The following is a 144,179-nucleotide window of genomic DNA, read 5'->3' as shown; positions in this document are numbered from 1 at the left end:
TCGATATTTTCTAATTATCTTGAGATTCCCTGCATGAAAAATCGATTTGTTTGATTCTATGGAAAGCTAGAACCTAGATCTAAAACTTTTGTCTTCAAAGTCCTAGCTGAATATTTGTTTAGTTGTCTCAACAATATCAATCTTTTTATTGTTGTCGAATAGATGAAAATTTAAGTCATTTGATAATATCTCATACAATTTCCAGAATTCAAAAATTCATAGAGCCTCATAGAAAACTCAGAAAAATCCAAATCTTAGTTTGTCTGGATCTGACCTGTGTTTTCTCAGTTGGTGAGTTTCGCAAACTCCATTGTCTGACAGGTCAAAAACCCCTTTGAACAGACTGTCCGTGGAGTTCGAAAGTATGTCATAGACATGTTTGTCCGTCCCAATCCTGAGCCTTTGAAACAGACACCTCTGATCCGAATCTAGTGATTTTGGATTCGTTGGAAAGGTATGTGAATCATGCACAACTTTCCTTTGGACAACCTCTGTCGAAACAGAGTGCACGGGTCCCGAAAACCCTATTTTCCTGAGTCCTGTTCAGACTCATCTTCGTGAAAGCTTCTGCGTGTGTTAAGATCCGTTTGGATCTTGGATCGTGGATTAGTGTTCACCGAGTCCACATCAATAACCCTCAATTACCTTTACTTCCTGAGGGGGTCCACATTAACCTCATCCCCTTGGTTAGATACTTCATCTGCCCTCACACCACTGCCACTTCAGGTTGTCGCATCTCCAGTTTCATTGTTCCAAGCATTGAGGTTAGCAACAACCTCATAACTAGTTAATGGGTCACCCTCTCCTTTCTTAGATGCTTCAGGGATGGGAGACAAAATTGTGCCTACAAACTAAACTTGTTTTTGCACATTCTGCCTTAGATGCGAGCCACTTTGGAATTTGTAGTTGTTCATTGTACGACAATTTAGGTTTTTTTTAGCTCATCGTTTGAACGCAACTGTATGTGATTATCGATTGTGCATTTTTTGTGGAAAACGCCGGTCACTCATATTTTTGGCAGTAGATGTAGCTCCATCTTTGCTCACTTTTGTACACTAAGTCGTGCTTCCAAATTATCAGAATGACCCAGTTCATAGTTCTTCATTGACTTTTATTGTTGTGCTTAAGAAATTTTAGATGATGTAGGTGTGGTCCCCTTCAACACAGTCTTCTTCTTATTGGTCATATTGTATTAATAAACATATTCAATTTTTTGTATAATAACAATACATGGAATATTGAACAAGCATTATAAAAAGATAAACAACATATTTGTGTTTCAAAAAATATTTTAGAAAAAACAAAAATGAACATTGTTTTATTTGGCCGTTAAACAAGATGGAACAATGTTTGATTCATTCGTTAAACAAAATGAAACAATATTTGATTTAGGCCTTAAACAAAAGGGCACACTGTGCTTACCGAAAAAATATGTCGTCGATGGTTTAGCGATGAAATGACTTCAATGAATAGCTGACAAAAATAGTTGCCGGAAGGAAAGTAAGTTGGAGACCACTGTTTGGGGACAAAATAGAAAAAAAAAAACTAGATTATGTGAAAATAATTAGGTTGAGGACCACAATGGGTTTATATATGATTCGAGAAAATATTTTTCATTAAATAAGCAATATCACATATATATATCACGGTTTCGCAAATAGTTATGTAAGATATTTGCGATATAAGGTAATTCATAAATTACGTTATGCGAGAACGTGTAGTATATGCGAATAAGATATTTGTGAATTTAGTGGGTTTCGTAAAACATGAAAATAGTTATAAATTTATGTGATATCATATCGTATATGCGAATAAGTAATATATTTGCAAATTTAGCGGTAAGTGCAATTTTGCACACAAATTTATGTGATTTTGAGAATTATATGCAAAAAGTAAGTTATTTGCAAAATTAGTGGTAAGTGGAGTTTCGCAAATATATTTTTGCAAAATATTAACATATATGCAAAATAATATAATATTTGCAATTTTTGTGATTTCGGTTTCATCGAGATTTTGCAAATAAATTTATGCAAGATTTTAAGGTTTAAATTCACATAAAAAACCTACAATTCTTAATTTAAGTGAGTGTTAGACATATTCGATGGGGTGATACAATTTTATCACAAAAATGCTTAAATTTGCAATTATGAAGGATAAATGTGTTCTAACGATGTCAAATATTTATGATTTTAGACATCGAGAGAATATCAAAAAAAGCATTTACATGTATTCAGACTCATTTGAATGTAATAATCTACAAAGAATCTGGATCCAATTGATTGGGTACACCACTTCCGATTAAATGGATTCAAATTTCGATGGACATCCAACCTGAATCAGAACCATTTACATCTCTCTCTCTCTCTCTTCTCTCATAAACCCCTATGCCAAAATGGTAGTCAACTAACCAATAATTAACTATTACTAAGGCAAACAGCTCGAAACTTCACAAGAACAAGAGCCATGAAACATGGGCGTCCCACCACGTTAATGCTCAAAAAACATATTTTAACCAAACATGTTTCACCCTGCCACACACAAGGCACGTGGCCCTTTGAACGTGCTAACTTCGACAATTATTTTGATCGATAATTATTGCTTCAGTCACCCAAAAAACCACAAAAACACCTATGGAATCGAGCAGCACCCACAACAACCACACTTTTGTTCAACAACTTTTGAGAGCACGAGGGTCAGAGATTTTATAGGTCAGATGGTCTTCCCAGAATAGTCACAGATATCGCTGGGATTTTCCAAAACAAAAACATTTTGTCACCTGCGTCACAAAAGACAAGAGCAAAACCTGGCACATGACAGAAGTCCTCAAAAGTTTTTGAAAAATAGAAGGGCACAGATTTTGTAACTGACACAAAAAAAAATGATGTTTTTAATATAGAGATATAATTTGTCAAATATGATTAAAACTTATTTAAAACTGCTTCTTTTGTTATAAAGAGGAATCCTCGCTGAGAACCGAATCACTTAAACTTTGGCCTTGTGGGAAGGGACACCCCCATGGGTTTCAAACAGCGGTGGTCCCGTGGACATTGACTGCTAGCCAGGAAGGCAGAGTCATTGTGGGGCTATGGCCCAGATTACAGGACTGGCTCGGAAACCTAAGAATGAAAGCCGGGAAAGTAAACATGGACTGATAATGAGCACAGCCATGCAGCGACAAGCAAGAGGGACCTCCATGTTTCTGGCATCAGGACGCTCCACCATGTAAGCCTAGACAAATGCATGAAAACTGGGAAAAGAAACCCACCAACACAAAAGCAGAACTACTCTCAGCCCATATGTTTTGTTAGCTAGCAGAAAAAAATTGACTGAATGTAAACACAGTCGAATCTGACAATTTTTAGGTTAGGGTTAACAATGAGCTCTTTTTCCTGGTGACTGATTTGAAATGTATAATTTTTATGATGTAGGGGTGGACCCATGTGCTGGTTTCACTGTCTTGGTAGTATTTTGCAAAGTTGGGGGAAGGAACCATTTGTGCATGGGTATAAAAAGGTGGGGAGGGCTACAAATCTCAGTACACTGAGGGGGTTGTGAACATGGGTTGGAACAGAGGCATGGCTTTTCATGTCGTGGCCCTAGGCATGGTGCTGCTGGCTGAGCTGCCATTTGAGAGCAATGCAAGTGCTTCTTCTCAATATGCATTACCTCCTCTCCACCACCATCACTCCCTACCACCGTCACCACTACCATCATTGCCACCCAAGCATTTACCTCACCAACACCATAATCATAAACCACCACCAACACTACCACCCAAGCATTCACCTCCATACCACCATCAAGAGCACTTCTCACAGCCTCCTCTCCACTACCGCTTTCTACCACCGTCACCAGCACCAACATTGCCACCTAAGCATTTACCTCATCATTACCATCATAAATCACCACCACCAACACTACTACCCAAACTGTCACCAACATACCACCGCCAATTTCCATCACCATCACCAGTGGAGCACTTCCCACAGCCACCATATCACCACCAACCCCCACCACCACCACCAAAGCATTCCCTGCCTCCTCCATCTCCATACCACCACCAATCCCCACCACCAAAACACTTCCCACCACATTCATACCACTACAAATCACCGCCACCATCAAAGCACTCCTTGCCTCCATATCACTATACATCACCTCCACCACCACTGAAGCACTTGCCACCATCTCACTACCACAACCATTCCTCACCACCTAAGCATTCACCTCCTCCTACTCTTCCTCCTCGCCATAGCCAATCTCCGCCATCACCACCACCACCACCTTATAAAAAGTCACCTCCTCTATATTACTACCATTCCCCACCGCCTTCACCTAAACAATCGCATATTCCTACCCCATACCACTATCCGTCTCCATCACCACCACCACCCCCTTATAAAAAATCACCTCCTCTATACTACTACCACTCCCCACCACCACCACCACCACCACACCATTACTATTCCCCACCACCAAAGTCTGCTCCACATCCATACTTGCACCAAACGCCACCACAACACCCATCCCCACATTTCCACCACTCTCCACCACCTACATACAATCACCACTCTCCACCACCAACACATTCAGTGCGATCCTACCATCACTCCCCACCTCCTAAGCAATCACATCCTTATTTCCACCACGCACCACATCATAAACAACCAACTCCACCCCAACCAAAGAGCCACTCTCCACCATCCCCACAGCATTCTCCTGCTCCTTCCCAGTATACCTCACCATCACCATCACCACCACCACCACATTTCTGAACGCCAGAGGTATAACATCATATTGTTTGACTTTCATTGGAATAAGCTACATATTGGCAATTTTATGACTACATCCATATAATTGTGAATCAGAATGACTCAAGGATGGGTTAGATTAACTACTGATCTCACAGGTAACTGACCATTACTTGTTTGTTAATGCAGGAATTTCAAAGAACGAATCATATGATCCATGGAGTTTAATAGCACTGAAGTTGCAGAAGTATTTCCAAAGATGCTGACTGAGAAATGTGAACCGCCAACATAGAGTGCACAAGTCTAGGTAGAATAAAAAATATTTTCTGTACTTGTGAAGCCTGAATCGCTTTAATGAAAATCATGGCAAAATTGGCATGGATCTCAATACTTGGTGATTGCTTAAGACAAATTTAAAAGCTTTGTGGACAACATTTTTCACGACATGAGAAACATGCACTAGAAGACAAATGGGCAGTTCTGAAAGGCTAAAAACATTCATATACATAAATATGTCAAAGATATCCGTGGTGAAATGCCTCTGAAAAATAGTATTCAGATGTGTTTCACAAATTTCACAAATTCTACCATGCAGCATCCAAAAAAATGGCGGATTAAATCATGAAAGTGAAAAATAGTCCAAGGCAAGAAGAGAAATGAGGCATTATTTATGCTTTATGTTTATCAGGAATACACACTCTGCATCTGCAATTAGTACATTATATCCAGCTATGGTTTCAAGCAAAAGTTTCCCCAGACTTCACAATCTATATTGTGTTAACAAGCATTTGACTAAATACTGCATGATTCACAAGGTACATCGACTTGGTTTTGAGACATAAGGGGTAGAACATGCTTTGCAATTACAAATTTTCAGGATGAGTTTCCTCTTTTTATTCTTTTTTCCAATATCAGATGGAACTCTTCCTGCTCATGTACCTTTAAGTAATGCTAATGATGTTGATGCTTCTGTTGCTTAGTTTGATAGCATTGCCTATTTTGCAATTAGTGCTATTATGGCAATCTTGCCACTACCCCAACAAATCGAGGCACCCAAATGACAAGAACAAAATGATTACTTATGCAGAAAAGGGTTCACCTACTGGATAAATCTCACTTACATTGTTACGCCCTTAGTCAGCTGGTTAAGGGGCCTGTCCAAAAAAGTTGAACAAAGTTGGGTTTCAGCAAACATCAATGATAAAGTGATGTCTCACAGTACAATAACATAAAAGAAGATCAATTTTATACTACGGATTCCTATCAAAAGGTCCAACAAAATGAGAACATATACAAATCACTCTCAATGGAAAGTCTCAACAACAAAAGATACTAGTGGAGTTAATAAGTCATGTGAAAAAAGGGACAGGACAATATTTCCCCAGAACCAGTCCCTTTATTGGATGGCCATTGGAAGTTTTCCAAAGTCTGAAGTAGGGATGCACAACGAGCCGAGCTAGTTCGGGCTCGATTTGTTTAAGCTTGGCTCGAACTCTTTCAAAAAAATAAATGAGCTGAGCTTGAACATGGGTTCAGGCTTGGTACACGTAAACCATCCGAGCTTGAACAGGCAGTCTAGCTCGAATAAGCTTGGTTCACATAGTTATAAAAAAAATTAGATTTACATATGTATGTATTTTGTTTATAATGCTAACACAAAGAAGGGTCTTACCCTAATGGATAAGTCATTGGTCATCTTTAGAAGTGGCCTGGGTTCAAATCCCACCATTTTCCTCTCTTTGAAAAAAGCATTTTACACAATTTTCAAAAAGTTTACAATTTTTTTTAAACAAAGGTTTTCAGCTTGAGCGAGTCGCGCCGTGCTTGAGAAAGAAGTTTTCCTGGTCTGAAGACCTACGGCTTGACGACAACCAGACACCTAAATGAATCAATCCTACTTGGGCATAGGCATTCAAATATACACAATGATAGAATGATTATAAGCTAAATCATCAATAACCAAATGGTGAAAACATTGAGCCAGTACACAATCATAAAGATACATGGAACAAAGTACATGGATTCGAGGTCAAGACCACCAAGGTATTTGTGATGTTACCTGTACATATTTCAAGATTGGCAACCAGATGGACCACTAGCACATGCAGAAGCTTGCTGTGGCACTGAAGGAGATTGGCAAGAAACATTAGAAAAAGCCCCCGAATTCTTACAATGGCTCGGCTTCCAGATCCACCCTGCATCAGCTGAAGCCTGGCTTTCAATTGTGAAATCCTCTGAGAGAGGCATTGTTTTCCCATCTGAAACTCCTTTAACACCCATGCATCTCCTGCTGTACTTTCTGAGGCACTTATCAGATGAATATGCCCTTCTCTTCTGTGCTTGTGATGAACGGGGTTCATCTGCGTTCCTGCATAGCGTGTTGCAGTATTTGAAAGATTTACCTTGGCAATGAGTGGATTCGCCATCACCCATGGACAAAGCAACGTGTTGATTTTGACAACTTTCAAATTCTGTGTCCAAACTATTATCATCTCCACTAGAATTAGCCGGTTTATTGGAACAGCTAGCTTGCTCCTCTTTGACTTGCACATCGAATTTAGTATCTCTGCAGCTTAAGCGGTCGCCTTCAATACCATCAACACCATCCTCCATTAGCCTCTCCAAAACTGGCTGAGCACTTGCATCGCACTCACCACCAATTCTCCATCTTCCTATTTCGCAACCACCAACATGCTCATGATTAGTGTTTGTATGTGTTAGTGCTACATCAGCAGAAGGGTCCAGACCAACCGAAGGTTCGGTGTCTGGCCGATCTGGGTTTTCGAAAAGCTTATCTTCAGTGCAAGCTTTGAACCTCCCACATACACTATGACTCCCAGATTCCGACTTTGAAGCATCCCCTGAATCATTGCCTGGCCCAATAATCCACTCGTCTAGAACCCCATCAAGGCTTCTCTTCTCTGAATTAGGCAGGTAATTCAAACCACGTCTACGGTATATATAAACCCCATCTTCCTTCGAGGATGATCGTTCTCGATTGGCATAGTTGTTCTTCCATATTCTTGGTGAGCTATTCATTGCCCGGTGCAACCGGAGTGCCAATTCCTCGTCACCAATCTCATTGCCCGCCTCCTTCTTCGCGTCAACCTTCCTACTACAATTCCCCGCCACCGGAGAACCACCCCTGCCCGGGGAATTCCCCTCCAGAGAAGCGATGGCTGCTAGACTCACGGCGCTCTTCGCCAGGGCAGCGGCCTTTCTAGCGTTCGCAGCCATCATCAAGGCCTTCTCCTTGGCAAGGGCAGCGGTTGTCGCTGCCTTCTTCGCTTCCAAATTCGCCTCCCTCACAATCTCCTCCAGAGGACAAGAGGAGTCCCGGAACAGAGATCCCTTCGATTCCTTCACCGAGCATGAATCTGACAGAGCTCTCCCCCCACTCCACCTCCGATCGTCACGCTCGATCGAGGCCCTATCCTTCAACCCATCGGCGTGCCCTAATTCCGGCCGGCAATTCCTCAACCCACTGGAACCAACCCTAACCCTAGAATTGGGCACCCAGCAATCCACGCACACGAACGATTGCTGATCCAAATGGGAGGCGGAATTCCGCTGCCGGAACCCGCAGCCTCGGTGGACGAGGCGGCCGCACTCGACGCAAGAGAAGGCAGTAAAGGGATCGGAGAGCTTCAGGAAGCAGTAGGAGCATACCTCCCTCGAGTCGACGAGGTCGATGCAGGGGCGGCAGAGGAGCACGACGCGCCACCTGCTCTTGATCCTCTGGAGCTTCCGGTCGCCGCCTCCGGCGCCTCCGCGGATGGTGCCGCTCGCACCGCAGGCGTGGCAGTCGGAGAGGTTGGGGAAGGGGCGAGGGTTGGGATTGGGGTCGCCCGAGAGGGGTTCCAGCTGGACGGAGGAGGCGGAGTCCGGCGGTGAGGAAGGAGCGCCGCACCTTAACCCGGCGAGGAGGCGCTTCCGGGGAGGGAGGGAGGAGTTGGTGGTGGCGGTGGTGGTGGGGTTGTTCTCCTCCGCATTCTGGCCGGCATGCACCATTAAGAGGGAGGAGGGTCGCCGGAAAGAAGAAGGGAAGAATTTATAGTGAGCTCATGCAGTCCTAGGGTTTCTGTTCATGGCGTGAGAGAGAGAGAGAGAGAGAGCAATCATTCATTCATTGCCAAGTTTATTGGGGGGGTTTGTTTTCTCAGGGATAAGACAGGGGGGGGGGGGGTCAAATTGTCCACTTTTGTAGGTCTATTTATTTCCCAAGATCTGATTATTTTAGGGCGTTTGGGGTTATGAGATGACTTATTATGAGATGCACAGTGTGGGGGAGGGGAATATGTTTCTGAATATGAGTCCAATTTCTGCCAACCAACTCACCAACAAAATGAGAGATCTTGCAATAAAAATTTATACTTTTTTGGGGGGGTCAAATTGTCCACTTTTGTAGGTCTATTTATTTCCCAAGATCTGATTATTTTAGGGCGTTTGGGGTTATGAGATGACTTATTATGAGATGTACAGTGTGGGGGAGGGGAATATGTTTCTGAATGTGAGTCCAATTTCTGCCAACCAACTCACCAACAAAATGAGAGATCTTGCAATAAAAATTTATACTTTTTGTCGAAAACCAAAATCTTTTGAATGTTATAATTTTTACATACGTCCAAAACTTTTGTATTCCATTTGTGAAAAGATAGAGGTTTTTTTGTGTGTGTGTGTGTGTGTGTGTGTGTGGTGCGCTAAAAGTTGAAACTTGGCAAAAGCAACACTGAATTGTAGACTTCACTTTTGAAAATTTGTCATGTGAAGTCCACTCATGAGGGAAGATCAGGTGCAGGGTGATTGCACGCATTTGGTGTGCTGCTGCACCTGATCTCTCTCCATCTGGATCTGGTGTTGAGCCTTACAGTTGACGATAAGAGAATTTGTTGCAATGTGACTGCACACTTTAAGTGTGCTGCTGTACCTGATCACCTTTTATGTATTCTAAATATAAAATGTGTCAGGTGTAGCAGCATACTAAAGTGTGTAATCACATTGCACCTGATCCTCTCTCTCCACTCACCAAGTTGTTATGGTATTTTTTGAGAAAAAAAATCATTTACAGGTTAGCCTCATATTTTTTATTTTTTTTATATAGTAGTGTTAGCTTTCTGTTTTTTGAAAACTGCCAAACAAAGGCCATGAAAACGGATCAGGTCAAGGGCACCCCTGATGATAAACCGTCAAGGGTTCTTTTTGATGTGGTTCATCCATGGAGATGAAGGGCATCAAAGATGATCGTTTTTGCTTTTGTCTCAATAATCCACTCTTTGGACGTTAGGTGCCATTCATTGAAGCATTAATGGTGCTGAAATTTTTTTGTGAGGTCCACCTGAAACATAAGCTATTCATTCATGGTCATTTGGTGTCATATTCATGACCATGGATGAAGACCCCAATGGCTTATCATCAAGGGTACCCTAACTTGATATGCACTTTACTTTTATTATTATCTATTAATTCAAGTTAAGTCATAAGTCAAATTACAATATAACTATCATAATCAAATGTTCTGCTTGGCTTGGCTTACATAAATATAATGTATAGTCCTACAAGGTTTATGTCAGGGGAGGAGCAGCATATGGGCTAGAGTGCGCAAGTGTTCACCCTGACTTGGAAATCTCCAATAAAGGGGTTTGGGACAGCAGTGCCCACCCTATTCCAAATGTAGCGCCCCCCTTAAACCTCTCTCTCTCTCTCTCTCTCTCTCTATATATATATATATATATATATATATATATGTGTGTGTGTGTGTGTGTGCGTGCGTGCGCACGCGCCAGCCAGTCCATTGCCACACATACACACGAATGTAGCCACCCTAATTTGGATTTCTAGCTTCGCCACTGGTTTATGTGTAACATATGTTAGAGAAAACACTTTCAAGGCAAATGGCAAACAAAAGAAAGATAAGTATTCAAATGCCCTTGTTTTCTATATTACAGAACAATGTAAATCCTATTTAGGCTCACTCTGTTTAGCCTCATCATGAGCTTGATCTCAATTTTGTTTGCCACAAGCCCCAAGCCTAGGCCGAGCTGGCTACAACCAATTGAGCCAAACTGAGCACTTTTCGTTTGGTTCATTCTACTAGTCCAGAGTTTATGGATTTGGAATGCTGCTGTAAATACACGAGGCATACTTTTCTAAATTAAAAAAATATATAATTTTTACCCTAAACCTACTGAGCTAGTCAAGAAAGATCAAAATCTCCAAAATGTTATATTTGACTAGTGTATTTTTTTAATGATATGTGCAGCAATCTTGTTTTACAGGACAACAATAATATTAAAGTATATCAGCCCTGGTTGAATGATGGTTTATTCTCAACAATGAATAATGGAATGCAGCTGCCCAATTATAATTCTGACCAAGTTCATGATAATGGATTAGAGAATGATGCCTTGAAGTCAGCGTAGAAGCTGATTCTGACAATGTAGAGATAAACTCAAGAAAAATTAAAGAAGAAAGCATTAAAACAAGAAGCAACAAAGGTCAACAACAGTCAGCATCGAGTGATCAAGCCAGTCAACTCAAGCGAGTGAGAAGGTCAAACAAGGTATGACATCTGATTGAAAGATAGGTAAGCTATAAAAATTTCAACATGGATTTTCAATGTTTTCTTACACAAATTGAAAGGTGGCAGAAACCCAAAACGTTTCAGCGTGCTGTGTAGTTTAATAAGTGGATAGAGGTCATGAATGAAGAAATAAAAGTTTTACATGAATGTCAGACTTGAGAGATAGTGAAAAGACCACCTGATAAAAATGAAGTAGGTGTATAAAATAAAATACAACCTAATGGTACCATTGAGAGATACAAAGTTAGGCTAGTAGCAAAAAGATTTACACAAGAGTATGGATATGATTACGACGAAACCTTTAGTATTGTTGTTAAAATAGGTATCATTCAAATTATTTTGTCTTTAGCGGTTGATCATGGAAGAAAATTAAATAAATTGGATGTGAAGAATGCATTTTTGCATGAGCATCTTAAGAAAGAAGTTTATATGTAGCAGGCACTAGGATATAGTGAGGATGATCCAAAGGCTTATGTTTGCAGGTTAAAGAGAGTCATTTATGGGTTGAAACAAGCTTCGAGATCTTGGTTTGAAAGCTTTTCTCTTGCTATCTAAGGTTATGGTTTTCATCATTCTTCACTAAATCATTCACTCTTTATTTACAAAGGTAACAATTTTAATATTCTACTCCTTATCTATATTGACATAAGGTTATGGTAAACATATTGAGGAGGTGAAAGTTTTCTTAAATAAATGGTTTAAGATGAAAGATCTTGGACTGTTGAGATGTGGATCGAAATGATAATTTTTCTCATCTTTAATGACGAACCTTGGACTTTAAGATGTAGATTGAAAGGATGATTTCCTCATCCTTACACAGCATAAATACACAATGGATCTCCTTAATAAGATAAGATCGGCTGCAACACCTATACCTATTCACCAAAATTGAGTGTCAGTGAAGGAAAATAGTACTGCGATCCGACCAAGTTCAAAAGTGGTTAGTATGTTGCAATATCTCATATTTACTTGTTCGGACATTGTGTTTGTTGTCAGGTGTTTCAATTCATGCACCAGTCTAGTTTAGGCTGCCACACAAGGAGGTTGTGAAAAGAATCCTGAGATATTTAAAGGAGACTGAAGGAGATGGTTTGTTTTACAGAAAAAGGGCAGCAAATGAAGGTTACGATGAAGGTTATGGCATATTCAGATATTGAATGGGTTGGTAATCCTAATGAAAGAAGTTGTGTCTAGGTTCTGGGTTTTTTATTGGGAGGAATCGTGTCTCATGAAGTAATAGGAAGCAGAAGGTTGTAGCAAGGTTCAATACGCAAAGCAGAATATTGTTTCATGGCTGTTGTTACTGCTGAACTGACTTGGATTAGACGCCTGTTATATGATTTGGTAGAAATTGTAGCCAAATCCCTATACATTTTGGTAAATCCTATTTAGCATAGAAAGGCGAAATATATTGAAATTGATCAATATTTCATTTGTCAGAGAGTTGAAGATCAAGAGATAAAGACAATATATGTACAGACTGAAGAACAAGTAGCTGATTTATTTATCAAAGGCCTCAAGAACAGATTTTGGTATTTGAGAGGCAAGTTGTTCATGGTTGATAACCCGATGAAGGCTATTATGATGATGATGATACCATGCATCAGCACTGTGCCATTCTGTCCTCTTTTTATGCATCATGGTGCCTACTCATAATTAAATTGTAGATGTGCTTTCTGTAACAACCATCTTGACCGGCCATTAAAGTCAGTCGACATTATAATGAATGCCAATTTACCCTTGCTTAATCTTAAAAATAGAGAGTAGTTGCAATATAGTTTAGTTTTTAAATAGTTTTTTTTTTTAATTTCAAAGGGATATGGCCTAGTGGGATGGGGCCTAGGCTGCTAAGCATGCAGGCCGTCTAGGTTCAAATCCCATGGGCTTCACCCCTTGTGCAAGTTGAAGTGTGGAGAGTCTCTGATCCTGGGGATGTCAGAGGATTTATGTTGATCCTAACCAGCCAACTTATACATCAGGACGTCTAGGATTAGTTCACATCCTCCACCTGAGAACTTAGATTAATCCTAACCGTTGGTTGGAAGGCTGAGATTGAATGTAAGATGAATCCCATCATATGATGGGATCCACCCAAACACACGAATAAGGGTGTCTGCATAATGCTGAGCTGAATGTTTTTTTGGAAAATGCCAGCCGGACCAACTGGAGTTGTCAACCAGACTGGGCCTGACCTGATGGAACCTTTACCTGGACCTCCAAGTGGGCCCACATCGATTGTTTTATTTGGTTGGACCAGTATGGTTTTCCATGCTAGTGAGCAGTGACACAAGGGATTTAACTGGTGGGTTCAGGTAAGGTTCGGGTCAGGTTTTGTTGGACTCATTTTTGAAACAAGCCTAAAAATTAAAAACCACGCCTGACTGTATTTGATTCAAGTTAGAATTTGGGTCTGGGCATGACTCAATCTATATAGGCCCATAGAGCTTCATGGGTCCAGGTATAAATCAGGTCAGTTTTTCAAATCTACTTGTTCTCTAATTGGGTCTAACAGTTAGACCTAGACCCAAATCAATATAAAATGCATTGGTATTTGGTTTTCATATGAATTAGATCAGGACTTTAGGGATTTGGGTTTCGTTGATGGTCTTTATAGTTTCGGGTATTAAAAGAACCCAATATGAAATGGCTCAGGTCCAAAATGGTTGGGTATAATTTGTTAGTAAAATAGAAAGAGAGGAAAACTCTTATAAGAAAAGAAAGTTTTTCCTATGAGAGTTTTTTTATCAGAGAAGTTCTCCAAAAAACAAGGTTTCTGCTTGTTTGTGTAGCATGAGAAAAACAGAGTGGAAAAATGTAAAAAAATGATAAAGAGGAAGAGGGTGGTGGTGATGGTGGTGGGTGGTGGTGAGATGGGTGGTGAGAGTGTAAAAATAAATTTTTTCTTGGTATGAAACGTTCCTCCGCCACCTTGTATGGAGGAATGTTTTCTATCAAAAGTGTACTTTTTAGAAAAAAGCAAAAAGTCTCCCTCTTAAAAGGGTCAGTAGGGATTTTTCATTTTGCATCACTTTTTTTACATCTTTCTCTCTTCCAAACATGCACTCACAGTGAAAGAAAACATTATTTAGAAAAGAAAGAATCTAATTTTACCTTAGAGATATGATGAGATGTGACAGAAATTAGCAGATATGTGAGGATAAATAGGGACGTAGGTGCTCAATCCCCATCCAAGAGAAATCTGAATGTGGCCATATCAAACAAGCAGAGAGAAAAATGTCTCTTTAAATACCAAGACGAATGTGTAGAAGCGTGGCAGCCTTATCACTAAAGAGGCGGTTATTACATTCCTCTCCCAGATTCTCCACCAAGTAGAAAATAGCCATCACTTCCACACCCTCCTCCATCGTTTGGATACTCTAGTAAATGGAGGACCAAGCACAAGATCATGAAAACAGGAACAGAGATAAACATCAATACAAACATCTGGACAAGTCTGCTTGAAAAAATTCTGAAACACCAAACAACTCCAAAGAAAGTGGAGCGGTTTCCATATATAGTTCACACATCAAGCATCTATTTGCAAGCTGCCAACCCATTTTTTGCAAACGGTCCAATGTGTTAACCCTTCCGGGGATCTAAGTCCAAGCGAAAAAAGTGGCTCGAGAGGACGGTCCTGGGGTCCAGAGACAGTGTTTAGGAAGCCATTGATCCCCATCCTCGAGCAAAGACCGATAACATGAGAATGGAGAAGCACCCATCTTTAGAAGGAGACCACTTCATGTGACCTTGAGGACCCGACTCTGAAATGAATTGCTTAACATGGTCTAAGCTTTTCACAAAACCTTTCCAGATTGGAGAGCCATTTGGCTAAGAATTATTAGAACGCCCATTAAAGATCTTCCATGTAATTTGTATTTAGATTTTAGAAAAGAAGTTGAAGGAGAAGATTCCACTGCCAAACGCCACCACCATTGGCCAAGGAAATCGGTATTGAGTGCAGAGAGACGTCTAATCCAAGGTTGCCAAAGCGAGAAATGATATGTGAAGCGGAAGCGAGAAGTGGGGCATTTTAAAATTTATACGAAGCGGGAAGCGAAGTTTTAATTTAAAAGCGAAATATGAATAAAAAAATGAAACAATATGAAATCAAACAAAAAAAAATAAAAACTAAAATAAAATTGATTATTCTTATATTTCATGATTTTTCTGTAATAGAGTTTATTTTTTGTTAAAATATAACTATGATGGTTACCAATTTAAAAAAAAATACATGAAAAGTGAGCGAAAGCGCAAGAGAAAATACATGAAAAAATAAAAAGAAAGGTGAGAAAAGTATATAGTATGCGTAGACCATGTGTATGAAAAGCATAGAAGAAGGGTGGGAGAATCGAGTTTGCCATAAAGTTTCAAAAGCGAGGAGTATCGCACTTCCGAAGCGAGTTTCCAGGAAGCGAGCTTCCCACCTACCTACGAAGCTTTTGGTAACTCTGGTCTAATCCCAAGGCTCACAGGGTAAATAGGGGCTCATATGGTATTCCAAGCCACAAGGAATTTTGAGGAGCCTCATCCATTCAAGAGAAAAGAGCTAAAAACTTTGTTCAAACGCTTCTCTACATGTTTTGGCATGCAAAATAAAGAGATGAGGTGGTGCATGAGGTAGTTCAGAACATGCTGAACTAAAATAGTTCTGGCCGGTTTAGAGAGGTAACCCGCCTGTCATGAGTTAACATTTCCTTCGAGATCAGACCATAATGGAGCGAGATTGCATCCCTTGAGAACTTTAAAGCCAAGATAATCAAAGGGAGTGGCGACGAATGGCTACCAAATAGTTCAGCAAAAGATACAGTTTGTGGTGAACTTAAAACTGCGATACGACATTTATACACTAACCTGCAGGCCCAAAAGACACAAAAGTTTTTATGAGCAACCAAACTCTAGGCATTTGCGAGAAGGTGGCTGAACTGAAAATCAGTATGTCATTAGCAGCATAGAAAAATCATCAAGGCCCGAAACTTGTAGGTCATCAATAAAATGAGACTGAATAGGGTGATGAGGATCTCCCTCACAATGTTAAAAAGAAAAAGGAGATAAGGGACAACCTTACCTAACACCTCATGCCAAGCTTAAGTACTCGCCTATTTTACCATTGATCGAGAGGGCAGTTTGTGCCGTTGAAACTAAACTCATGATCCAGTGAACAAATTTGGACCCAAAGTTCAAATTTAGAAGGCATTGCTTTAAGAAAGTCCAACTAACTGAATCAAAGGCCTTGTAAATATCAAGTTTTTAGGATAAAGAATGGGCTGCCTCGAGAGGATAAGGCGTGAACAATCTCATTTGCCAACAAACCACAATCTTGAATGTATTTTTTTGGAAGAAAAGCATACTGAAAAGGGGAGATGATGGAGGATATTACCAGTTTCATGCGATTGGACAGCAATTTAGCCAATAATTTGTACGGGCTCCCCAAAAGTGAGATTTGTTGTTCTTTTGAGATAAGAATGAATTGACGCACTTTTCTGTGGTGCGCAATATACATTAGCATTTCGCTAAAACCAGTTAAATACATGAGTTTATATACATGGTAAAACGGTAACTATACAAATGAAAATGTTAACTAACAGAACATGCTTTATTGTGTGTTGATCCTTCTTCCTGATTTGTAGGATGTGAACTCAAGCTTGAATTTGAATTCGATTTATCTTCCTGATTTGTAGGCTGACTCGATTTGTCTTCCTGATTTGTAGGCTGAACTTGTGAACCAATATTTGAATTTGAATACTCCCCCTCAAGTTGGGCATGTGGGTCAAACACACCCAACTTGGTCTTAAGTGCAGAGAACGCTGGTTGGTTCAGTGCCTTGGTGAATATATCAGCTAGCTGGGATGAAGTAGGGACGTAATATGTCTGAATCGAGCCAGTTTGAATCTTGTCATGAATGAGGTGACAATTAAGCTCGATGTGTTTTGTTTATTCATGAAAAACGTGATTTGCAGCGATGTGGAGAGCCGCTTGATTGTCATAATATAACTGCATTGGTTGAGTATGATTGACATCTAGATCTGAGAGGAGATATTTCAGCCAAGTAAGCTCGCAACTGGTTGTAGCCATGGACCGATATTCAGCTTCAACTGAAGATCGTGAAACTGTGGTTTGTTTCTTGGTGCACCAAGACAAGAGGCTTGTGCCGAGCATCGTGCAAAATCCAGTTGTGGACCGTCAGGTTATTGTGCATGTGGCCCAATCAGAGTCACAATAACCAATAAGTTGTAAAGAACTTGTGCTAGATAGAAGAATTCCTTGTCCCAGAGTGTTCTTGAGATATCTAACGAGACGAAGAGTTGCATCCATGTGTGGTTGTCATGGTGTGCCCATAAATTGGCTGAGAGTATGTACCACATACATTATATTGGATCTGGTTATTGTGAGGTAGATAAGCTTTTCAACGAGTCTTCTATAAGCACTTTCGTCTTGAAGTTGATTCCCAACATCATTAGTGAGTTTGTGGAGAGATTCCATGGGAACAGAAGATGGTCGAGCACCCAGATATCCAACTTGGTCAATGATGTCGAGGGTATATTTGCATTGAGATAAAAATATCCCTTTTTGCGACCGTGCCACTTCAATGCCAAGAAAGTATTTCAGCACTCCAAGATCTTTGAGTTGAAAATGGCGATTGATATTGGCCTTGAGAAGCTGGATGTAATTGTGATCATTGCCAGCTAAGATAATGTCGTCGACATATATTAAGACCAAGGTAAGTAAAGCACCTCTTTTGCGTGAGAATAGTGAATAATCAACTTTGGATTGAGCAAATCCTAATTTAATCAAATAACATGATAACTTTGAAAACCAGTTGCAGGATGACTGTTTGAGGCCATATATAGACTTGTGTAGTCTATAAACAAGATTCTCCCCCTTTCATGAAAAACCTGGCAGTACTTGCATATAGACTTCTTCATGTAAGTCTCCATGTAAAAATGTGTTATTCACATCGATTTGATAGTGGTGCCACTTTTGAACAGCTGCGACGGCAAGTAGACACCTAACAGTGGTAATTTTGGCAATTGGTGTGTATGTGTCTTGCTACTAGTCGAGCCTTGTGACGCTCAATGGACCCGTCAGATTTATATTTCGTTTTATAGACCCATTTGCAACTGATGGCTTGTTTGTCTGGAGGCAATGTGACCAACAACCAAGTGTGATTGTCTTCCAGAGCACGAATTTTCTTTGCCATTGCGTCTTGCCAATGTTGATGTTTCATGGCTTGGGTGAAACTCTTTGGATCTGAAGTTCGAGTGATGGCTGCAATGAACACTTGATGGGATGGTGAGAATTGATTGTATCCAAGATATTTGGAAATGGGATAGCGAGTACCTTTTGGAGTCCCACTTGAATTTGTTGATTGTGAGTGGGTAGTGGCATAACTGCATATATAATCAGAGAGATATGATGGAGGGTTGCGATGACGTGAAGATTGGCGAGATTGATTGGTTGGTGAGTCATGTTGAGGAATGTGGTTGGTGTGATCAGGAGGGTAGTCGAAACTGGGTGAAGTGGGTATGGTGATTGGATCAGGTCCCATTTCAATCGATTCTAGTGATGGTTTGGGGGTGAAATACCTATCATCATTGGAATCACAATTATTTTGAAAAGAAAAGTTATTTTCATAAAATTTTACATAACGGCTTATAAAAATATTTTGGTTATCGAGATCATATAATTTATAACCCTTTTGACCTTAAGGAGATCCAATAAATATACATTTATGGGCAGGAACATCAAATTTGTGAGAAGCGTGTATATTATGCGCATAACATAGACATCCAAAAATTCTGAGGTGATGATAATTGGGCATTTTCTTGTATAAAATCTCATATGGTGATTTTCCATTGAGCGGTTGAGATGGAAGACGATTTATAAGGTAGGTTGCGGTCAATATACATTCTCTCCAAAATTTGATGGGTAAATTTCCTTGAAATCTTAATGCACGGGCAATGTTGAACAAATCTCTATGTTTTCGTTCAACGACTTCATCTTGTTGAGGCGTTGCAACGCAACTGTGCTGGTGATTGATTCCCTTTTTGGCCAAAAACAGGATCATTTCATTTAAAAAAAATTGCCATTGTTGAATCGAATACTTAAAACTGGAGTTTAAAATTGCATTAAAATAAGAGAAAGGAAATGTTGAATGAAACCAAGCATTTCAGATTTGTAGCGCATCAAATAAATCCAAGTGCTCCAACTAAAATCATTGACAATGGTGAGAAAATATCGTGCTCCATCTGTGGATGATGTATGATATGGTCTCCAAACATCACAATGAATCAATTGAAAGGGATTGTGGGTGGATATTGAACTTTGAGGGAAGGGCAATCTGGATTACTTAGCCTTGTGACAAATAGAGCAAGGATTATGAATGAAACTAGCTGGAATTTTATTTGAATTAATCAAAGGGCTAAATCTAGAGTTTGACAAGTGTCCAAGTCTAAAATGCCAAAGAGAAGGTGAATTAACATTCAAAGCAATGTTACTATCCATCTCGAAAATATATAGTCCATTATGCATCCTACCCGCTCCAATCTTCGTCTTCAAGTGAGGGTCCTGCAAAATACAGTGATCTTTCTTGAATATGATTTCACAATTGTTATCTCGAATAAGTTTGCTAACATATATTAGATTGAACTGAAAAATTGGAATGCATAGAACATTGGACAAGGTGATATTGGGTGATAGCTCAACATTGCCAAAATATGAAACTTGACTGGTTGTTTCATTAGGCATCCCTATAGGTGGACATCTAGATGGTACAGGAGAAATTAAGTTGTGAATGTTGTTGGTCATATGATCGGTTGCACCTGTATCTATGACCCACATTTGATTTGTGGACAGAAACACATACTTGGGTTGAGAGGAGAGTATACATGCAACATTATCTACGGGGTTTAGATTACCTTGGCTTATGAGAGCCATGATTTTCTCATACTGGTCTGGAGTAAACTGCAATTGGGGGTTTATATTTGCAACATTGGCATTGACGGCATTGGCATTGGTCTATGTCGAAGAAGATTCTCCTTGACGTGGTCCGAAGCCATGAATATAAAAGCATTTAGCTTTAATATGACCGAGTTTTTCACAATGCTCGCACTTCGACCTAGGATGATTTGGTCGCCCTTTATTGTTAATTTTTCGGCTGAGAAATGTTTTAACGGCAGTTGCAATTTCAGTCGGTGAACCAACTGACTCGAACATTGATATGCTTCTTACGTCACGTTGTCATTCTTCTTGAATGACTAGTGAATACGTCTTGGCGACGGAAGGCATGGGCTCCATGAGAAGAAGTTGGCTGCAAATAGCGTCGAAGCTATCATTGAGTCCCATAAGGAACAGAATAAGACCTCCTTGTTGTTGCACGTCGTTTAAGCATTTCATGGCTCCACACGAACATGTGGGGATCAGAATGTATGTGGATAACTCGTCCCACATTCCTTTGAGTTTTTGAAAAATGTGGATACGGAACCTTGCATTTGCTTATGGTTGATGATCTCGTGTTGAATTTGATATATTCGGGAGCCGTTGGACTGTGAGAACTGGTCTTCGAGTTTATTCCAGACTTTCATTGCAGTTTCGACATATATCACGCTTGATGCAAGATCCTTGTGAATGGCATTAAGGATCCATGATAGTACTATATCGTTGCACCTTTTCCAAGCAGCTATATCAGGCGAGGATGATTCAGGCTTTGGAATTGATCCATCAACAAAGTCGAGTTTGTTTTTCGCGCTAAGCGCCATACACATGGCGCAATGCCATATAGAATGGTTGTCTCCAACTAATGGTTGTGAAACCAGACTGGTTCTAGAGTTGTCAGAAAGATGAAGATAAAACGACAAATCTACACTCGGCGAGGATGTGGTCGAAGTTGAATTGATGTGGGGAAAGGTTGAACTTGATGCCATCGATAATGCTCAAATTGTTGGTATGCTCTGATACCATGAAAAGAATGAATTGATGCACTTTTCTGTGGTGCAGAATATACATTAGTGTTTCGCTAAAACCAGTTAAATATATGAGTTTGTATACATGGTAAAATGGTAACTATATAAGTGAAAATGTTAACTAACAGAACATGCTTTATTATGTGTTGATCCTTCTTCCTGGTTTGTAGGTTGTGAACTCAAGCTTGGATTTGAATTCGATTTGTCTTCCTGATTTGTAGGCTGGCTTGATTTGTCTTTTTGATTTGTAGGCTGGACTTGTGAACCGATATTTCAATTTGAATAAAGAATTATGATAGATTTGTTTAACACCTTCAATAATGAGCAAGTGAGTGGAACTAGGGAACAAAGCTACATAAATCATCTTTGCAAACGTCTTAAAAATTTTAAAGAAATGGGTGGGGATGTCATCGAGCCTGGGGGCCTTACCAGATGGGAGAGAAATAAAAAAGGGGCCTTAATCTCATCCAGCGAGAAAGCAGATTCCAACAAAGTAATGAAAGGGTCAAACTTCTAAAGGGGAAGGTGGTCGATTGAATCAAAAAGAGCGATTGAGGAATTTATTTACGGCCTTCTCCAAGAGGAGTTTGCTCTCACACGAGATGTGTATATACAGTGGGTAAGCCTTCTCTCTTATAAATAAGAGAGTAAAGTAGCTGGGAGTTTTCTCTCTCCTGGGTAGTTGATAACCCAACTGAAAATGTGCTTAACCATTTCACGTTAGAGAGAGTGGGCCCACCTCTCTTTTCAACAGGTGAGACTCTTCGTGAAACATGGCAACGAAGATCATGTGTGATCAACATCTCCCACTTGGCCATATGAAACTAATCATGATGCAGGATTTAGCCTCCCACTGTTGAAGTATTTCCCTTGCATCAACATTACTAGAATGAGTTATATTCTTTAGTTTCTCATTCAGACATGTATCTTTGTTAGACATATCTTAATCCCATACAGGATACATGTTTCGAGAATATTTTGTTTACATGGTCAATGACATTATCATTTTCTTGCATACGACATGAATTATATTGTTCTAATAGTAATTGTATATATGTTTCAGAAGTAGTATCATATTTCTTAAAAATTGCTTCAAACATGAACTTAGCTTAAGAGTAATCTTCAACTACCCTAATAAGGTCATTGTTCATATATGTCAGCATGATGGTTCTAGCCAACATGTTGTCCCTTTTATATTTTATGTAAGTAGCTTTGACCTTGTTGGTAGCTGCAGTACCATGGTCTTTTATTTCACTAGTGAGGGCATTCTCAAAGCCCTCTAAAGTTAGAATAAGAGGGATCCTCTTCTTCCAAATATGAAAAATGGTGCCATTAAGTTTGTCAATTTTGGTTAGTTTAGTGGCACAAACCCTACTTGTCGTTTTTCTATGTTTGGTTATTTTAAGATGGCAAAGTATGATAAGAATAAATTCAACATTCAACAAGTAGATAAATTAAAGAACATTAACCATAAGCTCATGAAACATAACTTTCATAATTTGAAATTTGATGAAAACTATCAAAGTAAGTGACAAAGAAACAAAAGTATATGTCAATCAATTGCTTGATTTTCTGAGATAATGAACTAATTTGTACTTTCTAAACCCTTTTTTGTAATTTCAAAAAAGTTTAGAAAAGAGAACTGCAAAAAATATTATCCGTAGGTAAACAGGAGTTTCAAAAGAAAATAGGAGGTTTTCTACAAAAAATAAAAAAAATTGACCTTGCTTCAAAAAATATTTTTTGGGTGCAGGTCCCTTTCTGAAATTACCAGAAAACCAAGAACATCTACTGTAATTTAGGGATACAAATGTCAAATACAACAAAGATTAATGATAGTGCAGTAATTTTATAATTAAGGGATATAATAGATAATTAAATTAAAAGCAGGAGAAAACGAGTAATTCAACCGAGTGGGACTTGACCAAAAATACTTAAAAAGACCAGAGGTAACAGGTAATTTTGCCTGGTAGTGATATGACAGATATTTTCAGAAAAGACCAGGGGTAAAAATATACCTTTACCTGTAAATGTGTATAAAAGCCTACGATTCTCGAAGCTTCTGTTTGTTCTTCTATTTTTTTTTTTCAGTCGACAAAAATGATGATCTTTGTCGGTCGGTCGCCAAAAAAAAAAGAAGCAAAGCCGAATATACAATCAGAAGCTTCTGTCTGTTCTTTGCCTTTTTTTCAGTAAGTGAAAACATCGATCGTTCACTGAAAAAAAAAGGAAGCAATCGAAAGATTAGAAGCTTCTGTCCATTTTTTGTTTATTTTCAAACAATGAAAAAACATCGATCTATGTCGGTCTTTCACTGGAAAAGGAAGCAGTATGCGCTGGATCCGGTTTGGTTGCCGAAAGAAGAAAAAAAGACTCAAAAGAAAGAACAAAATTGGTAATCAACCCCTTTTTTATTTTCTTTGTTTTGTTTGTTTTATGCCAGCAATCTTCTCCTTTTTGTGTTTTTTTTTATTTCTTAGTCGGTGAGAGAAGAATCCAGGGTTTGATCGCCTTGGTGAGGTTGTTGCTAAAAAAAAAATCTTCAAATTTTGAGTTCAACGACTGAAGAAGAAAGAAAGGAACAGAGACCGATTAGACAATCGATCTATCGGTTTTTGACGAAAAAAAAATGAAAGAGAGACAAAAAACATGCAATCCTCTCCTTTTTTTATTTTTTTTATTTTGTGTTTGATTGATCTTGTCGATGAATCAATCTTGTTCTCTTTTTTATTTTTCGAGGTCACCCAATGTCGATGACCGCTTCTGTGTTCTCTATAACAAAACCCGAATAGAAAGGGATTGTCGGTTACTGGCGATCCTCTATAAAAAAAAGATTGTGCTCCTCCCCTTTGTTGAGGTTGTCTGCAACAAGTGGCCTTCCAGATAGTAAAAAAAATGGAAAACCCCTTTTAATTTTTTTTTACTATCAACTGCAGACCCGAGACGTGGTCTGTTTCGCTTGTTACTTCCAAACAGAAGTAGGGGTCTCCAAAATCCAATGACCTTTTCTGATGAGTCTTATATAAAAAAAATGACTAACCTTTGTTGATTTCTTATGTTTGCCTAAACTGAGAATGAGAGTCGATGGCCCCGAGCGGTTACAGACGATGGAGTTACGATAGGAGACCTGTGGATGAGTCTCTACATGCAGTAACAACTTGGCTCTGATACCACTGATGGATCGAATCAAATTGAGGGATTGAGGAAGTTATTTACGGCTTTCTTCAGGAGGGGTTTTCTCTCACACGATATGTGTATATATGGTGACTAAGCCCTCTCTCATATAAATAAGAGAGTAAAGTAGTTGGGCAGTTTTCTACCTCTTGGGTAACCGATAACTCAGCTGAAAATATGCTTAACCATTTCGTGATTGAGCTTATCAGAAATGAAGCTTTATTTTGGATAAGGCCCTCATTTGGGTGGTTTCACCTGTTAGAGTGAGCCCACCTCTCTCTTCAATGAGTGAGACTCTCCGTGAAACATGGCCATGAGATCATGTGTGATCAACAAAAGGTTTAGAATTTGACCTTGTGTCATCTTTGCATCAGAAAATAAAGACTTGAAGTGAACAGTAGCAACATGAATGAGGCCATTGCCAGGAACTAGCTGATCGCCAATTTTCAAGTACAGAATATGGTTAGTTCTTCTGCAATGAGAGGCTTGTAAATGAAAAAATTTAGTGTTATGTAATATCATGTGTTTTTTCATGATTTATAATTTTAAAAATAATAAAATTTTACTAAGTATTTAATGAAAATAATAAAAATCATGAAAAATATCCTAAAATATAGGTGATGTCAGCTGGGTATGGGTGTGGCCCATATTCCACTGACAAAACTTAACTGAGATGATTAATATTTGTGAGGCTCAAATTCCACTGACAAAACTTAAATTGGATGATTAATATTTGTGAATTTGTTTTTGACCTTTAAATTAGAGCGAAAGCTAAAGCAAAAATCACGTTAAATTCAAGCAAAATTTGGAGGCAAAAATCAAGTAAGTATATTGTTAGATGTGTCCCGTAATTTTGAGAATGTTGGTACCTTGTTTTTCTAAAATCGTGTTACGGTTGACCCAAAAATCATGTTTTTCAAAAATGACCCGCATTTATTTTTATTTTTTCTGGATTGGATGGAATTGGATCCGCTTTGTTTGATCTAAGTTAATATGGATCTAGACCTAGTGCAGGATTCATATTAAGTAAGATCTGGTCTAGGTTGGATCTATATGGATTTTAGATATGGATCATGGATTTGGATTTGTATCTAAAATATAAATATGACCAATTTAAAACTTTAAAATTAAATTCAAAAGTTAAATTGAGTAGAACTCTACTATGAGAGGACTTTCAGAGGGGGTGACACCCTCTAGAATAATTTAAAATAAATTTGTTAATAATTAATAAAATAAAATAATTAAATAAATTCTGAATTTATTTAATAGATAAGGTAGAGTTCTATATGAAGTAAAACTCAACCTAAATGGGTTCTCTAGAGGGGACGTCACCCTTTAGATAAACCTTTAATATAAATAAATAACTAAATAAAATATAAAACAATCAGATAATAAGGGAGAGTGTTTAGAGAAGAAGGTAGAACTCTACTCTCTATGAAAGATAGCTATCTAGAGGAGACTTCACCCTCTAGATAAGAAGATATTTAAAAAAAATATTATAAAATTAGCAATAATATAGTATAAAAGGGGTTGGATTCCCCTCTCTCTAGAATCATGATTCTAGAGAGAGAGGGAGCCCAACTCTTGGAAGAGAGAGAGAAAAAAGAAAGAAAGAAGGAAGAAGAAGAATAAGAGGAAATCCATCTCTCTTGCCGATCATCCGACGATTTTTTATCTTTTTCCACATCCAATCTAAGGTACGGGTTTTTCTCTAGATTCATACGAGAAGAAAGCGTTTTAAACCAAGTTCATGAAGAAGGAAAATCTGACTTAAAAGATTATATATATACTTATATAAAGTAGCGAATATATATATATATATATATATATATATATATATATATATATATTCATGCATATTTTTAATTCTTGAGATTTGTTGATTTTCTTATAATATCAAATTCTAAAAATATGTATTATTTCAATTTCATAGATGTTGATTTTTCTTGATTTGAAAATTGAACATGCATGTTAATGATTGTTTTTCTTGCATATGCTTACCGAGTATATATATATATATATATATATATATATATATATATATATATATATATATATATATATATATATATATATATATATATATATATATATATATATATATATATATATATATATATTCAGGCTTGTGGAGCTTTCTTGCTCACGCAAGCTGAATATATATACATATATGTATATATATAACTAAATTTTGGGATGGTTGATTTCTATAAAGTTAGACGTATATGTGTGTACTAGTTTTAATGAGTTGTGTGTTCATATTCAGTTTGTGTTATATCTTATGTTCATGTAATAGAATATGCCTATTTCAAACCCGATTTGTCGAGTTATATATGTATTAAAAAATCTGATTATATTTAATGGATTTAGGTTGTCGAGTGCACATGTATACAACTGATCATGTTTTGCTATCTTTGATTGTTTGCTTTATATTATATACATCTAAAAAATATTTTCTGATTTCAGATTTGTTGAATTTTATTTTTGTGTACCTGAATATCTTGATTTTAGATTTGTCGGCATGTTGTTTTAGATCAGATTTGCTGAACAACATGCATATGTTGCTCCAGATCAGACCTGCGGAACAACATGCATATGTTGTTTCAAACCAGATCTACCGAACAACATGCATATTTGTTTCAGATCAGATTTGTTGTACATGTAGACATGTTGTTCTGGATTAGATTTTGCTGAACAGTATGAACATGTGTTGTTCTGTACTGATCTATCATTTTTTTTTCACATGTGGACAAATCCGAACAGATCTCTCGAATGCACATGTCGACAATTCTGTCCAGATCTGCCAAGTACATATTCTTTCAACTTTTGATTCAAACTTGTCTTGTTACGTGCATATGTAGCTAAATATTTTTATCTTGATTCAGACTTGGTTGATTATGTTCATGCATCGAAATACTATCGTTTGAATTACTTGTTCATGCATCTGCATATTATCATTGGTTAAGTTTTATTGATGTATATATGCAGCCAGCATGATACGCATGCTAATATATACATAGTTTATGGTCTAACTGACCCAAGCGCATGCTCTTGATCATGTACATGGATCAGCTAGCACCTGGTATAGATTGTTATAAGCATAATTTGGGGATTGTCTGACCCATGTACATGAATTGCATGAATTTGATTATATAGATGGATCAACCCTATTTGTTGGCTCAATGAGAAATTTCTGCATAATTGATTTAGTACATGAATTGATGTATGCATTCTTTTTTAAATGGTACAGAAACATGATTTAGTCTTGATCAACTTGCAATTGTGCATATCATACGCATAAAATCTAAAATTTATTTGATGTTCACATAAAGGTGATCATATGCGTGTTTGGTTATTTATACATGGAATTGATCATGATATATGTTTTGCAAGCATCTATTGCATGTGTATGCGTTTGGTCTGATGTGCATTTATTTGTGTGTTTGAATGTGCACTGTGAACATGGCTGAAAATAATGTGTGTGTTGTATGCTTACTAAAATTTTGCATAAGATGCATAAATCACTTTGAGATGCTTCTGTGGTTAGATGTGAACCAGTGCAGGTCGTGTGGGCTAGAAGCAGGTATTGCTCCAATGTTGTTGATTTTATTTATGCATTACAAAATTTATTTCTCAAAATTATTGTTTTTTTTTAATTAATTGCACTATTAAAATATGACAGGTCAAGGCCCGAAATTTGATTTTGCATGTGGATTTGCAAAATAGTTTTTGTGTAAAGAACTTGAAATTTGTTTAAAAATGGTAAAAGAGACAAAAAATTATGATTGATTTCTTCCTTGATGTCCCTTTCACAGTGTGAGAATCTTGAATAGCGGTCATAGAAGACCGTGAGGATACTAAAACTTCATATGTAATTGTGCCTCTGAACCCAATATAGTGGTTCACCTCGTGGCCACAATTTTAAGAAGATTCAGTTACTTTGCTTGGGATGGTGTTATTGATTCAACTGTAGTTATTGGTATACCAAGAAAGTGGCGTCAGTAGATGCTGATTTTCCTGATGACTTGGCATTAGACGTTGATTTCTAATATTTTGATGAATGGTATTGATTCTTGATGTCGGTCGGTGAATAAATGTAAAACCTAATAATAAAATGCAATTTGTTTGTTAAGCCCATTGGGAACCTAACTTCAATATTGGGAATTGTTGTGCCCGTTTTGAGTATCTAAGCGTTTAAAAAAATGAAAACTAAAATTATATCATTTAATAGGGACATGCATGCAAAGGAAACTCTGATAAATAACTTAATAAGCTATTCATGCATGCACATTGAATCATGTATTTTTACTATTCTGCATTAGTTCATGCATCCATTCTTATTTTATCTCGCATGATATTTATTATTGTACAATACAACAACAACAACAACTACGCCTTCATCCCAAAACAATTGGGGTCGGCGATATGAACCAACAAAGAAAATCATTCTGGGTCTTCCACATGAATCCTTCTCCTCCATTCATTTCTTATTGCGCAATACTTGTTTAAATTCTTGAATGAGAAGTTGACTATAGAAATTATTGTTATTATATTTCTCTGAAATTATGCATGAATTTGGTTTATGTTATTTTTTTTTTGTTTGAATTTTTAGAGGAATTCATACAAAGGACTTTGGTTCTTACCCGTCTTTCAAAAATGATTTTCAGGACCTGATACATAGTGATGAGATGACTTGCTATATGAAGATTGTGAGCCTTACATGACATGTTTTGGGTTCTTGACAGAGTGCCTCCTTATGACAGACTATTTAATTATTTCAACTTATATGACATTTATTCTATTGATTAATATAGTTGATTATTTCTTTGTTGATTCAATGCATTATCTCTTGTAGTTTGGTTTATAATAAATCTGAGACTCTAGATCCTTGGGTTTTGTTTTTGTAATTATTTAAAAAAAAATCTACTTTTTACGAGGATAAGTTGGGGTCGTTATAGAGTTGAAATCAAAGCCAGAATGCAAAACTATGCATTGAATTATTTTTAGGATACCAATTTGTCTTTATATAAGACAAAGTTAGTATTTAAACCTACTTAGATCTGTATAAATCATTATAAAAAAATCACAACTCGTACTCTAGAAGCAGTTTACATCACTGGTAAGAGCTATTTTTTATATTTTTCCTTATTGTTTTGAAATTATTGATTTTTTATGTTGTTGACTATAGGGATAATTTTATGTGTAAATTAAAATTTGTTGTATTTATATAAATGTGTTTGTTGTTGTGGATCAATCCTAAGTGTGCATGTTTGATCAAGGTACAAACATCATAATAAATTTTGCTTATGTTATATTCGATTAGGGTGCTACCCATTCATTTATTTTGTCTTCTTTTGCGGTTTTGCTTAACCTTGTTCTGTCTAGCCTAGCAAAGACTCTCGATGATATTTATTATGAGCATGTCTACTCATTGTGGAAAGTACCTTCTTGCAGTTCGAGTAGTCATAGAAGAGCATAAATTGTCTGCTGACCTGATCATACTGGACATGATTTTCTATGATGTCATTTTGGGTATGGACTGGTTGTTCAGATATAATGCCACCCTTCAATGTCAGAAAAAGAAGGTTTTGTTAGAGTGCCCCGACTTATCTGCGTTGGTGTTTCAAGCGACTAGGCATGTGAGTGAGGTGAAGATCGTCTCGATCATGAAGAACTCCAAGTACTACAAGCAGGATTGTATGGTGTCAGTGGCCAGTGTATCCGCTACAGATTGTCAGGCGACATATTTGGAGCAGTTGGATGTGGTTCTTGTGTTTCTGGATGTCTTCACCGAGGAATTATTGAGCTTGTTGCCTCACAGGGAGATCGAGTTTACGATCAAGCTAATGCTTGGCATGACACCGGTATCGCGTGCATCATATCGCATGGCACCTATAAAGTTGATTAAGTTGAAGATGAAGCTGCAAAAACTCTTTGACAAGGGTTTTATCTGGTCGAGTGTGTCACCTTAGGGTGCACCAGTTCTTTTAGTCAAGAAGGATGGGTCTATGTGACTCTACATAGACTACCACATGCTAAATCAAGTAACCATGAAGAACAAGTACCTTTTGCCTAGGATTGATGACTTGTTCGACTAGTTTCACATGGCAAAGGTGTTCTCCAAGATTGATCTTCGTTCTAAGTACCATCAGTTGTAGATCATGGCAGAGGATCATCACCTATCAATGGAGTCAAGCTAGTGTTAACTCTATGTCTTTTAAAGGCAACAAGTCTTGTCCCGTTCAAACCACCCAATGACTTACCCAAGAACAACTTGATCAAATAGTTGTTGCGATAAATCTAGGTAATTTTAAACCAGCACCTACGGTTAATCTAAAAGGTAATTTTTATACTTCTTTTGTTGGTTCTATATTGTTCAAAAATTAGATCATAGACACAGGTGCGACAGAGCACATTATAAATTATTTGTCAAACTTGATACTTCCAATTCCTACCGTCTTTCCTCCTATTGGATTACCAAATGGATCATCTACACATGGGTAAATTAATTTTCCTTTCGAATATTCTTTTTGTTTTAAAATTTAGACTTAATCTCATTTTTGTGAGTAAATTAATTCAAGATTTAAAATATGATGTTTTCTTTTATGATGATCATTGTGTTTTTCAAGACCATCTCTCAAAGAAGAAGATTAGGGAGGGTAAGCGGCATGGTGGACTCTATTTTTTTGAGATCGATAATAACCTTTCTTTAAGTAGTTCATCTTTTGATTCTAATAACTGGCACTTTGAGACTTGAACATCTTTCAAATTCTAAATTATAAACTCTCATAATTTATAATAAATTATGTGGTCGTGTTCCTTACAATCATTGTGATATTTGTCATATGGCCAAGCAAACTCGTCTTTCATTTATAAGTGGGTCGATCTCTTCATCAAAACCTTTTCAATTAATTCACCGTGATATATGGGGCGGATATCAAACCACTTCGTTATCCGGAGCATAATACTTCTTGACCATAGTGGACGACTACTTTAGAACTACATAAGTTCATCTCATGCAGCATAAATCAGAAACCATAGTTCAGATCAAAAAAATTTCTTGCTAGTTGAAAATTAATTTAATAGCAAAATTCTAAGTCTTAGATCTGACAATAGTACTATATTGTTTTCAAATGATATGCAATTTTTTTTAAAAGAAAAAGGGGTTAAACACTAACATAGTTGCGTTGCGACCCCTCAACAAAACGGAGTGATTGAGCGCAAGCATAGATATTTACTTAATGTTTCGAGAGCCTTGAGATTTCAAGCCTCTTTACCCATTAGGTTTTGGGAAGAATGCGTTCTTACAGCTGCATATATCGTTAATCGCATTCCTTTCAAATCTTTAATGGGCAAGACGCCATATGAGTTACTTCATAGTAAGAACCCCGTTTATGACCGCTTTCGCATTTTTAGATGTTTGTGTTATGCTCACAACATTCATTATTCTCATAAATTTGATTTTCGAGCATGCAAAGGAGTTTTCATAGGGTACTCATATGGTCAAGTAGGTTATCGTGTGTATGATCTTGAAACAAAAAAAAAATCTTTGTTTGTTGGAATGTAAAGTTTTATGAAATTGTGTTTCCATTTCAAGATCATAACATTTCGGATAAAGTGAAAGGGAGAGTCCTACCCATATCCTTATTCGAGCCTTAATCTTATGAGATCCAAGAACCCATTGGTGTCTAAGAAAATGAGATCCATGATCCAAATCACCATGATCCAAATCCTGAACCTCTTAATTATAAAACCCTTGAACCCACTCAAGTCTATATCCGAAGATCCAAAAGAATCTGTCAACCACCACTGTATCTCAAAGACTATAGTTATTACACAGTTGCCCCCATACTACAATCAACTGACACGAGAGAAAAGGTTCGCTACACGGATCATGAGTTATCCCAAGTCATGTGTTATGATCATTTTTCAAAACAACATCATTTTTTTAAGTGTCATTTCTCAATACCCAAAACCCAAAACCCAAAACCTTTTCTCATGCCATAAAGTTTCAATGTTGGTGTGATGCTATGGCTTTAAAGATTAGGGCATTGGAAGTAAACCATACTTTATCAAGTATGAATCTACTTGTGGACAAACACCTTTTTGACTGCAAATGGGTGTACAAAATTAATCATCACTCTGATGGATCCATTGAGAGGTATAAAGCTTGCCTAGTGGCAAAGGGTTACACTTAGATTGAAGGCTTGGATTATAATTAGACATTTTTTTATGTTGCCAAGTTAGTAACCGTACAATATTTGATAGCTATCGCATCAATAAAGAATTGTTATTTATATCAAATAGATGTCAACAATGCCTTTCTTCACGAGGACCTTGATAAAGAGGTGTATATGGATTTACCAATAGGTTTTTCTGTTCAGAGGAAGTATAAAATTTGATGGACATACAAATCATTATACGGCTTAAAACAATCCTCTAGAAACTGATTTGCCAAGTTGTCAACTCATCTACTTCAAGAAGGATTCACACAATCTAAAGTTGACTATTCATTTTTTTCAAAGGCTACTAATGGGACACACATTTTGTTCTAGTTTACATAAATGATATTATCATTGTAGAAGATAATGTTGCATACATAGAGCAATTAAGTCCCACATCGGTCAGCAATTCTGATTGAATGACCTTGGATGACTCAAATATTTTCTCGAGATTAAAGTTGCAAGATTTAAAAGTAGAAATTTTTTATCCCAACGAAAATATGCTCTCAATATTTTACAGAATATGGGATATCTTGGGGTAAAATCAAGTCAAATTTCCATAGAACCACATATTGAACTCAATAATAAAGATAGCGATTTTTTGGAGGATCCTGGGTCGTATAGACGCCTAGTGGGTCAGCTGTTATACTTGACTATAACCCGACCTGATATTATATTCACAGTTAACATTTGAAGCATGTTTAGTAGCAAGCTGTGATAGCCTCATTTGGATGCTGCCATGAGGGTCCTTCGATATATCAAGAGTTCTCCAAGACAAGAGATTCTGATGTTATTCGCCAGTATAATTCAAGTCATTAATTACTGTGATTTGGATTGAGCATGTTGCCCAATAACCCATAGATCTACATTCAGTTATTGTGTCATGATCAGGGACGGTCTTGTTTCCTCAAAAACCAAAAAATAATCTACGGTGTCACGATCATCTGAAGCTGAATATCGCTACATGGCTCTAGCATGTTGGGAACATACATGGGTCAAATATCTATTGTTAAACTTTAGAATCGATCATTTCTAACCCATGACACTGTATTGTGACAACCAAGCAGCACTTCATATTGTTGTCAATCCAGTATATCATGAGCATACAAAACATATCGAGATTGATTGTTACTTCGTGTGAGAGAAGATTTAAAGTAAATTAATTCAAACACAATTTGTTCACTCATTCACAATATGCAAATCTTTTTACAAAGGTTTTTGGCACTGATCATTTCTCTCATCTCAAGACCAAGTTGGGTGTACTCAACTCTCATGCCCCAACTTGAAGGAGAGTAAAAGAAAGAAAATACAAAAAGAAATGTCAGATAATGTTATTTACCATGTATATCCTACCACTCTTGTTGTATTCGGTTATCTAAAATCGAGGATTAGCTTACTGATATCACACATTTACTAAAATCAAGGAAATGAGGATCCATTGATATCAATAAAAATGGGCTCATATAAGGAAAATGGTTTATCTCCAAGATAATATGTAACAGTATATATGTAACATTTTCTACTTTTTTTCCAAAAGTGAATAAAATATTCAATCTTTCATATTCTTGATACAACTTTTCACACAGATTCTATTGTTGGTGCTGATGATGATTTATTGAACAACAGATTCGAGGTTCTGCAGCAAATCATTAAGAAGTTTGGTCTCTGACAACAGAGATTCGTAAGCAATCTGTGTGGCGCCTAATAAAAGAAAGTGCCCTGTACATAACCACACGGTGAAAGCAATTCTGGTACTGTGAGAAAGTGCATGGGAGAAAAACTTGAGATTCAGAAAGCTGTGGGGGAGGAACCCACTTGGTGGGGATGACGCTGTAGGCTTCACGATAAGAGATTAATAGGTGGTCATTCTCTGAAAGACAGATCTTAAGGAAATTCTCCCAACACAACACGAAAACCAAACAGCATGGAGTTCGTTGTTCAGATTCAGCTACACACACCTTCATGAAGCAAGCGATTCTGAAGCTTCCATATGTACCAGAATACGATATGGAAGGTTTGCTGCCAGCATTTCTGAATCCATATCCTCATCCTAGATGGCGACGAAACCACCATTGAAGTTCTTGGGTCAGGGTATATTACAGCCGACGAGTCTATCTAAACTTACCCATAATATGCTTCTAAACATGTTGAGAGACAGGACAATCAATGAAGAGATGCTGGTGACTCTCAGTGGCATTACAATACCACACACACCGATTAACGATTCACAAGCCCCAAGCGCGGGAGCCGATCTTGGATTCAAAGTTTGCCTTCACAGGCTAAGAACAACGTCCAACATGCTTGAGAGAGGTGAGATTTGGTCCAGATGTGTTGTGGCCAATCCTCCTGATGATAGGAACAGCTAAGGAGGCATTGGTAAGTCTTTACTGCAAACTGTTTTTGTTATTATATATAGACGTGTTAAGGTCGGTTTTTAATTTGCTTGCTTTTCATGGCATTAAGAGTAGCGTACAGGAAAAGCACGTTTTTTTTTTTTTGAAAGGCAAGCTCGAGTTAGGCAGACCCCTACCAGATTCATTAAGATTCAAAAATGCTAATTACAATTCACTGTATCATCTCCCTTGAGCCAGTAATTTTGCCATGTGATTTGTGTTGTATTTTGACATCTGCAGTTACTAATTCATGATCTGACATGTTCAGAATGAAAACTTTATTCTCGATTCTAGAAAAATTTTACCTATCATAAGGGATTTGTCTTTTCTATGGATTCCTACAGGTTGGATAAAAAAAAATCATGATCCTGCTAGGGTGAGCTAACACCAAAAACCCGTCCTCAGTTCAGATTGCAGGCTGCAACTGGCATGCATACAAAGCGAGTCCCAACAGCATTGTTTGGGTGAAAAAGAAAGAGATGTGGGTGCAGTAGTTGGTCTTACAGACAGGGGCGTCCTACAGTAGGATAATGTATAGAGGGTGGTCGGGATAGCTGAGCTGGTAGAGCAGAGGACAGAAAATCCTTGTGTCACCATGAATTTTACACCAAACCCAGATTACCTGTGTAGGGATGATCTGTCTTGTAGATCTACCTTCCAAAAAAATTCTGGTTAAGGCCACATTGTCGACTCTAACCGATACCAGGATAACGTTGTTGCTCGAATCAAGCTTTTTCCTAAATCGGTGCCCAGCAGCACCATTCCTTAACTTTAGCATCCCTGTCAAGGGTGAAGCTTCCTGCAAATAAAAACTGCCCCCAGTGGTTCCTTGCTGTATACCCAAAATACCAGCCAGTTTGGAAATTTTGACCACATGTTAATATCCGTGTCCACGTCCGAGCGTGACTACTTGTGTCACTAAAAACACACAACCAAAATGACGTGTCCCTGTGAGGTAGATAAGCTTTTCACATGTATATTTCAATCCTGACAGGCAACACCAGCTTTTTTCAATAATTAACTTCAGTTTGCATCACTAGGTGAATTGTGGAATCCTACAATTCTCAGCCAGTTGCTACTGGGGGTGGCAAAACCTGACACGACCAGCCAACCCGCCTCTTAGGCGGGTTCGGGTTTGGCTTAAACTAACATGTTTAATAAACGGGTCGACCTGCCTAACCCGTATATTAAATGGGTCGGGTTCGTGTTAGGGGTATGCCAACCCACCAACCCGGCTGACCCGTTTAATAAATGGGTTAGGCAGACGGGTCAACCCGTTTACCCAAACCCAACCCACCAACCCGTTTACCCAAACCCAACCCACCAACCCGTTTACCCAACCCGTTTATTAAACGGGTTGGCGGGTCGTGTCGGGTTACCCGTTTAATAAACTGGTCGGGTTCGTGTTTGCCACAGCCGACCCGTTTAATAAACGAGTCGGGTTCGGGTTGAGGTATGCTGACCCGCCAACCCGACCCGATTGCCACCCTTAGTCGCCACCTGGTCCAAGTGATCTCTCAAGTCATTACCTTTGTGGTCACACAAAAAAAGACCATAATAAAATGTGGGCCCACTCAAAGTGCTGCATGGCTGACTGTGGAGAGATGAGTGAACAGCATGTAAGTAGGGATGGCAGTGATTACCACACATAATTAGATTTTTAAAAGAGTTCAAAAATCAATGACCCACAATGTGCTAAAATTTCATAACTCTAAAGATCATGTTTTTAAATCAGAAATGCAAGATTAAGACTTAATTCTTAACAAACAATCTATGATAAGCACATTTATGTGGTTAGATTGAGTTGATACAACTTTCTCATGTGATTTCTAAGTCATCAGTTCCTTCCATTAGTACAAAATATTTTCCTTATATGACTAGGAAATGAAAACTAATGAATTTGATTTTTTTTTTTAATTTAACCATAAGGATGTGTGATCTACATGCTTGTAGAGAGAGAGATTGAATCCGGTTGTAGGAAAACAAAACAGGCCAAACAAGCCTATGGTTTCTTATAGAATTCAAAAGCCCATCAAAACATTAAAATATAGCACATAGCTTGTTGCGTTTTAGTTTATGCATTGACCTTGTATGAGTGACAAAGCATCATCTCAGACAATGTCACCCTTGTTTCCATCCTCCATGTAATGTCCCACGTCAGCAAGCATGAGAACTTGCCGTGTTCTAATTAAAAAGACTCTTGATGACTTTAGGGATGTCAATGGGTCGGACCTTCTGGATTTTGAATCCAAATCTGGGGTGACCCAGTGCAAATATAGATAAAAGCCAGACCCACGATTATCAGAGACAGTCACTGGTTGAGAAGAAGGCAATGTAGCCTTTCGATCCCTGAGGTTTCAAGAAAGTTGGGGTGATAATTAGAGTTTCTAAAGACCCGAATCCATGAAATGTTAATTTTTATACTTCTGTCGAATTTCAGGGTGGACTTGGGTCTGGTAACTGGTGTAAAGTTCAATAAGCCATTCATAGATTCATATATTATTCTGACCCTGTGAATCCACCCCGAATATCTTATCGAACTAATTTCATTGTTACCAAATTCGGGTCCAAATCGGGCCAGAATCGGTTATGCCCAACCCGTTGACAGACCTAGCAATGAGCGTAACTTGTCCTCTACTGCTCTGTTTTGGGCAGGGGATAAGAACTTTGAGAGGAGGTGGGGCTTGGATATTAATTTTTTTTTTTTTTAAGAAAATAACTCTCAAGTCTACAAGGGTTTGTGGGTCCCATTTTTTCGCCAAAGCAACCAAAGCCCAGCACATGGCCCCCACATACGACCATATCTTTCTTAGGTACCCTTCCAATCTCCAAACAGGGGCACCTGATGGACTTTAACAATTGATAGCAAACGAATTATCAAGATTTTCTTGGAAAATCTTTGTTTTTTCACGAGAAAATCTAGAGAACATATTGGCATCTGTAATATTTTAAACACATAAAAACATACATAAATATGAAAATATAATAAATATAAAATTTAGAAAATTATTAATTTCACATTAATATAAGGCTAAAATCATGAAAATTTAATTATAGTGATAATTTTCAACATATTTACTGACCCCAAAGGGGCTTGGTGTAGTGAGATGAGGCCTAGGCCTATAGGCAGGCTGTCTAGGTTCAAATCCCATGGGTGTCATCCACTGTACAAGATGAAACCTGGTGACTATCTAGGGACAAGGAGTAAAGCCCACAGAGTTTTAAGTATGGCAGACAGAGCCAGCATATTTATGCCTGAAAGATAAACTATGGAAGCTATACATCTTCTTAGATAACTTATTGAGAGAAATAAAGAGAGGAACAAAGATTTGCATATGGTTTTTATTGATTTGGAGAAGGCATACGATAGAGTACCTAGGGATGTTCTCTGGTGGACAATGATGAAGAAAGGTGTTTCTCTCAAGTACATTAGCATAATTAAGGATATGTATGAAGGAGTAGTAACCAATGTCCGCACTTGTGGAGGGGTGACAACCAATTCTCCTATAACGGTTGGGTTACATCAAGGATCTGCTTTAAGCCCTTACCTATTTGCTATAGTGATGGATGAGCTTACGAGATCAATTCAAGAAAATGTGTCGTGGTGTATGTTGTTTGCTGATGATATTGTTTTGATTGATGAGTCTAGAGTTGGGGTTAATGCTAAGTTAGAATTATGAAGACAGACATTGGAAGCAAGAGGTTTTAAGTTGAGTAAGAGTAAGACAGAATACATGAAATGTTGGTTTAGTAAGCAACGAAGTAGTGATGGGAGTGTAGTGAAGCTTGGTGAGCAAGAAATACCGGTGGATGATTGTTTCAAATATTTGGGATCTATCATTCAAAAGTATGGAGAAATTGATGGAGATGTAAATCATAGGATAAAGGTTGGGTGGATGAAATGGAAAAGTGCAACTGGAGTATTGTGCGATCGTAAAATGCCATTGCGGTTGAAGGGAAAGTTTTATAGGATGACTATTAGACCCGCTTTATTATATGGTACAGAATGTTGGGCTGCCAAGAGACATCATATTCAAAAAATGAGTATAGTTGAGATGCATATGCTGAGATGGATGTGTGGAAATACAATAAAAGATAAGATTCGGAACGAGGAGATACGTAAGAAGGTAGGCGTTGCACCCATTGAAAATAAGATGAGAGAGAATCGTTTATGGTGGTTTGGACATATTCGGCGAAGGCCTAATGATGCTCCAGTTAGAAAGATGGAGAAATGGGAAAATATATTAGTTAAAAGAGGTCAGAATAGGCCTAGGAAGACATGGATGGAGGTGATAGGAAAGGATATGAATGCTTTGAACCTCACCGAGGACATGGCATTGGATAAAAATGATTGAAGGAGAAGGATTCATGTGGAAGACCCAGAATGATTTTCTTTTTTGGTTCATATCGCCGATGCCAATTGTTTTGGGATGAAGGCATAGTAGTTGTTGTTGTTGTTGTTGTAGACAGAGCCAGCATAGCTAGGTCTCTGATCCTGAGGATGATTTCTCCATATAAATATAAAAATAAAAAAAACATATTTACTGGCTCCTAAAAATACCACAATAAAATTATAGCAATTTTAAACTATCTTTTTTCTTATATAAATAAGTAGCAATTTTAAACTGCCAGCCATATTTGTCACTTTGATTTTCGTTCATAGACATCCCCATATATCCCCCCAAATGGTTTCCTTGGTGTTAGCTGATCTACCATAATCTGGTCCTTCTGAATTGCATGTGACTGGCATGATATGAGATCAACTTTTTCTTTTCTTTTTCCTTTGTTTTTAGGAAGACCAACCATACAAAATGATATCCATGATATAGAAAACTGTATCGCATTTATTAGCTATATGGGCAGATATATGTGTGGATCCGGTTCAACCCTGACCTGGCCATGACCCGACCATTGACAACCCTAACATGACAGCTACTGATACTGGACCCTTGAATCCTGCTTAAGTTCCAAACTTCCATGAACAGGTTCCGTGCTACTCGACCCAATCCACGATATCTTAGGTCCAAACTCTTGGTGGGTCCCATCCTCTTAAAAAAAGTTTTATTCTTTTCTTGCAAAATTTGAAAGCATCTTAACTGAAGTAGTTATCATCATCATCAAGAAGTGAAGGTCTTTTAAAGATACAAAGAACAGAAGAAATATCTTTCACAAAAAATTACTATTATTATTTTTTCAAGTTCTATTAATAGCACGCTCGATGAACCACGGATGTTAAGTAAAGAATCAATGGCAGGGAAAGAAGACAACCTGTTTGACCCCAAACTGGAGAAGCTCAATAAATAGGGAGGCCAATATACGAAAGTGTTTGATGAAATGTCTGACCGAGAAAACCCGCCTTCCTCAACGCCAACTGAACCGGCCGGAATCATTTCCCGCTGAAACTCATTCCGGGAGATTTCTGACCGCAGAATAACCATCAGAAGAGCGATTTTCGGCCATACGCCGATTGGCAGATTCCGAGCGATCCCACGGAGTCGGGTTTTTTGCGAATTTTCCGGCGTTCAATGGAGCCAACGAGCCGGACCACCATCCACCAATTGCCGATCGACCCACTTCAGCAGATCTTCTCGTACCTCTCCCTGCGGGAGATCTTTGCATGCCGCGCCGTGTGCAGGCTGTTCCGGGAGGCCCTCACGTGCTCCTTCTTCCTACGGCGGGTCGCCTTCCGGACCACCCTCAACTGGTTCGTCGTCCACCCCTCGCACTGCCGGAAGTCCCGGCGAGCCTCGCCGGACTCCCTCCTCCGCGTCTACGACGTCGACGCCGACCGCTGGCTGCGGTTCCCGCTCGACTTCCTCCCCTTTTCCTCCGCCATCCCCGTCGCAGCCTCTTCCGGCCTCATCTACCTGTGGTGCGAGTCGGATTCCGGCCGCTCGCTCGTCATCTGCAACCCCATCACGCGAAAGTTCAGGGTTTTGCCCCAATTGGGCTCGGCGTGGTTCCGCCACGGGACCGTCCTCTCGAGCGGGTCCCGAGTTCTGGTCCTGAACGAGCTCGCCGCACTCTACCTCGCAGACGGGGGACTCTGGTCGAACTTCTCCTCCGGGTTGTCGTCGAAGCCGCGGAGCCCCGTGCTCGTCGGATCGACCGTCTACGCCCTCTGCGATATCGGCTCCCCGTTTAGGTGTCAGTGGAAGCTCATCTTCTGCAAATTGGACGATTTGGAGCTCGGGCGCTCCTGGGACAGGCTCGAGCAGCACCAATGGGGGGAGATCTTTGACATCCTGCGCCGGCCCCGGCTGATCCAGGGGAAAGGGGAGAGCTTGTTGATGGTGGGGGGGCTCAAATCGTCGTTCACAATGAATTCGTCGTGCTCAACGATCATCATCCTCCGGCTCGACCTCGAGAGCCTCGAGTGGGACGAGGCGGGGAGGATGCCGGCCGACTTCTTAGAGTGCTTCCGGAGCTGGGGTAAATTCAAGGTGTTCGGGATGGCGGAGAGGGTATTCTTCTCAGGGAAGGGATCAGGGAAGTTGGCAATGTGGGATTATTCGGAAACTGGGAAGGGTGCGTGGAGATGGATTTCCAGCGTATCCGAGAGCAAGGATGGTCTTTGCCGGGGATTTGCGTTCGATGCCAGCATTGATGCAGAGCCATGAGAAGCACAGTGTATGCTTTTTTCTTCTTCCTCTGTTTGTTGATGCACACTCTTCTTGGGAAGGTTGTTGATGAATATATTGAAATTGAATTTTAAGGTTGTTGGTTATGGTTTCTACTCAAGTTAATAGAGCTTCATTAGCTCCTCCTGAATATTGGATGGTTGAGATTTTGGTTAGGTTGGTACCATTTTGGGTATGTTGTTGTGGTTTTTTCAACAGAGAAAGCTGGGGTTAGGCAGACCCCTACCAGTCATACAACCATACCATATACCATTGAGGTTCGAACTTGCAACTTCCCAAAACACAAATTGACGTGCACTAACTGCTCCTGCCAGACAAGAGGAGCCCCCATTGATGGTATGTTGTTGCGGTTGCATTACATGATCTTTTGTTTCTCTGTCTGTACCATATAATTGTCACTATAAATCAGAACCATGATTCCAACAGTAGTGATTAGTATCAACATGATGGAAGTGGATCAATCAAGTTGTCGAAGTCTAAGGAGAAACCAATATGTATCGAACCCTTGACCTAGTGGACTAAAACTTGACATTTCACTTATCAGGGTACTTTAGGAGGTCGGTGGAGTTCATGGTATTCTAGTTGAAAATATAAGCATGCATCCATTTCAGAGATGCTGCCTGTTAGTCTATTTTCTCATAGAACAGTTTTTTCAGATTTACGACACGTTCGGTAACGTCCTTTTGGAATCACTCTCACGGGCGTGAGAGAGTGATTCCAAAAGGAGCCTGAAATATCATGTTAACCGAACGTGAGATTTCAGGCTTGCTGTGATTTTGAATCATTCAGGTTTCGAAATCACAGCAACACGTGAGAATCACTCTCACGGGTTGCCCTGTGATTTTGAATCACCCGGGAAACACGGGTCTGCAACTGAGAGTCGTGTTTCACTGGTCTGCAACAGCTTTCAACAGGTCGGGTTTGACACGAGACCCGACCCGTACCAAACCCTATAGTGATAAATAAGATCTGATTAGAATCCGGGTATGGATTGTGAGATTTGATACTGTTAGAATTGTAAGATTGGAGTTTATACACGCACACTTTCTTTCAATTCTTTTAGTTGACAAAAAAGTGTGGTTCTCCATATCTTTGGATGGAAAACTATTTCTAGCTGTATATTGCAAAATCATTTAGTAATTATGGTCAGGGTTGACCAAGCAAGGAGATAAATCTGTCTATGATTATTATAAAAACTGAATAAACTGATCTATGTAAAGGCCATCTACATCCTACAAGAACGTTGATAACAATTTTTGCAGCTTTCAGCTCCTCATGTCATGCCTGATTAAGTTTGGGCTAATTTTGAATTATTAAGTGTCAATACTAATTAGTACTTACTTTCACCTTTTCATGATTTTACATGGCCTTTCTTATAGGGGAGTTGCACCTCAACAATTTTCTGTTGTACTAGTAGGGGTGTCAATGGGTCGGGTTTTACCCGGACTCAACCTGTACCAAACCCTATAGGGTCAGGGTCTGGTGATAAAAATGAGGTTAGATTAGAAACTGGGTCCGACCCAAAGGATACGATTAATATATGGAACGGGCTATTGTTTGTAAAAATTCATGCCAGACTCGGGCCTGACCCGAGTGATTTTTCAGTACAAAAATATAAAAAGTATTATTTTACCCAGTATGGACCGGGTGTATTACATGTAATCCTTACAGGGTCCAAGTACGGTTTTTCTTATAGCAGACCCGATAGGCTCCAGGTTCAGACTTGGTACCCACACCTCGAAATAGATCCGAATTCAGACTCACCTGGGTCTGAACCAGGTCCGACCCGTTGACACCCTTATGTACTAGCATTATAGAAGAGTCTAGGCATGTGAAATTGCAGAAGGGAAAGTTGCTGAGGTTGATAAGCCTTAAAGTTTTGTCCTTTCAGTTCCAACCCTACGAATAGTTCATGATAGTTACTCAGATCTATATGAAAAAAAATAGCAACTGAATAAGGATGTGTGGTTGTATGGGTTGAGTTGTGGCTTGATTTATAGTCCTTTTTAACTTTTTTAACCCACGTGAGGTGGGATTGTGAACCCAAAAGAAAACTTGAATTTTCTTAAGTTTTAAAAGAAAAACAAAATAGGTAAGAAAGTGTGCGCTCTCATTTGGAAAAAAAAAGGTGAGATATTTCTTGACTAATTAAAGGGATTGAAAAAAAAAAGGGTATCCCTCTTTTTTTTATGCTCTCATTAAAGATGTGCGTGAGAGTGGGTGCTCATCCTTGGTCTTTTGATGTTGAGAAGTAAAGAGAGAGCTTTGACTCTTTTTGGTAGTACCCCTAGGGTTTGGGCTTCTATTGGGTATTGAGAGAAGCGGTTGAATAAAAAGAAAATTGTGAATTTGCTTCTTCTTGGTGATGATGATGAAGGTTTTGGTTGCACGCATTTATTATTTTGGTGGGTTGTATGGTTGTTATCATTTTTAGTTTTATTTATTCTTTCTTGTACAGGTAATTGATTATATTAATAAAAGATTTCAGTTCTTTCACGGTAGATATAAGTGTTTTGCCAAATCATATAAAAAAAATTTGTCTTGAGGTTATTAGCTTATTTCTTAGTCGTGATTGTTTATATTCTCTAATCACATCAGTATCTAATCTGACCTAGTGTGATTTTGAGCACGGACTCCGAAATCACAAGTGATATTAAAGCTATTGATTGCAAGAAAAATCATATATGACTTCAAAGATAATGTGTAACATTATAAATTTTCATAGATTTCTCATAAATATAAATAAAATAATATTATATTTCATGTTCAATTATGGCTTGAATTTGGTCTCTGATTGATTTTGAATTGATCCAATATCCATGTTTAGTTTAAGGTATAAATTGAGGTTAAAATTTTATTCAAGTTGAATTTAAAGTTAAGGCGGAATTTGATTTTTATTCAATAGGTAAATGTAATAGAACTCCGCCTGTGTAGTTATACACTGCCGGTCCCAAGCCCGGATAAAGGAGGAGGGTTGCGGTAGGCCTGTGACAGCCAGCATAAAAACTTTGTCATATCCTATGAAAATGAACCAATATGAGAATTTCGTTGGGGCGTTCCCTACTGAGCGACGCGCTGTACTCTCTAGGCCCGGAGGCAGTGATAAATGTGCAAGGGTTGCTAGGTCGTCGCCCATAAGCGACGCGTCACACCGGCGCCCGGGTGTGGTGTCAAATAGGCAAGGGTTCCCTCGCTTTGTTGGACGGGTGGGGGTAAAGAAGTTAGTCCAAGACCATAAAATTAGGTTAGCCACTTGGAACATAGGGTCTTTAACTGGTAAGTTGGTAGAGTTAGTAGATGTTATGTGTAGGAGAAAGATTGATATTTTATGTCTTCAAGAGACCAAATGGGTAGGTGAGAAAGCTAAAGTGATAGAACCTTGGGGATATAAGATTTGGTATACAAGAATAAATAGGAATAGGAATGGAGTAGGGATTGTTATGAGTCGTCAGTTTATAGATAATGTAGTTGAGGTCCGTAGGAAGGGTGATAGAATTTTACTTATTAAATTAGTATTAAGTACAGATATTATTAATATTATTAGTGTTTATGCACCTCAAGTAGGTTTAAATGATTCCATTAAGCATCAATTTTGGGAAGATTTAGATGGAGTAGTACAAGAGACATCTTATGGAGAAAAGCTTTTCATCGGCGGTGACCTTAATGGACATGTAGGCATTAGTAGGGATGGATTTGAGAATATCCATGGAGGCTATGGTATAGGAGAAAGAAATGAAAGTGGAGAAAGGATTTTAGATTTTTGTTTGTCCTATGATATGATCTTAGCAAACACTTGGTTTAGGAAGAGGGAGTCTCACCTAGTAACATTTAAAAGTGGGGTTAATACGAGTCAGATAGATTTTTTCCTACTTAAAAAGAGAGATAGGGGTTGTTGCATCGATTGTAAGGTTATACCAGGAGAAAGTGTAGCTACACAACATAGAGTCTTAATTTTAGATCTTAGAATTAGACAATGCCGCAAAAGGGATAGACATAGGATAGATCCTAGAATTAAGTGGTGGGCACTGAAAGGAGCTAAACAAGGAATGTTTGTAGAGCAGGTAGTTAAGGAAGTTGATTGGTGTCTCGAGGAGGATTCAGAATCAATGTGGAATAAGATAGCGGGTGGTATGAGAAAAGTAGCTAAGGAGGTATTGGGTGAGTCTAAAGGCGGTGCACCACTAGGTAAGGATACATCATGGTGGAACGAGGATGTCAAATTAGCTATTAAGGTTAAAAGAGAGTGTTATAGAAATCTAAGTAAGAGTCGTGATAATGAGAATTTGGAGAAGTATATGATAGCAAAGAAGGAAGCTAAAAAAGTTGTTCGAAACGCGAGGGCTAAGGTATATAAGGAGGTTTATGACAAGTTAGATACCAAAGAAGGCGAGAAGGATATTTATAGGCTTGCAAAGATGAGAGATAGGAAATCGAAGGATTTGGGTATTGTTAGATGTATCAAAGATGAAACGCAAAGGGTTTTAGTCAAAGATGAGGAGATTAAGGAGGGATGGAAAGATTATTTTGATAAGCTATTTAATGATAGTCATGCTCAAGATCTTGGAGACTTCTCCATTCCTTTTCATGAGATAAATCGTGACTTCATTCGCAAGATTCAAAAGAAAGAAATTGCAGAGGCTTTGAAGAAAATGAAATCAAGAAGGGCAGTTGGCCCAGATGGTATACCTATCGAGGCTTGGAAATGCTTGGGAGAGAAAGGTTTAGAATGGTTGACAAATCTTTTTAACTTGATTTGGCGAACAAATAAGATGCCTAATGAGTGGAGGAAGAGTACTTTGGTGCCTTTATATAAGAATAAGGGTGATATACAAGATTGCACAAACTATCGTGGTATAAAACTCATGAGTCATACTATGAAACTTTGGGAGAGGGTGATTGAGTCTAGGTTGAGGAAGGTTGTCATGATATCGGAGAATCAATTTGGTTTTATGCCTGGAAGATCAACTATGGAAGCTATACATCTTCTTAGACAACTTATTGAAAGATATAGAGAGAGGAACAAAGATTTGCATATGGTTTTTATTGATTTAGAGAAGGCATACGATAGAGTACCTAGGGATGTTCTCTGGTAAACAATGATGAAGAAAGGTGTTTCTCTCAAGTACATTAGTATAATTAAAGATATGTATGAAGGAGTAGTAACCAATGTCCGCACTTGTGGAGGGGTGACAACCAATTTTCCGATAACGGTTGGGTTACATCAAGGATCTGCTTTAAGCCCTTTCCTATTTGCGATAGTGATGGATGAGCTTACGAGATCAATTCAAGAAAATGTACCGTGGTGTATGTTGTTTGCTGATGATATTGTTTTGATTGATGAGTCTAGAGCTGGGGTTAATGCTAAGTTAGAATTATGGAGACAGACATTGGAAGCTAGAGGTTTTAAGTTGAGTAAGAGTAAGACTGAATATATGGAATGTCGGTTTAGTAAGCAACGAAGTAGTGATGGGAGTGTAGTGAAGCTTGGTGAGCAAGATATACCGGTGAATGATTATTTCAAATATTTGGGATCCATCATTCAAAAGTATGGAGAAATTGATGGAGATGTAAATCATAGGATAAAGGTTGGGTGGATGAAATGGAAAAGTGCTACTGGAGTGCTGTGCAATCGTAGAATGCCATTGCGGTTGAAGGGAAAGTTTTATAGGACGACTATTAGACCCGCTTTACTTTATGGTACGGAATGTTGGGCTGCCAAGAGACATCATATTCAAAAAATGAGTGTTGCTGAGATGCGGATGCTTAGATGGATGTGTGGAAATACTATAAAAGATAAGATTCGGAACGAAGAGATACGTAAGAAGGTAGGTGTTGCACCCATTGAAAATAAGATGCGAGAGAATCGTTTACGGTGGTTTGGACATATTCGGCGAAGGCCTAATGATGCTCCAGTTAGAAGGTTGGAGAAATGGGAAAATATATTAGTTAAAAGAGGTCGGGGTAGGCCTAGGAAGACTTGGATGGAGATGATAGGAAAGGATATGAATGCTTTGAACCTCACCGAGGACATGGCGTTGGATAGAAATGATTGGAGGAAAAGGATTCATGTGGAAGACCCAAAATGAATTTCTTTTTTGGTTCATATCGCTGACCCCAATTGTTTTGGGATGAAGGCGTAGTTGTTGTTGTTGTTGTTGTTTAGGTAAATGTAATAGTAAATTGAATTTCAAGGTGCGTTAAATTGAGTTTAGTCAAAGGATTTGATTAAAAGTAAATTCAAGTAAAGGCAGATTTTATTTCGGGTAATTAAACAATGTATTATTAGAGTGTGGAGTCCATTGGGTGGGCGCCCCTACATGGGCTTCGCTTGTGGATCTCTAAACGAATTTGGATTCATTTTTAAAAACCAAGAAGAGGCTAAAGTATGATGAGTTGTTTCTACCTACTTGTCTTATCTCATCTAATACAAATTTTCATAATCATGTCTCTTGCATGGACATGCTTGTTTGTGACTAGGTCAACTATAGGTATAGATTTACTAAACAATGGCACAGTATAAGAAGTTTCAACATCCATTTTTTTTGAATGACCATTATGGGTTCTAATGGTGCGTATTAAGGTCCACTCCTTCAAGTCTATAAGAGGAAACAAACTTATGGTTAGTCATGGATCTACCAGTCCTTACACACATGGGCAGACTACAGTCATTCTCGAACCCAGACATCCATTTCAGTGATCACATTTGCTAACTCTCACTTGAGTTCATGTGAATACGCAGATCCGAGGCCATCCTTGGATCTACCTATCCTTGTCAGCCTGATCGTGACTTTATTCCCTGCCAACGTTTATGTTCGTCTATTTAATCCAGTGGATCAGACGTCACGATATATGCACATGGTAACCAAATATACAGGTTCACCACACGGTTGAACCTGTATACTTACATAGTCCTTAGGACCACAACGATCGCACTCGAAGAAGAGAGAAAAAAAAAGATTTTCTATAGGGAACTCACGTTAGCCATGGCTCAGACACATGGCTGAACGTACGCCTTATGCATGTGAACCGTATGGTTGCACAACCATACGTGCCCCGTGGCACTATGCTCACCATCACACCACCATGCCCAAAAAAGAAAACTAGCGGAAGGTGTTACACTATATTTGTGCAGCAGGTCACCGAACACAGGCTCATAGATAAGAATACCCTTACCATATTTGAAAGATCGAGTCTGTGAAGATAGCATTTCTTCTTCGCGGTTGGAGCTCCACGTAAGGCGAAGAGAGCTTTTTGCGTCCACAATGGTGGCTTAGAGAGAGAGAGAGTACGGTTTAGAAAATTGTGTTTCACGATTTCTAAATTTGCTTCTTATTTTGTTTCCACCCTCTTAGGTGGATTTTCAAATCTCAAACCCAAGTGCATTTCCCTCAATCCCATAATTTTTTGGGTGGAACCATCTCCTCTTCCAATAATGCCCCTTACTCCATGTATTAAATTTTCTAACTTTCACCATTTTTTTCTCTACTGTGGTACCCCTCATCCCATGATACATGGGATTCTCCTCTTTTTTTGGTAAAGTGAGAGGAGTAGAAACTCCTCTCACATTTTTGGTGGAGAGAGGCTAAAATGTAGGGTTTACTTGAAGCCACATTTTACCTTTTTCAACAAGGTAAAATTTGTAGGTAGTTTGTGCAAATAGGCCTTGTGCACAAGGGGTTCGAACAATGATCTACTCTCAAAGGAGCAACGAACCCTACAATTGTGTTATATTTAATTTCGTTGCAAATAAAGCAAAATTTATTATACTTAACCCTGTCTGGGCCTATTTTCGGTTTCTATGTAAAAAGGAAAAATGTTTTCCTCCATACCATCTATGTGCGCATGGTGGATTTTAAACTAGGGTTGTCTCACAACTAGGCAATACCCCTTGCCATAACACCACTTCACCTCTTGTTGCTTGTTTTAGCAGAATTAAATTATATAAGCTTACGCTTGATGTTTCACTATTCGGCGAATTTTTTCTCATTTTCACGTGGGCTTTCTCTATTCTTCTTGTCTTCGCATTAACTTCTATTTAATGTACTTCGGATCTCACACCAGAGTCTTGAAGTATTCAAGTTTCTTGAGATACCTTCGCAAATCAGGTCGAATCTTCGGATCTCCTTGGAGTTTGAATCCGAGTCCAAATCTGAGCTTTCTTTATTGGATTCGTGTGAACCAACCCGGATTCAGTGGAATTGCATTGGATTTGACAAAGTCATATTATCTCACAATATTTCACATTTTTATTTCACTGAAAATTCATTAAAAAATCTTGGGTTTGACAACATATCCCATATATCATGAATTCAGTCGTAATTCATACTTAAATATCATGGATAAAATAAAGCAATATAAAATGCATGAAATGGCATGTAAGAGACATGCATCCATAATAAAATTACAGATAAAAGCATAAGGAAAATAACAAAGGTATGCTATTAGAGGTAATGCTCGGGGTTCTAGTGTGGGAACCAATCATAAAATACCCTGAATCGGTTTAAAACAACCTTGAACCAATTAAGAAAGACTATGAATCGGTCTCAAAACTACCAAATTGATTTGAAACATCCACAAAAGACACTAAACTCCTAAAATTGAATGAGAAAACCCATGTTCTTTCTTAGATACAAGAAAATAAGGTCTCCTCTGGTAGTAACCAGTGAAAACCCTTTTGCAAACATTCATAAAAGGCTCTGAATAGGTTCCAAAATAAATCATATTGATCACTGAACTGGTTCTGATCCTTAAAAGGGTCAAACAGTGCATGAATCCTATGGATAAGATCTTGTTTTTTACTTGATCTAACCTAAAACAGTCTAGAAAATACTTGAACCTATCTCAAGATTCCCAGAATCAGTCCAGAACCAGTCTGAGGGGCCTCTGAACTGGTCTGAGAAGGATCGTATCGGTTCCTAGACCAGTTTTGTCCTTAATGTGTAAAAAGGTCTGCTTCTGGAGCTGATCTAAACCATGGTTACTGACTCGGTCCACCCTAAATAGTAATAGGCCTTAGACTGGGTCTCAATGGGTCGGGTTGAAAATCTGATTCACTCGGATCCCCCAATGGGTCTGAGTTTATGATCGAGTCTGACAGGGTCTAATGCAAACATGGTCCACCTACAACCCCCGAAGGGTTCGGATCCCATACCGAGGTGCTATCAGGTCGGACTCACACCCAATCCAATCGTAACCCCAACAAGCTCGGGTCCTAGACCAAGTTTGATTGGGTCAGACTTAGACCTAGTTCGCCTAGAACCCTTAATGGATCCGGGTCTTAGATCAGGTCTGACCGAGTCAGACTCAAACTTGATCCACCTATAACCCCAACAAAATCGGGTATGTTCGGGTCGAACTATGACCCAGTCCACCTAGAACCCCAAATGGGCCTAGGTCCTAGACCAGGTCAAACTCTTACCCAGTCCACCATCCCAAATCAGGTCTGATCGGATTGATCTTAGACCAGATCTACCCGGAACCCTCAACAGGTCTGGGTCTGACTGAGTTAAACTCAGATTCAGTGTACCTGGAACCCCTAATGAGTCGGGATCCTGGATCGGGTCTGATTGGATCAAACTCATACACTACAAGAAAAACTGTAATTAGCGACGAAAATTGCCGATGGATTTTTTTTGTCACCAATTTGCGATGGATTAGCTAGAGAAAACTATTTGTCGCTAACATTTGATTTATTTACGGTCTTAGCGACAGAAAAAATTCTGTCAGGAATCCATCGCTAATTAGCGACGGATTAGCGACGACAAATTCTGTCTCAAATTTTGTCGCAACCTCGCGATGGCTCAGCATCAGAATTTTTTTGTCGCTACTTCATCGCATATTTGCGACGGTGTTTGCGATGAAATTTTTTCGTCGCTAATCCATCACTAAATTTCTCGTAACTCCCTAATACAAGCCTCTTTTCCCTTTTTGTTTCGTCAATCGCCCGACCTCCATCCGTCTGCCTCTCGTCGTCCGTCATCCTGTCATCGCCCGCCCACCGCCAGACGACCTTTCATCGCCCGCCCGATCGATAGCTTCCCATCGCCCGCTCGACCGGCGCCCATTGACTTTCATTGGCCCGCTTGCCCGTCTGCCTCCCATCCCCCGCCCGTCGCCCGCCCGATCGTCGATCTCCTATCGCCCGCCCAACCGGCACCCGTCAACCTTCGTTTGCTCGCCCGCCCGTCCGGCACCCGACGACCTCTCTTGCCCCTTCCTGTTCTCCCTCTCGTTGCTCCCCCTCTAGATTTTTTGGCGAGCCCCGAACGCCGGTAAACATTCCCCTTTCCCCTATGGTGTAGTCGTTCCCTTCCCCCTACGGTTGCTGGAGGGCCAGTAGAGGCCTGACAGCCTCTGTCAAGCCCTCTCCACCTTTGTGTAGTTGGCGGGGGGTTGGCAGAGGCCCCGATCGCCTCTTTTTTTCTGGCATGACAGGGGGCTTCACCCCTATCCTTTTGAATGCTGATAGGTCCCCCCCCCCTGTCGTCTTGACTTTGCTGACAGAGGGCCCCCTATCCTCTTGACTTTGCCGACAGCCCCTCCCCCCCCCCCCTTTGTCCGCTGTCGGAGAATGATCGGCAAGGGGAGAAGCTCCCTGCCCTTTTGTTTTCCCCGGCAGAGGGTGGTTCACCCTCCTCTCTTCGATAATTTCGGCAGGAGGGCAAAGCCCCCTTGCCCCTTGTCTGTTTTGCCCGACAGAGGGCGAATCCTCCTGCCATTTTGCTCGGCAGGGGGTGGATCCCATTGCCGAGAAATTTAGCCTCTATAAGGGGCGAGACCTCCTACCTCATGATTGATACAGGAGGGGGCAAGACCTCCCTGCCTTGACCTTACTGCTGGTAGGGGCAGCGCCCCTGTTTGTCTCGCTTTCACCAGAGGGTTGTGTCTCCCTATTCGGGCTCGTTTCTGATAGGGGTCATCACCCTCCTTGTTATCGAGTAATAAACTTTATTTTAACACAGTGTCTCTTGCAGATTTCTCAACAGATCCCGCTTGTGCCCCGCTACCCGTGGTAAGTAAGTGACAAAAGCAATGCAAATCAGATAAATACTCGTGGTGAGTAAGTGATGCATGTGCATCAAAAGTTATCTAATTTCTTGGATGCAACACTTTTCTGTTCACACACTCACTTAGTTGTGGATATCTAGGACTGCTTTGATGGAGTTCGGAGATCATGCTGAGCATGATTTTAATGTATGAGAATAGAAGTATTCTTATTTTTGGAGTTCAGATTCCATGCTAGTGATGGTAGTAGTTAGCAGGATATTGAAGTGTGTTTGCTACAGGTACATGTTTGACATTGTTTTGATATGAATGATTTGAATGTATTGCAATATTTGATGTGATTGTATCCATGCTTGCATGATGTTACTTTCAATTTGATTATGACTTTCATGTGAAATTGTATCATGAAAACATACTTCAAATGAATGTATCGTGTTATGAATAGTTTGCACATGAAAATATTAAGTTATTAATGCATGCATCATAGTTTTTGTGATTATATATATATATATATATATATATATATATATGTGTGTGTGTGTGTGTGTGTGATATATATCAAATCATTACATCTACCATGAATGCATAATAAATTTGATATTTTCTTCATCATAGCATTCTGATGATTCTCTTTTAAATGGTTAGGATACTATTGGTAACATCATACGACAAAATGAGTGCAAACCTTAAATAGATGTACTGTATGATAGTTGACAATGAGGTATCACTTGAATATATAGATGGTGTTGAAAGTTTTATTGAATTTGCAATGACAAGTGTCAGTGCAGTAGATCCCACAGGTCGGATTAGGTGGCCCTACAAGATTTGTAAGAACAATCGATTTGTAGAACCTCATGGTGTTAGACATCACCTATACATGAAGGATTTTATGAGTGATTATCAGAATTGGATGTTTCATGGTGAAGAATTTAGGAACAATTTTGACGCACGGGTAGATGTGGTACACAATAATCCTTATATGGATTTGATATTTGATGTCGCAGGACCAGAACTGGGTTCTGCTATGGGTCCTAGTGATGTAACAACTAGGGTAGAGGAAGAAGCATCAAACGATATAGCTAGCAGATTTTATGATTTACTTAGAGATGCTAATGAGTCACTTTGGAATGGTTGCGAGAGTCACACTATCTTGTCTGCAGTTCTTCAACTACTGAATTTGAAGTCCGAGTTGAAGCTAGCAAAAAGGAGGAATTTGTGTCATACAAGGATGTGTGTCATACAAGGAGGCATTGTGTCATACAAGAATGTGTTTGTTGAAACACATAAACGTAAGACCACGAAAGAGTTCGTATCAGAGAAGGCGAGAACGACAACGGTATGTATTTATTGTATTAATAAACATTGTAATATACAAGTTATCATAAACACTGTAATTCTTAATTATTAATTCATACTGTAATCATTACTTTGTAGGAGTAATATGAGCAACAGATGGTAGAACGATATGGCGATGAGTCCACTCAGCATCCACCTTTTGATCCTGCAGCATGGGTGACTGCAACAGGTGAACCCAAAAAGGGTCGTATGTTCAGGTTTGAGAGTAATATGAACACCTCACCAGTCATTGCTTCCTCCAGTCACGGGTCACAGAGTTCTCCCATCAGCATCAGCTCCAAGCATCCGACTGACCCGCCTAATTCTTGGGATGGTGTACGCCAGCTCGTTAAGGACACAATGCATGACTATTTACATGACGCAATTTATGACATTGTCTGTAATGAGTTATGCAGTTTTTTTTTGGACAGGAGAACTTTGTTTGCAGATGTCTCTCAGGTATGAAAGTTTCATGTGATGTATTGCATGTCGTTAGATTTCATGTTACTTTGATTGCCTTAACTTAGGTGCATTACATATAATTTATTTCATTATATTTTGTTTATCAATACTAACCTTTCTTTTCTCTTGTAGGTTGCTGAAGATAATCAGTGTAGAGGAGCTGAAGGGGAAGATCGAGACAATGAAGAAGATGACGCACAGAATCTTGGCGAAGATTAAATTCATGTGTTGAATTTGTTGTACCTTCTTCTTGTTTCAAAAATGTAAATGTTCACTCGTAAATAATTAGAACTTGGCAAAAATTATAGTGGATCGATAAATTATTTTAGTTGCTTTTTATATGTATTTTTTATGTGTACTTTGTTTTTTATACACAGAAAATATAAATTGTACAAGAAATATAAATTGTATCACGAGATTTTTTTCTCGATATTTATGTTTTAAACAATTTTTTTAATTTTTTTTCTTGTTTGCGACGGATATTTTTTGTCGCTATTTACTACCGGCATCCAATTTAGCGACCACTATAAGAAAATAGGTGATTAGCGATGGAATTTAGCGACGAAATTATTCTATCGCTAGTTAGCGATGGATTAACGAGAGAAACACATATGTCGCTATAATCAATGAAATTTACGAAAATAGCAACAAAATATATTTTGTCCAAAATCCATCGATAATTAGCGACGAATTTTGCGAGGGAATATTTTGTCGTAATGGACGCACCATTTAGCGATGTCTTTTGTGACAGAAACTTTTCCGTCGCTATTTAGCGACGAAATTGGCGATGGAATATATTCCGTCGCTATGTTCGTAAATTTGATTTGCGACGGAATTAATCCGTCGCAAATTGTCGATAAACCTAATCCCAGACCTCTTTTCCTTTTCTTCTTTCGCTGCTTCTGCTCCCACCGTTCGTCCGCCCGCTCCCGCCGCTCTCGTCGTTCGCCATTCGCCCGCTCTCGCCGTTCGCCGGCCCCACCGTCCGCCGACCCCACCGTCCGCCGGCGCCGCCACCGTCCGCCGCCCGGAGATAGGTATTAAGGGGGTCGGGCCCCACGCGTTTTCCGGCAGGGGGTCGACCCCCTGCTTTTTCCGGCAGGGGTTCGACCCCCTGCCTTTCCGTTTTCCTTTGCTTCTATTTTTTTACTGTTTCTGTACTATTAAGCATATATTCAGAAGTTTTTCCCTCTTGTAGTTTGTTATATTTCTGTTGATTTGCTTTAAATGTAATTCGCTGATTCTGAGGCAGTGCATTTCTATTTTGCTTTTTCACTGTTAAAGATTTTAATAGCGTTTATTTTTTGGGGGGGTTTATTGTTCTTGTTTTCTTATTTTAATGATTGAAATGTGAACAAAAAAGAATCTTGTGGGTTTAATATAGTATATGTTTATTTTTTAAAGCTAATCTTATCTTATTTAAGGTTTTTATAGGTAGATTCTTGTATATTTTCTTTAATTTTTTGTTTATTGCTCTTTTCTTCTAATGAAAAGAAGAACATTTTCAAGTTTACCCTACCACTCCAAATTTGTATGTTTTCCTCAATTCTATTTATGATGGATTCTTCACTTCCGCTATTATTTTCAATAGGACGCACTGATTCCATGCCTGCGCCCTAAATCTTCATTAGGCAATGTTGAATTTGAGCACCTATTTCTCATAAAGCGGCCTCTCCTGCTATTTTTTAATACGACACAAAAATGCTTATATGAGTTATTTGCTAAATAATTTACTATTTAATTCTTATCAAATTCTTAAAGTTATTACCTAATGCTCTAATACTAATAACAGGTGAGCATTAAAGAAATGATTCCTTTTTTGTTTAGCAGGAAGCGAGAGTCATTCACTACACTTTAGTGTATTTCTATTTATGATTCCACCTATATAGTTCTTGTTGCTTTTTGCTTGTCTTGTAGTTTTATCACTACACTTCAGTGTATTTCTGTTTATTGATTCATCCTATATGACCCTTGTTGCTTTTGCTTTTCTTATAGTTTTATTTTGTTTTCCGTAGCTTGAAAGATATTCCATGGACTGATGGTACTTTTGTTGGCCTTTTGGAATTGGGGTAATGCATAAATTTTACATGTGAATGATGACCACATATCAGAGCATTATGTTGCCTGTAAAATGTAACTGGGCCATGTTTACGTCGTATTTGATATCAATTCAGTAGCTCTTATATGTGGCTTCTTGTGAGAGGAGCCACATATTAGTGTTTGCAACAATGGCTATTTTACATGTATTTTTTTGTTTCTCTGTGAAACATTTTTCCGATTAATTATTTTGCACGACTATGCTATTAATTGCATTTGTAATGACTATGATGATATTCACTTTCTCTTATGTAAAATAATCTCTCATAAAGTCTTTCACTTTATGATTGCTCTTAGAATATATTATGGTTTTATTAATGAATTTCATAAAGTCTTTCACTTTGTAATACTTGATGTGAATGATTTGAATTATTTGAATGTATTGTAATACTTGATGTGAATGATTTGAATTATTTGAATGTATTGTAATACTTGATGTGAATGATTTGAATGCATTGCAATGCTTGATGCGAATGATTTGAATACATTGCAGTACCTGATATGAATGATTTGAATGCATTGCAATACTTGATGTGAATGACTTGAATGTATTGTAATACTTGATGTTAATGACTTGAATTATTGTAATACTTGATGTGAATGACTTGAATGTATTGTAATACTTGATGCGAATGAATGGGTTGTATTGTACTTGATGTGAATGATTTGAATGTATTATAATACTTGTTGTGAATCAATTGAATGTATTGCAATATTTGATGCGAATGATTTGAATATATTGTAATACTTGATGTGAATTATTTGAATGTATTGTATGACATATGTTATTTGTTAGAATATGGTTCATGGAGGTTACAGTGGTCGTTCATCCAGTAGTAGCCAGGCTCAGCCTTTATCTTCACGGGCTCCTGTGATAGGTATATCATTTAACTAATTAGATGCTTGATTAGTTGAAATGTGCATTCTGAGAATTTCTAACGTATTTTTTTACAGATGATGTTTCGCCAGTACACGACCCACCTACACCAGTTGATCACACAAGTCAAGAGCCAACACAGAAAGTAGGGTCTTCTCAGTCTGGCACAAGAAGACTCATTCGAATAGTGTATATCGATAATAGACCATAAGTATTTCGTTTTCAATTATTGCATATCTTATAAATATTTTATATTGATATTTACTGTGTACCAATTCATGTGTAGCACGAGGTTTGAGCCACAAGAAGTAGTACGCGAGATTAGGAATTCACTTCTTCAACATCTACCAGGACCAGTCGCTCAATGGAAAGAGTATCCAAAAGAGGTGACAGATAGATTGTGATCCTCATTTACGGTATACAGTTGTTTCTCATAGTTAATGTGTTTCCTATTTAAATTTTTTTTAGTCATGTCTACTAACTTTCTGAAAATTTTTTTAGGTTTTGAATCGCTTCGCAACTACGGTGGAGGAAAATGATGCAAGGAAGGTGTGGCAGAAGGTGGTTGTCAATCGATTTGCAGACATGCTGCACAATATGAAGACTGCAGCAAAAAAAGCATCTGGCGGAATAGATGATCTAGTACAATGGAAAGGCCATGACCCTATTACTATTAGAAGAAATTATTGAGATGAAATGTGCGATAAGTGGGTGGGGGATGCATTTCGAAATCGTTCTGCGAAGGTTAAACAAAATCGAGCGAAAATGCTCGAAGCCCATCTACACATATGTGGATCTAAGACATTTGGGAGCCACCTGAAGAAAATGATAACTCATCAATATATAATATTAATTTTATAAGTATTGTTGCAAACTTGTTAACTAAATCTTTTATCATTTAACTTTACAGGAAACAGAAAAATGAGGCATTGTACCATAGATAGATGTGTTTGTTGAAACACATAAACAGAAGACCAAGGGAGACTTCGTATCAGAGAAGGCGAGAACGACAACGGTATGTATTTATTCTATTAATAATCATTACAATATGCAAGTTATCATAATGTTATCATTAATTATTAATGCATACTTTAAACATTATTTTGTATGAGGCATATGAGCAATAGATGGTAGAGCACATATGAGCATAGTAGAATCACATATAGAGTTTTTTGCCTGCCTTAGAGCACATATGAGCATGGTATAATCACATATAAAGTTTTTTGCCTGCCTTAGAGCACATATGAGCATGATAGAATCACATATAAAGTTTTTTTTACTGCCTTAGAACACATATGAGCATGCTATAATCACGTATTCAATTTTTTAACTGCCTTAGAACAGATATGAGCATGCTATAATCACACATTCAGTTTTTTGACTGCCTTAAAACACATATGAGCATGCTAGAATCACATATAGAGTTTTTTTACTGCCTTAGAACACATATCATTCATGATAGAATTACATATAAAGTTTTTTGATTTGCCTGCCTTAGAGTACATATGAGCATGATAGAATCACATATAGAGTTTTTCTTACTGCCTTAGAACACATATGAGCATGCTATAATCACATATTCAATTTTTTGACTGTCTTAGAACACATATGAGCATGATTGAATCACATATATAGCTTTTTGCTTGTCTTAAAGCACATATGAGCATGGTAGAATCACATATAGAGTTTTTCTAGCTGCCTTAGAACACATATGAGCATGATTGAATCACATATATAGCTTTTTGCTTGCCTTAAAACACATATGAGCATGGTAGAATCACATATAGAGTTTTTCTAGTTGCCTTAGAACACATATGAGCATGATATAATCACATATAGAGTTTTTTTACTACCTTAGAACACATATCATTCATGATAGAATCACATATAGAGTTTTTTGTCTGCCTTAGAGCACATATGAGCATGATAGAATCACATATAAAGTTTTTTTATTGCCTTAGAACACATATGAGCACATGATATGTTCTTTATCAATACTGACTGTTCTTTTCTTGTGTAGGTTGCTAGAGATAATCAGCGTAGTGGAGCTGAAGGGACAGATCAAGGCAATGAACAAGAAGACGCACAAAATCTTGGCGATGATTAGATTAATGTGTTGAAGAAGTTCTATTTTTTTTTTTTCGAAATTGTAATTGTTGAATTGTTAATAATTAAACTTGTTAATTTTAAAGTGGAACGATTAATTGTTGTAGATTCCTTTTATATGAAATTTTATGTGTACTTTGTTTTTTATTTACAGAAAATATAAATTGTACATGAAATATAAATTGTAGCGTTCTCGATATTTAATTTTCAAATAATTTTTTTCCCTTGTTTGCGACGGATTTTTCCATCGCTATACATATAATTTAGCGACGGATATAAATCCGTCGCCAAGCCGAGGTCGCCGTTTAGTACCGGCGAATTTGCGACAGAATTCGTCGTTCGTTATTCCGTCGCAATTAGCGACGGATTTATTCCGTCGCCAGTTAGCATCAAAAAATTCGCGAGTTAAGCTATTCGTCGCCTTTTCGTCGCTAATCCGTCGCTAAGCCGGTTAGCGACGGAATGAGGTCGTCGCTAATCCACTGGTTTGTTGTGGTGGACGGATTAGGGACAAATATTAATCCGTCACAAATGTGAATCGGCCAATGTTTTCGTGATGAATTTTAATTCGTCGTTAAGTTCGTTGATACAATAGCGACAGAATTAGCGATGGATTTTAATCTATTGCAAAACCAAAATATCTATTTATTAACGACGGCCTTGCGACGAAACATGACATTCGCTAATTCATCACAAATTAGCGATAGATAGTTTCTGCCGTTAATTAGCAATTATAATTTTGTGATGGAAGCTATCCGTCGCTAAGTCGATGTTGGTCCGTCGCTAAACTGTTTAGCGACGAATTGAGGTCGTCGCTAATCCACAGATTTCTTGTAGTAATACCCTGTCTACTCGAAACCCCAACGGGCTTAGGTCCCGGATCAGGTTTGAGTCTCACCTAGTTCATCCAGAACTCCCAACGGGTTTGTGTCCTGGATGGGTCAAGCTTTGACCCGGTCTACTCAAAATTGCAACCTGCCCAAGTCACAGACTGGGTCCGACCGAGTCTGAGTTAGACCTGATCCACCACCCCCAACGAGTCCAGGAATGCTCTTCCCAAAATATAGCCGGTTGGAGATATCAAATATATGTTGTTATCCATCCCGCACGAGTTTTGATTTTAACCTTCATCCTCGTTTCATGTCCTCCATCCCTATTCAAACGAGGCGCATGGTGGGCGGGGGCTTATTTTCCTCCTGTCCACTGCCATCTCTAAGGCAAACAATGTAGTTTGGTATTTTACCCTCATAGAAAAGCACATCCGAATGCAAATACCGGTAGATGTCGGATTTTAAGCTGTTTCATTCCATTGGGTCGGCCTTGATAATGCCTAGATCAGGCCTGTAGACATCCAAGGGTTTCTCATGATCCAATTAGGGATGCAAACGCTCGGATCCAGAACAGCTCCTAAATCCGACCCATTCGGACTGATTTGACTCGGACCTGTCCCAATCCGAGCCTAGTCTTCCACGAACGGAGTCGATCAGAATTGGCAAATCTTGTCTCCCCATCTTCACGTGGCATCCGTGGAGCCGTACATCTCCTGATCTCATTGTTGATCGGATTCAAATTTCAGATGGCCCTTAAATCTGTACAGAAACAAATAAACAAAAGAGTAAATGTGCGGTGCAGATGTCCGCACAAGATCCACAGTGCCTAACAGCATATTTGCACCATGGATTCAACGGCCTAGATTGGATGGGCACAACTTCCCAGACGCTGACAAACTTCAAAGCCCGTCAGACTGACCCTGTCTTCAACTCACACCTCCCAAAACGAGGTCTCTCTGTCTCTCTCTCTTAAATATACACCCGTTCCGAGTATATCGCAGATATGGGTTATTTGAAAATATCGGATTTTTATCTTGGTGTTAAGGTCATGAATACGTAAAAGCATTTTTGTGGTATTTTTTATATTATTATATTTTGTGGGAAAATGTTGACTACCCTTTTGGATTTCAAAACTGCATATTTGAATACTTCCTAGTGTAGAGTTTTTTCCTTTTTGCATATTTGATCAAGTTTGGTTGAGTTTTGGGATCGTGTTTTTTAAATGGGTATGTCATATTCTTCGAGAGTCTACTGTATATTCAATTTTTAATTTTCAAAAAGAGAACGGCATCATGGTTGAACAACACATAGACGGACCCACGATTTTTTATAACCGTTGATGTCTTAGATGAACGGCATCTAGAGTTTTCGAAATGAACGGCTGAAAACATAGGTCAGTCATAGTATCATGGATGCCGTTCATCGAAGTGATGAATGGCATGATGGCGACCTTTTGACGGGTTACCTTCAGAGGTCGCTCTCACCTGATCCACAATGAATCCCCTCTGCTAAAAACAAGAGAGCTCACCTCTCTCTCTCTCTGTGAAAATAAAGAGAGATCTCTCCTTCCCCAAAAGAGATCAGCTCTCTCTCACACATGAACATGGCGATGGGGGACATAGAGCTGGAGGAGTACTGCCCACCATCGCACAGGGCTCCCTTCTCCACGGGCGCCGGCGCCTCCGCCTCGAAGGAGTCAACCCTGCAGGCGCTCAACGCCATCATCCAGCTCCACTTCGACAAGACCCTGGAGAAGAAGCGGGCGGTGGACCTGCAGAAGAAGCAGCTGTGGCGACTCTTCCAGCTCTTCTTCATCTTCCTCGCCGTCCTCCTCTCGGGCATCGCCCAGTCGTCCCGTCTCCGTTGCCGCCACATCTGGGCTCCCGTCGGCCTCCTCTCCCTCTGCCACCTCCTCTTCTACGTTTCCGTCGCCCAGACCCTCCGCTGCATCAACGGCTTCAAGTACCAGCGCAGGTGCCACAAGCTCACCCTCGGAATCGCCACCCAGAAGCTGAGGCTGCTGCAGAGGAGGGACGATGGGGGGGAGGAGTGTGAGGAGGAGGAGCTGGCCGTTCATTACCAGGAGCCTCCCGAGAGCTACATGGCCAAGTTCAAGAGGAACTGGGCACTCTACTTTGGGCTGTTGGTCTTCATGTATGGCTTCATGGTCTCTGCCACGGTCAGTTTGGTGTGTTTCTAGTTTTAGCCTTCTATCTTACTAGTAGTAGTCTATACATTGATACTGGAGAGAGAGAGAGAGTGGGGGGGGGGGGGAATGGAAGGCTGGGATGTAGTCTCTCTCTCTCTCAAGAGTGAAAAAGCTGGGTTGTAGAAAGAAAGAGGGCACTCGTAGATGATGAGACTAACAAAGGGAGGTCTCTCTAGAGTTTAGAGAATGAAAATGCTGGGTTGTAGAAAGAGAAAGGGGTAGATGATGAGGCTGACAAAATCTCTCTCTCTCTCTCTCTTTTGATAGGCAAAAAAAAAAACTAAACAATTGATTCTTCTTTTCTGCGGTTTCTTCAAATTCAGTCACTCATTTCCTTTATCGTTTTCATCAGCAGTGTGTATAAGCTTTCGTTATTCTACTTGTTCTTTCAACTGAAATTTGATTTCAGTCTCATCTATACATCCATCGTTTTACGAAAGGCCAACCATGTGGATGTGCGATGCAGTACTAATTTTATGTTAAAAAGAAAATGGGGAAGCATTTCTTTGGTCATGTACCCCATGGCTCAGCCCACTCTAATCTGTTCCAAGGCCTGGTTTCTCTCAACTAAGCTTTCACGCTGCCACTTCTCTCCCACCATGGGTGAAACAAACACCCAATACTTTTTCCAGGGAAAAAGTTCATTTTGGCTCAAGTGGGCCCAGCATTTCTCACTTTCCTTCCTTCTAAGGCTGGTAAACGAGCCGAAGAGAGGGTGTTCAAGGTTGGTTCATTTCTTACATCTAGCTGAACTGAGCTTTGAGCTCATGAAGAATCGGAGCTAAACGATCCAAGCACGAGCAAACTCATTTACAATTTTTTTTTTTTAAGTTTAAAACAATAAAACTTAGACCTTAAACCTACTAAGCTACATAAATAACTGTTTCTTACTTATAAGCAATAGGATTTGGACTTTGAACTTATAGTTTGTAGGTCAAACACTTTGACCATCTTTATTTTATAATTTAAAACATATGTAAAATATATTGATTATTAATAAATCAGCCTATTCGAGCAGGAGACTAACAGTGGTTGTTCATGTTTGAGCATGGGCCGATCCACAAGTGGTTCATCTCATTTCCCAGCCCTACTTGTTTCTTTTGAAAATCCTTTCACACCTTCCTCTTATGAAAGGTAAATATGAAAGGGCATATTCTCTTTCACAGGAATGAAATGGATGGGACCTAAATAGCGTTATATATAACTTATCATATGAAATTTTTGTTGGGGTTGTCTGGGATCGCCTTCCCTTAATGGTGGTGGCCCTGCACTGAGACAGAGAAAACACAACAAAGCAAACACTGTGTTAAAACAACAAATCAACAGGGGAAGCCATAAAAGTGCTTTTGCTGGTGGTGGAGGTCGGCTGGAGCAGAGGTTGATGAAAGCAAGGAGTGGTTTCTCCTCAGCCGGACTGCGGCCCTCCACAAGTGCAGGCTGCCGGATGCAATCGGTGATCATGACTGATTCCTGTGATCGGATGGAAATACTTTGAATGGAGAGGTAATGCTCTAAACCCTCTCTCGTATTTCCCTGTATATGAAAATTTAATTTTTTTACTCTGTATTTGCCGATTATCAGGGGGTCGCTTATGATACTCCTTTTTAGGCACAAAGTGAGAACAATTTGTGCAACTGTTCTCCCTGATTCTGTGTGGGTTTAACGAAAGAAACACCTTCCGTGGGGGAGCGTTATCCACATCGTGAGTAACCACTACCAACGTGGTGGTTTATTCCAACATTCTTCTACTTGTTCCGACGATAAACCCTTAACCAGAAAAACCTTATAGAAATAACTTGATGAATAGAATGACCTTTTTATTCTATTCTATAGGTCCTTAGTTGAATCTCTAATCCTTATAAGATTAACAATAAAAAAATAATGAGAATCATGAACTGAAAGCAATCACTTTATTTATATGCATATGTCAAAAAAAAGTTTAACAAGCTCATTCTCATTACATGTTCGGAATATAATCCCGGTACTAGTCCTTTAGTAAGAGGATCAACGATCATCTCTTTGGTACCAATATTAACAATATGCACTAAATGATTCTTCGTCCTTTTTTTAATAATAAAATACTTCAATTTCATATGCTTACATGACGTATTTTTGTTGTTGTTCGAAAAGGACACCGCAACTTCATTATCACAGTAGACCTTCAATGACTTCCCAATGAAATCAATCACCCTTAACTGTGATATAAATTTTTTTAACCATATAGCCTGCGAGGTAGTCTCGTACAATCCTATGAATTCTGCCTCCATGGTGTGAGCAACAGTGGTCGTCTGTTTCCCACTCCTTCAAGAGATCACGCCCCAGCAAGTAAGAAGACGTACTCAGTAGCAAACTTTCTACTATCAAGGCATCCTCCTAGGTTCGCATCTGAGTAGCCAATGACCTCGAGGTGATCAACTTTATGACACATCAATATATAGTCTTTTGTCCCTTGTAAGTACTGCAAGACTTTCTTGGCAACCTTCCAATAAGGTATACCTAGGTTAGACTGAAATCTGCCAAGCACCCCTATTGCAAAAGAATTATCTGGTCGAGAATATGTCTGTGTGTATTGCAAGCTGCCAACAACTGATGCATATGGATAAGCACTCATCTGTGCTTTGTCAATATCGTCTTGTGGACAATCCTTTGGCTCAGCTTGTCACCTTTTGATATGGGTGTTGAACTAGAAGAACAATTCTTCATCTCATATTACTTTAACACCTTATCTATATAGGATCTCTGGGAGAGGCCTAGAAAACCTTTTGCTCTGTCTCGACGGATCTCAATGGCAAGAACATAAGCAGCCTCACCCATATCTTTCATATCAAAATGTGTTGCAAGAAACTATTTTGTCTCTGAAAGCAACTTTATATCGTTGGTTGCAAGTAAAATGTCATCCACATACAACATCAATATAATGAACTTACTCTAACTTTTCTTAAGGTATATACATTGATCAATAATATTTTCTGTAAAACCTGAAAGTCACAATGACTTGAGAAATTTAATATACCATTGTCGAAAGGCCTATTTAAATTCATATATTAATTTGTTGAGCTTACAAACCAGACGATCATTTTCAGAGAAATCGAGAGGTTGATTCATATATATCTCTTCATTCAGATCCCTGTTGAGAAACACTGTTTTCACATCTATCTGGTATAGCTCTAAGTCATAATGAGCTACGAGGGCCAAAATTATCCTTATTGACTCTTTAGTTGAGATAGGTGAAAATGTCTCATTATAGTCAATGCCTTCATCTGGGTGAATCCTTTAGCAACCAATCTTGCTTTATGTCTCTCTATGTTATATTTGGAGTCCTTTTTGGTCTTAAAGACCCATTTACACCCTACGGGCTTCACTCCCTTAGATAACTCAACAAGATCCTATACTTGATTTTTTGCCATAGAGTCTAACTTTCTATTCTTTCATGGCTTCTATCTAGTGTGTAAATTGTTTGTTTTCCACAGCTTCCATAAAAGTCAACAGGTCATCATCCATATGTATGAAATCACCCAGCTTCTGAAGGCACACCACATAATCAGGATGTATGGTAGATCTCTTAATCCTTGTGGATCTCCAAACAGGTCGTTCTTCAAGTTCAAATTGAACTTGATCATCCTGTTTATGTTGTTTCGCATTGTCCATAATAGGTTTACTTTGGATTTGTGCATTAACAACCGAATGATCAACCACATCATCATTAGAAATAATAATGCAATATCTTTCAGTGTTTTCATTAACATGTGACAAAATTGGATCATGTACTTTTTCAAAACCAAGGTTTTGAAGTGCACTTAATCCTACTAAACCTATAAGGAATTTTGCCTTATCTGTTGCAACAATCTACGGTGAGTGAGATGAGCAATAAAACATGTACTCTTTTGATCTTTCTAGATAACCAATTAAATATCCACTGGTTGTTCTTGGATCAAAGGCTTTAATGTGAGGGTTATACAACTTAGCCTCTGCAAGACATCCCATATGTGCATATAAGACAGATTGTTTTCTACCTGTCCATAACTCGTAAGAAGTTTTAAGTACAAATTTTGTAGGCACTTTATTCAAAATATGCACAACAATCCTTAAAGCTTCACCCCACAAATTCATGAAAAGTGTTGAATATTTTAGCATAGCTCTGACCATTTCTTTAAGCGTACAATTTCTTCTTTCAGCTACACCATTCTGATGGGCACTACCATACATGGTATATTGAGACACAATGCCTTTCTCTTTGAGAAATCGCGTTAATGGGCATTCCCTTAGCCTCATCTTAGTAAACCTACCATAATATTTACCACCTTTATCAGACCTGACTATTTTAATAACTTTATCGGTTTGTTTCTCTACTTTTTTCTTAAATTCCTTAAACATCTGAAAAATATCAGATTTTTCAAAAATCAAGTAGAGATACATATACCGTGAATAATCATCAATAAAGGTGATAAAATATTTTTCACATGTTTAACACGGGGTAAAAGGTCCACATACATCTGTGTAAATATCTCTAATATCTCATTACTGTGTTTGACACCCTCTTTATATGTGTTTGTATGCTTAGCCTTTATGCAATCAATACATGAGTCATTATCGGTAAAATCTAGAGATTTCAAGATCCCTTTATTTATGAGTCTCTTTTCAAAGATATGACCCAATCTTCGATACCAAAGCATGTAAGATTTATCATTTATCAAGCTACGTTTATTTTCAACCAATGTGTATTTATAAGTTAGGGACTCATGAGTTTGGATCTTCACGTTCAATCTATACAAATCATCATAAACTGATGCAGAACCAATTTCAATTGAATTTCTATAAATGAACAAGTTAGAATTTACAAATTTAAAACGATATCCAAATTTATCCAATTTCAAAATTGAAATTAAGTTTTTACTATATGATAAAATATAAAAGATATCATGAAGATCTAAAACTACGCCTGTATCTAGAGTAATCTTGTAGATTATAACACCCTTTACATGTGAACGCATCTTGTTTCCCGAATAGATGCTCTTCTCATGCATTGTTGGTTCCTTTCTGCTCATGAGCAACTGTAGACAGTTGAAAATATGAACAGTAGCGTCAGAATCAATCCACCAGCTATTTTTAGAAATTTGTAATAAATTACATTCATGAGAAACAAACAATAAATTACCTCTTTTTTTCAACCACTTTTTGTACTTTATGCAATTTGTCTTCTTGTGTGCATTCTTCTTGCAAAAGAAGCACTTTATGGGGGCAGAGTCGGATTGCTTGTCTTTGGATGATTTATCCCCAGTTGGCTCATTCTTAGTATTTCTTTTAAATACATTCTTCTTTGGTCATACTTTGGTTGCATGAGAAGTCATATGTGCACTCTGTACTTTCTCCCCTTTCAACCTCTCTTGTAAGAGATTTTGAAAGATTTGTATTCCAAGGGTAAGGATCCATATAATTTCCTTCTACTTAAAATACATAAAAACATTCCGGTCAAGTTGAATATTCTGCAAAAATCGTAACTCAAACCCGATCTGCATTTTTGTTAAGGGTGGCACACAAAACTCGGACTTGGATACCCATACAAACCCAACCCATGAACAGCCCGAATTTAAGAGACCAGTCCACATGAGTTTCGAAACTACCCAAAAGAATCTGACATTTTAGACAGGTTTTCTCTCTAGAGAGAGAGAGGTAAGCTACCAGAGGTCCCTCTGATGTTGTTCATCTTTGAGATGAATAGAATCGACACCACCATGGATCGACTATCTGCTTCCTAGATGGGTCTCTAAAAAAAATTCACAGCCATTGGTGCTCTGGACGATGGCCATCCAGAGAAAACACAATCGATGGCTGAAAATACAGCAGAACACTATACTCGTTCATTGCATGGATGAACAGTAGCAGAGGCACCACTGACAGCTTACTATCAAAGGTGCCTCTGTCGTCATCCGTGTTGAGAAATTCAGTTTTGATGTCACATAATATGATACACTGTCTTATTTGATTTTGTATGATATGATAATATGTTCTCTTGAAATAATGTTATATTATGACTGAATATGTTTTGCCTTAAATCTAACGAGTATTTGATGCAAGGATATCTCACCCAATAAGGATGGAGACTTTCTGTTCAAGTACAACTATGGTGCAATCATACTCCTTGAAGAAAAAGCTTGATGAGTCATGCTTTCCTAAAGCTCAAATGAAGAAATCGGCTACCTCAAGATGAAGATTTTTTTTCTCTTTAAAGTCATATGTAACAGAACCTTCAGGAACTTGCATTTTGCATATTACATACTCATTCATACATACTATATCATAAAAGTATACGATAGTTTCAAAAAGCTTCTTTTTTGAAAACCAATAAGTGTACCTTCTTACAACCTTTTATGAAAAAGATATTTTGTCATATAATAATTGTACCTTCTTACAACCTTTTATGAAAAAGATATTTTGTCATATAATAATTGTACCTTCTTACAACCTTTTATGAAAAAGATATTTTGTCATATAATAATTGTACCTTCTTACAACCTTTTATGAAAAAGACATTTTGTCATTGTACCTTACAAGACAACATGAAAAAGGAATGTAGGAAAAAGACAAAAACATAAAATCGACTACATAAGAAAAATAAATTAAAATTTTTAAGGACTCTAGTTACCTTTTTCTCATAACCATAGAATGTCGACTTACTTGAAGTCATCATTCTCTCTACAAAGCATTAAATGCCTTCTGTAACAAATCCCTTCTAAATATCCTTCCCAAAGAATGTCGACCTTCTTTTTGGGTCCTCATTCTCTCTGGAGACTTTAAAATACACTACATAAAGAATACACTTGACATGACTATGTACAAATAAATATCTCAAAGCACTCATAGTACTTACACTCATTTAAAGTAAAGAAGTACTAATGTACCTCAAATCATTAATTAGAATAAAGACAAAACTATAACCCAACGTTCAAATGTACTATTGTAAGAAATAGACTTTCTTACATAAAATATATATTACCTAAAACACTACAACGACTAGTGTACCCTCTATTTTACTCTTCTGGAAAAAGGCATTCTCGATCTTCTCTAAAAGATATTTTTGAAAAGACATAACATTTCATATTTCAAAAAGTTACAATTTCAAAATGTAACGACTACTTTTTATAAGCTATATAAACACACACACATAAACTATTCAAACAAGAGGAATGAAATAGACGTGTGAGCTTACAAAGAGAAAAATATTCTATTCGTGATTTGAAAAGAGAGCCTTGAAAAAGAAAGAGAAAAAGAAAAAGAAAGAAAAGAGAAAAAGTCAAGACCAGCTCTTTGACAAAGAGTATCCTCTGAGTGACAAACAGAACATTCTTAGAATCCTTCATTCGTGCATTCATATCATTCTGAAGGTTCTATAGGAAGTATTGTAACTCTGTTTATTCACTGTACTCCTTCTTTGTTTAAAGAAGTAGACCTCTGTGAAAGAGGGTGTTGCCCTTCTCTGTTGAGAGAAGAAGACCTCTTGGGAAAAGGGTGTTGCCCTTCTCTGTTGAGAGAAGAAGACCTCTTGGGAAGAGGGTGTTGTACTATTTATCCGGTAACTCGGATGTTATAGTGGAATCTCAAGTGGTTTGCTTGGGGACTGGATGTAGGTCTGGATATTGACCGAACCAGTATAACTTTTGTGTTTTATGTGTTGTGCCTTATTGCTTAATTATTTTATTTTATCGATCATAATCATATTTCACTATTCACCCCCCCTCTAGTGGAATTTCATTTGGTATCAGAGCATGTTTGCTGGTTTCGACGTAACAAGTCTTCCAGCATAAATGGCATCTACCTCTTATGCTCGTGATATTAAAGGTCAACACGCATCTCGTCCTCCCTTCTTCAATGGCTCCAACTATGGATATTGGAAGTGCAGAATGACTATCTTTCTCAAATCCATAGACTTTGCTGTATGGAAAATTGTTGAGCATCCATACACATCTCCATCCGCAGACTATAACTTATGGTCTGATGAAGAAAGAAAATGGCAAACTTAAATGCAAAGGCTATGAATGCCTTATATTGTGCCATTGATCAAAATGAATTCAACAGAATATCTATATGTGAATCTGCATATGACATTTGGCATTCTTTGGAGGTGATTCATGAAGGAACCAACAAAGTTAAAGAAGCCAAAATATCATCTCTTGTTAGAAAATATGAGTTGTTCAAAATGAATAAAGATGAACCCATCACAGAGATGTTTACCAGATTCACCAACATCGCCAACGATCTGAAATCTCTGGGTGTAACATATTCCCAGACTGAAAAGGTGAAGAAAATCTTGAGATCTCTCACAACTGATTGGGAGAGAAAGACCACTGCTATTGAAGAAGCTCAAGATTTATCTAAGCTTACATTGGACGACTTAATAGGCAATCTTATGGCCTATGAAGTCCACATGAAAGAAAGAAGGGAAGAAGAGCAACCAGTAAAGAAAACTCTAGCTTTCCCAGCCCTATCTGAGAATGAAGACTCAGATAAAGAATCAGAAATTGCGCTACTTACCAGAAAATTCCAGCGCTTCATGAGAAGGAACCGGCTTCCAAACAGGCACAAGGAAAGAAAAGATCTTAAAGAAGATCCCATGTGCTTTCAGTGTAATAAGCCAGGGCACTTAAAACGTGACTGTCCCCTTCTCAAAAGAAAGTCCAAGACTGAGGAACCAAAGAAGAGGTTCTTCAAGAAAAAGGCTCTGCATGCTCAATGGGATGATTTAGAACCATCCACTAGTGAAGAGTCAAGTGATGATGAAGCCGAAACTGCAAATATGTGCTTCATGGCAAACGAAAGTTCGGTAAGTGAAATCTCTGATTTTTCCTTTGAAGAACTTCTAGATGCTTTTCAAGAACTATTTGAAGAATCTAGAAAATTGAGTTTCAAAAATAAAGCTTTAAAATCTGAAAATTTAGAGCTTTCTCAAGAGAATGAAAAACTCAGCAGTGAAAATTCTGAGTTGAAAAAGAAAAATCTTTTGCTTATATCTGAAATTTCTTCTACTAGCTCCAAAACTAAAGATATGCAAGTAGAAATTTCAGAGCTAAAAAGTAAAACTGAGAACCTCATGAAAACGGTTTTCAAATTTACTAAAGGTAAAGAGAACTTGGATAAACTCTTATTCTCTCAGAAGGTCTCCTTTTACAAGAATGGGATTGGCTATTCTCATTTCAAAAAACCTTCTTGTATAAATCAAAAGACCACATTTGTGAAAAGTTCATCTGAACCAAATAAGGAGTATTATATTGATAATCTTTTTAACTCCTCTAAAGAGATAGACAAACCCAAATCCAAATGGATATGGGTTCCAAAGTCTAACAAAAAAGGACCCGATTGGGTACCAAAAAGAAGATTTACTTAATGTTTTGCAGGCTCCAAAGAAGAACAGATGGATACTAGATAGTGGATGTTCAAAGCACATGACAGGACATCCAGACCTTTTTGCTGTTCTTCATCATAAAGAAGGAGGGACCGTCACCTTTGGAGATAACAACAAAGGTTTGATAATTGGTATTGGAAATATTGGTAACATAGACAAACCTCTTATCAAAGACGTTCTCCTTGTTAAAGGCTTAAAACATAACCTACTAAGTATTAGTCAAATGTGTGACACAGGTTATAATGTTAGCTTTAATCATGATGCATGCCTCATAGCTGACACAAATGAAAACATCATCTTAAAAGGTATAAGAAAGAATAATATATACGAACTATACCTAGAAAACATCACAGAACATTGTCTTATAGCTAATAATGACACTCAACATCTATGGCACATGAGAATGGGCCATGTCAATTCAAAATACATGTCCAAACTAGCTAAAAATAAATTAGTACGTGGGTTACCCAACATATCTTTTAAAAAGGATTATTTTTGTGATGCATGTCAATTAGGAAAATTGTCAAAATCTCCTTTCAAATCAAAAAATGTCATCTCAAGTAAAAGACCTTTAGAGCTTCTCCACCTGGACCTTTTTGGTCCTTCTAGGGTAGCTAGCCTTAATCATAATAGATATGTTTTTGTCATTGTAGATGATTACTCAAGATTTACTTGGGTAATATTTTTGAAAAACAAAAGTGACACGTTTTGTCAGTTTGAAATCTTATGTAAAAAATTACAAAACGAAAAATCATGTTCTATTGTTAAAATCTGTAGTGACCATGGAGGAGAATTTGAAAATGAACTCTTTGAAAATTTTTGTAACTTGCATGGTATTTCTCATAACTTTGCCTTCCCTAGAGCTGCACCTCAAAATGGTGTAGTAGAAAGAAAGAATAGAACCCTTCAGGAATCTGCCAGGACTATGCTCCAACACAATAATCTTGTAAAATCTTTTTGGGCAAAAGCTGTTAATACTGCATGCTACATAACAAATAGAGTTCTCATTAGACCCTTATTAAATAAAACTCCCTATGAACTATTCTATGACAGAACTCCAAGAATAGACTACTTCAAAGTCTTTGGATGTAAATGCTTTATCCTAAACACAAAAGATAGCCTGGATAAGTTTGATGCTAAATCTGTTGAAGGCATATTCTTAGGATATTCAAGTCATAGTAAAGCATACAGAGTTTTCAATAAGTGTCATAATACTATTGAAGAATTTATGCATGTTAGTTTTTGTGAATCTATTGATCAATCTGTTCATATACAAACTAATGATGATGTTGAAAGTACAGATTTATTTTTAGATAACACAGCTAAGTCTAATGAAGATGATCACCAAAGAACCTTTGTCGATATCAAAGAACATCCTCAAAAGCAGATTTTGGGAGAACTAACAAAGGGGGTTCAAACTAGAGCTCAGCTAGAACGGATTGCAAACATGGCATTCATTTCTCAACTTGAACCAAAGAAGATTGATGAAGCCATCATTGATGAGTTCTGGATGCTAGCCATGACTGAAGAACTGAATCAATTCCAAAGAAATGACGTTTGGGATCTTGTGCCGAGACCAAAGGATCATCCAATCATTGGGACAAGATGGATCTTCAGAAACAAGCTAGACGAAACAGGTAATGTTATAAGAAACAAGGCCAGACTAGTAGCTCAAGGATACAACCAGGAGGAAGGTATTGACTTTGATGAAACATTTGCTCCTGTTGCTAGACTTGAATCTATTAGAATGCTCTTAGCATATGCAAGCTATATGGATTTCAAATTATTTCAAATGGATGTTAAAAGTGCTTTCTTAAATGGTTTTATAAATGAAGAAGTCTATGTAAAACAACCTCCAGGATTTGAAAATGAACAATACCCAGATCATGTTTTTAAACTCAAACGTGCTTTGTATGGTTTAAAACAAGCACCTCGTGCTTGGTACGAAAGACTTAAAACCTTTTTATTAAAAACTGGTTTTTCTGTTGGCAAAGCAGATTCTACACTATTTGTCAAAGTAGTGGATAATCATACCCTAATTGTTCAAATCTATGTCGACGACATCATCTTTGGATCTTCTAACAGCACTCTCTGTGAAGATTTTTCTAAGTCCATGCAGAAGGAATTCGAAATGAGTATGATGGGAAAACTCACCTACTTTCTTGGACTGCATATTAAGCAAACCAAGGATGGAGTTTTCATCAACCAATCTAAGTATGCTCATGAACTTCTGAAGAGGTTCAACATGAACTCAACTGCTTCAAAATCCACTCCTATGAGCACTACTACTGTGTTGGACAAAGATGAAGATGGTAAGACTGTTGATACAAAGGTATACCGAGGTATGATAGGATCACTTCTTTATTTAACTGCTAGCCGTCCAGATATAATGTTTAGTGTTTGCTTGTGTGCTAGATTCCAGTCAAACCCAAAAGAATCACATCTTAAAGTTGTAAAAAGAATAATGAGATATTTAAAAGACACAGTTGATTTTGGATTATTCTATTCAAAATCCTCTACATTTGATCTAATCTCATACAGTGATGCTGACTTTGCTGGAAGTAAATCTGACAGAAAAAGCACAAGTGGAACATGTCACATGCTAGGGCACTCACTGGTATCATGGTTCAGTAAGAAACAGAATTGTGTATCATTATCAACTACTGAAGCCGAATACATTGCTGCTAGCCTAGCTTGTACTCAAGTTATCTGGATGAAACAAACATTAAAAGATTTTGGTTTAAATTTTGAAAATACAACTATTTTTTGTGATAATACAAGTGCTATAAACCTATCTAAGAATCCTATTTTACACTCACGAACTAAGCACATTCAAATAAGACACCACTTCTTAAGAGAACAAGTCTTAAACAACATAATTAAACTAGAATTCATACCCACTAATCAACAGTTAGCAGACATATTCACTAAACCATTAAAACATGAAGACTTCACACGAATTAGAAGAGAACTAGGAATATGTAAACTAAGTGACTTATAAATTAATCACACTTAATATAATACTTCTTATAAGTTTTGTTAAAATCTTATTTTAAAAGTCTTTTTCTTCTTATCGATTTTTGTTAGTCAAACTAGGTTTCCATATTCACGTATACTCTAAACTCTTATAAGACACATTCTTTATGTCTTTCAACTTGTCATCTTTCAAGTACACATCCATAATGACTCCTTGTCCTATCTCCTTTCACTCATATCCATAAGAACTAATTATATTAAAAGCTATCATGACATTGTTCACATCACTCATCTCATATCTCCTTTATTATTTGTTGTCCTTTTGTGAAAACTTCTCTTACGATAAGTTGATTCACCATGATAACATATTATTTTATGAGAAATCTTACTTTTTAAATTTTAGTCAAAATCGAATGATGTTTTTTGGTTCTTTTTACCTTCTTCTAAAGATCTAGTTGCTATGTTTTTACGTATAAATTTTACTATATCATTTGTTATATCATATAGTATGTACACTCTATTGTTATCATGTCTTCCTTTCCTCCTATCGAGACACTTCACTAAGACATTAATGCCTTTCATGAAAAATTCAAATGATTATCCTCTCGTACCACCTTTTAAGTTATTATATTTCACATAAATTTTTACTATATCATCTATTATATCATAGCCTAAGAACAATCTATTATCATCTCTTCATGGTTTACATCTTTTACGAAAAAGTACTGTAAAATTCTCTTTTCAAAAACTTGTACTCCACTCATTAGTATGTTTTGTATCACCATTTTATCTCTCTCTCTACATTATACGAAGTTCCTTTTCATCCGTGACCATGACTCTCTCATATATTTTATATCTCTCTCCAATCGAGATTCATTAAAACCTTGTCCTTCACTCCACTTTATGTCATACAATTTCTATCCAACTTCAAGTGATTGGTGTTCTTTATGACCACTCTCATTTCTTTTACATATCCGTATCACCCTCCTTTATATCTATTCACACTCCTTTCACGTATATCAAAATATACACTTCTTAAATAAGAAATTATTGCATTTCCTCATACTCTCATGTTTGTCCTATTCCAAACTCCCTCTTCACGATTTTGGAATGCTTTCACATAAAGTAAATTCTTGAAAAAGTTGTTTGTTCTTATTAGGCCATTATTCACTCTCTATTCTTCATGATCTTCACGAAAATCTTTAAAAACTCTTGAATCATTCTTTCTCTTACGTTTAATATGACACTCCATACTCAATTCATGACTCTTCTCACTATCCAACAAGATTGCCCATAGTAAATTTGTTACATATATAGAAAAATTATTTCGAAACTATGTCCTTCTTAATATCTATGCTAATATAATACACTTTCTTCCAAAATTGATTTGATTTGTCATTCACAAGTCTCTTATTTTACAACTCACGCATTTCCTCATTTCATATCAACAATTATTTTCTTCCTTCTATTTAATCAATTGGTTCATCTCTTACCATTCCATTCGATCTTTTCTATCCTTATACAAATTTTCTCTCGGTTCTAGCTCCTTTCTCTCCTAGTGCTTTATTTTCAAGACACTCGAAAATGACTTCCTCTTCTACCAATGTGATCACCTCCGCCGATCTAAGGTATCCTGATTTGTTTCACACCTACACCTCACTCTGCTCTCGCCCCATTCATGAAGGAAAATTGATCAACTTTGACGACTTCATGTTCTTCGACTTAGACACCTATCTCCCCGAACTCAAACCTCTCATAGGATCTTCATCCCCAGCCGCCTATTATCCTGAACTAGTTCGACTGTTTTATACCAACTTCTCTTCTGATAATGAACAAACCTCAATCACCAGCAAAGTCCGAGGACAGCTGATGATTTTCAATGCTTCCGACCTAGGTAGAATTCTAAATCTACCTTCCACCGGTACCGACCTTAACGCCAAAGTACCAATCGACCGATCGGTACTTCGAAAAATACTTCTCTGCACCAACTGCTACCAACTTCCGTGGCACATGAGGAATCTCCAACCTCAAGCTCAGCTACTTGCCCAGATTCTCTTCCACAACCTCTATCCCAAGCATCCCCGCCAGGGATTAGTTCCTCGAAAAATCTCTCTTCTTATCTACGCCATCCTTTCTTCTCTTCCGATAAATTGGTCATCCATTATTTTCAACCTCTTTATTCGTTATCAGAAATTTGAGCCTCTTCTTTTTGGGTGTTTTATAACTCCCATTTTCAACTACTTCCAAGTACCACTTCACAACGAAGTCATCCTCCGACCCTCTCACGTCCTCGATGCTACCACCTTCAATCTAAGGTCCCTGCACATGCCCGGCTCTGATGAAGCAGATCCAATATCCTCCTTCAATTACTTTTCTGCTATGATGGATATCGAGCAAACTCAATATCGAATCCTTCGTAATCAAGCCCTGTTGCAGCAGACTCGCAAGCGGAATCGTGCCACCCGGACGCCTTCACCTTCTCCACCTTCGAGATAGACGCATTTTTATATTTAGTCTGTAATAACTTTTAAATTATTTTTTGGTCTGTAATAACTTTTTTACTCTGATCCCTCCTTTTTGTCCATGACAAAGGGGGAGAAAACCTGTCTCCATTATTGGAGAAACATTCTCTCTTTAAACATTATTTCACATTTTTATCATATTATTATTTCTATGCATAATGTCTTTTTGACAGGGGGAGCATATTTTGTCATCATAAAAAAGGGGGAGAATGTTGAGAAATTCGGTTTTGATGTCACATAATATGATACACTGTCTTATTTGATTTTGTATGATATGATAATATGTTCTCTTGAAATAATGTTATATTATGACTGAATACGTTTTGCCTTAAATCTAACGAGTATTTGATGCAAGGATATCTCACCCAATAAGGATGGAGACTTCCTGTTCAAGTACAACTATGGTGCAATCATACTCCTTGAAGAAAAAGCTTGATGAGTCATGCTTTCCTAAAGCTCAAATGAAGAAATCGGCTACCTCAAGATGAAGATTTTTTTTCTCTTTAAAGTCATATGTAACAAAACCTTCAGGAACTTGCATTTTGCATATTACATACTCATTCATACATACTATATCATAAAAGTATACGATAGTTTCAAAAAACTTCTTTTTTGAAAACCAATAAGTGTACCTTCTTACAACCTTTTATGAAAAAAATATTTTGTCATATAATAATTGTACCTTCTTACAACCTTTTATGAAAAAGATATTTTGTCATATAATAATTGTACCTTCTTATAACCTTTTATGAAAAAGATATTTTGTCATATAATAATTGTACCTTCTTACAACCTTTTATGAAAAAGACATTTTGTCATTATACCTTACAAGACAACATGAAAAAGGAATGTAGGAAAAAGACAAAAACATAAAATCGGCTACATAAGAAAAATAAATTAAAATTTTTAAGGACTCTAGTTACCTTTTTCTCATAACCATAGAATGTCGACTTACTTGAAGTCATCATTCTCTCTACAAAGCATTAAATGCCTTCTGTAACAAATCCCTTCTAAATATCCTTCCCAAAGAATGTCGACCTTCTTTTTGGGTCCTCATTCTCTCTGGAGACTTTAAAATACACTACATAAAGAATACACTTGACATGACTATGTACAAATAAATATCTCAAAGCACTCATAGTACTTACACTCATTTAAAGTAAAGAAGTACTAATGTACCTCAAATCATTAATTAGAATAAAGACAAAACTACAACCCAACGTTCAAATGTACTATTGTAAGAAATAGACTTTCTTACATAAAATATGTATTACCTAAAACACTACAACGACTAGTGTACCCTCTATTTTACTCTTCTGAAAAAAGGCATTCTCGATCTTCTCTAAAAGATATTTTTGAAAAGACATAACATTTCATATTTCAAAAAGTTACAATTCCAAAATGTAACGACTACTTTTTATAAGCTATATAAACACACACACATAAACTATTCAAACAAGAGGAATGAAATAGACGTGTGAGCTTACAAAGAGAAAAATATTCTATTCGTGATTTGAAAAGAGAGCCTTGAAAAAGAAAAAGAAAGAAAAGAGAAAAAGTCAAGACCAGCACTTTGACAAAGAGTATCCTCTGAGTGACAAACAGAACATTCTTAGAATCCTTCATTCGTGCATTCATATCATTCTGAAGGTTCTATAGGAAGTATTGTAACTCTGTTTATTCACTGTACTCCTTCTTTGTTTAAAGAAGTAGACCTCTGTGAAAGAGGGTGTTGCCCTTCTCTGTTGAGAGAAGAAGACCTCTTGGGAAGAGGGTGTGCCCCTTCTCTGTTGAGAGAAGAAGACCTCTTGGGAAGAGGGTGTTGTACTATTTATCCGGTAACTCGGATGTTATAGTGGAATCTCAAGTGGTTTGCTTGGGGACTGGATGTAGGTCTGGATATTGACCGAACCAGTATAACTTCTGTGTTTTATGTGTTGTGCCTTATTGCTTAATTGTTTTATTTTATCGATCATAATCATATTTCACTATTCACCCCCCCCTCTAGTGGAATTTCAATCCGCTCTTGTATCGGGATGGCAGTGGAATGGGGGAAAACAGGGCCTACCCCGCTTCACCCCGTTTGGACCAAGGATGTAGGATATGAAACGATGATGGAGGTGGGGGAAGAAGGTTAAAATCAAAACCCATGCGGGGATAGACTTGCGCTTTTTTTCACCCCACCTCGCCTCATCTCTGATTCCCATTGGTAAACCTTCATCGATCTCTTTCTTTAGGGATGACAGTGGACTGAGGAGAAACGGGACCCCGCCCCACCTCTTCCTGTTTGGACCGGAGATGGAGGACATGAAATGGGGTTGGAGGTTAACATTAAAACCCGTGTAGGGATGAAGGTGGGCATGAAGAGCAGAATTTTGAGATAAGGCATGGTGGAGACCTTGTCCCCGCCCTGGTCCATTGCCATCCCTACTCTTGTAAAATTATACAAAAAAAATGGTTTGTTAGTAGGGGTGTCAACAGGTTGGGACTTGGACCCGATTTTTGGGTATGATATTGGGTCCGGACCCAAGTCTAATTGCACCCATCATAAGAGAAACCATACTTGGACCTGATAAGAATTATATGAACCGGGCCCGGATCATACCCATTAAAACAATATTTTTTATCATTTTTACATTGAAAATTTGTGGGTCTTAATGGAACTCGGGTTGGGTCTGGGTCTGGTATAAATTTTCACAAACTATACCCTGGTCCCTGTATTAATCAGACCTTCGGATGTGGACCTGGGTCTGAATCAGGTCTTATTATTTATCACCATACCTGGACCCTACAGGGTTTGGTTTGAGTTGGGTACGGCTAAACCTGACCCGTCGACACCCCCATTCCTTAGTTGTATCAATACACTGGTCAATTGATGCGACCCATTAATACATTGGTTAGACTGGCACCCTAGCAGCAAGGCGATTAGAGGGTTAAATAATGACCCGAGCCTACATTTTGGTCCAACCTGGTAAGTAAAACCATACTGTGCTTGAGCAGTATACTTCCTAAGCCCACCTGGACTTGGACCCAGATAGGAAAGACATGCCAACCCATGATCAGTCCGGGATAAAATGGAACCGAAGCGAACCACTCGTGCATTACTGGGAGAAAACAGACCCAACACATGACTCATTAGTTTAAACCATATGATGGAATTTTGTTGGTTCAATCTCCTCCACGTTACCTTACATGGGCCCCGCCATAATTAAGCCCTTATAAAGGACTCATTTGTCACATCTGGACCAGTACCCATAAAGATCCTACCTGTGAATGGTGATAATTGGCCTCCCCACTGAAAATCAAATGACGTTAATTTCAGGTCATTCTCTCTCTTTCTCTCTCTATATATATATATAGTATTGAAGGCACATAACTATTGAGCTAAAAAAACACAAGCACAATCTGACCAAAAAGATGTGTTCAGCATGGATTGTTTGCTATGAATCAAACATTGAATCAGGTTATTTCGGTTTAAAAATATGATTTTTTGAATCCTGAAATCTTGATGCATTTGAACAGTTGATTTTTGAAACTCTTAAAATAATTGCTTACATGTCACAATCACATTATTCAAAACTCCTGTTCCATTAAATAAACCTCGTAGATCACATCTACATGGCCCAGTTTACAAATAAAACCTAAAAAATATGAAAGCAGAAGATTTGTATTCAATAGTTTTGTACGTTCAATAGCACGAATATATATATATATATATATATATATATATATATATATATATATATATAGAGAGAGAGAGAGAGAGAACATTGGTTATCTACCATGATACCATATGGTGGCAAGGACGCTTGTTTGGTGTATAGCCACCAAATTGTATGTCTAATAATACAGATGCATTTATCATGATTCATTTACTGTATTAGGGCTTAGGAGGTTTATCATGTCTAGTAAACTAAAAATATTTGATATGGTGAAAACTCAATTGTTAGATAAGGGTTGTTTAAAAATGGTATAAAGCATCGTATTGATGTCAACTTTAAGATATAAAAATAGCAAATTGAACATGCTAAACAAAATCAAAATGTAATTTTGCTTTTGAATTAAAGATTCGTGTATATCAAGTGTATACTACCATAAGTTATGGTGGTTCAACACCCAAATAGAAGATATCATAACTAGAGAGAGAGTGAGTGATTTTGGACCACCATAATTTATGAAGGTACACATTTGATTTACATAGTAAATAAGTCATGCTAAATATACCTGCATGGCTAGATCCATTGCTAGTTATAAACAAGCATGATGGGTCACAAAAGTTTTGATCTTTTTTTTTTAAAGGCAAGCTAGTGTTAGGCAGAACCTCCATACCATTGGGTTTTGAACCTGCAACGTCCCAACACAAGTTCACGTGCACTAGCTACTCCAACGAGACAAGCGGAGCCCCCATTGGTTGCATTGTGGGCTATTGATTTTAAATACCTTGAACAAATGTTTACATATTGTCGTTGGATAATTCAAAAGTCAATTCCTACCAAGACACCACATAAATCACATCCTTAAGGTTAGGTCCATTAGAAAAAAGAAAAAAGAAAAAAAAAGAAATCTGCCTGCACCTTTTAGAACATTTTATTATTAACAAGCTTTTAAAGTATACAGTCATATATCGTAAGTAGTGAAATGTCATTTTTTGTTATTTATTTAATTATTAGAATCAATATATTGTTGTTCAAAAGTGACCATGCACCTACACACTACTCTATATATATAACATTTACAACTTATGATAATCGACACGGTTGATCAGACTTTACATATTGGATTTTTATCATTCATTTAGTGAGCAACATGTTTTGGATTATAAATTTTTTATGTTTAGATGGGGTTTACACATCAACGGCCCACAATACTTTGAATTATAAAGTTTTAAACGCATTGTGAGCCATTAATTTGTCACGTTTTGAAAATCATGTTTATATGATGTAGTGCATATTTTTTACTAAATAAGAATATCAAGTATATGAGGTTCAATTTTCAGGATGCTCAAGCACTGGAGGAGAGTTGTTTCATCATCATTGGTTGTAAATTTTGGACTTTCCTTTGGTTGGATGGTCTTCATTATATATATATATATATATATATGTGTGTGATGAAATCGAGTATCCTATTTATTTTTTATTTTTTAAAATTTCCATTAAAAGAACCTATATATTCAAAGAACAAATAAATTTTTTTATGAATATATGAGAACACTTCCAACCTAACCCAACTTTGTCCGAATAGGTGGGCAGATTGTGGGTTTTGTATTAGACCCAGGCCTGAGCGCCTGAACCGAATTGGGCCTAAGCCTGAACCAGTTGTTCAATGGGTAGGGCTTGACTAGGTGTGGCCTGCTCACTTTCCTTTTAACTGAAGAACAATAGGAGATTGGGTTTCATAAAGCTTAATTTTCATTATCAACTCATGAATCATGATGCCCACAAGGGCTCTCCTCATCTGGTAGGGTCAACTCGTAAATGTCACCAAGTTGATGGGACATCACAAGTTTGAATCTGTAGATGACATCTATTGCTATGAGGTCAAAGCTAGGTGCAAACCCTTAGGGTTTACCAACTATTGGCCAACTGATGTGTGGTGGACGATGGGAGAATTTTCTTTTCTCCAGAATTATAAAAACAAAAATCTAAACGCATGAAACTAATATCAACCTAGACATATTTCATTACCATTGTGACTTCTCTTATTTTATAGGGAGGATCAGGTGCAATGTGATTGAACACTTTTAGTATGCCACTACATAGGTTCGCCATCCATTGTTTTTTTTTTTTTTTTTTCGGCAGAGAAGCATACCTATACCAGTTATACAACCATACTATTGGGATTCAAACTTGCAACCTTTCAACAAAAGGTGACGTGCACTAACTGCTCATGCCAAACAAGCGGTGCCTCATGATCCTCCATTTCAACCGACTGACCCTATCCTCACGATGGAGGGTGACCAAATGCAATACACTAAAAGTGTGCAATCACATTGCTTTTTTTTCTAGCATTTCATAGGGAACCTCAAAGGTGCTCTATTTTTTTTTTTTGGGGGGGGGGGTTTCGATCCACATGGATATGTCTTGAAGGATATTGTTGGGATGAGTTGGGGCCTCCTATATAGCCAATTGTCCACCAAAATTCCTGAACCAGAGTCCAAATGGATGTGAAAACAGAGAGCAGATCAGGTCATGCTGAACATGAGCATTTTTGCTCGTGCCGACATCGTGGCCATTCGATCTGCATTTTAAAAAGCTCAAAAGTCAACAAAACCACGTGGCATTCATCCAAAATGCAAACAGACGGCCACTATGTCGGCATGAGAGCATGACCTGATCTGCTTCCTGAAAACAGTGCCCAAAACAAGTTGGGAAAGCTTACATGTGAAAATGGATCAGACATGGACCTTGATCCATAAATCTAGATGTGGATCTAAATCCGAATAAAATTCGATGAAGCAGAGTTAAATCTAGATTCAAATTCAATATGGAAAGGAAACATAGGTTCGACAGAAAATTGTGATTCAAATCCAAATGCTGGCCTAAAATGTTAAGAGGAGTGAACCTGAATCCGATCTGATTATACATTCGAATCTTATACTAGTATCCATATCATAGAATAAAACACCCGGTTCAGATTGGTGGACCAACAGAACCCGAACCATTTTCACTCCAGCCGAGTTACCGCGAGTGACGTCACCGTGGTAGAAAACTTTTGATTAGTGATTAGTTGACACTGAGTGCACCTAAGCGTCAAGTCACTTAAAATCTTTTCACTAAGTGTCTACGTGGCCGTAATGGTTGGTCTGATTGTATAATATGTCAGATATTGATTACTAATGTTTTCCGAAAATTACAATTTTTCATAAATCTTTTTTTGCGTCATTTGGATACTATATAAGGGTTTTCCAGGGCGAGCCGTAACCATCGTCTCCGTCGTCGTACGTCGCTGCGAGGGTCGTCCGGCGTCAGTTTCCGGCAAGTTTTCCGGTGATGATCGTGATTCCGGCACGGAAGAAAGAGGGATTCGGGCGCCGTTCTGTGGCATGATCTCGATCGGAGAGTTTCCGGTTCGTCCCTCTGCGTCTTCTTCTAAACCCTAGTTTTTTCTTGCTTGCTTGGTCTTTTATTACGGCTTAAGATGGAGGGAAATCCCTAATTCTCCCATAAGGAGACCTTAAATTCATCCCGTGGGAGGGCCGTAGAGTCTAGATCGACATGGATCGTGAGCTCCTGTTTGTTTTCAAAATCGCTGGGCTTTTCGCTATTTGTTGAGTCAGGAGATTGTTTCCGGATCGCCGCCATCTGTGTGTGTGTGTGGTGAAGATGGAGACACGATTTTTTATTCTGTTAATTTGACTGCCTTATATTAGGAAGATTAGATGATTTGTGTGAGGAATTAAAGAGTGGATTAGTCGATCGATGCATGGCCAAATGATGCTGACTGTCAATTTTGATTTGCTGGCACTGCTTTTGGTGCAGATTTTTTCGTTGAACTCGCTATCGTAAAACGGTGGCTTGTCCAGAATCGAGTTCCTGCCATAAGGTGCTTTCCTCTTTAGTTGTATTTGGTATTTGTTGCTCTTTAATCTGTATGCTTAGAGACTGTCATTTGTATAAACTTCATGCGATTGTTCTGTTTTAAAGAAAATAACTAGCAAGAGCAATATAGATTAAGAAAAATGGGGAAAGAAGGCATAAGGCAAGTGTGGGTGTTCAACCACGGTTCTTCATTGGTTGCCTCCATGTAACAGCGTCGCTTTCTCTAAAATTGAATAAGAGAACCCACTAACAGTACCGAGAGTTACATTAGGACACATCAACCACTAATGCAAACACACAGTTACATTGAGACAGATTAATCAACTGAAGACCCTAGCCAGCTGCTAGATATCTGTACAATCTAACGGGAACTTGCTAATAATTAGCTATATAGCGGAATCACTTGATAAATAATAAGCAGCAGCTATAAATTGCGTAGTATATATCATTCAACCTCCCTTCCACTCTTGCCTCAGGGATTAAAGTATGGAAACTTTTCATACAACACATGTTTTTCATGCACCATCATCAAATCCAGTGACCTCCAATGCACTAAAACTATCAAGGGATGTTTGTTGACAAGATCACTATGTTCACTTGTTATACAAAGCAAACTACCTGTTAACTGCACTTATTTGTGTTAAGCTAATATGCTTATTTGCTAGTCAAGCTGTGAAAATCTCTATAAAAAGAGATTTTGTGTATAAACACAATACTAGAAACACAAAGTGTGCACAAAGGCATAAAAGGAGAACTCTCACAAGTGCACAAAGGCACGGATACAAATGCACAAACGTAAAAAAAATATCAACTTCAATATCTTGGGTCCCAGAAGGGGGCTTTACAAAAGTGTAAGTTACAAGAGGGTAACACCCCATATTTATAATACAAGGGAGAGAAGGAATGAGGGAGTGTTGGGCTCCCAACTACTCTAAATAGAGCTGTTGGGAGTCCAACAGCTCTCTCTACTTTATGCTTTTTGACTTTGATCAAAAAAGCATAAAGCCAAATAAGTCCAAAAATAAACTAAAAAAGAAAAAGAAACCTAACCTAGTTAAATAAACTAACCTAATCCTGACTAAACTTAAAAGTAAAATAAAACTATGAGATTACATATTAAATTATGTTACATTATTTAACACCTCCCCTCAAACTTAGGGTGACATAATCAAAAGTTTGCCAAGAAGGAAGTTAAATCTTGGAGTGCATAGCGCTTTGGTGAAGAAGTCTGCTAGTTGGTATTCTGATATAACATATGAAAGGTCTATGGTTCTTCTTAAGTATTCTTCATGAACATAGTGGCAGTTCATCTCAATGTGCTTCGTGCGCTCATGAAATATGTAATTTTTAACAATGTAAATTGCACTTTTATCATCACAACATAGTTTTGTGGGCCCTTGAACTTGAATATTCATATCTTTCAGCAAGTTGCGAATCCAAACAATCTCCATGGTAGTAGATGCTATGTCTCTATATTCGGCTTTTGTGGATGAAAGTGAGATCTTATGTTGTTTCTTGTATCTCCTAGAAATTAAAGATTCCCTTAAAAAAAATACAAAAACCAGTGGTGGAGTGACGATTATTTTAGTTACCCCCCAATCAGAGTCAGTATAAGCAATTAAATTTAATTCAGAAGAAGAAGATAAAAATACTCCATTGTTTACTGTACCCTTTATGTATCTGATGATGCGGAGAATGACGCTCATATGAACTGTAGTAGGTGCATGTTGAAACTGACTAGCAACATGTAATACATGAGGAATATCATGCCTCGTAATGCTGAGATACGTTAAAGATCCAACCAGTTGCCGGTATGGTGTGAGATCTTTTAGGAGAAGCCCATCATCAATCTTCATCTTTGAACCTACTATTTCAGGAGTTTCACAGACCTTGTTGTCTGTGATTCCTGATCTGTCAAGAATCTCACAAGAAAGTTTAGTTTGAGACAAAAAATAGCCTCTATGAGAATAGGGAACCTCAATTCCCAAAAAATATGTCAGAAATCTTAAGTCTGACATTTCAAATCTTGAAGTCAGGATAAATTTAATGCTATTGATTCCTTTGACATCATCATCTGTTATTAACATATCATCAACATATAACAATCCTTGCATCAGATTTCTTAATAAATAATGCAGTGTCATTATAGCATAAAGTAAAACCATTTTCAGGCATTACATTGTTAAACCTATCATGCCAAACCTTGGGAGCTTGTTTCAAGCCATAAAGAGCTTTACGAAGACGAAAAACTTTATTTTTAGGAATTTCCATACCAGAAGGAGCATCCATGTCGACTTCTTCATTAAGATCACCATTTAGAAAGGCATTTTTGACATCCATTTGGTAAATATTTCATTTTCTAATGGAATCAATGGTGATGAGACATCTGACAGTAACCATACGAGCTACTGGAGCAAATGTCTTAGTCAATTCCGTATTCTTGAGTATACCTTTTAGCTATAAGACAAACTTTATACCTCTCAAGAGATCCATCACTTTTGGTTTTGACTTTGAACACCCATCGGCATCCTATAGTTTTATTTCCACTGGGAAGCGTTTGAAATTCCCAAGTGTTGGCTTTCCTAGTTGAGTTCATTTTCTATGGCTTCTCTCATTCAATACATCATTTGGCATCTTCAAAAATTTTCGGTTCAAAATATGAGTGAATGACACTTAAGCAGGCCCGATATTTAGGAGAAAGAATCAAAAGATACGAATCTAGAGGGAATTCTTCTAGTTCTCTCAATTCTTCTAGGGTTTGAATCATGTGGGGGGATAGATTCGCTAGGTTCACTATATTGCTCAATAACACTTCTAAAGGTGCGTCTATCTCTATGAGTATAGGTGATAGGGTCTCTAGTTATATTTTCTTCTTGAGACGTAGTAGGGTTAGAGTTATTGTTGATTTCAACCACTTCATTGTCACTGTTATATGTTGATTCATCATCACTAGAGATATCATCATCTTTAGATAAAAGATCAAAGAGAAATGAATAGTCGGCATTTTCTAAATGAGATTCATTCTTTTCAAAACCACTATCATTTTCCAAAAATGTTACGTTCCTTGGGACATGTAACTTATCATTTTTAGTATCATAATATCGAAACCCTTTTTGGGTTTCATAGTAGCCAAGAAAAGCACAAGGAATGATTTTAGGTGAGAGTTTATCATTCTTATCTATAAGGATAAAGCACTTACAGTAAAAAACTCCCAATCTATTATAATCAGGTTCTTTTTCATATAGAATTTCGAAATGAGAGATTTTATCTAAATTTTTGGATGGAAGATGATTAATAAGATAAACTGAAGCAAGAGCCGCTTCGGCCCAAGTCTTTTTTTGGAATACTTTGGGAAATAAGAAAGGGTTCTAATGGTTTCAATGATATGCCTATGCTTCCTTTCGTCTAACCCATTTTGTTGTGGGGTCTTAGAACACGATCTTTGATGGACAATACCATAGTCTTCAAGATATTTCTTAAATTCATTGGAAAGATATTCGCCTCCGGAATCGGTCCTAAAAATCTTTAAATTACTATTTGAAAAAGGTGCATAGGATCTGACCTGATCCATGTACCCAATCCATGTAACATGTAACGTAACCATGTAACAATTTTTTCATTTATCGGGTCTGGATACACCAGACCCGGACCCAAATTGTAATGTAACTTAAATACACAAGTTAGGTCACGATTTCATTTACTGAAATCGTGACAGCCGTAACTACTCTCTCTCTCTCTTCTCTTTCTCAACGCAGGTGCAGCGCAGAGAAAAACTTTCATGGTATCAGAGCGATAGATCCATCTTGGGGTCGAAGGGGATTCCAAAGGTGCGACAGATCAAAGGTTTGAGGTTTCGTTCATCTCCCATCTTCTTTTCTTCTTCAGATTTTTTTCTCTACCTCCATCCCCAATTTCCATCTCTCGTTTTCTCTTTTTTTGTTTTTCTTCAGTTTTTTCTTCTCCTGTTTAGTGGATTCACGCCTCACGTGAATCCCTAAGCCCTTCACGTAAGGGAATCACGTTAAACCTGGTTCACGATATCCCCTATTCTGGTTCACGATATCCCTTCTTCTACTGGGCTGGATATCCAAGTCTGATCGTGCTTTCGGGGCAGACCTGCGACATCAAATCTGGGATTCTAAACCCCTTTGATGTCCAACCTGCTGTGTGACCACTTCTTTTGAGTCGACTCTCAGAACCCTTCTCTCGTATTATATTCCTTTTGACTGTTACGAGTGGGATCCCTCTCTCGTATTATATTCCTTTTGACTGTTACGAGTGGGATCCACTTTGAAAATACAGTCTGGATTTTTTTTTCTCTTCTTTTCTTCCGTTCCTCATTGCTTCCACATTAAAATTACAGTCTGAATTTCTTTTCATTGCTTAAATATCCGACCTTACAAAAGTAAAAAAAAAAACTCAGTCTTGGAATACAATTTGCATTTCTTTTGACAGCCTCTGGTCGCCATTTTTCGAGTTTCTTAGTCGTCAAAAAAAAAGAAGTCAGCAAACCTCTCTGGCTGCAGACGGAGCACTCTGTGGGTACTCTGGTAACACAAAAAGGGGTTCCTTTTCTTGTTAAAACTCTTCCTCATGGATCTTCATTCCTTTTCATCCAATCTCTCTTCAAGTTTTCTCACTCAACTCGTTTCTGAAAAGTTAACTACCTCAAACTTCTTGATTTGGAAGAGACAAATCATTCCTTAAGGAGTCAAGGTCTCTTAGGTCACCTTGATGGAACCACTCTCGCTCCACTCGAATTTGTTACGAGAGAAGAAAAAGATGACAAAGGAGTAAGTTCAATTGTGTATGTCAAGAATGTAGAGTACCTCATCTGGGAAAAGAAAGATCAGTCGGTGGTTGCATATATCACTTCCACCTTGTCCCAAGAGGTCCTTGTTGCAATTCCCGACAATTGTACTGCTCTGCAACTTTGGGAAAAATTGGTTTAAACATATTCACAAGTTTTGCAGGCACGAATGATTTTTCTCAAGAGGGAATTTCAAATGCTGAGAAAAGATTCCATGACCATCATGGAATACCTAAACAAGATGAAGACTATCATAGACCAACTTGCAGTTATAGGATGCGCGGTGAGTGACAGTGATATGGTGCAACAGACTCTGAGTGGATTGGGATCCGACTACAATATGATTATCACTTCACTATTGTGTCTCCCTGCCCTTCCTATATTTGATGAGTTGCGAGCAAAATTGATTTAGTATGAGATGACTCTGAAAGGGTTCTCTGAGGAATCTCACATTCACACAAATTCACAAGAAGTTTTTGCCACAGGAGTGACTTATGGTAGAGGACGAGGACGAGGAGGACAAGGGCGCAGTGGACACAGAGGGCGTGGTCTGCTTCCCACTCTAAATACGTCAGCTCATGCGCAGGGATCAAGAACCATTCCTACTTGCTTCCTTTGTAACAAAAAGGGGTATATCAAAGCGAATTGTTGGCATAATCCAGAGAATAAAGGAAAGGGTCCACAGACAGAAAATAAAAGGAAGTTATCAAATAGTGGAGAGATTAAAGATCTGCTAATATCTGCCTTGTCAGAGTTGAAATTGAAGCAGAGTGATGAATGTACTTGGTTTGTCGACTCAGGGGCAGCGACTCATGTGACAGGTGATGCAGGTAAAATTTCTAATCCCATTCCTTATTTTGGAAAAAGTAAGATTGTCACTGGAGATGGATCCCACCATCCTGTTTCTCATGTTGGAAAAACTGTCATTCTCATGTCATATTCCACTCTTACTCTTTCAGACGTTCTTCATGCTCCTGACATTAAGAAAAATATTGTCTCTGTTTCCAAACTTATTGATGATAATAATGCTTCAGTTGAATTCACTCCCTTCTCTGTGCAGGTCAAGGACCTACGCACGAGAGAAACATTCGCTGAAGGAAAGAGACGAGGCAATATGTATGTCTTTGAAGAAGCTCCTTGTCATGTTGTTCGCCCTGTCCACCTGAATTCAAAGCCCTCATTAGAGTCGTGTTCATCCTTTTCTGCTAATGTTTTTAGTATTTCTGAATGTAATAAGTCATTCTTATGGCATAGTCGGTTAGCACATTGTGAGAGTCATTTTATTGAGAAACTTGTATCTAATAATCTCATTCCGAAAGAAAGTCTCAATAGGGATGAGAAAAGTCACAAATGTTCCAGTTGTCTTTCCTGCAAGAGTCATGTATTACCTTTTCATTCCATTAATAAGAGAGCTTCAAAACCTTTTGAGATAATCTGTTCTGATGTATGGGGACCCGCTCCAATTGCCTCTGGATCTGGAAGCAAATACTATCTAATATTTGTTGATAACTATTCTCGATACACTTGGATATATTTCATAAAAAATTAAGTCTGAAGTCTTCTCTTTGTTTCAAAATTTTCTTTCCCTTGTCAAAAATCAATTTTCTGAGTCCATTCAATTTTTCCAATGTGATGGAGGTGGGGAATTCTCATCCCGTGATTTTATTTCTTTTCTTCAAAAAAACGGAATAGGAAGAAGGGTGTCCTGTCCTCACACCCCTCAACAAAATGGAATTGTTGAACGAAAACACAGGCATATGGTTGAAAGTGCCATGAGTATGCTTCATGACAACATTCTTCCCATCAACCTATGGACAGAAGCTTTTCATTCTGCCGTGCATGTGATAAATAAACTGCCTATGGTTGTTCTAGAAAATAAGTCTCCTTATCACTGCCTTTTTGGAACTCATCCTAGTTATTATGATCTGCGTGTTTTTTGATGTGTCTGTTATGTACATATCGATTAGTCCCTGATAAACAAGTTTCAAGACAAGGCCCAAAAGTGCAGATTTGTGGGATATGCAGATGACTACAAAGGATATAGGTGTTATGATCCCACCAACAAACGCAGCAGAACCTCAAGAAACGTTGTCTTTGATGAACAAAATTTTGATCACGGAGCTGACACAACGAATATGCCAACTGAAATTTATTATCCTTGGCTGAGCCCAGAACTTTTTGCTGGCTCCAATGAAGCATGTTCCTCAGACTGTGTGCAACAAGAAGGAGAGGTGTTTGAGAACACTGGGACGTCGGGGTCACGAAGTACCGGGCATATACAAAGGTATTGTCTATTCTAGACAGAGACCGACAACATCAAGCCATTCAGATCATGTCTCAGTCGCCAATCCTGTGCCTTCTCATACTCTTGCAGCCAGAAAATCAAACCGCATGCTGTAATGAAATATGCAGAAAAGCAAAGAGTGCACTAGGCACTTACAACATTCACTAAAGAACAAACAACAAGGGCTAATACCCAAACCCACAAGAGACAACACAACATAAAAATATAAATGTCTCTTATTGAAAGAGAGAGAGCTCTCAAGAGTTAAAAATACAAGAGGGGTTCACCCCTATTTATACACAAGAGAAGGAGAGGGGAAGGGCCAAGAGGCCTTAAAAGGAGAGCCACCTAGGGGCTCCCATGGAGTCGTTGGGAGCCCCCAACGGTCACAAATGTGACCGTTGGGGGCCCCATCGACTCCATGGTGGGGCCCCTATTAGGTGGACAAAAACCAAAAAAATAAAAGATAAAAAATAAAAAAAGAAATATACAAAAAGAAAGAAAAGAAACAAGTACCCCTATCGGGTACTTGTGAAATGACTAAAATACCCCTATCGGGTATTTTAGATTATACAAATATATATGTATATAAATATATACATATATATGAATTACATATATTTTAACACATACGACATCCTATTGAGAGGTGGGTCAGTTATAACAACTTTTCCTTGGATCTTCAACTGTTTTTAACTGCCATCAATAAGAACGAAGAGCCCATCATGTATTATCAGGCAGCCGCTTCTATGAAATGGGTAGAAGCCATGAACGATGAAATGCAAGCCTTGCATGAATGTGGAACATGGGAAGTTGTTCCCAGACCACCTGATAAAAATGTTGTCGGATGCAAATGGGTCTACAAAATCAAGTACAAGCCAGATGGAACCATTGAACGATATAAGGCAAGGCTTGTAGCAAAATGATTCACTCAAGAAGCAGGGCAAGACTATGATGAGACTTTTAGTCCGATTGTAAGAATGGGAACGATTCGAATCATCATCTCCTTGGCTGTTGAACATGGATGGAATTTGAGTCAGCTTGATGTAAAAAATGCATTCTTACATGAAAATTTGAAAGAAGTATACATGGAACAACCCCCTGGATATCAAGAACAAAATTATAAAACCCATGTATGCAAGCTAAAAAGAGCCATCTACGGCCTGAAGCAAGAGATTCAGAAACATGGATTTTCACGTTCCATGCTGGACCACTCATTGTTTATTTTTAAAAGCCTGTCTGTGACCACTCTATTATTAATTTATGTCAATGATATTATCTTCACAGGAAACTCTGCGGACCACATCCAAGAAATAAAAGACTTATTAGGTCAAAGGTTCAAAATGAAAGATCTTGGAATTCTACGCTATTTTCTTGGTGTAGAAGTTGATAACTAGGCTCATGGCTTGACACTCACTCAACACAAGTACACCGTAGACGTTCTCAGCAAGGCATGCATGAAAGACTGCAAACCTCTGGGAACTCCGAGTGTACTTCATCAAAAACTTAGCTCTCATGATGGAGATCTATGTGATGACCCCACCAGGTATCGCAACATAATAGGAATGTTACAATACCTCATATTCACTAGACCTGATATTGTTTATTCAGTCAATCAAGTGTCTCAATTTATGCATGCGCCACGTACTGGACATATGAAAGCAATCAAGAGGATCCTTCGACATCTGAAAGGGACTATTGGAGATGGATTGATATATTTACCACAGTCATATGGCCAAGACGAGCACGAAATTACTGTATATTGTGATGCAGACTGGGCAGGGGATCCTAACGAACGAAGATCTACATCAGGACATTGTGCCTTCATTGGAAGAAATTTAGTCTCTTGGAGCAGTAGAAAACAAAAAGCTATCGCTAGATCAAGCATTGAGGCTGAATATAGATCCATGGCTGCCACTGCCGAAGTCACATGGATCAGGCATCTTCTAACTGAAGTAGGAGAAAAGATCTCCCACACTACCTTGCTCTGTGACAATCAAAGTGCCATCAACATGTCTTTCAATCCAGTACATCACAGTCGTGCCAAGTACATTGAGATCGACCAACACTTTGTGAGACAGAAGGTTGAAGAAAAAAAGATTGAGCCTGAGTTTGTCAACACTGAAAGACAGGTTGTAGACATATTTACCAAAGGGTTAACCAAGGACCGCTTTTGGATGCTTAAAAGCAAGTTGTTCATGGTTCAAAACCATAATCAACTTGAGGGGGGGGGGGTGAAAAAGGTGCATAGGATCTGACCCGATCCATGTACCCAATCCATGTAACATGTAACGTAACCATGTAACAATTTTTTCATTTATCGGGTCTGGATACACCAAACCTGGACCCAAACTGTAATGTAACTTAAATACACAAGTTAGGTCACGATTTCATTTACTGAAATCGTGACAGCCGTAACTGCTCTCTCTCTTCTCTTTCTCAACGCAGGTGCAACACAGAGAAAAACTTTCACTATTAAATTGATTCTTAATTATCATATGATATGATTTAAAACATGAAAACACTTCATGCTTATGTTTAAGGAAATATATCCAACAATATTGAGAAAAATCATCCACAAAAATCATATAATAGGCAAAGCCTCCCTTGGATATGACCGGTGCTGGTCCCCAAACATCCGAATGAACAGTTTCAAAAGGTTTTGTGGTAAACATAGATCTTTGTTCAAAATGCATACTTCTCATTTTTTTCAAGAATACAATCATTACAAGATAAAGTATTTTTACAAAGATTTTTAATAAAATGCAAATAAGATAACTTGGTGATGTTGGGATGACCAAGTCTTTTGTGCCAAATATTTATGTCTTTATATTGGGCCACATTACAAAAAGGGGTTTTAGGGATTTAGAGAGAATCCACATAGTATAAGTCTCCCTTCCTAGAGCCTTCCCCAATCAACTTTCCGGACCGGTGATCCTGTATTAAACACTTATTAGATGAAAATTAAATGTCACATCAAAGGTTCGAGAGTTGAGAGACGAAAAGTAAGTTCAAATTCAATTTAGGTATAAATCTAATTTTGGGAATAAAGAAATTTTGAGTTTCAAAGTTTTCAATCCTCTTAATTTCAAGAGAAGTGCCATCTGCGGTTGAAACAAAAGATGGTGACAAACTTTTAGAATATTCGGAAAGAGAAGAGATGTTTGGAGACATATGAAAAGATGCACTCGAATCTAAACGCCAAGAAGTTTTACCTGGAGGAGAAGGAGTGGATACGGTGGCACCGAAAATAACTTCCTTAAGAAGAGGTTGAAAAGCTTCCATAATTTGATTTAGAGAGAGAACTGCACTTGTAGATCCCTCTTTTTATGGTTGAGATGTGGTTGTCATTGCAAGTAGTTTCTTCCATTTAGGACAAACCGGTTTGATGTAACCGGGTTCCTTGCAAAAGTGACACACAATTTTGCTATTGTTCATTCTTCCGCCTTGACCACCATTGTATCTTTGATTTTGGTTTTTAAAGTGAGGAGGTTTATATGTCCTCAAGTTGTTGCCGGGCCTAGACACGACATTAGTGTTAAAAGGGAGCCCTCGTTCTCCTGTGCAGGCCTGTCATCGAGCGAAAGAGAGAGAGAGAGAGAGAGAGAGAGAGAGAGAGAGAGAGAGAGAGAGGTCGTCAGTCCCTTCGTGGCTGCACCTTTCATTCTATTTAAAAGTTAAGAGTATAAAACTAGGGTACAGAAATACCCCTTAACAACATGCTAATTTACATTAAATACTAATTGGATTTGGACCCGATCCATTATATAAATGGATCGGGTCAGCCATATACACAATGACGATTTCTTTTCAGCCTCCCTCAAGTTGTGCATGGTGCTGAACCATGAACAACTTGTTTTTCAGAAACCAAAATCTATCCTTTGTCAACCCTTTAGTGAGGATGTCATCAACTTGTTCTTCAGTTGGCACATACATGGGCTCAATCTCTTTGTCTTCAACCTTTTTTCTAATAAAATGTTGATCTATTTCAATGTGCTTTGCTCGATTATGGTGGATGGGATTGAAGGACATGTTGATGGCACTTTGATTGCCACACAGCAATAGTGATAGCAATTGGTTCTCCAATTTCTGTTAGGAGATGTCTTATCCATGTAGCTTCGGCTAACAGGCTGATGTACGAGGTGATACTCGGCAGTCAGAAAACAAAAATAATTTCAGAAACAACGAAAGCAGCAGAGATTAACAGAGGAATCACAGATTAACAGAGATTAACAGGTGGAGATTGTAGAAAATCAAAGGAATCATAGTGATCTGAAATAAAAAGCAGATTTACGTCACCACAGAGGTTGAGTTTTCTCACAGCAAGAAAGGGGAGGACTCAGAAAACTGCACTTTACGTTTCCAGATGTACTCGGCTGAAGTTTGATACCACGAGGAAGACTCAGCGACTGACGAGAGATCAACCTATTTAGGGAAACAACGACTGATGGTGGAAAACTCAGCAACATGCTTGAAACAGGCTTGGTTCTGGGTGTGATGGATCGAAAACTCAGCGACAGGCTTGAAGCTCGGTTCTGAGTGTGATGGAGAAAACTCGATCGTTGCTAGATCGTGGATGGAGCTTGGTTCAGCGACTGACAGGCTTGGCTTGTCTGATTGGAATGGAACATGCGTGATTCTGGGTGACTGAAAGCAGAGCAGGCGTGATGGAGAAAACTCGATCGTTGCTAGATCGTGGATGGAGAGAACTCGATCAGACTTGGCAGATCGTGGTTGAAGAAACAGGCTCGGTTCTGGGTGGAGAAGGCTCGATCAGACTCGACAGATCGTGGCCTTCTAAAACAGGCTTTGATACCATGTTAAAAGGGAGCCCTCGTTCTCCTGTGCAGGTCTGTCATCGAGCGAAAGAGAGAGAGAGGAGAGAGAGAGAAAGAGAAAGAAAAAAGAGATTTCAGAGAAAGGTCGTCAGTCCCTCGTGGCTGCACCTTTTATTCTATTTAAAAGTTAAGAGTATAAAACTAGGGTACAAAAATACCCCTTAACAACATGCTAATTTACATTAAATACTAATTGGATCTAGACCCGATCCATTATATAAATGGATCGGGTCAGCCATATACACAATGACGACTTCTTTTCAATTAGCTCCATCACATTCATCTTGATTTGTGGGCATTGCAAGAACACTTGGATTTTGCTTGCTAATGCCCATACGAGTTTCCTCTCCACTTAACTTGGTAATAATATCTTTAATGGAAGGAGATGTGAAAGAAGATAGAAGAGAAGACCGAATTTGTTCAAATTCGGGTCGAAGACCATTAAGGAAGTTAAATAAGTGATCTTCCTCTAATTGCTTGTATCTAAGTTCAATGGCTTCGCCACTTCACTTGGGCTCAAGCATGACAAGCTCATCCCAAATAGAGGATAATTCGGCAAAGTACTCACGAATATACATCTCATTTTGTTGTAGGGTTAAGGCCCTCTTTTGAAGATAGTAATTGTGAGATAAGTCTCGTGAAATATACATCTTCTCAAGATAATGCCAAGCTTCGGAGGCTTTTTTGAATTTGATGATGTTGGCATTGATCTTGGTTTCAACGGATGAGAAGATCCAAGATAGGATCTTGAAGTTTCTCATTTCCCATTCCTCATGTTTCTTTGAATATTCTTCAAGAGCCTTTTGTCTTTCTTCTCCTTTAAGAATTTTGATTTCTCCTCTTTCAACCATCGTAATTTTTGGTTCGGGTTCCATTATGGAACCTTGAACATATCCCCAAAGCCCCTTTCCTTCAATATGAACTTTCATATTTTCGGCCCATACATGATAATTGAAACCATTGAGCTTAAAGTCAAGAGAGAAATGAGAGTCTTTTTCACCCATTAGAGAGATAAGATGAAGGAGAAAAATACGTACCACAAAGAGATTTTAACTCTTGTTGTAGTAATCTTATAAAATATTTGATGAAGAGAAGTCTTCACGCCAATCTCGAAAAAATTAAAGGTACGCTTTTCGAGACACTCGATATTGTGAAGAATCACAAGATTTTTCTTCCGAAGCAACTTTGCTTTGATACCATGTGAAAATCTTTATAAAAAGAGATTTTGTATATAAACACAATACTAGAAACACAGTGTGCACAAAGGCATAAAAGGAGAACTCTCACAAGTGCACAAAGGCACATATACAAATGCACAAACGTGAAAAAAATATCAACTTCAATATCTTGGGTCCCAAAAGGGGGCTTTACAAAAGTGTAAGTTACAAGGGGGTAACACCCCATATTTATAATACAAGGGAGAGAGGGAACGAGGGAGTGTTGGGCTCCCAACGGCTCTAAATAAAGCTGTTGGGAGTCCAACAACTCTCTCTACGTTATGCTTTTTGACTTTGGTAAAAAAAGCATAAAGTCAAATAAGTCCAAAAATAAACTAAAAAAGAAAAAGAAACCTAATCTAGTTAAATACAACAACAACTACGCCTTCATCCCAAAACAATTGGGGTCGGCGATATGAACCAAAAAAGAAAATCATTCCGGGTCCTCCACATGAATCCTTCTCCAATCATTTCTATCCAATGCCATGTCCTCGGTGAGGTTCAAAGCTTTCATATCCTTTCCTATCATCTCCATCCAAGTCTTCTTAGGCCTACCTCGACCTCTTTTGACTAATATATTTTTCCCTTTGTCCATCCTTCTAACTAGAGCATCATTAGGCCTTCGCCGAATATGTCCAAACCACCGTAAACGATTTTCTCTCATCTTTTTTTCAATGGATGCAACGCCTACCTTCTTACGTATTTCCTCATTTCGAATCTTATCTTTTATTGTATTTCCACACATCCATCGAAGCATACGCATCTCATCTACACTCATTTTTTGAATATGATGTCTCTTGACAGCCCAACATTCCGTACCATATAATAAAGCGGGCCTAATTGTCATCCTATAAAACTTTCCCTTCAACCGCAATGGCATTCTACGATTGCACAACACTCCAGTTGCACTTTTCCATTTCATCCACCCAATCTTTATCCTATGGTTTACATCTCCATCAATTTCTCCATCATTTCGACTGATAGATCCCTAATCTAGTTAAATAAACTAACCTAATCCTAACTAAACTTAAAAGTAAACTAAAACTATGAGATTACATATTAAATTATGTTACATTATTTAACAGCATCATGGACTTTTAGGGTACAAAATTACAATTAATATATTGTGAATTTATGACTCATCTGTCACATGATCCAACAGTAATTGGCCAACCGCTTCCTGATGGACACCTTGTAAAGCAGAGCAACACATTACCTTGATGACCAGGATTATTGCAAGCCTGGTTTTTTATATGTTTGAGTTGTTTTCTCATAGCAGCATCCAAGCTTAAAAATCTTGGATCACACAGGATGCTCTTTGGTATATGATTAGTAGATAGAATTGGACTTTTTACATTGTTGACTGATGTAATTTTTTAACCTAGCTTTTGGTTTAATCTTCAGGCACTTAAGCAATGCACCGTGTGGGTAGTGCTGGAAATACATCAAACTCAACACGTCCTCGTAGGGAAAAGCGGTTGACATATGTGTTGACTGATTCTGATGATACAAAGGTCAGGAGTTCTTTACATTTAGGTTGTCTATGTAACTAAGATGGCATGTCTAATTGGGCTTATGCACACTTTTTTCTTATCATCTGAATTTGTTTGTAAGATTCGGTAAACTGATTTTAATTTTAAACTGCTGTGTGTAGCATTGTGCGGGCATCAATTGCCTAGCTTCATCGACTCTTGGTGAATGTGACCATTTATTTACTGGAAGCAGAGATGGGACACTGAAGCGATGGGCATTGGATGGAGATTGTGCAAGTTGCTCAGCAACATTTGAGTCACACACTGACTGGGTATGCTTCTTTGTTTGCCTCTTAAGTTTCTTTGCCTTTCTTCTTCATTATCATATATCATGCCTTTTCTCCAACTTGATGTTTGTATCATTTTACTGGGATCTACATTTCTTTTATTTTTCCCTTTTCTTTTCTTGATGTCTGTCCTGAGAAGAGGAAAATTTATTTAATCAAAGATCAACTGAGGAACAGAAGAGGATGTGACAAGGTGGCATCCCTCATGGATATGTTGCCTATGCAGCATAACTGTTGCTTTGACAGATTCCATATCCTCTTGCTGTTTTTATTATCTACTGAACAATTAGTTTCGTGGTAATATATGAAGCCATAAGTTTAAATCACTGTCACTGATATCGCCGATATTTTGAAACTATCACGATATTATCAGCTATTTCAAGGTAGCCAATAATATCAGGAATATATAACAATATTTTCAAAATATCATGATAATATTGTGATATTTGTTGAGATTTTTTTTTTTAATTTTAAGTTTGTGTTTACTATTTTTTTGTTTCTTTTATATTTTAAAACCTTTAAAACATGTTTCTTTATATTTTTGAAAGAAAAATAATGCAAAACTTATTATTTTCTTAGCTTTTTTGTTGTTTTTTATATTTTTTCAATTTTTTAAACTCGCGAGATTTTCCCAAGATATTCCCGAGACTTATCAACTTTTGAAAATCCCTCCGAGAAATACACTTGCCAAGAAATTACCTTTAACGATGCAGGTGACTATGGTTTAAATATCTAGGTATTGCAATATTTGGTCATCCACAAAAAAGGATACTTATGATTCAATGGGAAGTCATCTGCTTCTTTGCTGTTTGATTCATGAACACAGCGGTAGATTGCTGGAAGGCCAATGAGCCCTACTCTGCTGAAAGGACTTGATATGTTACCACAGTAGACTGAAATGTAGCACCGTGAACCTGCTAATGACTGTTCTAATGTGTCCACTATGATGTACTTGTGCAGGCATTATGTTTTTGCAAAATTGGCAGCAAAGTATTTCTTGTATAATATTTTCTTCCTTGCTGAAGATTACATATCGGAGAAGAGCTGCTAGGTGCTAGGATATTTTGTGCCTATTTTCCTCGTTTTCAAATTCATGTTTTGTGTAGTCTTAATTTGACATAGAAAATCCAGAGAGCACTAATCGTTATATTTGCTTAAATTTCAGTTTTTTGTACCTAAGCTTTGAACTTTTAAAATTGAAAAAGTTGGTTTGAGTTCTATTTTAAGTCGGCATATCATGCTTCATGATGCAGTATAGGTTGTCTCTGCAGTTCCGATAAAATATTAAGTTTTATATGGGTGTAAAAAAGAAAGAATATATGCCTTAGTTATAGGTAGTTATGATAGTTTTTCAACATTTTGTTCTTTTTGCCTCATAAAGACTACATATAATGGTCTACTTCTAATTATATTTTACATCATCGAAATGCTTTGTCTCAAGTGATTATTTGCTTTTCAATTATTGTCTGTTAAATTTCTCTTTGGACATTTCCATTTGTCTAGTTTTACTTAACTGAAATGGTTTTTTATTTGACCGGATTATGATATTTGGTGTCGGCATGCATGCCCCACAGTTTATTTTGTTTTCTTTTTATTTACCTGAGTTGAGTGTCAGTCTGCCTCGTTTCCTTTCCCAGGCAATAAATTTTTGTACAAATGTTTCTCCATAAGAAACCGTAATTGATCAACACCTAATGAGTCCATTAGACTGCGGTCTTTATTCTGGACTTCTCCTGCTGGCAGCCTTACCAGTGTTGAGATATGCCAACAGGGCTTTGGCACAGCTGGACACCTCTAGAAGCACATGCATATCTCATGATGTTATGTATACCTGTGTCCTTTTTGACATTTTGCATATGAAACTGAGTGTCTCTGTGTGCAATACTTTTATGGCACCTCTTAACTGTATTCTGATGTGGAATATTGGACATCATATATATATATATATAGTAGTGTGTAGGTGCTTAATGGTTTTTCCAGGTTTTTTTCGTTTTATTTTTAAATTCTGACCGTACAGATGTGATCTATGTACTAGATTTTATAGGGACCAGCTCTTGAAGTGTTCAATTCCGACACATGGGTGTGTTTTTATAAGGTTCGAAAAATCAATGGTCCAAAATCTTTGTAAATTTTTGAGGCTCCAAATATCATTTTTTTCATCGAAAACACATGATCCAGGTGTGGATTCCTCATAAATCGGCCATGCCCAGCACATTTATGGGGTCAGAACTGCGAAAAAACACGGAAAGAGCAGAAAAATTCATTAAGCATGTATCATTATTCATTAAGCACCTACGCTCTACTATATATATATATATACCTTAATGATAAGGTGCTCCCGGAGTACCTATTCCCACCTAATAGAAGCTTTAGATTTTCAAATTTATCAAACTTTTTTGTTGATCATACCCTATAGATATGATCTATAAGCATTATTTAGTAGAAAACAAGTTTTGTATTGTGATTATGTCATACATGTATGTTTTTTAAAACCTTTAAAAATCAATGGCTCACAGTGTATCAAAATTTTATGACTTAAAAAAATCTTATTTTTATGTCCAAAAAACATGATCCAAAGCATGATTCCTATCAAATAAACTATATTGAGTACATCCATAAGGTTTAATTGAGAAGATACAACCTACAACCATGATTTCTAGTATGTGGTATTTGGGAGTAGGAACTCCCAGAGCACTGGAGCATTACTCATATATATATATATATATATATATATATATATATATATATATATATATAGTGTGTGTGTGTGTGTGTGTGTGTGTGTGTGTGTGAAGGGTTTTTCCCATGTTTTCCTTAAATTTACCGTACGTATGTGTTCGGCATGATCTATTTACAAGGGAATGACACTTGGATAATGCTTTTTTTTATAAAAAAATATGATTTTCTAAGCCTTGAATATTTATGCAAATCTTAGACCGTCGATTTTTAAACCTTATAAAAACCTACCTGCATATCAAAATGGTTGATATCAAAACCTACCTGCTATATCATTAACTGGGCATGATTCCTAAGATAGTAAAAGTCTTGGTAACTCTCTGATTGATATCACTATTTATTTAGTTTTCTCCAATTGTTGTCAGTTGCATGTGATTTAGATTATCTCAGCTGGCTTTTAGCGCTTGGCTAAACAGAGCTAAGGTTGTTTCCCATTTTATATATGAAAAATTGCTAAGGTGAAAGTGTTTAGGTGTGTAGGTCTACCTTGTGGTTACAGCACAGATTCATGTCATCTTCTGACTTCTAGTACGTGAAATTCATTTTTGTTTCATGAAAGGACAAAAAAGGAGGGAACCTTTGAAAAAAAATCTTGTGACTGCTTGTCCTTTTTACAGTTTTTACTGTTATCCAATTATAGATCTTTTTTATTCTATAGAATCAAATTTTGAGGTTTCCTTTCTCTTTCATATCACCATCTTTTAGTGCATTTCCGGTTTAAAATTTGTATTGCTTCTTTTGTCTTGGAAAATCTGTCACTTTATATTGTTTTTCCATGATAACAGCTAGATTTGTTGTGCAGGTTAATGATGTAATCCTTGCAGGTGACACCCTTGTTTCATGTTCTTCTGATACCACTCTGAAGGTCAATGTTGTTTTGGTCAATATATATCCTATATATTGCCGACTTGTCATCAATCTATTGAGTTACTGATTATACTGGTCTTTTGGAAATGAACTAGACTTGGAATTGCTTGTCTGATGGGATCTGTACAAGAACATACCGGCAACATTCTGATTATGTCACATGTTTGGCATCTGCATTGAAAAATGTAAATTTTTCTAGACTTCATGTCGTAATTAATTTTCCATGTTATGGTTCTTGTAAGTGCTGCTTCTTTTCTTGTCACATGAATGTCTGATCCTTTTATAGTGCCATTTTAGAGAAATATTGTTGCCTCTGGTGGCCTTGGTGGGGAGGTCTTCATATGGGATCTTGAAGCAGCAGCTCATCCAATTTCACGATCTGCTGATGACATGGAGGATGATGGTTCCAATGGAATTCTTAGTTCAGGGAATATTCTGCCAATTTCTAGTATGCGTTCTATCAATTCAAGTAGTGGAATTTCACTTCATACAACACAACTGCAAGGGTATAGTCCCATTTCTGCAAAAGGTCACAAAGAGTCAGTGTATGCACTGGCAATGAATGATTCTGGAACACTACTTGTTTCTGGTGGGACTGAAAAGGTATATCACTTTATTGTGATATTACTTTTATCTGATTCACAATCTTTTTTGTGTATTTGAAAGTACTGCATACATGATACTCTTTGATATATCTGTTTGGTTATGTATGCATACTAATTCATTATCTACTAACTGCATATTTTATAAGGTTGTTCGCTTGTGGGATCCCAGAAGTGGTTCTAAGAAAATGAAACTAAGAGGGCATACAGACAATATAAGGGCATTGCTGGTGGACTCAACTGGCAGGTATGTGCTTTTTACACAGTTGAGAATTGTTGGCTGGCAGTGACTGGAGTCAATTGAATTGACTCCCTGTGCCAGCTAACAAAGCTTGACATCTTATGCATTTCCATGTGCACTTATAGAATTGGTCTATTAATAGGTTGCTTGTGTCAGATCCATGGTTTAGGAAGCACTTAGGCATGGGAGTTTGCTCCCAAAAAGGAATTTTGGGAGCGAGCTTTTGAGGAGATGGAAATTGCAATTCCCATATTTGGTAGCTGCACTTTCATTAGAAGTTAAGTGCAATTCCATCATCCCATGGAAAGTGAACCGGGAATTTCTTGTTTGAATAAACTTTTGGGACTAAAGGGTGATTTGGTGATATTGTTTCTACAGTTTGTAGATTTTTAAAGGGTAAAACTAATATTTTCATTTTAGGTTAGTAAACCAGCTCATCCTAATGGATGTGCATTTTCTTTATTATTATGCTCTTCAAAAGAAAAGTGAAACCTCTCATCCAAATGGCCAGGCCTATTCTGATTGATATAAAGATATCTTTAATGGCCATATTTTGTATTTTAGTATAATGTGGGCTAGTATCATCTTTTTACTGTTGTATTTGTGTATCTTTAAACGTAAATCTACTACAAGATTTAGGGAAGATCATAATAAGGCTGAGGCATGTTAGTACTAAAACAATCCATTGAGTTCTCTTGATATCTTTTTGATATAGCTACAAACCAAAGTTGTCAGTCGAGAAAGTGGGAGCAGAAAGCGATTCGGGAAGCGGAAGCGAGGCACTTCTAAAATTTTACGAAGCTAGAAGCACAAGATGACTTAGAAGCGAACTGGGAGTCGTATCGAAACCGAGAAGCGAAGCAACATAGGAAGTGAATCAGGATTCGAAGGGGGGATGAAGAAGGAATCAACCTAAGATTCGAGTGGGAAGCGAATAGAAATCGGAAGAGAAGCGAAAATGTAATTATATTTTTTTTAATTTACCAAAATATAAGATTTATATTATCATTGACAAAATAAAACATGAGTACCTAAAAACTGAATCATATATGCAAAGTGCAACAATTTAACAAATACATCTGTTGCAAGCTTTTAATAAATAATATATGAAGTAAAATTCATAATTCATATTTATGTTGCAACCATTTAAAAAATGCATCAAACATTTAATAAATAATACATCAAGAAGATCCATAATTCATATTCCGGTTGCAACTATTTAACAAATGCATCATGTTGCAACTTGCAATCATTTAATAAATAATACATCAAGAAAAAATCATAATTCACATTCATGTTGCAACTATTTAACAAATGCATGCAAGTATTTAATAAATAATGCATTAATAAAATTAATAGATTTGATTAAGAAGCTTACCTTTTTCAAGAAAAGAATTTAATGACTTGTTATTTGATGTTGTAATCTCTAGATATGGTTAAATTTTTAAGTGCACAAAACAAATTACACATTTAAGTACTAAAAAGTAAAAACATAATTTAATTTCAAGCATTTCAAAGTTTAATTAAAGTATAAAGTTATAAACTTTAAACTTTAAAATTAACATAATCCACTACTTCAATTCATTATGCAAACTTCAAAGCAAAAGTACATGTCACCAAAATCAAACCAACAAAATATTACAAGTCCATGACAAAAAAAAGTCACTGCCAAACGACCAAAGCAATATAAGAGTTTGTAAGTTAAACTACTCCAACTACATAATCAAAAGAATATTCAAGAATTCAATAGTTCATTTAATTGTCAACAATGAATAATCTCTCATCTTTCTCTTTCTCTTTCTCTTTCTCTTTCTCTTCCCCTTCTGGTGAGCTGTGATAATAAAGGAAGATCATAACAACAATAGCAAAAGCAACGAGATGGATTTAAAGGGCAGGTCACAAGACCAGCATGCTCAACAATCAACAGGGTACCATCAATATTTCAAAATGTCTTGGGGAATGCAAAAGGGGGAGAATTCTATCAAAAAGGGACTCATCCAAATTCATGATGGAAGAATGAGAATAGAACATGAGATATAAAAACTGTTTTCATAAAATATATAAATAAGATATAAAGAACAATATTGATTATGTCTTAGACAATTCATAATTGTTGATGCTTCAATTACTAAATCAGCCAGATAGAAATTTAAATTTCATTAATACAATTGAAATTTGAAAATTAACTAAACAGACAATAAAAACTCTATGATAACCAAGATATATTAAGTTTGCCACATAATGCATTGCAACTCTTATCCAACAAGTAAATAAAACCAAAAAATCTGAATTTTAAATAAATGTGTTCATTATATTTAAAAAGAACCAATCTGATCAAAACAAAACCATAAAAAATCTCAAATCTGAACAAGAAACTATGAAATCCCTATCTCAATCTGACCAAAGGTGACAAATTGTGAAGTAAGAGTGAGAGAATATGAAAGACAAAGAGAGTGAGAGCAAAAGATGGAGAGAGAGGAACTGAGGGAGACATAGTTCGAGAGACAGAGATGGAGAGACAAAGAGAGCGAGATAAGAGAGTGAGAGATGGGGAGAAAGAGAGAGCGAGATAAGAGAGAGAGCATGTGAGAGACAAAGAGAGTGAGAGTGAGTGACATAGAGCGAGCGAGCAAGAGAGAGCGATAGTGAGAGATAGAGAGAGTGAGAGTGAGATAATAGGGAGAGAGCGTGTGAGAGACAAAGAGAGTGAGAGTGAGAGTGGGAGACAGAGAGCGAGCGAGAGTGAGAGTGAGAGTGAGAAGAGAGATGGATTGACAGAGAGAGCGAGTGAGAATTTGAGAGAGAGAGAAAAAAAGTGAGAGAAGAGAGCCGAAGACAAAGAGAGCGACAGTGAGAGACAGATCGAGCGAGCAAGAGGAACAAGGAGAGTTAGAGAGAGAGAAACAAAGAGATGGAATGAAAGAGAGGATGTGTAGTGATGTATGTACCTGAAGATACCCATCATCGGAGGTTGGTGGAGGTTGCCAGAGGTCGGTGGAGTACTAGTGATCATGAGAGAAGGAAAGAGTTGCGAAAATGTGAAACAGAAACCCTATCGATTTGGGTTTTTGTTTCTTTGTGAAAATTTTGAAAATGCCCATTTTGGCCTTGTTAACAAAATGTTTTCTTTTATTTTTTGGTAAAAACAGTTTAAGAAAAGGGTAAAACTGTCCACCGACTTTAAAACATTTTTTAACGAGATAACTCGCTCCTTTAATGGGAAGCTCATTTCCCTTTAACGGGAAGTGAGTTTCCGAATAATGGGAAGCGCGTTTCCAAATCAAAATAGGCACTTCCTCGTGCATTTCGGAAGTGCTATGTTTCGCGCTTTCGAAGCGTGTTTCGGGGAAGTGCGCTTCCTCAAGCCTATTGGTGCTTCCGGTAACCCTGCTACAAACACAAAATATGTCTGCATCTAAGCTTCCCAAAACTCACACATTGTTCCAACCTAAGTGTGCTGAAACTTGTACTGGTGTTAGCATACTTCTTAAATTTGACCTCATCCCACCTAGGTTACTTGTCATTGAACTCACCTACTTCAACTGGCTTTTGACTTGGATAAAATTTTTCTACCAAGAACTTACCTAGATTTTGCAGAAACCCAATTAGACAGAATTTATGAGGTTGAGATACTTAGTCAGACATGATGGTATTTATGTTGTCAAAACCGCTAGTCGGCACCCAGTCAGTGGACCCCTAAAAGGCCTAGTTAAGGACTAGGCAGGATTAGTCAGGATCATGAAAAAGATTAAAATATAAAAAATCTCAGAAATTATAATAAATTCTAAAAAATAATAGAGAACACATTCAACACTATTTATGAAGCTAAACAACTGAAAATAAATAAATAATCATGAACAAAATTAAACAATTAAATAAAATACATTTAACTCAATTTATGAAGCTAAAGCATTGACAAACACATAATTCATGAACACAACATATAACATATAAAGCAGATATGTAATTAAATATATATTATGCAAAAAATAGGTATATATATCTGTATAAACTAAAAACCAATGTGTATATATATATGTGTGTGTGAAGAATGGATATATATATGTATGTATGTGGGTGTGAAAATTTAACATATATATCTATGAAAAACATATACATATAAATATATATATATAAAATATATATATATATATATATATATATATATATATATATATATATATATATATATATATATTTGAAACAATTGCAACCCCTATTGTTCTTGCATGCAAACCATCAACAGTGGTAAGTCATCTGCTAGAAAGGCAGTCTTCTCCCTCTTAATCCTTGCCCTTCTCCTCTTCTTCCTCTTAGATGCCTTGGAGAAATTTTATTTATAATTTCCTCAGCTACATCCTAACTATTGTAATGAAGTGCCAAATGAAAAGGGCAAAGTCTCCAAGCGAAAGCACGCACATACACAAGAGGCCACAAAAGGGCAAAATAAACCACAAAAGTGGTCAAGCACAAAAAGAGGTAAAAAATATATTTCACTTCATAGAATGCTTCACAAGAAGCTTGAGAAATACATGGGGCTGTGCCCCTTATTTATACACAGCAAGGGACCCAAGGAGGGGCTCCCATAGAGTCGTTGGAGCCCCTCCAACGGTCATATTTATGACCGTTGGAGGGGTCCAACGACTCTATGTGGACCCCTCTCAAATGAATAAAAAAGAAAAACAGAAAAAAGAAAAAAGAATAAAGGAAAAAGAAAAGAAAGCATATCAAAGATATGCGTGTACATGTGAAATGACAGAAATACCCCTATCGGGTTTTACAAAATAAATATATATATATTTATATATATAGATAGACACATAGACATATATATTATATATATGTGTATGTGTCGTAATCTATATATATATATATAAATATACATCATATTTTAACAACTATGTCTCGTGGACACTCCATTTTGGCCTCCATATTGTGTCCCTTATATACTAGACATATTGAAAACTTTATAAAAATGTCCATGTCCTCATATCCGCGGCCATATCTATGTGACATAGCTTCCTAACTACAGAAAAAACCTAGTGGGTGGAAGGCTATATCTATTAACATGCCCAGACAATCCATCATTGGTGCAGAGACTTCCTTCTTGCAGGAATGAGTAGAGCTACCAAACTACACCAACCTACATCCTTCCCACTCCCAATGCAGTTGAATAGGAGTGAGAGGATGAGACACTAGTTGATTAGGGTTTTCGGCCATCTCTTCAATAAGGTAAGCTAAGCTCTAGAGATCTCAAAACAACCCCATGTGCAGAGAAACTTTCAAACTTGCCTCCTTTTCTGCCATCCCCTTGAACATTATACCCGGTGACTCAACCTCAGGGAGGAAGAGAGCTTCTACATTGCAATGGCAAGGCCCATTTCTTCCAGATTCTATCTCACTAACTAACAAAAAGGTTAAAAAGTTTAAGGCTGAATAAAATGCTTCCCTTAGATCTGGATCTTATCAGAACCTTAATCTTAAACCCAAAGCATCAACACAATAGAAGAAAGAAGATACAACGATATGGGCTTCATTCACCATGATTCCTAATATGGAATGTCATGGGTTACAATTCCTTTTTATCATAAAACTGTTACATATTGACAGATTACATTTATACCCTTGACAGCACATTACAACATCTTTAAAGAAAAGGACATTATGAGAAACAAAAAAATCATTAATAATACAACGTATCAAGCAATAGTTTGGACATGGATCCTAGATCCAACCCAGTACCCATCATAATCCAACAATTTCCCTCAAGTTGTACATGGTGATAACCATGGACAACTTGGATTTAAGATATCAAAATCTTCGCTTTGTTAAGCTCTGTGTAAATAAATCAACAACTTGATTTTCATTCCCAACAAACTTAGCCTCTAATTCTCCATTTTCAATCTTCTAATAAAATGTTGATCTATCTATATGTGCTTCGTCCTTCTGTGATAAACAGGATTAAGAGATATCTCGGTTGTGCTATGATTATCACAAAACAACACCGATTTTAGAACTTTCTTGCTCAAATCACACAACAAATATATAACCCATGCCGATTTCGACAAGGCTACAGTCGTAGCTCTATATTCTGCTTTACTGCTTGATCTCACCATTGCCTATTGTTTTCTACTAGACTAAGAAATCAAATTGTCACAAATAAGAACACAGTACCCAAAAACTAACACCCCGCCCAATTTGCATATGAAAAAGTTATAACTACAAGCAAATATTCTCCTTGTCTCCACCTTCGATAATATAAACCATTTTCTAATGTTCCTTTCAGATATCTTAAGATTCTCTTCACTGCTTCCATGTGAATGAACTTTGGCTGATGCATGAACTGAGATATTTGTTTGACAACATAAACTACATAAGGTCTAGTAAAAGTTAAGTACTGTAACAATCCCACCACACTTTGGTATTCTGTCATATCTTTATATAACTCGCCATCATCTGCACTAAGCTTCTGATGAATTAGACTGGGAGTTAATAGAGGCTTATAAAGTTATAATCAATCATGCCTGTTTTCCATATAAGATTGTGTATTTGTGCCGTGTCAGAGCCATTTCATTGCCCTTTCTATCAACTTCTATTCTTAGAAAATATTTTAGCTTGCCAAGATCCTTCATCTTAAAACTTTTACCCAACACATTTTTTATTCCTTCAATGTTCCTTTCAGAACTTCTTGTGACAAATATGTCATCAACATATATAAGAAGCACAATCATGTAATCTTCACCTTTGTGGATGAATGATGAGTGATCTAGATGAGATCTATAAAACCCATGCCTTTGAATTTTCAGCAAAAAAGCTTTCAAACCATGAGCGGGAAGCTAGTTTGAGCCCATAAGTCGCTCTTCTTAGTATACAAACATTATTCTTTGGATCATTTTCACTGTATCCAGGTGATTGCTCTATATATACCTCTTCCTTTAACTCTCCATGCAAGAATACATTTTTAACGTCCAGCTTACTCAAGGACCAACCATGGCAAACAAGTGACAGAATAATGTGAATGATCCCCATTTTGACTGAAGGTCTCTTCATAATCAAGACTGGGTTCCTGCTTAAAACCTTTTACAACCATCGGGCCTTATATCTTTCAACACTACCATCGGATTTATATTTAATTTTATAAGCCCATTTTGACCCAACTTTATTCTTATCTGGAGGCCGTTTCATAATTTCCCATGTTTTATATTCATGCAAGGCATTCATCTCTTCGTTCATGGCTTCAACCCATCTCTTACTACCAGCTGCTTCAACATACGAATTAGGCTCAACTTATTTCTTAATTTCTGCTAGAAATACTTGATGTTCCATGCTGAAATTTTGATAGCTTGCCTGATCTTCTAACTTCATGTTGGTTGGAGATCATTTGATTTTCAGTATTTTGTGATTCACTACCTTGTTGCAATTCAGAATGAGATTGATCTATATGCTCCAATCTGGTTCTTCTATGATAGACACACCCTTCTTTGAATTTGCCAGTGCTAACTTCAATGGGTTTTTTCTTCTGTCTGCTGAATCCCTTGAGTTCTTTTAAAACTGTCACCATGCTTCCCTTGAGTTTCAGCTGGCTGCCCCTGAACAACACTATTACTTGTAAAATAAAGCAACTCATTGCTCAGCCAAAGCGTATAATATTCTTTTCTGACTGCATTTTCTGCTTGTAAGTTTGATGTTTCATCTTGCTGAAAAACACTTCATTGAAAACAATATTTCTATATATTCTTATGCACTTTTTCTTGATATCATGACACCTGAAACCTTTATGACTATAGGGTAACCAACAAACTTACAAACATGGATCTTAGGCTCAAACTTGTTTATCAAATCACCATCAATGTGAACGTAACAAATTCAGCCATATTTACGTAAAAGATTGTAATGTGGGTGCTTTCCAAACAACACATAATAAGGAGACCTATGTTCCAAAATTTTCATAGGAAGTCCATTTCTAACATACACGACTGAATGAAATGCTTAGAATGGAACTTTTCCTTCATGCATCATCGTCAAAGCCCTCACAATAATTTTTGTTGAGGAATGCTCCCCACCACTATCACATTGGAAGTTTATAATAGACATGGAAAATTAATTTTTGACCAAGGCTTAAAACTTCTGAAAGATGTGGAAAACTTCATGTTTATGTTTCATAAAGTAGATCCACGTGAAACAAGAATATCCAACAACAAAAGAAACATAATAACGGCTGCTTGAAGAAGAAGCCATAGGGGCATGACCCCAAACATCAAAATAAATGATCTAAAAAAGTTTTGAAGCCCTTTTATTCAGAATATTAAAAGGAAGTACATGACTTTTTGAAACTTGACAATTAGGACAAATAACATTAGTTAACTCAAAACTTAATCTAAACTTAGGAGTCAAACCGTTGGAAACTAGCCTTTCGACAAAAGACCAAGTACAATGCCCTAAACAACTGTGCCATACACTTGGCTTATTTTCTTTGGACAAAAGACTTGGCACTTTTGACTCTGACATGGAATTCGAGCTTTGGGCAAGTCTTCTTTGAAGACATACATGTTTCTCATTCATTCTCCCTTAGTGAACGCCTTCTTCACGTGAAGATCCTTGACATAAACAGAAGGGGTAAATACTACAAACAAATTAGAATCATTAACTAATTTTTTCTTGATATTAAGAACTAAGAAGGCATGGAAAGATTAAGATAACTAGAATTAGACCAAGAAATAATAGCATTTCCAATATGTGAAATAGGGTGATGAGTATCGTCACCAGTAATAATATTAGAACTAGCAGAACAAGGAATCAATTTTAGAAGCTTACACTCATCTCCAGTATTGTGGTTGGATGCTCCCGAATTTATGTACCACACCCGTTGATCATTCTGCTTGAGATTGAGGCCTGAAAGAGCTGCCAACTGTAACTGTTTGTCCACCACAATTTGACCTCCAAAGGTTTGTCCACTAGTCTGCTCGGTAGCATGGTTTTATTTTGATTCTTGTTTTGAATAGATGCTTGAGAATTATACATTTGGTCATCCTTAAACCAACAATTGGCTTTGATATGTCCTGGATTCTTACAAATGTAACAAGTGAGAACCTTATTACCATTCAAAGGAATATTTGGCAATGACAACAATCCACGACCTCCCTTGTTTTCTCCACGACCACGTCCTTTACCACCCCTTGGGCTTCTTCTTCCTCTATAAGGACTCATGCCAATAGACAAAACTTCATGTGAGTCTCCAGCGTTTGTCTCCTCTGCCAAGCTTTTAAGGCTGTTCTCATAATTAATGAGCTTGACCCTTGTCTTATCAAGTGTAGGAAGGGTTTGGAGATTTTGAGGCCCCAACCCAAGAAGAATCTGCTGAACAATTTCTTTTTCTTGAATTTTAGAACCAACCAGAGCAAGCTCATCTGTAACATACTTCATTTTGTTAAGATACTCCATAATGCTCATGGCTCCCTTTTTGAGACTATGAAACTCCTTTTTTGGCAGCACAACTCTTGATTATGAAATCTATGAATATGTGTGCGCTAGATGTGACAATATCTACCTACCAAGGACCTCCTGTGAAAGCTTAGACGTAATATAAGTGTCCAAGGCTTGGTCCCTTCTCATCCAAACAACGTACTCTGGATTTCTGACAGTAGTAGTAGATATTACAACTCCTTCATCATCTTTTGAGATGGCTCGAAATATCATGGCTCTTAATAAAGAGGATGATTTGATGTTTCCATGTTATAAAGTTGGAATTAGTCAACTTTTCAGATACAAAACTGATTAAGAAAATTTGAGGACAAGACAATTAGGAAGATAATTTGGATCCATGTTTGGGAATAAAAGATCAATCACACAATTATAGCCAAAGAAAAGGAAAATAAACAAGTAGATTGAAGTAAGAAGACTGAACTTGGTCACTAAAATGGATCTAGGTTTTTTTGCAGATCGCCGCAAACAACAGAAGGCCTCAACAATAAAATAAAATCAAACTCAGTGTGAACAAAAGAGGAATAAGATCCAAAATAACAAGAAACTTGATATCTCGTGAAAATAGGGTATGATATTTGATGTCAGCCAACTAAAACTTCTAATCAGATCTGATGTGATCTGAGCAGGCCCAAAAGAGAGGAATATATGCCACGTCAGCCAAGAGAAGGACCCAATCAAATCAGACGTGATTTGAATAGGTCAAAAGAGAGAATGAGTGGATAGGAAGAAAGAAAGAAAGAAACAAGGAATAATGAGAAGAAAGAACTAGAATAAGAAAGAAAGAACATGAATAGGAGATTGGGAATCAAATAAAGGGCGATAAAAAAATCAAAATGAGACAATGGAAAGAGTACAAGAAGGTGACCTTTCAAGCCGATCTTGATGATGTCCAGGTGAATCCCTCATGCTCTGTTACCATATCAGAACCTTAATCTTAAACCCAAAGCATCAGCACAGCAGAAGTACAATGATAGGTGCTGCAATTCACCACAATTCCCAATGTGGAATATCGTGTGTTACTATTTATTTTTATCAGAAAACTGTTACACATTGACAGATTACATATATACCCTTGACAGCACGTTACAACTGTTAGAAAGTGAGTTGGAATACATTGGGTTCAATAATGAACCCATACTTATGCACGTGAAGTGCAAATATACCCATTAAAGGGAAACAACACAAGCACATAATGTGCTAACCCATAAAACCCATAAAAAGGAAAAAATATGACATAAAGTCATAAGTTGCATATCATTGAAGAAACAATGGACAAGGGGTAAAAACCCCATTACAATGGAGCATAAGCTCCCTCAAGAAGTAAGAAATACAAAGGGGAGAGCCCCTATTTATAACAACAAAAAGGAGCCTTGGAGGGGCTCCACTCATAGACGTTGGAGCCCCTCCAACGGTCACAAATGTGACCGTTGGAAGGGGCCCAACGTCTATTTGAGTGGGCCCCCCAAGGTACCTTTTGGTACTTGAGAAAAAAGAAAAAAAATAAAAGAAAAATAAAAATAAAATAAATTACAATCACATTCATAAAGTGAATGTGCGTAAAACAGAGGAAAAGACTAAAATACCCCTACGGCTAAACAAAAGGAAAATATATATTTTATATATATAAATAGGAAGATACATATACATATATACCATATATGTATATGTATCATCTTTTATATATATAAAATATATCTAATTACAACAATTGATGGGTACATTTTAACACCCCCCTCAAGCTTTGCAGGGAAACGAAAAGATTGAAAAAAGGGCAAAACTCCACGAGGCTTCGGCGACTTCAAGAGGCTTCGGTAAGGATGCAATGAAACTTGAAATAGCCTTCCTCCAATTGTCTTCAAATGATGAACCCATTTCCCGAACCATCCAGGGTACTTCCCTTTGTCCTATCTCCAAGATCCTGAGAAAAGAAAACAACAAAGAACAAGTAAACAATATCTTTGCACTTTTACTCAAAAAGGAACATTCTTAACAAGGTGCAAAGTTTATGCATAATATGATAGTTACTTTAATATGAAATGAAAAATTTAGAAAACCAAAGTTTCTAAATCATACATTATGTTAAAACAAAATGAGCAGAAGCAAATTATGCAAAAATTGCAAGAATGCATAATGCATTCATAAGGTCCACCATTGGACAAATATAACCCCATAATGGGGAATAACAAAATGATCCACTAAGGGATACCACAAGAAGCATACGAAGAGGCATAACATACATATGCTTTTTTTTTTTTGAATGAGAGCCCAAAAAAGGCCATAAAGAGCATATGCATATACGAATCATTATATGAATTAATACTCAAAGAACTAAAACATGCTTCAAACATGTAGTGAAGTTACATAAGGGTGACAAAAACCATAAGCACTTAATATATAGATTAAATGCTAAGAAATCAACTTGATATGCATATCAAAAAGATGATTTACTTGAAAAATACAAGTCATGAATGGAATTTTGCAAATTTCAATAATAGTTTATTCATTACAAACAACTTCCTCATTAGTCCTCCAAAACCCATAAATCAAGTGTATAAGCTACTAGATCAAGAATATAAAGCCATTAAAGGCCAAAGACACACACAAAGGTGTGTAAACGAACCTCTCGTCTACATATAATAATACTTGAAATAAGTGCATCTACGACAAGAGCAAGAGAATACATGCCAACATGAACTAAAAAGTATCTCTTGTCTACGTAAAAATACACTTAAAACCAAGTATGTTCAGCTACTAGAACAAGAGTAATAAGTCAACCATGGGCTAAAACATAATACATCTCTTGTCTACATAAGATGACACTTGAAATGAGTGAAATAAGCCAACCATGGGCATACATCTAAGCGACTAGAACAAGAACACAAACGCCAACATGGACTAAGATCACACACGATGGTGTGAATCAACGTGTCTTGTCTATATATAAGATCACTCAAGACAAGTGTGTTCAGCTACTAGACCAAGAGAGCAAAAGCCAACAAAGGGCTAAAAACATACGAAGGTGTAATAAAATTCTTGTCTACATATAATAACACTTAGATAATGGGCATAACAGAAAAAGACTTTTGAGGCAATAAACTTGTAATGAAAATAAACCTCGAATGAAACAATATTCCTTTTAAAAAAAGAATACTCATAATAACATTTTGGAATAAATGCAAGTAAAATGTATCTTCAACAAGATACTACAATCGATAAAATAATATTCTTTAGAACAAATGTGTGATCATACACACCAAGAACACTTGTGAAAAAACACAAGAACACATGTGCACAACGAGCACAACATACAGAATCACAAATGTGCAAATGCACTCATAAGATTCATAAACAAATAAAAGGTTGGGCTATAATCCCAAAACATCTTGATTTTAAATGTACCTTAAAACATTTAAGGTTTCAAATACCATATGTCCATCACATTTACATAGAAGCATCCATAATATCAATGGCACAAGAGAAAAAATGAGTGACACACTCATAATTAGAGATCAAATAACAAATCATTTTAGAGTCCCAAGGTGCCCATAACTCACCTCAACAACCATCTATAATATGGAAGGTGGACAATCTAAAAATGATACAACACGAGGTGCCCATAACTCACCTCGACAAACATCTCTAATATAACAATACTAATGCCAAATAAATGATGCATTAAATAACATGTGATGGACAAACATAAATGCCACAAAAGGGCAATAAACACATAAGGAATCATTTTCCAAATAAAAGTTTTTACAAAGAGGACCGATTAACAAATTTAATCAAAGGTCCAATATAATCCATCAAAACAATTTTGCATAAACACGAATTATGCTTAATCTTCAAAAGAAGTCTTGTACACCAAAAAAGGCTTACTATGCAACATAATATGAAATATTAAGCAACATCATGTGTATGAACCGATTTGGAACAAACAAGCCTTAACTATGAAAGACATAAGGTGCAATTAAACGGTGAAGTTGGTGAAGTTCAAAAATAACAAACTTAGGCCAATATAGGCATTCATAAAGATGGTGAAGTTCGAAAAACTTATGAAATCTACTATTGCAACTTAAAAATGATAAACAATCATGAAATTTTCATAAAAGAGTATATACTCACAAGAAGATTATAAGGACCGAAAGGCTCCTTAAGGAGAGTTTGAACAAAAAAACATATACAACTCCCAAAGAAGGAGAAAACTCCATTAAAGTGGAAGAAATCCCAACAAAATAGATTCATTAACAAAACCTTATGATAAATAAGATTGTACTATGGCTTAAATAAAAAGTAAACATTTATTGAGGAAAAATTTAACACTCTTAAGTTTTATCAAAAAACATGACTTAATAGATTATTACCTACTCTTAATGAAATAAGTACACAATAAACATTATTGAAGACCATAACTTTTGCAATGAAATATGCGGAAAAGCAAAAGAGTGCATTAAGCACTTACAACATTCACTAATGAACAAACAAAAGGGCAAACACCAAAACCCACAAGAGACAACATAAAAATATAAATCTCTTATTGAAAAGAGAGAGAACTCTCTAAATGTTGAAAGCATCCTTAAGAGTGTAAAGATGGAAAGAAAATCACCATATTCCATAAGACCATTTTAAAACTTAATTCAACCGGTACTATAAACAAAAAAAAAACTTTCTTAATTAAATGTTGCTCATATAAAACAGACACATAATATGGAATTTTTCATATATGCCAAACATTTTTCAAAAAACTACATTTCACAAGCATTTTAATCTTAACATACCTTTCTTTAAAGACTAAACATTCATATAAAGGTATTTTCATAAACAAGGTTAGGTTTAAAATGTAAATTCAAAGTTCCAACGGTCATAAATTTTTACCGACCCACTAAAGCAAGTTTTGAGCAATCATATATCTAATTTTTTGCCAAACAAGTTATCATTTAAAGTTTTTCAAAGAAAAACATATGAAAACGATTCAATGGAGTAGCAAGTAACTCAAAAAAGACATAATGACAAAAAGCACACATAAAGAAAAGAACATATTACATTCTTCATACAATACTCAAAGAAATAGAATGCATACCGAATAACTATAAGAAAGACAATAGAGAGAAACAAATACTTCACCATTTTTCTTTAACAAATTCTTGAATACCACGCTTCCCGATGCACCAAAGAGCAACTCGATCTCAACCTTGCTTTGATACCATGTTAGAAAGTGAGTTGGAATACATTGGGTTCAATAATGAACCCATACTTATGCACGTGAAGTGCAAATATACCCATTAAAGGGAAACAACACAAGCACATAATGTGCTAACCCATAAAACCCATAAAAAGGGAAAAATATGACATAAAGTCATAAGTTGCATATCATTGAAGAAACAATGGACAAGGGGTAAAAACCCCATTACAATGGAGCATAAGCTCCCTCAAGAAGTAAGAAATACAAAGGGGAGAGCCCCTATTTATAACAACAAAAAGGAGCCTTGGAGGGGCTCCACTCATAGACGTTGGAGCCCCTCCAACGGTCACAAATGTGACCGTTGGAAGGGGCCCAACGTCTATTTGAGTGGGCCCCCCAAGGTACCTTTTGGTACTTGAGAAAAAAGAAAAAAAATAAAAGAAAAATAAAAATAAAATAAATTACAATCACATTCATAAAGTGAATGTGCGTAAAACAGAGGAAAAGACTAAAATACCCCTACGGCTAAACAAAAGGAAAATATATATTTTATATATATATAAATAGGAGGATGCATATACATATATACCATATATGTATATGTATCATCTTTTATATATATATAATATATCTAATTACAACAATTGATTGGTACATTTTAACAACAACATCTTTAAAGAAAAGGACAATATGGGAACCAAAAGATTCAATAATAATACAGCATAACAAACAATAGTTTGGATTTGGATCCTAGATCCAACCCAATACCCATCATGATCTAACATATCTAACCAAGGTTGTATCGTATCGTTACCCATATTGGTCGGGCTCAAAATAACACTGTATCGTAAATTTGTAATATTTTTTTAAAATCCTAAAAAATTAAGAAAAAACAGAAAATATTAGGAAAAATTATAAAAAAAATCATATCACATGAAACAATGATGAATTGCACAAAATACAACCGTAAAATCACATATGAAGCATTTATGTCTCTATGAGCCACATAAGACATCATCAAACATCAACTAATATAGAATCATAGATAATATTGCATACATATCTCACAAGAACAATGCAAAATATTAAATATCTTGCAATTAAGAACATGCCACAAGACTCATACTTTCATATTACATAAACAAAAATATTATGGCAATAATTGAACTCGATTTTCAATCATTACTTTGAGTGCGCCATTGCCATGCCTGATCATCTTATGCCATCTTTGTTGGAGGAGTGTGGAGCCTGTTTTCTGCCTTGATATAAATCTTTAATTTTCGTGGATCCAAGTAAGGGGGCAACACCCTTTGAGACAAATTTTTTTGGAGAGTAGTTTTTTAATTTTACTCATAATAAATATTTTTTATCTTAACCCATTTTCTTGAGTGAAAATGGTGAAAATGCACTTTTTTTTACCTTAACCCACTTCTTTGGGTGAAAAAATTGGTGGAAATGCACTTCTAATGGACTTTAGACAAATGAAGAAGTCGGCCCTCATAAGTTATTTAAAACCCAAAATGCAAAAAAAAACTTTTGGCCTTTTTAAAGTGCATCGAAGGTGTATCGTACGATACGAGTGTGTATCGTATCGTAAAACCCAAAAGTAACGATACATATCTTATTATACGGTATGATACAACACTGGATCTAACTATTGAATAGGTGCATGTGAGATCCGAACAAGTCAAAAGTTTCTATTATAAGAGACTGGGGCCACCATCAAGAGTGGGTCTCCACGAATCCTTTTCAAATGCAGGTATATTTTGGTATCAGACTTGGTTCACTACTTATAAAATACCTACGGTTAAATATGTTTAATGACATCTCCAAAGCTTTACACTGTGTAGGAGTTGAAAATCATTTAAAGACCAAACTTTGGTCATGGAAGTCAAGATTTCTCTTTTTTTGAAATGCTGAAGAAGATAGAGAAAAGGCTCACAAGGAGAATGTCTAACTTTCTGTGGAGTGGTGTAGTTGTAGAGCACAAGCTTCATTTGGTGGATTGGAACAAGATCACACTTCCTGATGCTGGGGGGATTAGGTATTCTTAGGCTGAGATCTCCCAACAATGCCTCTTTTTGATGAAATGGTGGTGGAAACTGAACTTTGACCGTGGCTAGTGGGTTTCATTGATAAAAAATGAAATATGGGCTTCACAGTTTGCCTTTCAACTGGCTCTGCAACTCGAGTGGAACTTACTTCTCTGGTATATTCTTAGGCTGTGCCTTTCTGATGAAATTGTGGTCAAAACTGAACTTCGAGACTAGCTAGTGGGTTTCATTGAGAAAAGCAAAATATGGGCTTCACAACTTGTCTTTCAACTAGGTCCACAACTTGAGTGCACCTTCCTTCTCTGGTATATGGGAAGTTTAAAGCGTTGGCTGCATTAGAAAAGAGAGAATTAGCTTGAATATTGGGAATAGTAATAAACTAATAATGGTAGATTCTGGTGGGACCCGTGGTTGACAGATAAGACCATGGTTGCCAGTTGAGGAAGCGGGAGCGGGAAGCGATACGGGAAGCAAGGCACTTTCAAAATTTTAGGAAGCGGGAAGCGTGGGACCACTTAGGAGAGATTCGGGAAGCGTCTCGGAAGCGAGGGGGAAGCGAAAAAAAATAAATACAAAAAACTGAAAAAATAAGGGAAGCGTGGGGGAAGCGAGGGGGAAGCGCGCTTCCCATAAAAGGGAAGCACGCTTCCCAAAAAAAGGGGATGCTTCCCCGCACGCTTCGGGGAAGTGCACTTCCCCTTTTAGCTAGGTGCTTCCGGTAACCCTGGATAAGACCCTATTCATAACACATCCCAGTTTGTTTCATGTTGCCACTAGCATGGGCATCACCATTGCTAGATTTTCCCTAGGTAGTGGAGTTTGGGATATAACCTTTAGAAGAATGTTTCTCAAGTTGAATACTTGACTGGCTTAACCAAGTCGTTTTCAATAAGTCTTTGAGCCATATGAAGGATTCTATTAGCTAGAAATGCTCTAAAGATGGTATCTTCTTGATTTGATACTTCTACTAGTCACCATTAGAAGCATTCAATGCTACCTTCTCAAAGAATACAACAAGGGGACCCCATCCAATCGGAAGAGATATGACTTTCACATGGCTGGTGTCTCAAGTTATCATCCGACTCAATTTTTTCTCAAGAGAAGTGGTTTTCATATGGCTGCGATATGTTATGTGGAAGAGATGAAGAACCGACATGGCATGTACTTGTTCTGCCTTCCTATCTTTTCTCAAAATGACCTATCTCAAATAGAATTTCAATGAAGGGGCAGTAGCATCTACTCTGGGATAAAGGGAAAGAGAGGAAATGGTATATGATATTGACGATGGTAGCCTTTTTCTAGTATGGTGGCATGTATGGAGGGATGCAACAACAAATTGTTAGAGACCAACATGAAGATCTGTAATTGATACATGGTCACTTGCAGTCCAAATTGAGTTGTACGCTAGAGAGGAGTGGAAAGGATATACGATGGATCAGGAGGTTCAGATTTGAAGGCACTGTCAATTTTGATTTCTACATAGGGCTCCACACACCTGGCTAGGTGGGTCGGCTTAAGGCGTTGAAGTTGAAGGACTTGCGAGTTAGATACCCAGGGTGTGTTCCTTGCCACAAGGTTGAGGCCAATAGGATCTGTCCCGTTGGAAGTACTTATGGAGTTTTCCACCCCTGGACATTGAAATAGGGCCACAGTCAATGTGGCACCTCTTGGCTGAACCATAATGGCGTTTTCTTCCTGTTATCGAAAAAAATTCTACTCATGGTTTCTTCTTTTTGTATTTTAACTTTAACATACTGTTTATGGTTTTATACTTTGTAGCGGTGACACCGTCAGCATGACCTCTACCTGTAATTGAAAGTTAGTCTTCCCTCTAAGAAAAAGTTGTTTTATTATGGATATGAAATTAACATGTTATTAGCATATAGGCATGGTAGTTCTTGAATACACACAATTTTGTTATTTTGGGTCTTCAATTTTGAGCTACAAGTATTGACTTTTTTCATTTAATTTGCAGATTTTGCTTGTCTGGATCATCTGATTCTATGATACGGTACAACTCTTCCCCATTTTTGCATCAGTCAGGTTTTCAGTTGTTTTGGAGATGTTATTCACTATTAGGTCTAATTCTATCAGACTCTTCATTGCGTGTGATTTCGTTTTTGTTCTGATCACTGATTTGCAAATGGAACATAGCATAGGATTGTATCCCCTTGTAAGTATATTTAAATGAAGAGGAAAGCTTTACACGGTTGTTTAAAAGAATGAAGAGATCCTTTAGTTGTGACATGTTATATTAAAAGGAAAATAAGTAGGGATGCAAACGGTTCGGACCCAGGCACATCGGGATTTGGATTGGAATCAGATCTGGAACAACAAAAAATTACAAAACTCCATCCTGGATCCGACCCATTTGCATCCTAAAAATAAGAATAAACCGTAAATAAAAAAGAAGCACTTAGATAAAATGCGAACAAAAATATTTTTTTTAAAGTTAATTGCTACCATCCTGAAAAATCAAATTATAAGCTATGTCACATGGGTGCGGGTGCGGGTGCGGGTGCGGGGATTCGGCACTTCCAAAAAACCCGGGTGCGGGGGTGCGGCAGGGGCAAAAATGTAAATATATATATATATATATATATATATATATATATATATATATATATATATATAAAGGGGTCAGCTGCTGTCAGCAGCTGCAGCTGACAGCTGCTGCAGCTGCGACAGCAGGTGACAGCGTCTGTCAGCTGCTGCCAGCAGCTGCTGTCAGCATTACTTTTTTTAAAAAAAAATTCGCAGCCCATTTGGGCAATTTTTAAAAAAAAAAAAATCCAAAACAAGAATGGACTTAAATGATCCTGGGTGCGGTCAACGCACCCAGGATAGGGTTGACCGCACCCGCGTCGAGTCGGGTCGACGCGGGTGCGGCACCCTGCTAGCCGAATCCCTGTGACATAGATTATAAGTCGTAGCTTCCTATGAAAGCTGCCAACATATCTTAATCTTTATCCTGAAAAACAAGGTAGGAACCTTTTTGGTATGATAAAAAATAAAAGAAAGAAGGCATGAATCATATATAAGCTTTTGTTAAAATTAACTATGATTATTTGGAAAAATCCAATCACAAGGTGTAGCTTCCAGATGAAGTTGATAGCAACACATCTCTATCCAGAAAAGAATTTCGACATAAGCCTTTTGGGTTACTTGCATCAAGGGAGGAGGCTAAATCATTGAAATCACAGTTCTTTCTTCATTTTTAGAGGAATCACCAAGTAATGACTATCCTCACTTGATTCTCCTAACTTTGTGGAATGGGCTCCTAGTTGTGTACCTTTTAGGCGCTCTTATATGCAATTGCTGTTCATGCTTTAGGTGGCTCTGCTCTTTACCAGTAATCCATACTGTGGTATGTGTAATGCTCCTTGGGTACTTAACAACCTCACCTTGATGACTGTGTTGTAGAAGCATGGCATCTGGCATGGATCAATGGATATCATATTCTTTCAGCATGAGTCATGGATAGATGAGTGCACGTCTCTTCTTGGGAGGCATAAAAGGCATAACTGATTAGATGTGGTGAATGACTCCAGATGCAGATGATCATCTTGGGCTCAACTCATGGAGAACTCACTTGAGCTTGGGGAATCCATCTCAATAAGAAGAGCTTAGGTGTGCTTCATTGGCTTAGTAATATACGCAACCCACCTCAACTGTGAAGTTCGATAGAAATAATAAAAAGTCATTATATAACACAAATTACATGGGTCTAAGGTACACAATTTTTATTATATTGTATTGTGTCAAAGGAGATAGATAACATATTCATTTAAAACAGTCACATATGTCTGGTCTTGTCTTTTTCTCTGGAAGATAAAATCTTGAGGTATTATATAGGTCCTTTGATAAATCACAAAAAGATATCAACATCAAAAAAAGGTAAAAACACGAAAATTTCTGGATAACTGAGTTGCTGGTTTGGATTTGAATGTCAGTTTATGTTTGCAATGAATTGCTATTTTATGAAAGATTCTAATTGCTGATGTGATTGATACACTTTTGGCATCTGATTTCTTTACGTGTAGTTAATTTTGAAGTAATGCTAGCAATTCATGATATGTTATATCTTGTAGTTTATGGGATCTTGGTCAGCAGCGATGTGTGCATTCCTATGCTGTACATACAGATTCTGTTTGGGCACTTGTGAGTACCCCAACATTCAGCCATGTGTATAGCGGTGGGAGGGACCTTTCAGTGAGTATTTTGGGTTGGACTGATGCAGTTATTCTTTTGCCTTTTCCACTTTGCCTCTTAGGTATTTTCTGTGTTCCCATTCCTTTTTACCTGTATCTGCTATTTCAGTTATACTTAACAGACCTGTCCACAAGGGAAAGCCTTCTACTGTGCACAAAAGAGCATCCCATTTTGCAAATGGCATTGCAAAGTGATGACATATGGGTTGCCACAACAGATTCTTCTATACATAAATGGCCAGCTGAAGGGTGTAATCCTCAAAAGGTTTTTCAAAGAGGTGGTTCATTCCTCGCAGGGAACTTATCTTTCACAAGAGCAAGGGCTTGTTTAGAAGGATCTACTCCTGTAAGTTGATGCTTTTTGTTTTGTTCCTGTTGCAACTTTGGAGGCTGGAAGCCTCCTGTGGCATCTTTGTTTTTCCACGTTTGTATAAGTTCTTCAATGTTGCATGCTATATTCACTGTATTGCTGTAACTGGTTGACTCTATCGAATGTTCTTAATCTTCAGCTTTTTGGTATCCGCTGTTTTAGTAGATTTTACCGTGAATTCATTGTAACTGCATGAGGAATACTCATTCTCCAAGTTGGGGATTTTTGTCTTATTGTATTTTTTGTGGTTTTATCTTTTACCTGTGTTCTCTCATATTTTTTATTGTTCTCATTTAACCTAATAAATATTAAGGTGGACTAACATTCATGTGACATTGTTATAATTTATTCTTCAAGGAATATGTGAATTTGTTCACCAAGCTGATTATTTGAAGATTGTATTTTGTCTTTCTGTACTCTACCCTCAGCTTGTTATTTATCCTCTTTTTTTTTTCTCCTCTCGTTATTATCTCATGCAGCCTTACGTTTCACTCTTAAAAGGGCATCACACCCATGTTGATGCTGGTGTGACACTTGGACATGGCTTACGCTGTGTCACTTGTGGTCAACCACACAGGCTCCATTTCTGTCTGAAACTGACTCAGGCAGCCCTGACCTAGTCCACATTCCCGTATCCATGTGACATGTAATCACTAATGCCCCAAGCATTTTAGCATAGCAAGAGGATCCATATCTCATGTTTAGCTTAGGGATTGCTTTCTGATTGTTGTTACAAAGATTAAAAAGAGTAGGAAGATTATGTGAATCTAGTATTGTAATGATCATCAGTTATTTTAACATTTTTTTGTTTGTTAAGTTTGTCTTTGCATGTACAAAATACTGAGCATCTGCCATCATTACCAGTTACAATAAAGCTTGGATCCCCGAATTTCTTCATCCAACCTTGATAACTTTTATGCCAAAAAAGTGATGCTAATATATATATATATATATATATATATATATATATATATATATATATATATATATATAGTCACATTGTTCAAGGTAATTTCTTGGCAAGGGTTTTTCTCTAGAGTTTTAAAATTTAGAAAAATATAAAAAATAGTAAGAAAAGAAAATAATGGGTTTTGTATCAGTTTTTCTTGCAAAAATATAAGGAAATAAGTTTGAAAAGTTTTTAAAATACAAAAAATTAAAAAATATGTTTCAAATATATAAATAAGATTTTTTTTCAAAACTATCATGATAAAATCTTGATATTTTCATATCTGGCGATATTTTGAAAATATCAGCGATATCAATGACATTGATATATATATATATAGGGGGAGGGGGAGGGGGGTGATTCTGTACACATGAGTAGGGCTGCAAATGGATTGGGTTTTGGATCCCAAAATACATTGGTGAGTCTAGTCGATTCAGTTCTGGGACAGCCAAATTTTGCAAATTCCTCTTCTTGGATCTGACTCATTTGCAACCCTACACGAGTGTATAGGCATCCCTATATACTCTACCGTTTTCCAGCCATTGTGATACCAAAAGTTGGCAAAATCAATACCATCTCAAGGGTGTGATGTCCTATAATCATATTCGGTCTTATCACAGCCCGTAACTGGCACTATTCGGGCATCAGATCGGCTGGAAACCATTAGGGTGGCACCGTCCATGCTGGCTGGTGTGACCCTATCAGTTGCAGCCAATCTGAAGATGGAACATGGCCAGAAAATGCTAGTGTATCACCATTGTGGTGCACTTAAGTGTATGTACAAAACAATTTTCCATATATATATTTATATATAGGGCTAGTCTAACTTTAAACCCTTTATACTAACTTTAGCAGCATTCAACTGGTTGAAATGGCCAAAAGACCCTAAAAACAGTGGTTACTTTTAGGGTATATAAGTCCTGTTTTGGAGGAAAAGGAAAATACCATTTTCAGAGAGTAAAAATGGTTGCTTTTGTAATTCTTTTTGGAAAGTTTCTCCAAAAAAAAGTTTTGAAAAGTAGGGGTGGCAAAACCTGACCCGACCCGCCAACCCGACTCTTAGGCGGGTTCGGGTTGGGCTTAAACTAACCCATTTAGTAAACGGCTCGACCCGCCTAACCCGTTTATTAAACGGGTCGGGTTCGTGTTAGGGGTATGCCAATCCGGCTGACCCGTTTAATAAATGGGTTAGGCGGGCGGGTCAACCCGACCCACCAACCCGTTTACCCGACCCAACCTGTTTATTAAACGGGTTGGCGGGTCGTGTCGGGTTACCCGTTTAATAAACGGGTCGGGTTCGTGTTTGCCACAGCCGACCCGTTTAATAAACAGGTCGGGTTCGGGTTGAGGTATGCTGACCCGCCAACCCACCGGGTCGACCCGCCAACCCGACCCGATTGCCACCCCTATTGAAAAGTGAAACTAAAGTTTTTAACCTTAAAAAGTAACTACTTATTTGCAAAATTCAATCAGTTGATTAATGTGTGTGCACTGAGGACATCAATCTCTGTCTTGCTCAATCTGGCCGTATAGATGGATTCAGCATGGTTTGTTTGCTAGGGATCAGTCCTTGGATCTTGTTTTTTTTTTCAAAAATAAAATCATATTCTTTGGACTCGTCAAATTTTGGTACATTCTGGGCCACTGATTTTAAAAGCCCTTGAAAATCATTCTTACACATCCTGATCACGTGATTCAAAACCTGTTTTTCACTAAATAAACCATGTAAATCACATCTGTGGTAGTTTTCTTGTCCATCCGATCATTTGATTGGACAGTTCAATGTTGGTGGAACCGGTGCATGCTAAAACCTAGTGCCCCATCTGATTGTTCATCTCCTTCATACTTAAGTAACCTCTCAGTTGAGGGGTTGACCTCCAGTCACTCCCACCTGTGCTAGTCCTAGTAGGGATCATTTCCTTGGTTTTTTGTTCTGTCCTGATCCTCCCTGGCTCTGCCTTTTGCCATGTGAGCATGCATGCAAGATGTGAGATGGTCTTGCTGCAACTAATTTTAAAGTTCAAACCTAGATGATTGAAATTATGCTTATATTGGCCTCAAAGAACTAGATACCATAAGGGCTTTTATGAAGGAGAAGTATTCGCTAAGGCCAAGCATGCAAGGAAAGTTGAAGGTCGTCTAAGCTGTCTTTAGTTGCTTTTCCCTTCCATCCTCCTGTTATACTTGTACCATGTGTTTCAAGGAAGCATAGAAGGGATATCCAAATGCTTAAACTGTAAAGGGGTGAGCTACCCTAGGATGTAATTCATCTTTTATAATGATTGCTGAATGCCTTGAAGCCATTTGTTTGATTGTTAGCTGGTCTCATTGCTCTGAGGATTCAAAGTTATGTCCTGTTTCGACCCTCTTTTTCATGTCTGCTTCTTTATCTTTTCTTTAACCATGAAATATTTGATCTTTCTTTTCTTTTCTCTAGGTACCTGTCTATAAAAATCCGTTATGCACTATCCCAGGAACCCCAGGGATTGTGCAGCATGAAATTTTGAATAATAGAAGACATGTTCTGACTAAGGTAAAGTTTCCTCCAAGTGCAGTGTAATCTATGTTTCATTTAATTATTTGTTATCAAAAAATGAATCACCACTCTGATAAGATGTATCTTAGAAACCTAAGGACATGGAATCTTTCTTTGATAGGACACTGCCGGGTCAGTGAAGCTGTGGGAGATTACTAGAGGTGCTGTGATTGAGGACTATGGCAAGGTTTATCTTCATAAAATTGTTTTCCATAATCTTTATCAGATTAGCATAGTGCTAAATAAAATATCATAAAAATAATCAACATTGTGGCAACTGACATAATATAGTTGTTTGTGGTTCTTCAACTACAGGTTTCTTTTGACGAGAAAAAGGAAGAGTTGTTTGAAATGGTATTGCACATATTTAAGTGCAATCATTTTAAGGACATTATTTAGTTTGACAAGGTGGTAAAATGACTTTCCTTTTTCAATTTTTGTAGGTCAGCATTCCTGCATGGTTCACCATGGATACTCGTCTAGGAAGCATGTCTATCCACTTGGACACACCACAATGTTTTTCGGCAGAGATGTATGCCACAGACTTGAATATTTTAGGTGCATCTGAAGAACAAAAGGTAAATAATTTGTGATCTTTTTTTGTTTCCTACGCTTGCCATTTAGATTTCCATCAAGCACAAAAGAAAACCCATAATCATTAGTAAAATTTGATCCATTATGAACTAAAAAATCATTGCATGAAAAATTTACAAGCTCAATACTCAAATTTTGTCAATCTTATTGTATTTAAAAATTTTAAATCCTTTTTAAGTGCATATGGCTTTGAGAAGGCAGTATAACTTTTAAGGATGCTGTTTCAGTGTATGACTAGCTTGTTCCAGGAGAGACACTACATGCAGAATTGCAGAAATTTTGCTTATCAGTTTTTTTTTCCATAAGGAAGTGCTGGGGGTTAGGCCCCCTTCCATTAATCAAAATTATCTATACACAAAATGTACAAAATTGAATTATAACAATACAGAACTATCCTGGGTGACATCCCCTGATCCCAGGTGGGTGGCCTATTGTGCCCAAACTTCCATTCTCCTGTTGCTATATTACAGACAAGAGAACAGACTGTATACAAAGGTGTTTCATTAAGCACAGACAACCTCGGGAGAGCCTTACTAATTGAATGGAGATTATCGCCGGTAGATCTCCTTCCTAGGCAAATGGATTTTATCCATCTCCTACTCGCAACACTAGAGCAGCTGATGGAAAACACTTTAGACGACTCTTCTACGAACCCCAGCAGTCTATCAAGCAACTGACTTCAGGAATAAGCAGGTCTGAACTCCATTGCGTTACACCAGCCACCAAAAATTGTCCATCTCTATTCCGGATACTGAACACCAATCGTGTGCTGCCTGGAATAGCCCCTGCCAGCATTTGGATGTTGAGCCGCTGTACACCATCCGGTGGCCATTTCCCAGGCGTAACCCCAAATTTCGTCCATGCTTTGATTGTCAACAACTCCACTGGTTCCCAGTAGAACTTTAAAAATGCCTGAGATCAGGTCATCCACACTTCACGAAAGATTTTACTAATTGAATAAGAAACTGATTCATGGACGATCCGATTTCGAATTCTCCATATTTTCCAACAAACAGTGTTGAAAACCAGTCCCCAGCATTTAGTCAGTCAAGGATCTGGAAATTGTTGCTGCTGCCACCAACGCAATTCCAAAGTTAACTCCCTCCAGAGGTATCGACGACAACCAAACAAATGGCAAATCTTCCTCCAGATGTCACCAACAATCTGACAAGAGATAAGAATGTGTTGATTGGACTCCTCCCTCTCACAAAATGAGCATTTGTTAGCTAGGGCGAAACCAAATCTTTTCATCCTGTAAGGCTTGATCCTTAGCAAACAAACCATGCTGAACACATCTATGTCGATAGATTGAGTCAATACAACTTGCACCTATGATTTCTAGATCATTAGTTCCTTACCTTCATTAGTAGCAAATTTTTTTCAAGATCACTAGAATATGTTAACTGGAAATATGTGAACTGGAGTGTGAACTAGGCATTTTGACACTTTTTTTTTGCAAATCCAACCCTGCAGATGCATTCGATGTGTTCCATTTGCTAGGAATCGACTGCTGGATCATGTATTTTCGATGAAAAATATGATTTTTGGATGCTTTAATATTTACAAAAATTCTGAACCGTTGATTTTCAAACCTTAAAAGATCCTTCTTATGCATTGTAATCATATAATCCAAGAGTTTGTTTCTGTAAAACCAAGCATCTAGATCATATTTTCGGTTAACATATTCTAGTGGCTATATATATATATATATATATATATATATATATATATATATATATATATATATATATATATATATATATATATATATATATATATATATTTGCTACCTTCGTGGTTAAGGCACCCCTAATGAAAAACTCTTCATTTTTCATTATTATTGTTTTGGTTGCATAATGCATATCTGCCCTCCAGATGTGATCTGCATGTTTGGTTTAGTAAAAGCTAGCCTTTGGAGTATGTTTTTCCGATGCATACATCTGATTTCTGGGGGGTTGACAAATCAATGGCCTACAATGTACCAAAATTTCAGCCCTAAAAAGATCATATTTTTATGTTGAAAAAATATAACCTAAACATCGATTCCTACTATTTTCACTATGATGATCACATCCATGGGGTCAAATTTGGTCAAAACAACCTCCCTCTATGAGTTCCAACTAAAGGTTTTTTTACCCATGAGGGTAGCAAATATTGTCCCTATATATACTTATTTATATTTTGGTACTAATAAAGGTAAAAAACTATTGAGCTGGAAATCAAAGGTGCGGGTTGTGTCAATTTAATCCAACCACAGTTGTTTTCCGCATGGTTTGTTTGCAAGGATTGGACCTTAGCCATGTTTTGCCTTCGTAAGGACATGATTTTTTGAGTCATGAGTTTTAGAACATTGTGGCCTATTGTTTTTTGAAGTCCTTGAAAAAACTGCTTACATGTCACAATCACAGTTCAAAACTCATTTTCTATGTCACACAGACACTTCACTTAGCAGGTGTATTCATACCGACATGAAACAACACTTGGACACTTCACGGACACGATACAACATTTCAACATAGTTGGACCAGTTTCACACACAGTCAACATTGTGTCATTAGCTTTGTCTATTTTCTTTTATGATCTTATTTACTTATTCATATTCACTTGAGTTATTTTTCTCTTAAAGTTGTCATTAATTACATTACATTTCAATTTCAACTTAGTTTCGCTATTTAATGTTCCTAACTGTAGTGATTTAAAATTGTTGTTTTATACACACTCACACATACATACATCTATGTGTGTGTATGGCCGTGTCCCTGTGACCTAATTTTTGAAAATTATCATATCATACTAAGTGTATCCACATTGTGCACCCACATTCGTTTCCATGTGACATAGCACATTTCACACTAAACAAAACCATGTAGATCACAAAGTTATGGGATCTTTGCTTGTGTCACAAACAATGATATGAGTAATGATCCAACACATGCTGTGAGTTTGTAAACTTTTTGAAAAATAGGACATGGTACTTGGAATTTTTAAGTTTTTACCAAATAATTTTTTTGATATTTTAACATATTAAAAATTAAAAATTAAAATGCATTTTTATTGAAATAATATTAAAAGTCAGTAAAAAGTAATAAAATAATGCCCGTACATGTCATAGTGTGTCTAGTCGTGTTACCAGGGACACACTTCCAAAATGGCATGTCCCTGTGACATGGCCTACTTTTCACAGCTGAAGTGTGTCAACCAGCCACCAGGCCCACCACCCATCATTGTGCATATGTTCAACATCCTAAAGAACTAATGGTGTTGTTTGCCAGAACTTACTAATGGAACGCCTTTTGCAAGATTCTATAATAGTTGACCATTGTTGAACGGTGACATGTCTGCACATGCTTTTGCCACTAACGCACCTTGGTCATGGCCTCTGTTTTTTTATTTATTTTTCTTTGTGTATTGAACATCGTTTGCAAATGTTTTCTTTTTCTTTTTTCCCTTCCAATTGAATTCACAGCTTGCGATGCTTTCTAATTCCTTGTGAGCAAAAAGTGCCTTAATATTTAAATTTACCATACGTGGCAACTGTGTAAATTCCTTTGATGTTCATAAATCTTAATTTATTCCCCTCACCACGCAAATTAAATAGATATACCTTGCCAAAACAATGCTATGTAAGCAAGTTGATGAATAGGTTGACTGATGTGGGCTTCACGTCAGCTGGGCTTGAAAAGTTTCTCTGAGCACATTGATTTTATTTTTGAAAATGTGAAAGTGAAGAATCTGTCTTGAAGCCATTTATAAATATAGAAATGTATTATATACTATTTGGTGCCTAATGTACACTGCTTTTATTTTTAAAAAAAGTGAAAATGAAGAAGCCCTGATTTGAATGATGCAGATTAATCTGGCTCAAGAAACACTTCGGGGTCTTTTGGCCCATTGGTTAGCCAAACGAAAGGAAAGATCAGGATCGCCAGCTTCAGCTAATGGAAATGTTCCAACAGGGAGAGAGATATCCATTCGAAACCATCCTCATTCAAGGCTAGAGGTTGATGATGGTACTGAAAATCACAGGTCCGCAGTCGTTCCATCATTTGAGTTCTCAACAGTTTCTCCTCCTTCCATTATTACTGAAGGTTCTCATGGAGGTCCTTGGAGAAAGAAGATTACAGACTTGGATGGCTCAGAAGACGAAAAGGAGCTACCATGGTGGTGTCTAGACTGTATTTTGAATGGTCGACTACCTCCTAGAGAAAATACCAAGTAAGCCCCCTCCTTGCAGTATATTTACGATTGCAATTAATTGGTGTGTCATTTTCATGCCTTGGGAATTTTCTTTTCTCTCTTCTTTTTGTTTCCTTTTTGTGACATGTTGGATCAACGAGAGATTTAAAGTAGTGATTTTAAATGTTGACATCATCTGCCATACTTGTTGCTTACTGTGTTGCTGTAGCCTAGCATTCTGTCACCTTTATGCAGGTGCATCCTTTTCTTATTGTTTCCATATACTTGGTGACTCCTTACTAGAAGGGATAAAAGAATATGGTTCCAGTTAATTATTCTTCTATAGGAATTTCACTCTAGACCCGGAATGATTCCCAATGTGGGACTTAAGAAATAGCGGTCTTCTTAAGGAAATTGGTGCACAGACTCGTAGCACCTGGAACATTCTGCCTTTTAAATGTTTAGGTGGATCTTGTGAGCGTTGAATAAGATGGATCCAACTTATGGTTCTTTCAATGAAGTTCCACTCTAGCTCTAAATGGATTTAGGCTGAGGGATCTGTCCATGAGCTAGAACTTTTTGGATGGCTTATGAAGCTAAGGCAAGAATTATGAGAATCTCCAATTGTGATTTCAAAGTGTTGATATTTAATTTGTGTCATATATTCTTGGGTGTTTTTTTTGTTTATTTTTAACTATGTCGACATGGGATATTCATAAATTTTTTATTCGACTCCCAGTGTTGTTTTACATAAGTTTCTTTTGGTTCCTTTTAAATACCCAAGTTGGTCCCTTTCCATTCAAATGCATGGTATATAAAGAGTATATAAACAGAGACTCAAGACTGTAGAGAACCATTCGTGAAAACACATTGCAACCAGTGGTTTGTTTCTGTTGGAAATGACCAAAGTATGACTTTTCTTCAGGTTATGTGCCCCTCCTTTGCTTTTATAACTTCTCACTTCTAGGAATGAGCCTTAGTGACAGCAGGAAGAAAAATAAATGTACTGTACAGTTTGTTGAACATGAGGTTTGAACCGAAGGGAAAGAGTGAGCATATGGTTAATGAGGGTTTCAGGGTAGATGATGGTGCAAATAGAATAATTAGAGAAAAGAGAGTTACTAGAATAAGTTTCAAAGCAGGCCTTTTCAACAACATGCTTAAAATGAAGCTCTCCAGCAATTGGAAACCTGATGAGTTATAGCATTATCATCATATGCATGTTTAAATTCCTAAAAGGTATATGAAATTTTAAATAAGTTGTGTCTAGTGTGCTGTTATTGAACTATATGATTTACCATTTGAAATAAAGGAGTAATTCTTCCCTCTACGCCAAATTCATCTATCCAGTATGAGTTCCTAGCAAGCTAGGGAGAAGTTAATTAGGCATCTGATTGTTACTTATCCAATGTATGCTTTTCCTAAAGAGAGGTGAAGTCAGGAAAGTTGTGTGTAGAATAATCAACTTGCATCATGTCACATGGTATTAGGTCCCCTGTTTATAAATAGCTAGATCTAATTGTCTGCAATATATTTGCATTTTGTGCTTTGTGTTAACCTTGTCACCCCTTAACCTTTTTGAACAAGAGCGGATCCTGTAAAACGCTACAACCATAAAAACCACCCCACTGTACTGTAGTTCAGTACAAGTGGGACCCACAGAGGTGTGGGTTTTGTTGTTGTAAACGCTGGGTGAGATTGCTAATCTCACCCAGTGTTTTACAGGATCCGCTCTCTTTTTGAACTTGTTCTTTGGCTGTCATAGTGAACTTAAGTCTTTAGCAGCGTGATACAGAGCATCTGGCGAGGGGAAAATATTCTCCTGAATTGCTTATTTATTGCATATTCTTTATGTATGCTTTTCATTGGAATGCTTATGGATAGACTTTCTGATATGCTGACATCGTTGCTTTATGACTAAGAAGACATCTTCTTCTATCTATTACATGTTTAACAAGACTACAATGAAACTTTGTCGATATTAGGCATAGGCTGTGTGCTCACTTTGAATGCATTGAGCTTGGGTGCAGAGCCTGAACTTGGTTAGATTATGCTCAGGTGTGTACAATACTGCCTGCCTTGAACTTGGCCTGGAAGCCGATGCCAGACTAGTAACCATCTCTTCATCTTGTGCCTAACCAATGCTGATATGAGATGCTTGATGGCAGAGTTGTGGTCAATATGGAAGCCCACATCAGCCCAGACTAATTGATATATGTCAAGGGGGCCATGCAGTATGGGCTTTCTGTATCAGAGGCCTAGAGTGTGTTGTTTTGTCCTTTTCATGTGAAAATACGACACTTGTTCTATGTTTCACATCACTTTTACCTTTTAGAATCTATAGCATGTAATGGATCCAAATATCTTTTAAATATACTAAATTTGTTGATATGATCATGAATCCTGAAGTTGTCTGATTTTCTTATGCTTAGTCTTGCAATTATGTTTGTTACATGCAAATTTCTGTAATTGTTTTTATTTCCTTCAGATGCAGCTTTTATTTGCAACCATATGAAGGAACAACTGTGCAAGTCCTTACGCAAGGGAAGCTAAGTGCACCACGGATTTTGCGGATACATAAAGTAAGCATGTATTTTGGTGGAATTAATACCTTATGATGCTAGACGTTTTTAATTTTTAGCTGTGTTTTGTGGTATACTATTTGACTGTGGTATGGGAGTGGTAAGTTTTTATCACAAAATGTAGATCTGCAATCATGCCTAACCCTTCTGAAAAACCTTAAATACCATCAGCTGATCTTTGAGTTTTGGGGCGTGAACTTTTAATTTCTAGTATGGGGATTTAGGTAATGTCATTATTCTGCCTTTATGTTCAGAATATTTTTAACTGATAGGGATATATGGAAAACTAATTGTGTTGTTTTGCCTTTATAATTTTTTTTGTACTTTTGCACAGGATAGTGGAAAACCTGCTTGAAAAATAATCTTTTTGTTTTGCAGGTTATAAATTATGTTATTGAGAAAATGGTTCTTGATAAGCCATTAGAAAATAATTCTGATGGAACTTTTGTATCTGGAATGACTGGGCAATCACCACTGCCACCTATCGAGGATGGCTCCTTCAGATCTGGCTTGAAGCCATTTCAAAAGATTAAGCCTTCTTCTGTGGAGATCCTTTGCAATAACCAGGTTGGTGTTCATGTAGTTGGAAAGCTGTCATGTAAATTTTCACGCTTGTTATCCTTGCATTTCTCTGCTGCATTGCCTACTTAAAAATTTTGCAAAGTTGAACCTTGCATTACTGATGAGCTCCCACGGTAGAAGTTTAAAGTTACTTAATGAGGGATTAAGTAACTTGTTTTGCCCATGATCGTTATGGATAGAACTCATCTAGTTGACAGGTCTTATCTTACAGTTGTAACTTGCTTGTGTCACAGCATCTTTTGGTGATTTGACTGGCTAGTATGCAGAATTTGAACGACCGACTAATAACCAAAATGACAGAATTTGTATCATTTTTTACTTCTTTCCCTCATTCTTGTTTATTAGTTTGAAAGACACCTGATTTTTGTCTTGGGAGTTGGTTTAGCTCAACAATTAACAATTACTTGAACTTAGTTCTGGCGTCAAGTTTGGTTGAGGGTATGTATGCGTGTCATGGCTCCAAAGTTGGCATTAGAAAGTGAATGCAAAGTTATGCGTGACAACTAAAAAGCAAAGACAATGCCATGTAGATGATGATGATGGTTGTGCTGAATTATAATCGTGACCTTTCAACACCTTAGTCTTGAGAATCACTCATTGCCTGTGCATTGTGCAGAACTTACGAATTTGAATCTTGCCTATGACATGCGATAGAGGTCCACTTGTGCACTTTCTGCTGCTTTTGTTTAGACATCTCACTCCATTTATCCTTATACTTCGTCATTGCATATTGATCATTTATTGTGTTCAACCTTTTTCCTATACTTTCTTCCTTTTGAAGCTATCCCTCCTATATAACCAAAAGCATGGGGGACTTCCCAAGTTAAGCTGATCATCTTAACAGTGAAACTCTCCAATGGTTCAGCCATTAGGTTTCAAAAAAACAAGTATTTGAAGTTGTGTCATGAAGCTGTTATTGAACCATCTCTGGATTCTAGAGATGTTCGTGAAGTTCACATGGTTCAGTGATGTTAATATCAGTGTCTTGAGCTTATTTTGACTTTGTTAAAGCTTTAATTTGTAGTTCCACTGTGGTGGTGGTGGTAGTGATGATGATGATGATAATAATAATAATAATAATAATAATTATTATTATTATTATTATTATTATTATTATTGTTGGGATTGTGATTCTTGGTGGTGAAAGTTTTTTCTGGGTTCCTCAGATTCTTATGTTTTATTTCGTAAGGATCTTTGCTATAATGTTATTCAGCTTGTTGTGCTTCTTTTTTAGCAACTTGTGCTTCATCCTTTTCGCAAATTGATTGAGGAAATCACGATATATTTTTTGCAGCTCCTGAATCCTGATATGAGTTTGGCCACTGTTAAGGCATACATCTGGAAAAAGCCAGAAGATTTGGTACTCCACTATAAAGTGTTATAGAGATGATACCTGGTCTTACCAGCATAAGGGTATCTTATCTTCATTTTAAGAGAACATATTAGTGCATGATGAATTTGTGTGTACTTCAGCTCTATCGCATACATCTGATTTATCTTCGCTGCTGCACTCTGTTTGAAGGATGTGCATTCAAGATTCAAAGGCTTGCTGTTGCTTGCAACCTATGTGGATTATAAACTGTTCAGGGCTTCTGCCAGTGGAGAATGTACTATATTGCTGTAATTATCTTCATGGATGGTGTTCATCTGGCCGATAATTATTCCTTTGTAAATGTGAATTTGGAATCCATGAATCCTGCTGCGGTGGGTGCCTTTCAGCCTTGGCCGCTTCTGAAACATCAGGTGTTTGATGAATACTTGGATGGTACTCACAGGCTTGATGCGATGCAAGGGTTGATATGCAGTTGCTTGAATTTCTGGAAGATTGAAGGTTCTGGTGAGGGCATCACTAAACACGATGTTTAAGAATGCATCATGAGATCCGCAAAAATTTGTAACTAGAAACCCTGCCCTGTCTGTTTCTGCTTCAAGGGACTTTTGATCATTTGGATGTTTCGTTGTAAAGGGGATAAACGTTGGCATCCATTTTGGAGTAAGGCAATGCTGAGAACTAAAATAAGACATGTTCCTTTCTCTTTCCTGCATTCTCTGTTTCCCAGTTATCCTACATTGCATCTCATCACCATATTCTTACTGATTTCTTGATGGACATACCATAGTTACCCGCGTAAGAAGTGGGTGCGAGAAGCGATGCCCACGGAATGTGAAGTGAGAAATGCATGTTTAAAAAGTATCTTACTACATTAAACCTAGAGCATTTAGGGGGCGTTTGTGTCACGGAAGAGAGCTCCACGGAAAATTTAAAAGAGCCTATTGTACGAATTCGGACGAAACTCTTTACAAGCTCTGCTTCCCAGCCCAGCCTTACAAATTGTGGCCTCGGTGCAAACGTCGAAATTGATTTCCCAAGTCTTTTTTATTGCTAGGCCACTCTTCCAGTTCTGGGTCGGAAGTTCTTGTCCATCCGTCCCAGACTGATTCTTGTTGTATGAAGATTGATAAACTAACTGAGCAGCTTGTGGATTGACCCACTTTGAAAACTCGTTTGTGATCGGGTTATATAAATGGCGAGCCAAGCCTTGAGCTGCTCGTTAAGTATAAACTTGTCGAGCCCGAACATCGGTTGTTCAGTTTGGCTAGACTCATGTAAGCTCGTGGAACAAGAATATATAAAATATGGGTGCAACAATTGTCATCCCAATAACAAGATTGGTGACATTTCTCAAGCATTAGCCAAACTCAATTGAGATCAAAGTCCAATTTAAGGCAGCGTACAAGACGGGACTATTTGACCTATGCAAATCTTCATGTCATAAATTTGCCTTCATTTGTTCAATACCCAGTCTAAGAGTCCTTTGCTGCAGGGACGAAGCCAACAGGATAAACGAGTTTCAAACTCGTTGGTAAGAAGAGAGAAGGGAGAGGAGAGAGAGGAAGAGAAGAGAGAGCGTACACCCAGGTTTAACGCGGTTCGGCAATGTGATCCGATAATGCAGGAAACTATCCCTGGTGGGCAGGGAGGGTGTACTCGTGGAGTTTTACTCCATGGCCACCGAAATAGGGCCACAATCAAAGTGGCACCTCTCGGCTCATACCAAATTGTCTGAACTAGAACAATGGCTTCTCCCCATTATTAAAAAAAATGTGGGTTTTCAACTATTCAAGTGCAAATGTTCCTTTCTAATCACCATAGTGATCAACACTGAACTTTGATAAACAGCAATGGCTATAATTGCAAAAGCAGCATTTTCTTGATGGATGCATCCATCCACTCAGCTTCCAAAATTGAGGTGTAATCAACTAAGGTAGTCAATGAAGTAGCAGGCTTTGGCTTTAAATAAAAAGCCCCTCATGTTGCTATTAAAGAATTTTTTATGAGAATGTACTTTTTTTTCTAGAGAAAGTGAAAATTTATTGAATGCAAAAGAGGATGAAAAGCATGCAAGGGTAAAACCCACATAGTTTTACGTTGCCAGGTAAGTAAGGCAAACAATACCAACGGGCAACGGGGCTAGGTCTATGATCTTGGGGGTGGTTACTTCATGTAAATATAAAAAAAACATGCAGAGTCACCAATGAGAAGAGAAGGAAACACAAAAACAAAGGAGAAACAACGGAAGCAGGTTACAACTCCAGATGATAGAAGAAATAGGGCTAGCCGAATCCAAAAACAGAAGGGATTTCTGCTCATTCCAAATTCTCCATCAAGCCTATAGAATCTACCATTTTCAGATGCAACTCCATTTGGTAGACGAACAAAGGGCAGGAGGCCCCAAAAGAAGTAGCCGAAAACATGCCGAGCAATAAACAAAAAAGGAGTTGGAAAACCAGACAGAACCAAAGGAGATGTTCTGAATCATCTTGGTCTTTCATGCAAATGACACAACCAAAAGAGAATGAAGTTAAATAATAGATTTTCCAACAAAGCTTTACTTCATAAGCTATGTGTTTTCCTTTTCTAGATAGCATGTCATTCTTTTATTTAAATCAAGATCAAAGTGTGTGCTTCCAAATAGCCAACTTTAATTACATGTGCAAAATAAATGAAAGCCTACTGATGACCTGAAAAGATCATGTGCAATATGATTGCACAAATATTTGTGCATTAAGCACCTCATCACCCTCCATCTTGGGGGCATGCCTGCCAGTTGTGGCACATCTCTCTAAGAAAAATTACATATTTTTTCTTAACCAGGGAAAAAAAAGGAAAACCTAATGGCTGAGCGTGTTAAGAAACGTAAAACCACATGCAAGAAGAGAAACAACGAGTTTAACGTGGTTCTGCAATGAGTGCTTACATCCACCGGTGAAAGAAGGCTTAGAGCCTGAATATTATTCAATGCACATATGATTACAACATGTCCTTATATATAGGGAAACAATCTTCAACTCAGATGAATAAGGAAGCCCAAAAACGAGATAAGGATAAACACTAGTTGAAACTGTAGAGCCAATCTAAAAAATGGTTTCTTAATGAGAAGTCCGATAAGGATTCTACCTGCATACGACAGTCTCTCCCTCAAGTTGGGGCGCAGATGTCTATCTGACCCAATTTATAGCTCAATTTGTGATGCTTCTCACGACTTAAGGAATTGGCGAAGATATCAGCCAATTGCTCATGACTTCTAACATAAGAAGTGTGAACTTCTTTGTTTTGAATATTTTCTCTCACGAAATGACAGTCGACTTCAATATGTTTGGTTCTCTCATGAAAAAACGGATTGGCTTCGATGTATATAGCGGCCATGTTGTCACACTTGAGTTCCATTGGTTGAGTAATAGTTATGCCCATGTCAAGAATGAGGGCTTTACTTCAAATGAATTCACATGCGCACGCAGCTATGGCGCGATACTCGGCTTCAACACTCGATCTATCAACAACTGACTGTTTCTTGCTCTTCTAAGTAACAAGATTATCACTAAAAAAAGAACAAAAGCCTATAGTCGATCTTCTATCATTAGGGTCACCTGCCCAGTCGACGTCAAAAAATCCAATAATGTCAAGGTTTTCATTTTTCTTCATAAGGATCTCCTTACCCGGGCTTCCCTTAAGATATCGAAGAATTTTGTGAGCAGTTTCGACATGAGTGGATCGTGGTTGATATATGAACTGACTTATTACACTGACTGCATACGTGATATCAGGGCGAGTAATAGTCAGATAAATTAATTTTCCCATGAGCCTTTGAAAACTCTCAATGTTGGTAACAACCTCTCCATCACTTTTCTTTAATTTGCAGTTAGTTTCAAGAGGAGTTTCTGCAGCTTTTGCTCTAATTATTTTAATGTCTTTGAGGAGATCTAATGTGTATTTTCGTTGGCACACAAAAATCCCTTTGTTAGAGTGTGCCACTTCGATGCCAAGAAAGTACCTTAGTTTGTCGAGATCTTTGATTTCAAATTTGTTATTCATGACTTCTTTGGTTTTCTGCATCATGATTGGGTTGCCTTCAGTTACAATTATGTCATCAACATAAACTAGTAAAATCGCAGTGCCCTGCGATGAAATATGCACAAACATGGTATAATCCATAGAAATTCATTTGTAACCGATTTCAACAAGAACTTTGCCAAGCTTGGCAAACCATGCTCGAGGAGACTGTTTGAGACTATAAATAGATTTTTGAAGTTTGCAAACTTTTCCTACCTCACACTTGAACCCAGGTGGAGGGTTATACACTTCTATTAAATTGCCATGGAGAAAAACATTTTTTACATTCAACTGATAAACATCCCATTGTTTAATAGCAACAACTGAAAAAAGAATACGAATAGAGCTCATTTTAGCAACAGGTGCAAAGGTTTCAGAAAAATCAATACCTTCTTTCTGGGTATACCCCTTTGCAACAAGCTTTACTTTGTGTATCTTTCTACAGAGCCGTCACTATTGTACTTGATCTTATATATCCATCGATATCCCACAGTTATTTTTCTTTGAGGTAACTCGGCTAATGTCTAAGTATTGTTCTATAGCAAGGCTCCCAACTCGTCATCCATTGCCTTCTTCCATTGATAATCTTCAAATGCTTATTTATAACTTGATGGTTTATGATGAGAATAAATCTTAGACAGGTAAGCTTGATATGACTTGGATAGTTTTGAAAGATCAAATTGAAGCTCTATAGAATGAGATTTAGATGTTTCAGTGGCACAATAAGAGTAATAATCTCTGAGTCTAACAGGGGGTCGTGTGAGTCGAGAAGTTCTTCTGACATTACTGATCTTTTGAGTAGAGTTGGGTATATTCTGACTTGGGTTGGTCTCAAAACCGAGATTAGAATTGGAATATGGAATAGAAGGACTATTGGTTTCTTGAATTAAAGGGTCAACTGAGCCATTAGGGATAGGTTCAGTAAATGACTCAAGGATAGGCAAAAAAGGCCTAGGTAGGGAACTTGTTATATCCGACTGATTCTCTCCCTGATTAGGACACGGGTAGTAAGCCTCGTTTTCAAAAAATTTCATCTCTTGAAATATACAACTTTCTTGTAACAGAATCATAACACTTAAAACCCCTTTTTGGGGATGAATAACCAATAACGACACATTTAACAACTCTTTTTTCAAGTTTGTTCCAGAATTTATCTTAAAGATGAACAAAGCACTTGCACCCAGACACTTTCAAATGTTTGATGAAAATTTTACGATTTCTCAAACTTTTTAAAGGAATTTTGTTTCTCAAACTGGAACTTGGGACACAGTTTATAATATAACATGCTATAGCAATAGCGTCGGCCCAATATTGTTGTGGCATGTTCATCTGAAACATGAGAGATCAGGCAATGTTGAGTAAATGCTAGTTTTTCCTTTCGGCAACTTTGTTTTGTTGTCGAGTCCCAGTGCAGGTGGTCTGAGGCAATACCTTGCTGGGTCAAAAAATCACTAAGGATTTCATTAATGTATTCTCCTTCATTATCAAATCTCAAATGTTTTTATCTTAAGCTCAAATTGAGTAAGCACAAGATTATAAAACTTTTGAAAACTTTGGCTACCTCATGTTTATGCTTCAAAA

At 37.5% G+C, this 144,179-nt stretch overlaps 4 protein-coding genes and 1 pseudogene across 6 annotated transcripts; 4 read left to right on the top strand and 1 right to left on the bottom strand.

Annotated features, from left to right (window-relative positions):
- Positions 1–5,398: 5,398 nt before the first annotated feature.
- Positions 5,399–8,872, bottom strand: LOC149848624 (uncharacterized). The gene is made up of 2 exons (XM_089996456.1): positions 6,811–8,872; positions 5,399–5,905 (listed from the first exon to the last, which is right to left on the bottom strand). The coding sequence occupies exon 1, from the start codon at positions 8,760–8,762 to the stop codon at positions 6,822–6,824; it is 1,941 nt and encodes a 646-aa protein (XP_089852582.1). The 5' UTR covers positions 8,763–8,872; the 3' UTR covers positions 5,399–5,905; positions 6,811–6,821.
- Positions 8,873–29,884: 21,012 nt separating this feature from the next.
- On the top strand, positions 29,885–30,436 carry LOC149848623 (uncharacterized). The gene has a single exon (XM_090004906.1). It carries the CDS (start codon positions 29,885–29,887, stop codon positions 30,434–30,436), a length of 552 nt encoding a protein of 183 aa, XP_089861032.1.
- Positions 30,437–40,319: 9,883 nt separating this feature from the next.
- On the top strand, positions 40,320–41,850 carry LOC149848622 (SKP1-interacting partner 15 pseudogene; annotated as a pseudogene). Its single transcript, XR_016432980.1, has one exon. The product of XR_016432980.1 is annotated as an SKP1-interacting partner 15 pseudogene (transcript).
- An 18,920-nt stretch (positions 41,851–60,770) lies between these two features.
- Positions 60,771–62,671, top strand: LOC149848621 (uncharacterized). The gene has a single exon (XM_090011948.1). It carries the CDS (start codon positions 62,029–62,031, stop codon positions 62,629–62,631), a length of 603 nt encoding a protein of 200 aa, XP_089868074.1. The 5' UTR covers positions 60,771–62,028; the 3' UTR covers positions 62,632–62,671.
- Positions 62,672–84,463: 21,792 nt separating this feature from the next.
- On the top strand, positions 84,464–139,247 carry LOC149848620 (uncharacterized). 2 transcript variants are annotated; one of them, XM_089996569.1, is made up of 20 exons: positions 84,464–84,601; positions 85,014–85,077; positions 99,627–99,736; positions 99,877–100,026; positions 103,580–103,642; positions 103,740–103,829; positions 103,942–104,247; positions 104,396–104,493; positions 123,182–123,217; positions 125,298–125,418; positions 125,527–125,763; positions 129,174–129,269; positions 129,394–129,459; positions 129,588–129,626; positions 129,716–129,850; positions 133,717–134,081; positions 136,531–136,624; positions 137,003–137,191; positions 138,501–138,619; positions 138,729–139,247. In XM_089996569.1, exons 3-19 carry the CDS (start codon positions 99,638–99,640, stop codon positions 138,588–138,590), a joined length of 2,274 nt encoding a protein of 757 aa, XP_089852695.1. In that variant the 5' UTR covers positions 84,464–84,601; positions 85,014–85,077; positions 99,627–99,637; the 3' UTR covers positions 138,591–138,619; positions 138,729–139,247. The 2 variants fall into 2 exon arrangements, with proteins under 2 accessions (XP_089852695.1, XP_089852705.1); XM_089996579.1 differs by lacking the exon at positions 129,588–129,626.
- The last annotated feature ends 4,932 nt before the right edge of the window (positions 139,248–144,179 follow it).

The sequence above is a fragment of the Nuphar pumila genome, chromosome 1, assembly GCF_984573655.1.
Source record: "Nuphar pumila chromosome 1, dmNupPumi1.hap1.1, whole genome shotgun sequence".
In the NCBI taxonomy this organism is placed as follows: Eukaryota; Viridiplantae; Streptophyta; class Magnoliopsida; order Nymphaeales; family Nymphaeaceae; genus Nuphar; species Nuphar pumila.
The sequence above is the reverse complement of the archived record's forward strand: the minus strand, read 5'-3'. Positions and strand labels throughout refer to the sequence as shown.

Excerpts from the sequence above, each read along its gene's own strand:
- LOC149848624 (XM_089996456.1), bottom strand. The coding sequence starts at position 8,762 with ATGGTGCATGCCGGCCAGAATGCGGAGGAGAACAACCCCACCACCACC.
- LOC149848623 (XM_090004906.1), top strand. The coding sequence starts at position 29,885 with ATGTCTACTCATTGTGGAAAGTACCTTCTTGCAGTTCGAGTAGTCATA.
- LOC149848621 (XM_090011948.1), top strand. The coding sequence starts at position 62,029 with ATGAACATGGCGATGGGGGACATAGAGCTGGAGGAGTACTGCCCACCA.
- LOC149848620 (XM_089996569.1), top strand. The coding sequence starts at position 99,638 with ATGCACCGTGTGGGTAGTGCTGGAAATACATCAAACTCAACACGTCCT. Across the intron at positions 104,494-123,181 it reads CTGGTGGACTCAACTGGCAG|ATTTTGCTTGTCTGGATCAT; the intron begins GTATGTGCTTTT and ends TTTAATTTGCAG. Across the intron at positions 125,764-129,173 it reads GTTTAGAAGGATCTACTCCT|GTACCTGTCTATAAAAATCC; the intron begins GTAAGTTGATGC and ends TCTTTTCTCTAG.